At 38.4% G+C, this 115,290-nt stretch overlaps 4 protein-coding genes and 1 pseudogene across 6 annotated transcripts in view; all 5 read right to left on the reverse strand.

Annotated features, from left to right (window-relative positions):
- Positions 1-325: 325 nt before the first annotated feature.
- On the reverse strand, positions 326-83,424 carry LOC127446734 (chromodomain-helicase-DNA-binding protein 3-like). Of its 3 annotated transcripts, none has more exons than XM_051707904.1 (41): positions 83,170-83,423; positions 79,388-79,530; positions 79,065-79,238; positions 76,104-76,228; positions 71,845-72,083; positions 70,998-71,125; positions 70,779-70,908; positions 69,299-69,474; positions 68,788-69,045; positions 59,269-59,472; positions 58,961-59,178; positions 58,708-58,839; positions 58,063-58,153; positions 57,609-57,800; positions 55,664-55,705; positions 53,187-53,387; positions 52,833-52,970; positions 51,852-51,973; positions 50,427-50,600; positions 49,447-49,588; positions 49,056-49,187; positions 48,147-48,264; positions 45,776-45,900; positions 43,604-43,835; positions 43,167-43,336; positions 42,399-42,576; positions 37,072-37,158; positions 35,076-35,161; positions 34,143-34,276; positions 33,852-33,996; positions 32,746-32,911; positions 32,504-32,655; positions 31,372-31,621; positions 31,147-31,281; positions 29,041-29,169; positions 26,260-26,368; positions 25,807-25,939; positions 23,519-23,714; positions 20,884-21,047; positions 17,697-17,823; positions 326-2,827 (listed from the first exon to the last, which is right to left on the reverse strand). In XM_051707904.1, exons 1-41 carry the CDS (start codon positions 83,330-83,332, stop codon positions 2,724-2,726), a joined length of 6,264 nt encoding a protein of 2,087 aa, XP_051563864.1. In that variant the 5' UTR covers positions 83,333-83,423; the 3' UTR covers positions 326-2,723. The 3 variants fall into 3 exon arrangements, with proteins under 3 accessions (XP_051563864.1, XP_051563843.1, XP_051563853.1); XM_051707883.1 differs by lacking the exon at positions 326-2,827 and adding an exon at positions 13,129-13,353 and having other exon boundaries at positions 83,170-83,424; XM_051707893.1 differs by lacking the exons at positions 326-2,827; positions 55,664-55,705 and adding an exon at positions 13,130-13,353 and having other exon boundaries at positions 83,170-83,424.
- Positions 83,425-85,309: 1,885 nt separating this feature from the next.
- On the reverse strand, positions 85,310-89,365 carry LOC127446887 (cytochrome b5 domain-containing protein 1-like; annotated as a pseudogene).
- Positions 89,366-90,467: 1,102 nt separating this feature from the next.
- On the reverse strand, positions 90,468-102,688 carry LOC127446808 (dnaJ homolog subfamily C member 3-like). Its single transcript, XM_051708049.1, has 12 exons — positions 102,226-102,688; positions 98,844-98,954; positions 97,811-97,935; positions 97,644-97,718; positions 97,047-97,190; positions 96,613-96,794; positions 95,894-96,013; positions 94,980-95,082; positions 94,386-94,506; positions 92,077-92,209; positions 91,769-91,917; positions 90,468-91,577 (listed from the first exon to the last, which is right to left on the reverse strand). The coding sequence occupies exons 1-12, from the start codon at positions 102,311-102,313 to the stop codon at positions 91,441-91,443; spliced, it is 1,488 nt and encodes a 495-aa protein (XP_051564009.1). The 5' UTR covers positions 102,314-102,688; the 3' UTR covers positions 90,468-91,440.
- Positions 102,689-104,534: 1,846 nt separating this feature from the next.
- LOC127446876 (claudin-15-like) lies at positions 104,535-107,326 on the reverse strand. Its single transcript, XM_051708184.1, has 5 exons — positions 106,907-107,326; positions 105,698-105,862; positions 105,514-105,595; positions 105,187-105,294; positions 104,535-105,092 (listed from the first exon to the last, which is right to left on the reverse strand). The coding sequence occupies exons 1-5, from the start codon at positions 107,121-107,123 to the stop codon at positions 104,987-104,989; spliced, it is 678 nt and encodes a 225-aa protein (XP_051564144.1). The 5' UTR covers positions 107,124-107,326; the 3' UTR covers positions 104,535-104,986.
- Positions 107,327-113,244: 5,918 nt separating this feature from the next.
- The window catches only part of fis1 (fission, mitochondrial 1), an 8,678-nt gene continuing 6,632 nt past the window's right edge, over positions 113,245-115,290 (reverse strand). The window contains exon 5 of the mRNA XM_051708207.1: positions 113,245-114,981. Coding sequence (XP_051564167.1) covers positions 114,881-114,981 — 101 coding nt within the window. The 3' untranslated portion in view covers positions 113,245-114,880. The remainder of the gene's footprint in view (positions 114,982-115,290) is intronic.

The following is a 115,290-nucleotide window of genomic DNA, read 5'->3' on the forward strand; positions in this document are numbered from 1 at the left end:
GTAATTGTATCGCTTTGGAAGACATAAATTAACGACTTTTTTGTTCTGCCTTTATGTCCTTTTTGGAGCTTGAAAGCTTTGGACCCCAGTGACTTACAATGTATGGACAAACACACATCATATATCAGAAGAAAGAAAGTTTAAGACGCAGAAGAAATAGTTTAAGATGGCATGAGGGTGAGTAACTGAAGAGATAATTGTCATATTTGTGTGAACTATACTTTTAATACTTACAATTGACTTGCCATTTAAAGTGAAATACAGAAACTTCTCCAACATAACATCTTTTCTAACCTGACAATAAGCACAGCAATACAAAAAAGTCTTCATGTGAATTTTTATTTTATTACAAATAAAACAAAAGAGAGAAAGAGGCATTATTAACATGTTCCGTTCGGTGTGCCGAATGTCAATCACAACATTGTCACTGACTGTCTGGAATCACAACAACAGTGACACAACAGAAAGACAGAAAGGAAAAATAGAAAGAAATTGTTTGATTTGACACAACTCTCCCAAATAATACCAAGCAATAAAATCTGCAATATTTCAGTTTCAACAAAGGAGGAACTATGCTGGAGACCGGAGCAAATAAGTTAACACTGCAACTCATGTTCTGTTTCAATTGAGACCTTGCTAAGTTTAGTACAACTGCAGCCCTATACAGAGTTCACATCTGCAGGTTAACTCTATACAGTTGTATTACCATTTAAGGCCATCACAGTACAAGGCTGTGTATTTGTAGGAGCCAAAGGTTGCAAAGAAACATTAAGGAAATGCAGAAGGAATTTCATTTGCTGATTTGAATATATGCATTCATATGTTTTCAATTTTACGGTTCCACATGTGATCCACTGCATCAAATCTAGATAGTCAGCAGTGTTTATTAGATAGTAATGATGTCGATCATTCCGAAGTTCGTCCAACCTCTTCGTTGAATATTATTACAAGAGGTCCGCTATAGAGAAATGTCACGGACCAAACATACAATGTATCAATGTTTCGACTGTTTTTTAAATTATTATTTTCATTTGGTAGAAGCTTTGCAATCGTAACATCAAGGACAACATTAAGAGCATTAACAATAATCATAGTTGTAATAACAAGGATTAAAATCAGGAGAACACAATGAAACTGATCTTAAATACAGAAAACAATATTAAAGAGCTCATAAAAAGGAGAAATCTGAAAAAAAAATAAGGAGTGCAGTTGAGACATGGAAAAGTTAGCAATTCGTCTGAATGAAAGAGGGTGAAGTGATGGGTGATCAGAGAGATAGAAAAAGGAGGAGGAGTTTGGAAAGTGCAGGACCAAGTAACAATCATTAACATTGAGGGAGGTACGAAGATGTCTTGCCAATGTTACATTTTCAATTTTCAGCATTTTCAACAATGCTGTTGAGCCCTTTTCACCTCACCGTAATACAACATTAAGGGTCAATACTTGATATCCCATTCTAAGGCTCGAACTTCATAACAAACATGTCTTTTCATCCAAAGACAATATTGCAGTCAATACTGTTTGTAATTGAACATAATACATTACTTCCTTACTGTCATGGTAGGTTTGAAACTTTACTTTACTTTAGGTGTTTATTAAGGTGACTCTACCAGGGGGCCTGGGTAGCTCAGTGGTAAAATACGCTGGCTACCACCCCTGGAGTTCGCTAGTTCGCTAGTTCGAATCCCAGGGCGTGCTGAGTGACTCCAGCCAGGTCTCCTAAGCAACCAAATTGGCCCGGTTGCTAGGGAGGGTAGAGTCACATGGGGTAATCTCCTCGTGGTCGCTATAATGTGGTTTGTTCTTGGTGAATTGAGCGTGGTTGCCGCGGTGGATGGTGTGAAGCCTCCACACGTGCTATGTCTCCATGGCAACATGCTCAACAAGCCACGTGATAAGATGCGTGGGTTGATGGTCTCAGATGCGGAGGTAACTGGGATTCGTCCTCTGCCACCCGGACTGAGGTGAATCACTATGCGACCACGAGGATTTAGAGTGCATTGGGAATTGGGCATTCCAAATTGGGAGAAAAAGGGGAAAACTGGTGACTCTCCCAACCCAAATCATTACCAAGCCCAATAAGCAAGTCTCCTTGCAGCTAAAAGAGCTCAACAGTTTGAAGCATGTTTACGGTACATGGCGGCTCCAAAACGGTCACGCTAGCTTGTGCTGAGGGTTCTCTTGAAAGACTGCACTAGTAAGTAGGCACAGCTAATGCTTGGGCGTTTTGCTTGACTAAACCATGGACTGTGAAGTGCATGCTGTCAGAAAACGAATCACTGCGGGTGAAGTAAAGCTCATCGAATGCTTTTCCAAATACATGCAGCTTCATGTCTGTGTCAAGAGGCGCTAGCGAGATTACGGGGTTTTGGATGAACGTGTGAGTGTGACTGAACTGCTCAGAGATGCCTGAATTGCGAGGCTTATTTGGGATAGATAGTATGAGAGGAAGAGAAATACAGTATCTGTGTGTGTGTGTGTGGAAACCACCTGCTCTGCTGAATAACAAGTAGCTGTAACACGAGGTGCCATGAAAGTGCTGCCGTGATACTGAGGATAGTCTGAGTTCATTCATCAAACTGTAGGTTTGCAGGTGCACGTCTGCATCTACCGTATGCGTGTTCTGAAGGAATAGTTGTTTACATTTGCATGCAGATGTCCTTTGAGTCAGCATGTGTATGTGTGTCTGTTTCTCTGTATGTGTGTGTTGAGAGGGGCTGAATTCAGTCGTCGATGCAGATCACCTCCCCACTGCGCTGTTCCCTTCGTGCCATCAGAAGCTCCATATCTCTCTCTTTCTTTACTGACATGGGGGGTCCGTTCAACACTGCAGGAAACATGCAAACACACACAGGAAGTCAAGTTAATGATCCATACTCTAAGGCAAAGCAAAGAATAATTTCCCCTCTTTTGTTTATGCTAACATAAAACATTTGAAAGCACAATCGAGCACAATCTGACATTTTCTCTTTTTATCCTCATTGTATACATCATCATATCCATCATATGCTGTTTCGTGCCCATTTTTCATCATCACCCTTTCCATCTCTCAATGGCTCTGAGTTTTGGGTTTTCTTTGTCTTTCTCTTCTTTCCGTCTCTCTCTCTCTCTTTTCCCTTTGTGCCATTCTCTTTTTATCATTCAGTTTAGTCCTTTCTTTCTTTCATACTATTACTTTAATTTCAACATTTATTTTACTTTCTGTGTATACTTCAGTTCAAATCTACAAACAAAACATAAAAAAAACACACACACACACAAAAAATGAAACCCCATTGTGCTCCATTGTGGGCATCACTTTTCACTCTAAGCTGCGGACATGCACGGGTGCACACTTCTGATATTTCTCCCGCCCAGATGGAAAAAAAATTCGGCACTGCTCGCAGGCTCAAAGGTGTTTGGGAAAACCTAGACATTTCTTGTATTAGAGCTAAATGCATGCTCAGTGTTTGAACTGCAGTCCATATGAATGTTCTTTTTTTCCGGTATGGAGCTTACGCTTTGAGTGAAATCTTGTGTGAAAACAAAGTGGAAATACACATTATTGAGTCGTGAAACAACATATAAATATAACCAAGGGCGGGGCCAGAAGGGTGGCAGGGGGTGGCAGCTGCCACCCTAAAAATGAGCTTTGCCACCCCACATGCCACCCCAACTCGGAACCCGCTCGCGTCCTGGAGACGGTGCGCAACGGCTTAACTCGTCCGTGTCACGCATGGTCCATAACAACATTCCGCCCGTGTCTGACAAGACAACACCGCACAACTGCAGATGTTAATAGATATTGGTAAATGCCCGTCCCACGACTGATTAAAGGAATAGTTTGCCCAAAAATGAAAATTCTCTCATCATTTACTCACCCTTATGCCATCCCAGATGTGTATGACTTTCTTTCATCTGCAGAACTGAAATGAAGATTTTTAGAAGAATATCTCAGCTCTGTAGGTCCGTATAATGCAAGTGAATGGGTGCCAAAATTTTTAAGCTCCAAAAATCACACAAGTCAGTATAAAAGTAATCCATAACATTCCAGTGGTTAAATCATTGTCTTCAGGATGAAATTCTCATCCCTGCTCAGTCAATCTCCACTTTAACATTCACCTTCTTCTTATTTTGTTTTTGGTGATTCACATTCTTCATGCATATCGCCCCCTACTGGGCAGGGAGAAGAATTTCTAGCATAAAAGGACTTAAATATTCATCTGTTTCTCACCCACACCTATCATATCGCTTCTGAATACATGGATTTAACAACTGGAGTCATATGGATTACTTTTATGATGCCTTTATGTGCTTTTTTAGGGTCAGTATTTTGGCACCCATTCACTTGTATTGTATGGATCTACAGAGCTGAAATATTCTTCTAAAAATCTTCATTTGTGTTCTGCAGAAGAAAGAAAGTCATACACATCTGGGATGGCATGAGTGTGAGTAAATGATGAGAGAATTTTCATTTTTGGGTGAACTATCCCTTTAACATAAACAGCCGCTTATGTCTTACTTGAATGCAAACAGGTCTAACAGATCAGGTATGTGTCAAAATATCGGATCTGTACACAAGACATTGCAGTGTAAATGCTATAATGCAGACAAATAGATCTGCTGCTGTCTCTGTTATGTTGTTAATATTAATCAAACAACAAAATTGGAAAGAAAGCCACTGACTGCTCTTTATTTGTTCTTAGTTTACTTTATAACAGGCTATGTCTTTAATATTATTACTATTTAACTGAATCAAAACATTAAACAATGTTTACTTAATTGAGAAACACTAATGCAACATGTCATTGTTTTAATTCAATAGGTTAATATGTACATGAACATTTTACTTGTTAATAAAGGCGTGTGTTCAATAGCATATTATACATTTTTACTGTTACAAAATATCTTTTGAAATATCTAAGAATTGTGAAATTTCACCAGTATTGGTGCTAACAAAAATGTTGGTATATATATATATATATATATATATAGACACACACACACACACACACACACACACACACACACTGTATATATAATAATCCTGCTCAGGTGGCCGGAGGTTCCGACCAGTAGAAATAGGATCTGCTCAGCAAGAACAAAAATTAGAGGGAATATTGTTAAGTATCCTTTAATGAATAAACATTAGAATATCAGAATATCATACACAATACAATACATCATAATAAAAATAATAATACAAAAACTCATCTTGTCTTGTGTAAGAGATATATGTGAGGATTACTGGGTTGTACCAATAGAAGCCAACCAAGTATTGTAGTTCACCACACACACACACACACACACACACACACACACATACATGTTGGTGGAGCTATCATTATGAGGACTCTCCATAGACATAATGATTTTTATACTGTATGAACTATATTCTATCCCCTAACCCTAACCCTACCCCTAAACCTAACCCTCACAAAAAACGTTCTGCATTTTTACATTTTCAATAAAACATCGTTTAGTATGTTTTTTCAAGAAATTTCAATTATGGGGACACTAGAAATGTCCTCATAAACCACATTTATAGCATAATACCCTTGTAATTACCAGTTTGTAACCTAAAAAAAAGTCCTCGTAAACCACTTAAACCTGCCCACACACACACATACACACACACAGTGAGTGTCTAGTGTTTGAAATGTTTTGCTTCTAGATTTTGCTGCAGACTCACAGTTTAACTCAGACTTACATGATCGCAGCCAAAATTGAGTCACTTATGACATACAAACTGTTCCAATACTGTCTAACCTTCCTGCCAGTGAACATTCTAGAGTTGTCTAGTTCTATAAACAGGATCCAAAAACATTAAATGACTGTAACTGACCTACATTGAAAAAGTGTAATTCTATTCTATTCTATTCTATTCTATTAAAAATTTCAAATAAACTCTCCTACAATAACAACACTGCTATTGTGCTTAGACTAAAGCAAGAATATACTTTGGTTTTCCATGTGCTGCTACAAATCACGCAGTGTGTGACGCAAATTTGGCCGATAGCACAGTGTGGCGGATCTGTGCGCGTTGTCTGCACATGCAACTGCCGTTGACCACACTAAAAGAATACAACAAAGCAGTCAAAGTACACATGCGTCAAATGTGTCCATATGGGCTCTCGGTAAAAAGAATATACTTTGGCTGCATCTAAAAATGCGTACTGTCAGATTATGTACTGTGTTTGATGAAGGATGTAATTCTCAGATGGTTAAAAAGAACATTATTTAGGTATTCAGGTGAATAGCATTCGGGTATGTGGGCATTGTCCCATGACCCAAATATATGATGTAATAACAACAATCGTGAAAATAATTACCTCTCGTTTTGTTAAACAAGCACAATTTAACCATTAGGTACAACTTTCATGGTATGTCTCAAAAGTTTGCATACCCTGGCAGAAATTGTGACATTTTGGCATTGATTTTGAAAAAAAACTGTCTTTTATTTAAGGATAGTGATCATATGAAGCCATTTATTATCACATAGTTGTCTGGCTCCTTTTTAAATCATAATGGTAACAGAAATCACCCAAATGGCCCTGATCAAACGTTTACATACCCTTGAATGTTTGGCCTTGTTACAGACACACAAGGTGACACACACACAGGTATAAATGGCAAATAAAGGTTAATTTCCCACACCTGTGGCTTTTTAAATTGCAATTAGTATCTGTGTATAAATAGACAATGAGTTTGTTAGCTCTCACGTGGATGCACTGAGCAGGCTAGATACTGAGCCATGGGGAGCAGAAAAGAACTGTCAAAAGACCTGCGTAACAAGGTAATGAAACTTTATAAAGATGGAAAAGGATATAAAAAGATATCCAAAGCCTTGAAAATGCCAGTCAGCACTGTTCAATCACTTATTAATAAGTGGAAAATTCTGGAATCTCTTGATACCAAGCCAAGGTCAGGTAGACCAAAATTTCAGCCACAACTGCCAGAAGAATTGTTCGGGATATAAAGAAAAACCCACAGGTAACCTCAGGAGAAATACAGGCTGCTCTGGAAAAAGACGGTGTGGTTGTTTCAAGGAGCAAAATACTTGTTGACCCCTCTCCAAACATAGCGCTTATGGTTGTGACCATAAAGCTCTATTTTGGTCTCATCACTCCAAATTACAGTGTGCCAGAAGCTGTGAGGTGTGTCAAGGTGTTTTTTTGTGGCATTGGCGCAGTAAAGGCTTCTTTCTGGCAACTCGACCATGCAGCTCATTTTTGTTCAAGTATCGTCGTATTGTGCTTCTTGAAACAACCACACCATCTTTTTCCAGAGCAGCCTGTATTTCTCCTGAGGTTACCTGTGGGTTTTTCTTTGTATCCCGAACAATTCTTCTGGCAGTTGTGGCTGAAATCTTTCTTGGTCTACCTGACATTGGCTTAGTATTAAGAGATCCCCGAATTTTCCACTTCTTAATAAGTGATTGAACAGTACTGACTGGCATTTTCAAGGCTTTGGATATCTTTTTATATCCTTTTCCATCTTTATAAAGTTTCATTACCTTGTTACGCAGGTCTTTTGACAGTTCTTTTCTACTCCCCATGACTCAGTATCTAGCCTGCTCAGTGCATCCACGTGAGAGCTAACAAACTCATTGACTATTTACACAGACACTAATTGCAATTTAAAAAGCCACAGGTGTGGGACATTAACCTTTAATTGCCATTTAAACCTGTGTGTGTCACCTTGTGTGTCTGTAACAAGGCCAAACATTCAAGGGTATGTAATCTTTTGATCAGGGCCATTTAGGTGATTTCTGTAATCATTATGATTTAAAAAGGAGCCAAAAAACTATTTGCATGATCAGTCATATTTTCAAAATCAATGCCAAAATTTCACAATTTCTGCCAGGGTAAGCAAACTTTTGAGCACAACTGAATATAACACTTTCACTTGAAATGAGAAATGAATTTACCATTTTGAACGCAACATCTCGTCAGATCCTGAGGCATTATGGTCTAGTAAAGTGTCCAGTGGATGCACACTTCAGAATGGTCATCCACGTATTTCTCTCCTACTCTTTAATACTGGGGATTCGGACACCCTAGTTCACTGGTATACTGTTTAAGTATACTATATAGTAAGGAAGTATTCATATTCAGATGCAGCCTTTGAAAGGATGAGCGCTCGAACATGTAGGAGTAGTACCGACATGCAGAAAAATTAAGTATAACCTAGCCTTAACCCTGTGTATCCATTAGCGAGGGGTGAGCGGAGCATGAGCAGACATTTCCAATTCATTCTCTATGGGAGCTAAGCAGCAGGTTTGCACAGGGGATTGTGGGATTGACAGTGGAGCAAGCAGAAAGAATGTTAAAAAGAGGTGAAAAATGCCAGGCAGCAGTCAGCTGCTATGAGGTAAAGGCAAGACAAAATCGTGACATCTGTCATGTGCATTTCAAAATCTGCTGCAGATAGTCCTTTAGTTTCTGGTGGATTCAACGCTTAAATCACATTGTAAAGTATTGATATTTATTTCATTTTTCAAAAGCAGTTTGCATGCTTTTGTTGTGGCTTCTTGGGTTGGCTACATGTCCAAAGATTAGAGGAAGGCTTTTGTTCTGGTTGTACTTAAATGTCCTGAAAATAATATCACAATGCAAAAAAAACAAAAAAACAACAACAAAAAAAACATGTAGGCTTCATTTTATTTATGCAAAATATGATTTCATAATTTTTTTTATTGATTGGGGGTTAAATTTGACCAGGACATTTTCTCGACAGATTTCATGAATATCACCCATTGAGAGAATTTCTACCACACAAGTTGACATATACGATTAAAGTCTAATCTAGTGTTCTGTCTGTTCTTGTGGATCAACACACCTTACAGATGCTGTATGTACATATCTAGGCATTGTTCAAAGCTAAAAATTGTTGACTGGTTGTGCAATCTCCTGACACAAGGGGAGGGATTAAAGGTGACAGATATCTTCATTGTGTGCTGTGGTTGTGATTTCATCTCAGGCCTAGACTTGCAAGGCATTGAGGACCAGTTTCAAGATCTTCAAAATGATAATCCCTCTTGGCATGTGTTCTTCAATATTACACAACCTAAGATTATTCAAGGGCAATATTGCCAGAGTCATTTGTTGGCTGAGACTGGCATTCTTGACTGTGCAAAAATAAATCTGTGTAATAGAACAGGCTAAAGTGTTAACTTAAATTATCTGATTAAGACTGGCACCATTTTGTAAACATGTAACAAGAGAGGAAAAATGTATGGTCCTCAGATAGAAAAGTGCCTGGAGAAAGCTTGGAATGTGTTGGGGCTCCTTTACAAGGGGGAAATGCTGAGTTAGAAACCCGTCGGGTAACTTTCATGTCTCAGAAAGTTGTACTGCATGCTCCTCTAATGTGAGCCAAGGAAAATAATTCATTACTCAGATTCAGATCTCTGAGTGACTTCGACTCTCTGCTTCTATAATCAACAATCTTGGATATGAGTCGCTGTCTCAGACTGCCTCTCTCTTCGAGACTGTCTTTCTCTCAGATTGTCTCTATTCCAGACTATCTGCCTCTCAGACTGTCTCTCTCTTATACTGTCTCTTTTCTCTCTCAGACGGTCTCTCTCCCAAACTATTTCTATCTTAGACTGCCTCTCTCTCCCTGATATGTCTCTCTGGGACAGTCTCTCTCTTTTACAAAGTGTTTCTCTCTCTGAAGCAGCTTTACACTGCCATTATCTCTAAAACTCTATTTCAAACTCTCTCTTTGTCTCTGAATGTTTTCTCTGAGACAGTCTCTCTTTCCGCAATCGTCTCTCTTTTTGCCTGCCTGCCTATCTGCAGATTGCCTCTTTCTCAGACCACCTCTCTCAGGCCCTGTTTACACGTGGTTTTATGATGCAGTTTGGGCTTTCCGATCACAAGATGACAGCCAAGACACATAACCGTTTACACCTGGTCGTAATATGTGTCTTTTTTGACCACTTGAGTTTGGATTTCAAGGGCAGAGTCTCTGATTTCATGACGATATACACTACCGGTCAAAAGTTTTGAAACACACTCATTCTTTATTATAATTTTTTTTCTTCACATTTAAGAATATTAGTAAAGTCATCAAAACTATGGAATAACATAAATGGAGCTATGGTAATTATGTTGTGACTAAACAAAATCCAAAATAAATCAAAACTCCTAGAATTTGCAGACATGTGCTCTTGACATTTTCTCAACCAACTTCTTGAGGTATCACCCTGGGATGCTTTTTAAACAGTATTGAAGGAGTTCCCATCAATGTTGGGCACTTATTGGCTGCTTTTCTTTATTATTTGGTCCAAGTCATCAATTTCAAAAACTTTTTTTATTAAATTCAATTTAAGTTGAAATAAATAAATGAAATGAAATAAATTAATATGGTGGCACAATTATATTTGTCTACAAAACTAATTTCAAACATTTAAGCAAGTAGGCTACTATTGCTGCCAACTTGGAAATTTATAATAACTATTCCAAAAAATGTTAATTTCTTACTACATTGTCATTAGTCAGAATGGCTACTAAATTATACAAGCTATTATTGTCCGGACCTTTAGTGGGGTGGAAATGTCGAGACCTGGCCTCTTGGAAATTTAATTGAATACCCCTGATGTATGCGCTTTTTAATACCGCATTTAACCGGCAAAGTTTGAAACACTTGTAGCATAGTCGTTGATTGACAGGTGAGTGGGCAGCCCTTCACTGCTGTTTGAATGCATTCAAATGGATAAATGTTTACACTACGAGCCCAATGTTGTCACATGCATTCTCAAAGTGAACAAATCCAAAAACCTTTTGGACCCCGTTTTCACCCGTCTTTAGCAGTGCCGTTCCAAACTGATTAGCCAATATGTATCAAAAGACATCTCTCTCTCTTAGAATGCCTCTCTCTGAAGTGCACATTACAAGTACAACTGTATAAATTATATGGTTTTCTGAGTGCCGCCATGTTTCGTTCCCAGTTTTTCTTGTCTTGCATACCTGTACATTTGGTTTGTACATCCACCAAACTGCACTAAAGAGTATTGCAAAGCATTCGTAGCATGCATGGGTCAAACATGTATGTATGCCATCATGGTCAAAAGACTACACTTTGAAAGGCTAAAGCACTCAACTATGCGCGATACGTAACGGCACACTGATAAACAAAGTATTCCCTAGCCTTCAGACTGGCTCTCTCTCTCTCTCTGTATCTCACTTTCTCTGAGCAAACATGATCTGAGGGCATCAAGTTTGCTCTTACATATCAGCCTGCCTCAACTCTTACTCTCTTTATTTCTTCCTCTGTTTTCAGTAAACCAGAAAAACATTCAGATGATTGCAGCTGGCCTCAGCGACCCAGCCTATCCAAACAACCAGCAAACTCACACAATTAATCACTCACATAGAATCCATATACCAGCGGCCCTAAATCTTCACTCCTACAGTATCCACTGAAGTGTGCACACACCCAAACACAAACATACACACAATTAGCCTCAGTGTACTGATACAGATCTCCAAAGTGTAATGCATTTGCTTATTAATGCAAGGCCATGCGCGCACACACACACACACACTCAGCCTACTACAATAAAACACATCCCATGGTGTAAAATAAGGAGCTCCTTTAATGGCTCTTGGCTACTGTATGTGTGCTTGCATGGGTGTGTTTGAGCATTTTTGTAGAATGCAGGGAGTTCTCATACAACAGTCATGTACTGTATAAACGTCCTGCTGGGAATTGAATCTGGCTCTAGCACAGCACAGGAATTTGGTCCCACAGGTTGAGTTGTGTATGTGTTGCATACTCAGCTTGCAGGTCTTCTGCACTGACCCAGGACCAGTGTGCCCCTTCCAAAAGAAAGCTTGAAATGTCATAAGGAAAACTATGAAACTGTTCTCATTTCAGCTAAGGAGAGCAATTCCTAGCAGCATATGTGCTTCAAGGTTTGCTATTGATAAACTAATCACTCTCCATTAGTTAGATATTTATTTTTGCATCACCACTCCGAACAGGTTGTACAACAGTTTCAGTCTGAGTCCTCCAGAATGATACGCTTCATGAATATGGAATGTCAGGCTGAAAAAGCCATGACTTTCTAATTTACTTCTCAAGATTTCGTGCCATGGTATAGACCCTGTAACATTTCAGAGTCCTGGTTTAGGAGCACAGAGTCCATGGCTGGAGGTGGTTAAACTGGGAGAATTTTCAAGAGGTCCACTGCTTCCAAGAAGAAGACAAAAAAAGATAGTTCCACTTCACTTTGCCACAGTTCCAAAACTGTTTTGATTGGGTCAGGGGTTTCAATAACAGAAAACAAACTTGTGGTATTTTGGAAAACTTCTGTCTGTTGGAATTCTTCAGTTCTGACATTGTGAGAGGCTGCAGATCTCTTTTGTGGGTATATGTGTGTGTGTGACATAGAGAGAGAGAGAGAGAGAGAGAGAGAAAGAGAGAAACAGAGAGAAAAGGAGAGGGGGTAAATGATAAAGAAAGAGAGATATAAAGGGATGCAGCAAAGAGAGATTTGCAGTGGAATTAGGGAGGGAAGGTTTTGGGCACTTAAACGAGCACTCTCGTTCCTCCGGCCAAATGAAAAATTAAACTGTTGCGACTTCTCTCGGACTGAGAGATGAAAGAAAGAGAATGGTGGGGGCAAGGGTGAGAGAGAGAGAGTGAGAACGGAAGGCAGATAGAAAATGGAAAAAAGTGGTGGAAAGAGCAGGAGTGGAAGAAGAGGTCTGTGTTTTTGTCGTCTGCTACTCTCTGACAGACCAAAAGGCTCTTGTTTCATCGTGGCATGTTGAGTAATTTGCTTTCATCCATTTTGCACCTTTTCCCTACTTTGTTTCTCTCTTTTTTGCATTTGTCAAACTGCTATTATTCCTCCTGTACTCAAGTAGTCATGGTGATCCCCTCTTTTAGTAGCACTGACACTCTCTTCCTTCCTAGCTCACTTCCCCTATCCACCCCCCCACCATCCTCTCTCTTTCTTTTCTTCCTTATTCTATCTGCTAAAATATTTTCTGACTGTCCCACTCCTCTGCATGTTTTTAGCTGTTCCCTCCCCTCCTCTCTCTTTCATTCCCAATTTATCAGTCTCTCCACCCCCCCCTTTTCCAGCCTCTCTGCCCCTCACATACTACAGTCTCTTTCCCCCATCCCTTGTCTCCATCCATCGCTCTTTTGGTCAGGGTTTTTAGGGCCGCCCATTGCGTGGAAGGTTCTCCACCGTGTTGCTGAGGCGATACTTGATGATGATGCTGTGTACAGTGGATTTAGGCATGCAAAGCTCTAGCCCAATTGACCCTTCCGACTTTCCATCCTTCCACAGGTCCACCACCCTCTGGCGCTGGAGCACGTCATGTTCCTTGGTCTTCAAGCAGGACGGAGCTTCTGTGGAGGCAGAAAGGGGGCAGACTGTAGACACTGGGGGGGTTGGGAGCGGGCAAGCAGCGGCAAGCATCGGAATCAGAAAACACACAAACTCTTGGCAGTAGGCTGGAAGGAGGCCTTCTCAAAACCAAAACTAAAAAAGCTTGAACAGTTTGGGAATTCTGCTTGAAATCTGTGACAACCAAATCTCCCAGTTTAGAGTTTCTAGCTCGTACAGTAATCCTGAGAGCTGTGAACGCGTCATTTATTGGCTGCGAGAGTAATGCCGCACTGAACATTCACAAAGTAAAAAGTGATGTTAGTTGTTTGGGATGTTTTTCCAAAGAAATCTGTGTTGACATAATGTGTCTAAAACCTTTTGCTTCATAAAGTTCATGACATAGCTAAGAGTTCAAGTGGCAATGACTTAAAAAAGAAAACACGAGGCGCTTGCCAAAGTCTTTATTTCTGACAACTTTAAGAATGATTGAAAGATGTTACAGGGTTCTGCTAGGCTTTCTGCAGAGGCAAAGACGTGCTCACAGATCGCTCTGCATTTTTCCTGTTCGCTCTCAATCCTCCCTCTTACTTCTTTCTCAGTCTTTTAGAGAGATCTTTGACTGGGTCCAAAAATGTCCTATTATGGAGTACGCTAAACAGATCAAAACACTCTGTCCTTAATTTTTCTCTTTTCTTTTATATCTTTTTTCTCTCCCTCTTTTTTTGTTTAGACTGGCATGCTGTTTTTATTTCACTCTTGGCTTAGTTTAAGCTGGGGTCACCACAGCTGTCTCAATCAGGGACCAGAGGGTTCAAATGGGCCCCAAGCAGGTATATTTTTAGCCCTGTGAGGGTTCAGCATGTATGGCTTCAACAAACCCAATCAGACTCTACACCCACCAGGATCTGAATTATGGGCCTATTTCAGTGACAGACAGAGACATAGAGAGACAAAGAGAGACAGAGAGACAGAAAGAGAGAGAGAGACTAGCTCTGCCTCCAGGGGTTTAAAGACCGGCATAAAGGCACGAGCACATTTGTGTTTCTGTCTGCTTTTTTTCCACTCTCTTAAAAATATCTGAGTAGAAAAGCAAAAAAATGTTCCCTCGGCTAAGCAATTCCTGGCACGGCTATGGCTCTGGATAAGCGTAATGATATTTTCAGAAAAAGCAATATGGCAAGAAATATGCCTCCCTCAGATGCTGTGGTAAAAAGATTGGTATCAGACATTCAATCAAGAAATCTTCGACTCCATACACATATACGGTCAGGATGACGGACGGAGTTTGGCCAGTAATAGAGTAAACAGAAAACACCAAACAAAAATAACTGCATTTCTGTGCTTCCTGCCACATATGCTGTTACAGAGCTAATATTGAAACAATAAACTCACTGGCAGGGATAATATGTTCTCTTGGACCGAAGATGGAGTGTGAGAAATTATTTAGCCAAACATTTCATGGGGGCCCTCTCAAATTAATATGCAATTACATGTGTTAAAATCCTAAGCAGAATCATATTTTGCAGTAATATAAATAATCAAAGTGTGCCTTATGTCACTGGATTTTATAACTATGGACAGAGTATATGTTTCCATTTATAAACAGTGACATACTGAGCAGGGATTCAATTTGTAACCCTGTCCTATGACTTAATAATACAAATTGCATCTGTGGAGCAAGAATCAATTCAGGTTCACTGGAACAAGTAGTAGTGGAACTTTTATTAGATTAAATCTTTTGTTAAATTTGTTCTAAAATCAAATGTTTCATTTTCAAAGTGCTTTAAAGAGAAGCTACATGTACCAAATACTGACATCACAAATTATCTATTGTGAAATAAAGCGTTCTCTCAAACGGTACACACAAACAAAAGTAGAGTGAGAGAAAGAAATCTGAAAAAGAGAGAGCCAGGAGAAAAAGAGGGAGGTTAAATCCACTCTGGATTTTGCCTTGTAACAAATGAGATGCTAAAGTTTTAAAGGGTGTGATTTGAAAGTGGTGCTTTCTTGTGCCAAAGATGCTACCACGGTGCTTGGGTGTTGTGGGTGGTTGCCAGGGCATTGCTATGCAATTGCTAAGGTGTTCTGTATGATTGTTAGGGTGTTGCTAGTGTGTTCTCGGTGGTTGCTACGACCCCGGTTCATGTACGTTGCATTCATTAATTTTTCACTACACAGTTGTGCCACTTCTTCATATGGTATTTCAGCAAATTATCTGCATCTTATTCACTAACCACCCGCAATCTAGTTTAAAATCAGCCCTAAAATAAAACTACATCTTGAGTATTTAAATGAAGTCTTTGTCCTTCCTTATCACACAAACACACCTCCTTTCTATGTAAATTAGCCTCATTATAGATTAAGCTTAATTTTAAAAACCTGCGATTTTAACACCTGAGGAAAGGAGGCAGTTTTTATTACAGATGGTAATCAGAATGGTTCAGAATAGTAGTGGAGGGGGTGTGGCATGGCGTAGTGGACTAAAGCACTGAACTAGTAAGCAAAAGGTTGTTGGTTCAATTCCCACAGCCACCACCATTGTGTCCTTGTCCTTGAGCAAGGCACTTAACTCTAGGTTGCTCCAGGGGGATTGTCCTTGTAATAAGGGCACTGTAAGTTGCTTTGGATAAATGTAAATGTAGAATGGCATTATAACCTGGCACCAGTGGACAGGTGTGACACCCCCTAAATAAAAATCTATTGATAGAATGCCCTGTTGCTTGTTGCAGCGCAGTTTAGGACAAAAACTCAGATTAACATGGAAAAGATATGTTATTTTTTTATTATGTGTTGTGTCACATCTGGTTAGGACACGGTGTGACTATGGATTCCTCAGCCTCTTCCATCTCTCTCAGTTCGATTTCCGAGCATTCCAGGTTCAAACAAATAAGGCTGGGCATAGCTCTACACATAGATTAATATAATTTTTAATTAAGAACAGTGATATTTCTTCCAAACATTTGAGTCACACGATTTGAGGTGTCATTTATGTCCATAGCTCAAATGGTGCTGGATGAGGGGTACAGGGTTAGGGGTTGATATGAGCAATAGTATTTGCCATCGCAAGCACCACTAATAAATTTATTATTGCATATCACTGCTTGCTTCAGAACTCCATTATAGCCTCAGGTAACAGGTATGCTGCCAAACCATAAAAGTGCACAGAGAACAAAATCACAGCTTTATATTCTAGAGAGTATTGTGTGTGTGTGTGTGTGTGTGTGTGTGTGTGTGTGTGTGTGTGGTATACATGTCTGGTGTATTTGCACAAACCTTCTTCCCTTGAGACTACATATTTTACATTCATGACATTAATGGCAGACAGAATTCCTCTGCCTTTAAGCAAAATGTCTTTGCAATTTACATTTAAGGCATATAGCAGATGCTGTTATCCAGAGCGATTTATAAAACGTACTGTTTTCACAATTGTCACTGCCATGATCAACAGATGGCAAGCAAATCTGCTGTTCAAATTTCAAACAACCAAACAAACACATCAATGCCCTCTCCAGCTGGTCAAAGCTCTTTTCAATCACAAAAGTTTGAAAATAAGCCTGACATTCATCGAACAAGGCTTTAAATTTTTTATTTTATTTTTTTTTCATGTTTAGAATTTCAATATCCACATCTTTTCCTGTGGCCTCAATTTAATACAAACACAAATATCAGTCATCTCATATACAGTATTTACACAGATAACACAACACATGCACAGGCTGTTCTCAAAACCATCATGAAAATTCAAATCAACAGTTTTGCCACATACAAAATGTAGTTTTTAACCTACTACCAGACTTTTGTGAACAACCCTTGTGCAATGCAAGCAGTTAAAATATAAGGTAAACGGATTTGTTTTTTTAATTGTGCTACCCCATTTTCCGGAAAATAAGTCACACCTTAAAATAAGTCCTGGTCAAAATCAGGACAAAAACACAGATAAATCGAATACGTGTATAAGTTTGCAATGAAAAAGAGGGTGCATCCTACAAGTATTAGGACCCAGGAGTAGCAAAAGTCCCTTTAGCCGCTTAGCGAATTGTATCATGTCATATTTAGGCTTGTTTGAATTGGGAGCATCTTCTTGTAGTAATTGGTGTGTGATAAAACATATTTTTTGGGGGGATGTGCTGAGTTGCATGTGACGGCAATCTTTTAGAGTAATCCTATTTGTTAGTCAGTTTGGACTACAAGTCACAGAAACTTTTGGATGACAAAAAATATATATAAATATTATATTCTGGAAAATATGGTAAAAAAAAGGTTTTGTCATGGTTCAGATTAACTTGAACATGAGACCACTGGAGAGTTTATAATGGTAGTTTTGATTGAGGGGTCTTTCTAGGGACGGATCAGCAGAACTGACCTGATATGAAGGAGCCAGGGGGCATCTGGCTGTAGTTGGCCCCTGCCAGAGTGAGAGCCGCTGAAGGTGCAGGTGTGAAAGGGGAACCAAAGATCTGTGGCGTGGCATAGGGGCCCGGAGGAATGGGCTAGATAAAGGGAAAGAGAAACTGTGTGAAAGAGACTATGTGGATTTAGATTTAAGAAGCTAAAACATATAAACCCAACTTAAAGTAGTGGTAAAAAATTCATTTTGAGATGCTGCACATTTGGATAAAACCATTTGGCTGCAACAAATGACTATCTAGGTGTATTGGGGTGTAAGTGGATGTGTGCTTCATGTCTACTGCTTACACTGGCAGCTACCTTCTTAAGGGGGTCGCACACCGGATGTGTCTGGCGGACGACATGGCGCATTCGGAACAATTGTTTTCTATGAAGGTACACACTCCGCCGCTGCCGCTCGGCGTCTGTCGGAGGCGCCCAGCTACGACTCCGGAGGCTGCTCAAATTTCTGCCATGCCACGGAGCGCAACTCGCATATTTTCCATTAAATTCTACCCAAATCATTATCAAAGGACACAGATTATTTACTGTAGCATTGTTCATTCTTGAAGAAGGGAAAAACCTTGGTAACTTTTGTGTGTACTGTCTGCCACATGAACCGCATTGACGTGCCCTGTGTTTGATACCTGTGCTGTGTTCTAGTAGTGATGTGGCGCTTCTCGTCTGGTGTGCAACCGCCTTTAGGAAGCATCCTAACTGAAATGGAACTTTTGGATTTGGAACACAGACTCACAACTGATTCTAATACAGTTTGATATTAGCATGTTTCAAGTTGATATGATACTCTAATAAGCATTCAAATATAAAACACAAAATTATTGGGTAAAACAGTTCTTTTTTAAATTAGATTATTATTATTTTGAATTATCCCTTTTGGTATTAAATGTAATAGAAATATACTTGTGATTAACATTTCTCTCAACTCATATGCCATTTTGGATTTTTTTGGGTTAATGGGAGCAATCCATGTGTATGCTTAAAGAAATATTTTGGGTTCAATACAACTTAAGCTCAATCGACAGCATTTGTGGCATAATGCTGATTACCACAAAAATTAATTTGGACTCGTCCCTCCTCTTCTTTAAAAATCTAGGTTTTTGAGGCACTTACAATGAAAGTGAATGTGGCCAATTTTTGGAGTGTTTAAAGGCAGAAATTTGAAGCGTATATGTTTATAAAAGCAATTACATTAATTATTCTGTTAAAAATCATGTATTATTTGAGCTGTAAAGTTGTTTAAATTGTCATTTTTACAGTCGTTTTAGGGTTTGCTGACATTACATCGTCATGGCAACGAAGTTGTAAAATTGGCTATAGTTTACATCTAGTAGCAAGTCAAAATATTTTTTTTGTGGTAATCAACATTATGCCACAACCTTTGAACCCGGAATATTCCTTTAAATATGCAGTATTTACAGTTGTGCTCAAAAGTTTGCATACCCTTGGAGAATTGTAATATATGTACCATTTTTAAAGAAAACATGAGTGAGCAGGCAAAACACATTTCTTTTATTTCTTATGGGATTCATATTCAACTGTAGATTATAACAGAATGGCACAATCATAAAACAAAACATGGCAACAAAGAAAAAAATGAAATGACCCCTGTTCAGAAGTCTGCATACCCTTAGTTCTTAATACTGTGTATTGCCCCCTTTAGCATCAATGACAGCGTGCAGTCTTTTGTAATAGTTGTCTATGAGGCCCTAAATTCTTGCAGGTGGTATAGCTGCCCATTCGTCTTGGCAAAATGCCTCCAGGTCATGCAAAGTCTTTGGTCGTCTTGCATGAGCCGCACGTTTGAGATCTCCCCAGAGTGGCTCGATGATACTAAGGTCAGGAGACTGTGATGGCCACTCCAGAACCTTTTTCTGCTGTAACCACTGGAGGGTCAACTTGGCCTTGTGCTTAGGGTCATTGTCGTGCTGGAAAGTCCAAGAGCGTCCCATGCGCAGCTTTCGTGCAGAAGAATGAAAATTGTCTGCCAGTATTTTCTGATAACATGCTGCATTCATCTTGCCATCAATTTTCACAAGTTTCCCCGTGCATTTAGAGCTCACACAACCCCAAAACATCAGTGAGCCACCACCATGCTTCACAGTGGGGATGGTATTCTTTTCACTATAGGCCTAGTTGACCCCTCTCCAAACATAGCGCTTATGGTTGTGACCATAAAGCTCTATTTTGGTCTCATCACTCCAAATTACAGTGTGCCAGAAGCTGTGAGGTGTATCAAGGTGTTGTCGGGCATATTGTGACCGGGCTTTTTTGTGGCATTGGCACAGTAAAGGCTTCTTTCTGGCAACTCGACCATGCAGCTCATTTTTGTTCAAGTATCGTCGCATTGTGCTCCTTGAAACAACCACATCGTCTTTTTCCAGAGCAGCCTGTATTTCTCCTGAGGTTACCTGTGGGTTTTTCTTGTATCCCGAACAATTCTTCTGGCAGTTGTGGCTGAAATCTTTCTTGGTCTACCTGACATTGGCTTGGTATCAAGAGATCCCCGAATTTTCCACTTATTAATAAGTGATTGAACAGTACTGACTGGCATTTTCAAGGTTTTGGATATCTTTTTATATCCTTTTCCATCTTTATAAAGTTCCATTTCCTTGTTACGCAGGTCTTTTGACAGTTCTTTTCTGCTCCCCATGGCTCAGTATCTAGCCTGCTCAGTGCAGACGTGAGAGCTAACAAACTCATTGACTATTTATACACAGACACTAATTGCAATTTAAAAAGCCACAGGTGTGGGAAATTAACCTTTAATTGCCATTTAAACCTGTGTGTGTCACCTCGTGTGACTGTAACAAGGCCAAACATTCAAGGGTATGTAAACTTTTGATCAGGGCCATTTGGGTGATTTCTGTTATTATTATGATTTAAAAAGGAGCCAGACAACTATGTGATAATAAATGGTTTCATATGATCACTATCCTTAAATAAAAGACAGTTTTTTTGCATGATCAGTCATATTTTCAAAATTAATGCCAAAATGTCACAATTTCTGCCAGGGTATGCTAACTTTTGAGCACAACTGTATACAGTACAAACCTGAGCATTTGCCATTTGTATTTTCTTTTTTTGGTATGTATTTTTGTAAATATTTAATGTCTGTGTGCATATGTACTTCTGTGTGTATTTACCGGTGACGTGAGTGTCTCGTTGCCTTTGTTGGCCAGTCTGCTGAGGATGCTTCTCTCTGACATCTGCAGACGGGCTGTGATTGGTGGGACTCTAGAGAGTGTGGCTGGGAGTCGAGTTACATCCGCCTTCATGTCACTCAAAAGCTCCTCCAGTTGGTTAAGAACTACAATGATGTCCATCATTACAACAAGCCAAGTGTCAAGTTCAATATCTTTATAAAAACTAGCAGACAAGATTTATATGTGATGTTAAGCAGCATTCTTATTAACTTTTCTTGCATAAAAAAACCTAATGCTGATTTTTTTTCATTAAATATTAGTGTAATACTCTTTACACTAATCGCTCCATGACAAATACGACAAATCTAATAGTGTTATCTCGTAGATAAATTATTTTAATTTAACTTACTGCTAAAATGATATTTAAATAATTTAAAACCCAATTAAATACTAAAAAAAGTAGATACTGTACATTCAAAATGGATTATACCCAATTTTTTACAAACAAATGACTGCAATATACAGGAAATGGGTTTGTTACCCTGAGGCAACACAGTGCAATAGAGGGCTTTAGACCGACGATGGTAGCTGTTTATAGACTATTTGAGACATAACAGAGTGTATCTTGCAATGTTTAGAGCTCTCTGCTTTCACAACTTTAAACACATTTTTTAAACACTCTTTACACCTGCAAAGTTAAAGGGGGTCATATCATAATTATTTTTAATAAACCACAAAGTCCAGTTATGTAAGTCAAGGTTTTCGTTACTATTTTTCACCTTCTCTCACCTTTAGAAATAAACAAGCTGTTTTTTTTTTGAAGCTACGCCTTTAGGACTTCTGTTTAAATGGCCTCTTCTGGTGTGTGATAAATAACAACGCACTGCTATGCTTACACACAGGCTGCAGGTTTGCAGCCAGGTCTGTTATAGTTTGTGCTGCCCATCCTTAACAACAGTCTCTTTGCAAATCTTATATTACATTATGACAGGTTCACAAAACAAATGTGCCAAACAAACTGTTAAGGTCATATCGAAATGATTAGGGGAATAAAAAATAAACTTCAGCCGCTAGTTTCTAACACTGCGATCCCTTAATGCCCAAATATACTCTAGGTAAGTACGTGAACGCAGATGCATCTTGCTACGCAAGCTCGATTTCACACGTCGTTGCGTTGTGAAATGTGTCAGAGCGCAATTCATAACCCAACACAGGTGTGCGCTGTATTCTCAGCGTTGCCGCAAGGGGCACTACAGCAGATTTTCTTTTTTCAATCAACAACTGTCATGGCGGAGCAGCAATTTGAGGAGAGTCTTGCTGAACAAGTTAGATTATACAAACATATTCTTCTGTCATCTTTTCAGCAAATACAAAAGCACACTCCTCAACTGTCAACATGTTGACTCCACCACACCACAGCCTAAAAAACTCTTTCACCCACTTGTGGTCCAAGGTTTGTAACCGCCAGAGCAATGTAAGAGCGCACGTAATGTATGTACAACAGGACCACGTGTTGGCCATGCGTTGGCGGAGCGCACGTGTCTGCGTTTGCGTACTTGCATGAAGTATGTTTGGGCCTTTAGAAAGATATGCAGATCGGCGCACACACACTACACAACCAGAAACAGCATAAGGTTTGGTAGACTTTCACAGATTTTACCCTTATTGATAATTCTTCTGGTGTTTAGGGATAGTAGTAACAATCCTATGTATTACCTTTATAAGTTTTTGGACACCAAATAGGCATTGTTGACATGTAAATGTGGGCGATCATGCATTAATGAATACAGCAGTAAGTTTTTCAGTAGAAGTTCGGAACCAGCTGTTTTAGCAGCTAAGCTTCAGTAAATGGTCTTTTTGGACTCATAGTACAATGAACTCTTATTTCAAAAGATCAAGCTACATTTGATAGCTCATGATATGACCCTTTTAGGTGCCTTTACAAGAAAACACTGAAGTAAACTGATGTCAGTTAAACTGCTTGAGGTTTATTTAACAACTGAGAGCATTGTATCAAAAACTCTGAAATCATTAAGCTTCAAAACATTTCCAGAACACAACCACCTGTTCTTTGAAGAGAGCTTATAAGCATAAAGAAGAGTTTTGATTCATAACCCTGATAAATTAACAACCGTGCAAAGTATGGGTATCAACTCTCAAAAATATCTCATGCACAGTTTGATTACAGTCTCTCAATATTTTCAAGATCAGCTTTGAAAACTATCCACACTTTTGCATGCTATCTGAACTATTATTGACTCTGACTTTCAAAAATAAAGAATTAACAGATGGATCTCTCAGCAATGGCAGACGACATTACGAGTAATAAGCCAAGTGGACTGATATCCAATAAATGGTTTATCTGCGTAGATTAAAAAAAAAAAAAAAACATGTTTGAGAGAACTCCAGGACATTTTGAAAATGCCTTGTGCTGTTGAACTGTTCCCATATCAGAGCTCTGAAACAGAGTGGAGCTGGCAGGAACACTGGTCCCACTGGATCTATTCAGAACCTCTTTTTTGAACTTTGAGTCTCAGTCGCACACAAACATATTCTCTCTGATACATCATTTTTCATTTAGAGATATTTACGAGATAAATGCCATCCAAGCCCACATACACATGCTTTCTCTCACCCTTATGCAAGACGGCATTGGCAGGTTTGTTTCCCGCAAGTGATTCCTTGCTGAGGTGCTGGTGGGACTCAGCCAGACATTCCACCTCAGTGAAACGAGCGTTCAGGGCCATGGCCGGGTGAGTGGGGTCCTGGGTCATGTTGAGGTACGCAGCCCGACGCAACTGCTCCTCTATCACCAGGGCCTGCTCCAGCAACTAAGAGAGAGAGATAGCGCTTAGACCATACAACTATTTTACTGTTTTGACACATTATCTAAAGAGACAAATACTTTTAGTAAATATTCCAAGTTCAAAACAAGTTAAGCTCCATCGACAGCATTTGTAGCATAATGTTGATTACCCCAAAAAATAATGTTTATTTTTTTTTTTTTTTACAGGTTACAGTGAGGCACTTACAATGGACCTTTGGAGGGTTTAATGGCAAAAATATGAAGCTAATAATTTCATAAAAGCACTTACATTTATTCTTCTGTTAAAATTCATATGTTATTTAAATTGTAAATTTGTTTAAATCATTGCTTTTATAGTCGTTTTAGGGCTAATTCCTTACATTTATATACTGCTTTTCTAGGCACTCAAAGCACTTTACATAGTATAGGGGTAATCTCCTCAACCACCACCAGTGTGCAGCATCCCCCTGGATGATGTGACGGCAGCCATAGTACACCAGAACGCTCACCAGACATTATTGGTGGAGAGGAGAGTGATGTAACCAATTCAGGGATGGGGATTATTAGGAGGCTATGATAGATAAGGGCCAATGGGGGGAATTTGGCCAGGACACCAGGGTACACCCCTATACTTTACGAGAAATGTCCTGGGATTTTTAATGACCACAGAGTGTCAGGACCTCGGTTTAACATCTCATCCGAAGGATGGTGCCTTTTTACAGTACAGTGTCCCCATCACTATACTGAGGCATTAGGACCCACACAGACCGCAGGGTAAGCACCCCCTGCTGGCCTCCCTAACACCTCTTCCAGCAGCAACCGTAGTTTTCCCCAGGAGGTCTCCCATCCAGGTACTGGCCCTGCTTAGCTTTAGTGGGCATGTCTTAAGGCTGTCTTGTGGCTATACTTTTTAAACAGTGAGTATTTTAACATTTACAGATTGGCCCCATTGACTTCCATTGTACCTTACTGTAACCTCGATTTTTGCTTTTTTTAAAGAAAAGGAGGGACAAGTCTAAATACATTTTTGTGGTAATCAAAATTATGCCACAAATGCAGTCGCTTGAGGTTAACTTATAATGAGCCTAGAATATTCCTTCAAAGCTGAAACTTGTGCATATTTTGAAAGTACTGAAGTACTTTCTCATATTCCAGCTTAACATGCAGAGACAACTATGAGTAAGCCATTAGTAAGTAAAAAAATATAAAGACTGTGGCTCTGTGGTGCTCTCAAAACACCACTGTCTGTTTTATCATCACCACCAGGCCAACACAGCCACACTGGGGAGTGTTTGGGAAACCAGTGTGAAAACAATAATTATTTTTGCAATTCCATTTGGTGATGCTAGTAGCACAGAAACAACATACTTCAGCTTTAAGAATTTGAAAAATGGTAAGAGGATGCAAAGAACATGGCTGAGAGGGCAAAGGAAACAGATAAAAAAGAGAAAGATTGAGAATACAGAGCTGGATAGATGGTGAAAAAGCAGGCCATGGAATAAAATAGAATTTAAGAAATTTATTGAACCGAATTGACAGAAAAATCACATATGGAACGATAGCTGTTCTGGTGATTTATGAGCATGAGAAAGCACCAGCTTCCAATTAAAAGAAGTTCCACTGGAATCACAGCAGTTCTCAAGTTGCTCAATGCATTTACAATTATATAAGAGAAGGAGAGAGAGGGAGAGAATGAGAGAGTGCAAGGGAGTCTGGAAAAAGAAAAAGGAGGATGTATAAAAAAGGATATGAAACATCTGATAAAAGAAAAACAGGAAAAACAAAGAGAGACAGAGAAGGCTCTTTCACAAATATGCATGTCAGCATATTCAGGTTTTGTGTCTGCGATTGTGACTCATTACTGATATGATCTTTAGGTAGAAGTCATACTAAAAGAAGAGCAAAAGGTAAAATAATAAAGCTGTCTAAACAAAATGTACAATTACGACACAAATGACAGAATAAAGAAGCAGTTTTCAAACAACGACATACCGTAAAAAATTAACAGAAAAGAGTAGTCACAAAACCCACAATAAAAATAAAAAAGGAGGACAAACAAACTAAACCAAAATAGCTAAACTTTTACGTTTTATTAACGTTCTTAATTTACAACATACCTTAAACCGTCTGGCGAGGAACTTGTTCTTCATCTCTAAGAAGTTTCCCTTGTTGGCTTGAGTTTTGAATGGTTCGTTGATGATGGCAAACTGCGGGTCGTTCTGAATGTCTTGCCACCGTGCATAGCCATGACTGCAACAGGTCAAGGATTAAAGTTCAGACTTGACAAACGATGACTAGAATTGGAGGTGCTCGAGTTTAAAGATCTGTATCTAACACAGAATAACAATTTTGTTGTCTGTAATATTCCTTTATGTAATATGATCAATGTACTCATCAAAACACAATTTTCTTATTTAATTTGATTATCTTGTTCTTTTTGCCCATGAACTCCAAACAATATGTATATGGAGAGGAATATTGTATTCAGACTGTATGCAAAAAAACCCTCGCAATCATTTAGCAAATGTTGGAGAGTTTCTACGGTGACAGCAGCCTATCTCCAAGGATACCACACAATGCCTGCCAACAGCCAGAAGTCATGTCGCCGGTGCCAGATCTCATTGATCTTGCCTGATGAAATGGCTGCCCGCTCCTCATTCTGCCAAAGAGTGTGCAACTCTGTCAAGAAAGGAAAACACATCATAAGGGACAATCTTCCAACAACAAAGTTAGCATTAATCGAGTTATCAAGCATTAAAGTGCATTAATCAAGTTATCAAGCTATAAACCATATTATTTGTCCAGGCAATATGCTTAGTGTTTGCTTGAAATGTTTTATCAATGCTGGTGAAATGTTTATAAACAGTAAGAATAAAAGCCTCTTTGTTTAGCTGCACTCTCTTAAAGTTGTAAATTGAACTAAATAAAGTGGCCGTTGTCAGGAAACTAAAACTATTTATAGTCATAGGGGACTAACTCTGTTAAGGGGAAAACAACAGAAACTAGGTAGGTAAAGTTTGCCAAGACAACATCAGAGTTTGTCAGAAAGTTTAAAGTAGTTTTCAAAGTTTTAAGTTTGACGGAGACAAGATCAAAGTCTTTGGTGGGTTTTTGGTTACAATTATATTTTTGACAGTTGAAGTTTAAATAAATGAGTATTCCGTAGGTCCATTTAAACATTCCGTTAATATAAGTCTGTGACGAATCGGGCTAATCAGCCAGGAGGGGGATAAAGACAAGCCCCGTTACATTGGTGCCGAAGCCCGAGAAGGAGGAGGGATGCTCTGTCGCGGAGTCCTTGCCGCTGCCATCCGCCAGGTGAGCAGCTGCCTGCCTGGGGGCTGAGGGGTCGCTGCCGGCTGCTGAAAGTCGGAGGAACCACTGTCGTCCGCCGAGAAAGGGGAGGAGCCCTTCCATCCGCCAGCGGTTGGAGGACTCGCTGCCGTCCGCCAGGGGAGGAGCAAGCTGTCATCGGCCAGAGGTCGGAGGAGTGGCTGAGGACCAGGCGACGGCGTGTCCGGGGACCAGCGAGCCAGTTTTCTCTCTCTCTCCTCTCTCTCTCTCTCTCTGTCAATCCACCTTTCCCTTCCCTCGTCACTCCCAGGGCTCCAGAAGATCTGGGGAAGATCTGCCGGCAGGCACGGCCAGAAAGGCAACACCCCCCCCTTCAGGAAGGGAGGGGAGTACGTCATGCTGGGGGTTTCTGCGGCCTGAGTCGAGTGATGGAGGAGTGTGAGGAGGATGAGGGCAGGGCCGGGCTGTGAGGATACACGGCCGGCCCAGAATCGGCCTAATCAGCTGGGAGAGGGATAAAGATGAGCCGGAGGTGCCAGTTCGGGAGAGAGAGAGCCACATGCTGGGCGCGTGTGTCTATGTGTTTACGTTGATTTAAGTTCATTTACATTATTAAAAGTTACGTTTACTGTTCAGCCGGTTCCCGCCTCCTCCTTGCCCACCTTACCCCGTTACAAAGTCTATAGGATTTTTCCGATATATGATCGTACGCTGTGCAAAAACTGTACGTCTGATCAGTTAGAAAAGACATAGCACACTATTTAAGAACGTTCTGAAGGTCTGTGCAGAGTTTGGTGGATGTAGCTTAAGAGCTGTAGGAGGACTTACAGTCAGAAATTTTGAAAAAACCCTTAACAAAGTTTGTAGAATAACAGTATGTTGGCTTTGTCAAACCAGCATAATGATAGAAACTGACCAGAAAATGACAACCTGCTAAGTGAGGGTTGTTTAGGTGACAGGTGTTGCATTTAAGTTTGTTTCTGACATTTAATCATGCTTTAAGCTGAATGATATTAATATTTATTTGATATATATAACAGTACATATAACTTATACTCAGATAAATACAAATGGCATTTTATGATATGAGAGGCCACACTTTACATTAAGGGTACATAAACAGTCATAGTATAATACTTGAACTAATACTTAATTCAAACTAATTAACCAGCTCTGAATGCAAGGAAACAAATACAAATATGAGATTTTTTCTTTTTGATGATATTAGTCATTTGATGAATCATAATATGGTTGATATAGTTTCACAGAATTTAAAGTATGAAATACCACTCCCACCACTGAACTCTTCCCCTAACACTCCCAATATTCCCATCACTGTATCCACCCTTACCACATGCCAGTTATTTATACTACTATACTAATAACATATGCATATACATACAGTATTTGCATAAAACATAAACATACAAGTGTACACTTACATGCAGATTACCATGAATATAAAAGTGTAAGAAATCATTGGATTTTCCGATTTCAACATAATTTAGGAAATAATCAATGATGACTGTATGGAAACTAATCTAAGGGAAGTGTTTGTAAACCACTGACATATGAAATCACTGGTTGCCATTTCTGGTAAAAACTGCTCAAAATAAGCACTGAAAATCTAAACTGCACCTTTAAGAATGTGACTGTCATCTTACCTTGTGAACACACTGTTCAATTTCACCTTTAATATAACGGAACATGACTTTCTTTACATGAGCAAGCAGCTTAACAAAACATTGGCACATCTACCTGGCACACATCACTGTGCATGTCAATACCTGGCAAACAATACATGTGCGTAATGTTTTCAGTACTACACACACAGATAAACACAGATAAAAGTCAAGAACAAGGGAACGAGTGAGATTCTCCCAAGTGAACTACCTGAACTAGCTATATGAATATGGACACTGCATACTTAACACATACTTAAAATCAACTTCCAAATGGCTTACTTATAGCTGTCTCTGCATATTAAGCTGGGATAAGAGAAAGTATTTTAACACAGAAACATGCCACTCAGCAGCTTTAAAAAATATAAAGTGTACCTGTGAAGCCACCATCTGCGATGTTGAACATGAATCGTGGACGCTCTGTGGGGTTGCCGTTGCCTTTGGGTACTTCCTCCCTCAGCCCTCTGACCTCTTTCCCAGCATCTTTTTCACCCTTCACCTCCTCTGTGACCCAAAAAGAAAAACATGTTTACATGAGTAGAAACACGATTAGAATTTGCACTCAGTAATATTTGTATCCTCTGACATGTAGCAGCATAGATGCAGCATAATGCAAAAACAGAAGTTCTCATTTACTGATGGCATTAAATGCACTATTTGTAGTCAGCCTGTGAAAGCATCCATTTATAGGGGATTATTGAAAAAAAGCAAGTAATACTTGGATGATCATATGATTTAAAACACGGTGGCACTCATAAATGTGCTGCCAGCATAATCTGTAGAATAAAGCAGCTTTTTTCCAAGACTTATATGACTTGAGTCTTCATCTTATGTACATCATTTAAATACATTTTTCAAAAATGCTATTCTACTATTACTATTCTTTCTGTTTAAAAGTTTAGCAATTAGCAAAAATAAATATATCGGAGTGCACCTTTAAAACACACAAAAATGAAGGTTTAATGTTTAACCCTTCCTTGGACTTATGGGTCAATTTGACCCTTTTGATTTTTTAACACTTTACATCAACTTAACTTTACGTTTTTGGCCTGACATTAGGGCTGAAGCGATTAGTCGACGTTAAACTAATGATGATGTGTGAGAGCAGCACTGCAGTTCGTGCCTGACTGAGGAGAGGAAGAATTACACAGCTCACAGTTCAGATGCACTCTAAACTTTCCAAACAGCTTCAGGTGATGTAGATCGCGAAGTATGAGGGAATTATACAAAAATACCAAATAAGTAAATACAGAAGCACTCTCGTTGTGGAATAAGTGGAGCCGGAGCTCTTTAAAGGAAACACCCCGGCATTTCATCTTAAATGCAGTTATATTCCATGCGTTATAGCTTATTAAAGTTCAAATAATACGGAAGCAGATCATGCAAATGTTTTGTGGAATATCTCGGCCTCTGAATGGACTACAAGTGTGAACTTGGTGTCATTTGAAAGCTAAGAACCTGAGGTTTGCAAACATTTTATCATCAATATTCATGAACACATTCAAACGCTGATTTGTTTAAAATATTTTTTTGCTGAACTGCTTTTTTCCTGGACATTTGAGACATAAAAGTGGATTATTTACCCAGACAAGCTGAGAGACAAGTAAAAATAGACTCATTTTGTAGAAAACAACCTAAGGTAAGAGCTGATATATTGAAATTTTGATGCATGTTCTTATAATACCATTTTGACCTTTTTTTAAATTTTATGGTGAGGCTTCTAGAAAAAGACTGGATGTCTATAGGCGGAGTTGGGGCTCCCCCTGTCTTTCAGATCTGTATATTGTGATAGAATGCGATAGGAAAAAATATTTTTCATAGTGCTAGCTGGCACCTAGACGAACGATTTAAGACCAAAAGAAGAGAGACAGAGCAAACAGAGCCTTTATTAAAAGCTTTTGAAGCTTTTTTTAACAAGATTTTTGAAGCTATGTTGGGGCATCCCTGCCTTTCGGTTCTGTATATTTAAATAGAAGGTGATAGAGACCATAAGTAGAGAGAGAGCGCAAACAGAGCCTTTATTACAAGCTTTTGAATTTGAACATAAAAAAGGTCAATTTGACCCTTAAGGACAACGTAGGGACTTGATCGTTAAGACCACGGACGGGTTAAGAGTAAAGTGCACCAGGTAACACTGGCTGTAATACAATTACATTTTAAACAGAGCTGTCATGGTCAATGCCAATATTTTTTTTTTTTAAGTGGCATCACAACAGTTAAGTGATAGAAGTCAAAGCTTTAAAACAAAACAAGACTTTCCAAGTTGTAATTAATTAATTAATTAACGTTCACAGAAGACGTGAACGTTTTTTACAAGTTGGAATCTCGTAATTACGCTAATCACGACATGACATGATCATTTGTACCCAATATTTATAATAACATAAAACAAACAGCTTTGGTCCTTAATAATTGACTTTTCTCTGTACAAGAATAAAATACACAAAACAAGAAAGGAAGACTAGCATTCCATCATTCCACCTTTTTTTACATCAGAAGATTGACCATCTGTTTTCTCTTTCTTTTCTGTTGCGTCTGTGGGAGCCGTCACCTCACTCTTCTTTTTCTCTTCACCTGCCTTCTCTCTTTTCTCTCCCTTCTCCCCTTTCACACCATCTGTGATGACAGTTACAATAATCAGCCCTCAAATCCCAATCAAATGAGAGACTAAAATGAAAGCCAGTCAGATTTCACTGCTGCAGCTACCTTTGCACTCGTCCTTAACGGATGGGCAATCAGACGTGGAATCTTCCTTCATTTTCTCTGGGGAGGCCACTTTCTCAGAGCTCTCCTCCACTCGTTTCTCTTTCTCACTCTTTTCTTTGGGAGAGCATGGAGGAATGTCAGGGTTTTCTTTCATTTTAGAGCCATCAGTAGCAGTTGTGGGACCTTCGGATGTCTGAGATTTTTCATTGGTTGAGAAATCCTTCTCGCCGTCTTTCACTGTGGTGGAGGTCTACACAGAAGTAGAGAAACACTCTTATTTTCCTCGAGTGTCACATAGACCCTGTTTACACCTGGTATTAAGATGCGTCTCGGATGATCTGATCACATGTGGTCAGGTGAGACACATCACTGTTTATACCTGGTCACTTAAATGCTTCTCCACTTGTGTTCAGATTTTGAGGGGAGGGTATCTGATTTCACGACGAAATACATCAATCACAATGTCAGTGTGTTACTGCACAATAATAAACAGCAAAAAAGTCAGACTAGACAAGGAATGTGTGAACAAAACCGGCATGCTGTTTCTCCCAGTTGCTGTTGAAATGTATTCTAGGCACAAATGCAACATTTGGAGCAAAATTATCCATTGTTTTAAAGGAGTAACTGTGTTAGCAGAGCTTTCACTGCATGTTTATATCAGACACATTAAAGAAAATCTGTGAAGTTCTTGTACTTGTGTATGTATCAGTTTTTTTTTTCCTTTTAAAGCAGCACGTAACACGCAAAGTTTAAACTCTTGTTTTAGCACAGCAGTTGATTGACAGGTGAGGGGTGGTGCTTCGCTGCTGTCCGGGACGTATTCAGGATGGATTAACGTTTACACCTCAAATGTGATGTGGTCTTAGACTACATCTGTATGTGGTTTTTGTGATCCGATCACAAAATGTTTTAGACCTCTTTTATACCTGTATTTAGCGCTGATCACATGTTATCGGATCACCCGAAACACATCTTAATACCAGGTGTAAACGGGGTAACATTTACATGACACACATACACACACTTTCTCTCTTTCACACACAAAATCCACTTTAATATAATCTGCATATTTAACACACAAATACTTACATAGCTAAATGAGGACACTCCCCCCTCCCCCACACACACTTACCTCTCCATGCTCTGTGCTTTCGGCACTCTCCCCCTCCTTTCCTTCTTTTGCTTCCTCCTCTCTCTCTTTTTCAGACTCTGTCTGGGGCTCACACTCGTGTTTCTCACCCTCTTTCTCGCTCTTTTCTATCTTGTCAGGTGGAGAGGGAGTGGCTGAAGAAACAGGTCACAGCAGGTAAAGTGTGATATTGTCTTGTGAAGGTGTGTGTCAGCACTGAATGAGAGACTGGGGGGAGTTTGTACCTGGTTTGGAGGTGCAGGGTGTGTTGTTGCAGCTGGGTTCAGGTGTGGGAGTGTCAGTCTTAATGGCAGGTGAAGAGGCTCTTGAAGATTTCTTGGAGTCCACAGTAATCTCTGGCTTCAGTTCAGGCATGCTCCATTTCCCGTTAATGTGCTCAAACTCTTGCACCTAACCACAACACAACACAACACAACACACACCAGGGGTTCACACACACATCCTCACTGACATTCTACTAACATTTTAGAGCATGACTACAAGCATTAGCTATTGTACAAAAGTGAATACTGTATGGTAGTTCACATGTCCTGCGGTTTGACATCCTATACTCCATCTAAAACTATTTAAAAAGCACTATGCTAATTATTTTATAATTGTGCATGTAGCTTATAATCTTCCATCCATCCATTCATCCATCCGTCAACCCATCCTTCCATCAACTACCAACCTACCCTGTTGAAAAGACCAGCTTAAATGAACTTCCATGCCGGTCCAGGCTGTTTTATGTTGATTAATACTGTTTTGGTCCTGGTCTAGCTGGTGGATAGCCAAGTTTTTAAACCAGCAAAAGTTAGCTGGTCGACCAGCATGGTCCTACTGGTGAAGCTGGTTGGCCATGGAAGGCTTGATGTTTAAGCAAGTTAAGAAGTCTAATGGGGTAACCTCCTCGTGATCGCTATAATGTGGTTTGTTCTCAGTGGGGCACGTGGTGAGTTGAGCGTGGTTGCTGCGGTGGATGGCGTAAAGCCTCCACACGCGCTATGCCTCCGTGGCAACGCGCTCAACAAGCCACATGATAAGATGCGCGGGTTGACGGTCTCAGACGCAGAGGCAACTAAGATTTGTCCTCCGCCACCTAGAATGAGGCGAATCACTACGCGACCACGAGGACTTAAAAGCACAATGGGAATTAGGCATTCCAAATTGGGAGAAAAAGGGGAGAAAAAGGGGAGAACCCCCCCCGAACCCCCCCCCCCCCCAAAAAAAAAACAAGGTACATTTGGTCAAAACTTTCTCAAAAGCCTTTTGACTATCCCTTTAAGGACTCTAACGATAGACCCATTCAAAATCTCTGATAGTACTCTAAGCTGTGGAAACCCACACTGACCTTCTTCTTGACCAGAGACATGACCCCTATACGCGTGAGGACCGGCTGCCTGCAGAGCCCCTCCCGCGGAACACCATCAGCAAACATCTCTGAACCGTCAGCCACCGGCTCACAGAGATGCCTCATAAAGAGCGACACGTAAGCCCTGCCAGAGAAACCAAGAAACAGGAAAATGGGGATAACTGCATTTCCTTCGCAGTCCTCAAGTGTTTTAATTTCTCCAAGTTTACACATTCGTATATTGGAAGACATTTTCCAAAAACGTGAGTTTATGTGTGAAGAGATGCCTACTTGAACTCTTTCTCGCTCTTGCCGCGGAGGTCTCGCACCAGCCACTGGCACGAGAAGGCATCCTGAGCGGGCATCCCCCACCTCATCACAGCATTCAAGAAGGCCTTCCTCTGGCGCGTATTAAAGCCCAATACCTGACAAGCAGATTAAAGAACCTCAATTCTCTTTCCTGTATTGAAACAGGAAGTCTGGGCGAGACATATAAAAGTGTTCGTCCCCTTTTTTTTGTAAATAGCGAATAGGCTTTATTTACATCACAGCAATGAACTATAATTTTCTACTTGCTAGTATTGGTATCAGAGGAATGGACATTCTCATTCTAGAGACAGGACAAAAATCTGTGTATTGCAACATGAGTCATTAATATTTTTGGTCTGTTTTCCCAGAAGAGAAAGACTGTAAATTAAAAATGTTTATAAGGCCAAGTTTACAACTTTTAGAAGTACACTAGCATATACATGACTTCCAAGCTAATAGACATGGACTAAAAGTCACAAAAGGACAACATATTTCATTTTTATGCAAATTGTTTTAGTCTAATCAGGCTTTATATGAAAAACAGGCATGCTTTTATCGACATTATAAAATGTTACTGGCCACTTCTCAAAGCTGGAAAAATTTAGCAAGTTTATCTTCAAACTGTATGTCAGTCAGTTTTATTATGAGAGGCAGACATCCAAAGACGCTGTATATACTGGCCCTGCAGGCGACCTTCAGAAAAACAAACACTCTGAAAATACACTATTAATCACATTAAACTGTGGCAAATCAGCTTATGTTGATTTTAAACAAAGCACATGGACATGCAGTAATACAAACAGTCACATCTACAAACATCAATTTAACAATATTGCTTTATTTACTGTACGTGTAAAAGTTTTGCCAAAGCAAACAAACAGATAATAAATAATTCAACAACCTAATCTGCAATACCTCAATGTTGCCGCCCACTCTGGCCAATAGGGGGGGCAGTGGCTTATCCTTATCGTTTCTAAGCTGCCTGCGTGACTGTCTGCGACCTGAAGAGGGAAGAGGAGAGTCAGCCAAGAGGTCAGTTGACATGTCCATCTCACTATGCCAGAGTCAGGAACCATGGTTACAGCACAGTAAGGATACATTATCCAGAACAGCTGCAACACATTAACTGTGTGCTGTCTCTAGATGAATAGCAAAACCTGACAAAACCCCAAAATGTTAAGACAAGGAATACAGTCATAAATGTGCCAAAAATGTCTTGATTAAAACTAGATAAAGTTTGTCTAAAATCTTTTAAAACGTTTAAGAAAATGCAAAAGAGAGCAACTTAAAACAGATTAAAGGCCTTGTGAGTTTGTTTACATTAGATTTTTTTTTTTTGACAATAGTTTGAATAGTCTTGGCCCTTTTGAACATTGCATCAATGTAAATCTATTGGATTTTTAACTCTTGCACATCAATTTAAAAAAGTTACTCAGAGCTGTCAAAAAACTTCCATAATAATATTATATATTAATATTATTTTCCACATTCAATGAGTAATTTTTTTAAAACTAATATCAGCCCTGATCATAACTACCAAATATTCATTCATTTTCAGGATTTTAACCCTTTTTATTATCACAAGGGGATTATCACAGTCTGGGATGTGTCAATGATTAGCAACAACACTGATTTTGATGCATTATTATTTTTTGTGCGGTGTCAGAGTTTAAAAAAAACCTCACACTCAGTACCTTAGAGGACAAAAATATCTACGTAAAAAAAAACCTGCCATAAAAATATTATATATTAATATTATTTTCCACTTTCACTGACTTAGATTTTTTAACCAACATCAGTCCTGATCATAACTACCAAATATTCATTCATTTTCAGAATTTTAACCCTTTAAATGCCAGTTTGTTTACATAATGCCACTGTTTTTTTTTTTACACACACACACACACACACACACACTTCTCAATACACACATACAAAACACACTCTGACATCCATACCAACACACCCACAAAATTTTAGCTGCATCATTCAATTGGCCTGCAGTGCTCTATAATGCAGCAAACAGAAAATAGGAAAAAAGCATGTATTTGCTCCATACGCTAAACATGAGAAAAATGGTGCCATCTGGTGGACAATATTAAAAATTACAATTTTGAAGCCTGCGCTCCGGAATCAAAGCATAATATAATATAATTCATGATTTTATGCTTTAATGGCACTGGGATCAAATATTGCAGTTTTAATGGGTTTCAATTGGGACATTTTTGTCCTGAAGGTCCTGAGTATAACTATTTTGTATATACAGTGTATTATAGATGTATTATAGGAACTGAGGTTGAAATATTAAAATTCCCCAAAAAATACACACCTTTGGCAAAATTATGCCGTTGGAATTAACATAGCCAAAATGATCAAAGAAAACAAAAATGAAAAAGACAAAAATGTCCAGAAGGTTGCACAAGGGTTAATCGTCTGTTCTGTGAAGTCCGATCAGTTAGAAAAGTCATAGCAGCCAGAGTCAGAACAATCTGAAGGTCTGTACAAAGTTGGATTTAGCTCTAGGAGGAGCTACAATTGATCATTTTGGTCTTGGTTTTGGAAAACCCTAAACCATGCCTGTAGAATTACAGTACTGTATGTTGGCTTTGTCAAGCCAACATAATAAAAAAGTTGCCAAAAAGTGTGTTTTAGGGGTTGGGTTATAGTAGAAAGAAAGTCATACAGGTGAATGTTGTCAGTATTGTAATTTGTGGGTGAACTATCACTTTAAATCACTTAGGAAAGTAACAGCACACATTTCCTCAACAAGCTATATTATCTGACGTCATTCATGCCCATAGCACAAAATGTGCGGGATGAGTTATGCGCCAAAGTTTAAAACGTACTTAATATTAAGAACAATAGATGTGAACTGAAAGTGTGTGCGTTTGTGTGTCTGTTCGGTCCTCACCCTCAGGTCTCTCATCAAAGTCCTCGTCTTCCTCCTCTGAGCCCACGGAGTATTCTGATTGGTTATCTGAAATGTCAGCATGCCACTCTGAAACAGCATACAGAACGGAGCACTGCTAGTCACGAACACTCAACACAGAGCACAGTACATAGAGTGTGTTTAGCACTAAGGTCTAACAATATCCATTTACCAGAATCCTCAAATAGAGTCCAACAAACACTTCAGACGGATGGGATTGTTTCAGATTTGGCTCTTTTGCGACAAATTGTTCTGCATCTTCACTTATCTAAGCATACACACACATTCACTTCATATTGTGCTGTCACAGAGGATTATTTAGCCTTATAGGAAAATGTAGGGCTGCTTAACAAAAATGAAAACCCACAAAAGTCACTTAGTGCAGCACAGTCTACTGTTGAATTTTTAAAAAAGCCAGCAGATTGTGCATATGTAATATATTCTGCAGAAGCTACGCCACAATACAACCGAGAAAATCACGTTGCTTGGTTACACAATAAAAGTATGTGTACTTTTTATCATGTTTATCACTATAATTATGCAGCCGTAAGCACCATCTTAAAACCAAAGATTGTTCCTCTCGAAAGAAAACCTCCTTTCTCAAATTGTATCATTTGCCTTTTTTTCTGACCATTTTGTTTTTTGTTTCTCTTTTTGTCACATAAATGATAAGATGCCACACTTCAGCATCCCCTGGGTGTTGTGGATTTAGCCATTTTGAGTGCAAAAACTGCATGTGGCTGTTCAAACCTGACCAAAACAACAATGTATGGGATGGTCTTTCTTTGCCTCCCAATCAAAAGTAAAACCACATTCTGAGAGTGAAATTGCTGTAAACGTGAAAGTGTTGGAATTGCATCCAGCGTTTATCTGACCAGCACAAAAAACAAGACAAATAAAATAAAAGACAAGAAAGGTCTTCCATTAAACTTCGATTTTCTAACTGTGTCAACAGATCCATTTGTGTGCTTACATTGGATATACTGCCATGAAAAAAGTTTGTTTGCAGGATTTCCCATAGTCAGGGATCGGCAGAGGTTTATACTGTTGTATTACAGAACATCTACTTCTTTTTCTACCCTTAAATGTAACACTAAAGGTATTTTCCCACATCATTTTTGTAAGTCCCTTTGACATCCGAGTTCGGTTCATTTGGATGCTGTGAAATCTGTTTTCTGAATTCTTATGCACACCAAGGAGCCACTGCCGAGTAAGCTTAAAAACGGGGGTCTAAGCGTACGATGGTCATGTGGACTGCAGACATTTTTGCAGGTGGTATGAAAGCAATTTGGCCTAAGTTACGGATGTGAACTGCTATTGATGGTGGTTTCTTTGCAATTAATACAAAGGTAAAAAGAAAGGGACAAAAACATGAGTAAAACAGTAATGCTGAGCTGCTACTAGTAGAAGTGTAACGGTTTATCATGGCACGATACATCGCTGTTCAAAATGTGACGATTCGCATCGTGGAGATTGGAAATTTTTTTAATTACTATTATTATTTTAGCGTCTATTCTATCCAATACATGTGACGACCGATGGCTACATAACATAGGCGTACTAATGGAAATCGCTAAAATACGTTTGCACACTAGCAGCCACAAGTGTTGTACGAAGAGTTCGGCTGAAACTGCGAAAACTGAAATTGAAACAACAACAAAAAAAAGCGAATGTAATACAGGGAGCTCCAGGAGCGGAAGAGAGGCGCAAGGGATCGAATGTCCGTTTGAAGCTCGAGAGAAAATTAAAGTTTACAAAGGTTTAATGATAGTGGCACATTAATTTACAATATTATGTAAAATAATGCTATGGGGGAATATAACCCTAATGTTAAATGTCATGTCTGATTTGATTTCTTCAGTAAATTATTTTTATTTAACTGGATAAGCATGCACTTCTATTAAATATGTATTTTTGAAAAAATAATATTTAGATGTAATCAGAGACAATATTACTTTAGAAAAGTAATATTTTAAATGTATGTAATCACTGACAGTGTGTAAGCAGCACATGTCTCTAACATAATTCGGTATTTTCAGTAAGCAGTATTATTAATATTTCCATTTGGTGTCACCACTGCCCTGTTCTGGGCTGATTTTTAGTCCCAGTTCATCTCTGATGGATCATTTAGCACTTTTAAGAACAGTTATTTTACCTAATTTTAAAGGAAAGGAACTGTTTTGTATATGTCTTTAAAGTAATATTAAAAATCAATCTTAACTTTTATTGATTCAGGCTTAGTTTAAAGAACCGTGAACAAACCGTGAGTTCAGTATCGTGAAACGAATCAAATCGTGAGATGAGTGAATTATTACACCCCTTGCTACTAGTGTTGGTATTCTTGTTGGTATTCACATTGATGATGCAAATGTACCACGGTACGGACCCAAATTACATACTAAGAGAATGAAAAGAGATCTGGACAGGTGGAGCGGGATGGAATCAAACTCAGGTGCAGTGTTGGTAGATTACTTAGGGTGCTTTAACACTGGCAGTTTAGTTCGAAACAGAGCACGGTTCGCATGAAAAATTGGTAATGTGAAAGCTGTCATGCAGACCGGGGAGCGCACCGCAGTACCGAACCCGAGACTACCTGTAGGAGGTGGTCTGAGTTCGGTTGCAATGGAACTGTGGTGCGATTTGCGTGAATGTGAAAGCAACTCGGACTCGGGTGCGCACTCGTTCAGGAAGTAAAGTAAACTGCGCATGCGTTTTTCATTCCTGAAAGTCCAAAAAAAGTAATGACACCACAATGACATACAAGTACAATCAACACTATAAATAATGTCTGTCTGTCTGTCTGTCTATCTATCTATCTTATAAATACTATATATAAATACTATTATAGGTTATAAATATAGGGTATAATAGGAGATGGCAGTGGCGATAATTTCACCTTGGACACAAGCGTGAGTAAGCGTGCAGTGTAAACAAAGATGCAAATGAATTTCTTGCAATCAGCTGTCTCCTCAAAAAACGGCGTTTGCGAGCAGCAGCAAGCCGCCTTCCCCTGGACATCTGATGAGTTACACCATGAAGCGCACATATACGCAGTTGTCGTTCACTCTGCTGTGCATAAGGGCACCAAAATAACAAAAAAACAAAAAGTATGATGAGTCGCGTTGTGTTCATGCGTGTTTGTAATGACGTAAGATGAACACAAATGGACCGGGGTTTGATAGAATCAAGTGAGAGTGTGATACCAGACTTACGCTGCGGGGGGCACCGGGAACAATCGCACTCGGAATCGGACCGCAGCAAACGTGCCCAGTGTGAAAGCCCCCTTAATGTAATCTAGTTGGCCACTGAGGCATATTTAATTGTAATCTAGAGCTTGGTGCTTTATACATGCTAAGTATGCTTCTCATTAGCAATTTAATATTTTCGCGGTTCGATTGAAGCCTGGTTTTCAAGCAAGTGTGGCGCAAGCCATCATGGAATCACTCACGCCAACGATCTGCTCTGCTCTAACCTAACCAGCTGTCTCTCAGGTGCGTGCACGTCAACCGGCTTCCCTTGATATCGATGCGCAGACCACAGACTGATGTGACTCGTATGAATTCTAGTGAGAATTTTTTGTTTAAAGTGCTTTGGAGGAAGTCAAACCTCTCAAACAGTAGATAGCCCCATCATGCTAAACAGCACTGAGGAAAAGATACATCATTGTGCCATGCGCCAAAATAAAGGATTTACAAATTAAACATCATCACCCTTACTAAAATGTTCACGATTTTACAGTAGTAACGGTAACTGTGATATTTTGACAAAAATGTTATAGTTTCATTTAAAATCTATTAAGTACAATCTATTAGACCTCATTTTTATTACAACTGTGGCAATTGTTGTCAGGATCCTGTCACATTGTCAGTCATGTTTATTGTGGTGACAGGACCCTGACACCTATGTTCCATGTCTCTGTGTGAGCGCACGGCTTCGATTGTTATTTTCTTGCCGCGCGCTCTTCTAGTCTAGTCTAGTCTGTTTTCATGGTCGGAGCATGGTGTCTGGATCCTGACTCTTCGGTCTTGTTCGGTTTAGTTTCTGGGTCAGGATCCAGACACTCATGCTCCATGTCTCATCTTTGTGAGCGCATGGCTTCGGGTTCGAGTCTCTTGCCATGCGCTCCTCTGTCTTGTCTCGTTTTTTGTTTGAGCACATGGCCAATGATGGTTTTGTTGCCATGTGCTCTACTGTCTTGTCATTGTGAGCACGTGGCTTCTGTCAGGTTTGTTTGCCATTTGCTCTCCTGTCTCACGTCCAAACCCCACCACCCCCTTGTTACCTGGTTATTAGTTCATTTGATTCACCTGCCCCATCTCGTTACCCTCCTCATTTCTCCCTCTATTTAATCTCCCTGTGTTCTCTGTCTTGTGCTAGTTTGTTGTGGAATATATTGTGATGTGTTTCCTGTTAAAGGTGTCCAGTCTGTTTTTCCCTGTCTGTTCTTTGTTTGGAGGCCTCATTCCAGTTCCCCAGCTGGTCTCTGTCCATTTGGCTTGGAACCACGTGGCCCAAGGTGCTTCCCTCTTCAGCTCAGCTCATCCTCTGGTTTGTTGCCCTGGACTGTGTTTTTCCCCTTCGGGGTAGTTTTTGTTTTGTTTACAATAAAGCCCATTTTTACACCTGACAATTGTAATGTACATTTCTAAATGTATTAGACATTTTTTTTTTTCATAACAAATACTATATTTTTATTATTATTAGAAAGACTGGCAAAACTGACCTAACCACAGTTATGAGGAGCCATCCATGGTTTTACCTGTGCTTGTATGGCATTTCACTGTAAATATAAGGGCAAGTACTTTAAAGTCTGGACCCAAGCTACATTAGATACAGATTACGTTTTTAACTATGTTGGGTCGCCTCTTGAGATCCAATGTAAAATTTGGGTCATGAAACAAAACAAAAAGTTGAGAACCACTGGACTAGTTTATCTATTTTTGTTTTAATTTTTTTGCCAGCGTTGCTATAATTAGCATGTTGACAGCGTGCTGTGCTTGAGCTGTTGGACAGTTTACACAGTAAAACCCTCTCAGAGAAGTTGCATCTTTAAATTCATCCCCTTTACAGCACTGCTGCTACCACCATACACATTCAGACGTCATTGGCCATTGCATCATGTCTCATGCTGTCTTTTGAGCGTCCCACCAAAAGCATTGTGTTAAGACAACATTTTTACAATTTTTAAAAAAAGAGTTTTGGGACCCCAGCATTCTGTTACTTTTTGTTGCACTCCGTCGAGCTGTTTTCAAACGCAAGAATGCATCATATTTAAAGCCCCCTAAAAACTAGATAGCATTGGACTCTACCTTGGTCCTCTTGGGCTGCGTCATTGTAGTTGACTTGTTTGCGGACTCTCTTTCCTTTGCCGAGATTGCGGGCCAGATCTTCCTGCTGCTGCTCATAGTGATGCCTCAAGAGTTTCTCCCAGTAATCAGGATCCACGTTCTCTTCCTGCTTAATGATCTCTCTCTCGATCTCCTCGATCTGTACACAACCATTAGAAAAATAACTTACGATGGAGGTCACTTTAATATCTTAATTGTTTCTCCTAGACACCAATGAGATTAAATGGGAGTCTCCTGCCTCTCAGATTTGTTTCCTGAGAGGAGAAGAAATCTGAACAATGTCACAAACTGTACTCTTATATGCCAAGATACCAAAGTCTGCAATCAAATGTCCAAGATTTCAATATGAACTCAAATATTTCTCATCAAATTCTTTCAAGACCAAATGATCTTAGCAATGCTTTTCACATTAATTTGATTGATCATTGCTTTATTTTTTTATAATTATAGCTCACTGTATTTGAACAACTGCCAAATACAGTATGTCAGTTTTTTTTATCTCCTAAGAAATGAAGAGACAAAACTCTGAGACAAAGTTGATTCTTAAACATGAGAAAACTGAGAAAAACCATTAAGTCTCATAAATAATGAGAGAGCAACTTCTGAGCAATTGCTGAATTATTGGTGAAACTATTTCATTTGTGTAACATTTCAAATTACTTTACAGTCCCACTCATTGACACCCCTCAAATAATTAATAATCCTTAGTTTATCCTCTCGCTCTCCCACCTTGTCGTCCTCTCTGACGGTGTACTGCGCCACCTTGAAGGAGCTGAGATACTCGTTCATGTTCTGCATGTCGGAGTCATCCGTGGCATCCTGGCTGCGGTCAAGCAGACGCTCGATGGCGGCGTTGTCATAGTGAATTACACTGCTGTCTTCGTCCTTATTGTCCCCTGCTGCATAACAGAAATATATGGAGAACCTTATGAGATTCTCTGTCATTCAGAGTGGAGATCTTTGGCACAACCCAAAAATGATGTGAGATAAAAAAAAAAAAAACTATTCTGAGGAAGGTTTGACTCTGAGTGTCATGGTTAGAAATTTCAGCTTTAACATTGAAACAAAAATATTCATTTGTTGACTGTATTATTCAATTATTCATTTGTTGATTTATTGGTTCATTAATTTCTAACAATCTCTCTAATTTATCTAATCAAGCTCACCTTCAATCTCATCCTTGAAAAGCTCCTCAGTGCCAAACTTGAGGATGTCGTCCAGCTCTTGTTTGGACATGGATCCAGCTTTTGAGCCCAGACCAGGTCGCACCACCAGATGTGTGAGCATCATCTTCCTCTTGGCCACCTGGGTGATTCGTTCCTCAACAGAGGCCCGAGTCACAAAACGATAGATCATCACCTTGTTGGCCTGACCAATGCGGTGAGCTCGGCTAAAGGCCTGAGGGAGAGAGAGACAAAGAAAAGAGATAGAGAAGGAGAGAAGATTCAATTTGACTTAGAAACTGCTAGGTTGAGCTTCCTAAAACACGTTTACGTTCAAAACCTCAAAGATGCTATTCTGAGTTTCATACGTTTTCACTCAAACTGTCCACTAGGGGGCAAAATACACAGCACATAAATGTGATTTGTTTTTCAATGCCAGTCACACTGTTATTTTGCAAATGAAGAAATCGGATCTGTTTGTTCAGACAGTCTAGTTGATATTCTGAATATCTACATTGATTGCAATGGTAATCGCTTATGCATGAGCATGATACTAAGAGACACTGGCCACTTTAAAACAGCAGCAGAATACGGTTGTCAGACCTGTTTTGAGTGCTTAATACAGCTGCGTTCACACACAGGACGGTTATTTACGAGTGTGACAACCACATTCTATAACCGAACTTGCAATTTCCTGTACATACAACAGCGTACAGTAGCAGTTCGAATGCTGCTGTATGAATGAACAACCAAAGTCACAACTGCCATCTTTTAGTCACTGTCACTATGGTTACAGCTGCTAGAATACGGCTGTGACTTCGGTTGTTCGTTCATACAGACAGCATTCGAACTGCTACCGTAAGCTTTTATATGAACAGAACATTTCAAGACTCAAACCTGTAAGTAAATACGGTTGTCAATCCCAAACACTGACTGTGAGAACGTAGAGGAAGAATTTTAAGGCATCATAGGTGCATAGGGAGGGTAGAGTCACATGGGGTAACCTCCTCGTGGTCGCTATAATGTGGTTTGCTCTCGGTGGGGCAAGTGGTGAGTTGTGTGTGGATGCCATGGAGAATAGCGTGAAGCCTCCACACGCGCTATGTCTTCGCGGTAACGCGCTCAACAAGCCACGTGATAAGATGCGTAGATTGACGGTCTCAGACGTGGAGGCAAGTGAGATTCGTCCTCCACCACGCGGTTTGAGGCGCGTCACTACACCACCACGAGGACTTAGAGCGCATTGGGAATTGGGCATTCCAAATTGGGGATCAAAAGGAGAAAAAAAAACAATTAAAAAAAAGACAGAAAACTGACCCTTTTACCAAAAAAAATTTGTGTATATGTCTATATGTATTTATGCTCATTAGGGCATTGCGTTGTTCCTCTTGCATCACCTGTATTGAATTATGAGTTATGAGGAATAAATTATGAGGCATTGCGCGCAGAGTTGCTGCCAATATACTGTAGAGCGTTCCAAATCTGTCTTTTATGAGGCTCCATTTCAGTTAGGATGCTGTCAATATAGGCAGCTGCCTATGTAGGCAGGAGGCAGCACACTAGGTTTCGGAACAGACCCATGCAGTATGTGAGTAGCTGTTGTAGTTGAAAGAGAGGATGTAAAACTGAAAGTTTGCCTCTTTTCATACCCATTTATAACATCTCACTGCGGTGCTGAACTCACGAGGCACATCACATGCATTACTGAATTTACACAGTCATGCATATGCTGTGAAACGGTTCACTCTTTCACCATACAACGCCTAGTGAGTGTTGCATATGAGCGTAAATGAGTGAATGCAGACAGCTGCAGACATTACTGCTCTTTTGTGTTTGACGTTATAATAATGTTGCATCTCGAAGGATGAAAAAATGAATTGAAATCTGAACTGAAAGAATCAGAAATTCATTTTTGAACATCTGATATTCAACACATATTTTTGTGGTCTGGATCAGGTTTGTAAAAATCAGATTTGTATGTGTTTTTTTGCTGTTGAGACTACAAACAACTGCACAGATTTAAGTCAGATACACCAAAAAATCTGTTTTTTGTTGCCTGTCTGAACAAAGAAAAATCCAGGACAGAACTGTCAAGTGTCACAAATGTAGAGCAAATGTGCTGTGGACTGTATTACACCATCCTCCTGTATTGTGTATATTGTGTAGTTTTGCAACCTGAATGTCATTGTGAGGATTCCAGTCAGAGTCAAAGATGATGACTGTGTCTGCAGTGGCCAAGTTGATGCCCAGACCACCCGCTCGTGTAGAGAGAAGAAAACAAAACTGACACGCTCCAGGAGCTGAGAGACAGAAGAACTTTATTCAGTCAGTTTAACATATTACACAGATTAATGCATCACTAAGACACACAATTGATTGTGGTGTTGAAGTTGATTGAAAAAGACATTCCATCAACCTCAACACCACAATATAGCAAATATTAAATCTCCCTCCTCCACAATAAAAAAGATATCAACAATGCTTCTATTTTTAATCTTATAAAATGCTTTAAACATAGGTACTGTATATTGCCTTGACCATATTGGGACAAGGTTCAAATACTTGATTGTTTTAATAGACCCAACATTAGCTATTATTCTGCAGATAGGCATTAAAGGAATAATAATTTTAGCTTTAGTAGGCTTGCCATTTCTGAGGTTTATAAGTCTCTTAGATTACTTGACACTAATATAATAATTTGGAAATCAGCTTTTGTTGTTCCTTTGCTGAAAGAAGGTGATCCTACTTTAAATAATGATAGACCAATTTCTAAGCTATGCATTATTTCAATCATCTTGGAATCCCTTGTCTGTGAACAGTTGACGTGTTATATATCCACAAACAATATTTTATCTGATAATCAATCAGGTTTCCGGAAAAAAAACACAGTACTACTACAACAGCTTTAAAAGTATTAAATTATATTATTGAGTCTCTTAATAAAGGATACTACTGTGCATCCCTTTTCATAGATTTGTCAAAGGCTCTTGACCCAGTAGGCCATGACATATACTTAAAAGTCTATTTGATAATACTCTACTCTGTTTTAAAAAATATTTACATGGAAGAAAACAATGTTCTAACTACTGATCCAGGTTACTAAGGGTGTTCCCCAGGGATCTGTTTTGGGGCCGCTCCTATTTGCTATTTATATTAATTGCCTTGATCTTAACATTCAGAACTCCAGTTTTCATTTTTATGCAGATGACACTATCATTTACAGAAGTGCTCCTACTAAACATCAAACTCTGAGTCAATTTCAATCAGCTTTTGACATTGTTCATATTTGCTTTATAGTGTTGAATTTGTTTTGAATGCTGACAAAACCAAATCTATGTTTTTTGTCCCTCTAATTCTAAGAACTCAGAAATCAATCTTGCACCTCTGTGTACATTGCAGGGTTTGTATCAGATTATAAAAATCTTGGTATCATACTTGATGAATCATTTTTACAATTCATATTAGAGAGAGAGAAGCTTGTCTCTGCCACTTTTCTGCTAGTGCTTGACCATGGGGATGTTTTGTATAAGTCTGCACCCTCCTACATTTTACACTCTTTAGACACTTTTTTACCATGTTGCAATAAGATTTATAATGAATTGTAAAACAACCACTCATCACTTGTATAATCGAGTTATGCACTGGTATTTGATAATTTACAAATCCATTCTAGGTCTTCTACCATCGCACCTTTTCCGCCTCATTCAACAGAAAAGTGCTGGGATGATTTCTCTCCGTTCTCAGAAATTAAAAATTCTTTCTGGTTCATCGGCTCAAACTGAATTGGGGACAGGCGCTTATGCTGCTCCCTCTGATTGGTATACTCTTCAAACAGATTTAAAGTTAAAAGACTTGGTGCCATTGAGTAGCCTACTTTTAAATCTGTTATTCAAGTACTGGAGAAAGATTGATCAATTTGTAATTTTTTTTTAAATTATTTACAGTATATGTGTTGGTTTGCATTGTGCTTCTGATGCTCCTACACTTAATCAATTTGTTTTTAATTTTTGTTTTTAATTATGTTATTTGTAACTTTTTTTGGCTGGCCATCTTGGCCAGGATATAGTGAGGCTTCTTCCCGGTACAATACATATCTAATAATATCTGTTCTTAGTTTTTTTTTTTTATATTATTTATTTTAAATGGCAAGTTTTGCTTTCCCAACAATAAAATGAATCAACTGACATTTTATTCTGAATTGTATTATAACATGGCCCAAAAATCAAAGCATCTGCTGTAAACTTTTCTCCAAATTTAAAAAAAACAACAACAACTCCATAACTCAAAGAGAGGATTGAGTTGTACACACTCCAAGAAATAATGAAAGATGGTCTCTCCAAATCCACAAAACACACATCATCAGTATTTGGATTGAAAGGAGAACAGAGACATTGCGACAAAGAAAAAGCTAATAAAAATCTCACGTTCAAAAGACTCAAGATAATTATTAGTTCTATCCGACCCTGATATAACACACAAGTGAAATGCAATACAGAATACTGATTATTTATTTACAACATGTCTATATGTGGTGAGCTGTTCTTACCATTGAATCTGTCAATAGCTTCCTGTCTGAGAGCTCCAGTGATGCCTCCATCAATTCGCTCATATTTATAACCCTCATTATCCAGGAAATCCTCCAGCAAATCCAGCATCTTGGTCATCTGAGGAGGAAACAGAGTGTGTAAGTTTAAGTATGATACATGTTGAGAACACAATGGTTCTCAAACTTTTTAGAGAAAATGCCACGTCTGATCAAATCACACAAATTTGTGCCCTGCATTGCAGACATCCAAATGTCACATTAAAGTCTAACTATTCGGCACAGCCATATTAAATAACTCATAGGCAAAATGTATAATTTAAATAAAATTTCATTTCCAAAGACACATGGCTTGCCACGTGGGGCGCACTTGGGCTAGTTGTCAGACAGGGAACTTGTCACAAGGGCTTTAACTCAATAATTATCAGTTTTTGAGACAAAAGTATGCCAATGCTTGCTTTCTCTAGCAGTGGTTTTGCATTTTGGTTTCAAACACCTAGTTAAAAACTGCAGTGAAATAGAAAGTTTTTTAGAATTATTAATTTTTTGCTGTTTCATGAATTGTGTGAAGTTTCATAATTGTTTTACTGTTTAAGTACTGTAAACGTTTTGCTAAAAAAATCAATAATAGCCTATTTAATGGCAGGTTCTCATTGAGACAACTTACCCCATATTGTGTGACAACATGCCACCCTCTTGGGTCAACTTTTGTTCAGTTAAATGTGTCTTTTTTCCAAGGCTATATGATCAAAAGCTTTTTTGTAGCCAATACTTAAAGACTTTAAGGTATGTGTCTACAAAGAAACTGACTCTCAAAACTAAAACTACCCTGAGAAATATTCATGAGTTAAAAAGTATGACAACTATCCCCAGTCTCCCCATGTGCGTGTGTGTGTTTGCCTGTGTAAGCACCTGAGAGAACACCAGCACTCTGTGGCCTTGTTCTTTCAACTTTCTGAGCATTTTCTGCAGCAGCATGAGTTTCCCAGAGGCCTTCGTGAGACCTACACCTTCATAAGCTCCACTCAGTGTTTTTGGAGCTTCCTGTCAGACACAAACACACACTTTAGCAAAACACTACTGCATACATACCTACAGTACATATCTATACAACAAAAAGCCCAGTCAAACACCTGCACATTTGCTAACGTTATCTGAAACAACAAACACAACAATCAGACACCTCCACAATGAAATTTAGTTTGAACCACATTTTCTGACAGCAGATGGCAGTATTTGACCCTGCATAAGATAGATCACCACTTGATAACATTTTCAGGAAGCTGTCAGAGAGATATCTTACAGCAGAAGCAACAGGGAAGAGGTAGGGGTGGTTGCAGCACTTTTTCAGGTCCATCATTATGTTGAGCAAAGACACCTGGTTTCCTCCTCCCTTTGAGTTCAGCGCCTCAAAATTACGAGTGAGAATGAACTTGTAGTATTTTCTGTTTAGAGGCACACACAAACACAGGAGAAAATCTTAAACATATGTCCTCTCTCTTTCTATAGATTCTTCATTGTTCTATATCCTTCTAGCTTCTTTTCTTACCCATCTCTATCTTTGGGTTCACATCACTTCACTCTTACTATATCTTATAAAATTATTTTCCACATATAAGGCTGGTATAGGTTATTATTATTTTTATTTTTGTCTAATTTTATCCCTATTTTTATGCCCAATTCCCACTACTTAGTAGGCCCTCGTGGTGGCGCGGTTACTTACCTCAATCCGGGTGGCAGAGGACAAGTCTCAGTTGCCTCCGCTTCTGAGACTGTCAATCCGCGCATCTTATCACATGGCTCTCTGTGCATGACACCGTGGAGACTCACAGCATGTGGAGGCTCATGCTACTCTCCGCGATCCACGCACAACTTACCACGCGCCCTGTTGAGAGCGAGAACCACTAATCGTGACCACGAGGAGGTTACCACATGTGACTCTACCCTCCCTAGCAACCGGGCCCATTTGGTTGCTTAGGAGACCTGGCTGGAGTCACTTAGCATGCCCTGGATTCGAACTCGTGACTCCAGGGGTGGTGGTCAGTGTCAATACTCGCTGAGCTACCCAGGCCCCCCCGCTGGTAAAGATTATTAATCAAAATTGAATTCAGTCTTTTTAAATAAATCAAACAAAATTCAAGCTGGTAAACTAATTTCATAACTTGGAAAAAATACATTTTCATATACATTTTCATAAATGTTAATTTTTTTTCTTTGATTTATCCCCTTAAATCAATAAAATGGCCCCTGACACAGGAAGTCATTTTTATATTTGCCTCTTACTTTTGCATGGGGCTTAGCTCCACTCGCACGATCAGCTCAGTTTTGGCCGGCATGTTCTTAAACACGTCAGCTTTCAGTCTCCGGAGCATGTGCGGCCCAAGCAAGTCGTGCAGCTTCTTGATCTGGTCCTCTTTGGAGATGTCTGCAAACTCCTCTAAAAAACCCTCTAGATTACTGAAGGACAGGGAAAGGGATTTTAAGGGGAATAACTGTTACTTAGAAAGTACTGTATGTGTGATTTAATATGTGTGAATACTGTTTGTTCAAATGTGTGTGTGCCTCAATCCTTCAGCTGTTTAAATTAGGGCTGTCAAACAACTAGAATTTCCAAGTGAATTAATTACATGATGTGCTGATCAATTAATCGAATTCATTGCATACCAATATTTTATTAACTGAGAAAGGCCCCCAAATAATGGTAATTTAGAATAATTAAATCCAAATAAATAAGGCCTCATAAATATTATAAATCAGATCATTCAACACATTACATCATATTGCATGATAAAGCATTTAGATTACGCAAAAATGGCTTTAAAAGTGAAAACATTGTTTTATTTCCATATCATTGAACATAACCCTATTATAGACCATTTTCACAGCAGCGCCATCTTTGTTTTGTTGACGGGAATAACAACAAGTCTGTGAGGAATAGACGCACAGTCTCTTCATTGGGCTGTACTGCGGTTTAAAGTGTTTTTGGATTATTACGCAGACAAAACATTGATAAAAATATCTTTCCACGAACATTCAGTAGACCAAAAACTCCAGACAACATGAATTGAGGAAAATCAGATGTGATTTAGGAGCTATATACAGCTTCATACCATGCTTGCCATGGAAGAGACGGTAAGCCTATACCTCACAGCTTCTTTTTCATTCCTGTTAAAAATCAAAGATTGCACTACTGTAAATAAGGTTTATTGGCCTACATCCCTTTGCTCTATTTTTAATTGTTGGTCTATGTTTTGGAGCATCTCATTTTGGTTGGGTTGGGTTGTGTCGTACTAGATTTCTGCATCTCTAGGACTGTGATTTTAGGACGCTGTGTCAAGTTAAACATAGTTTGAAACTTTGAAACACCGTCTTTAGAGAGCCCTGCATTCTTTTGTGTTCAATCGAGTTGTCATTGAGCGCAAAAGTGCATCATCTTTGAAAGGCTGTATGCTGCCCTGATGCTGCCTGCGTGTTGCTTGTCCAGCTGGAGTGCTGACAGCCCCCTACTGCATTAACCTTGAATTGCTCCGAAGGTAGGAACATTAATTATTATGGAATTTACATATATGAAATTTGATGGCATGATAAATTGCATTAATTTTTTAATGCATTATTTATAATTGATTGATAACTGATTGCACTAAATAAATGCATTAAATAGACAGCCCTAGTTTAAATGAATGAGTGTGTTTTCAAGTGTGTTTATACTTGAAGCGGTTGGGTGTCAGGAAGTTGAGCAGATGGAAAAGTTCCTCCAGGTTGTTCTGCAGTGGAGTTCCTGTTAGCAGCAGCTTATGGTCAATCTTGTAATCATTCAGTCTCCTGAAAAACTAACACACCACAACAACAAATGTTATCTTATTTCATTATGAATCAATTGGGAATTTTTAAGAGATACATTTTCCTCAGAGAAATGTTTGGCATGAAACCAAAATGAGTAGCACTTGCCACCCATAAAATATTTAACATATCGAAGAGGTATTAGGGAGTCCAGCAGGGGGTGCTCACCCTGCAGACTGTGCAGGTCCTAATGCCCCAGAATAGTAATGGGGACACTATACTGTAAAAAGGCACTGTCCTTCGGATGAGACGTTAAACCGAGGTCCTGACTCTCTGTAGTCATTAAAAATCCCATGACACTTCTCGAAAAAAGAGTAGGGGTGTAACCCTGGTGTCCTGGCCAAATTCCCCCCATTGGCCCTTATCAATCATGGCTTCCTAAAAATCCCCATCCATTAATTGGCTCTATCACTCCACTCTCTCCTCTCCACCAATAGCTGGTGTGTGGTGAGCGTACTGGCGCACTATGGCTGCCATCAATGCTGCACACTGGTGGTGGTTGAGGAGAGTCCCCTGTTCACTGTGTAAAGCGAGTGTAGTGTCAGAAAAGCGCTATATAAATGCAATGTTCATTCATTCATTCATTCAAACGCACACACACAAATATTCTGGACAGAAAACAGAAAAGATCCCCTCAATGTTTACCTTATTTTAAAATGAACTTTCATTGGTGTAACCTCATGTAGTCAGGTTGATTCAGGCATTTTAAATAATATTTTTGACCAACTGTAATACTTATGAAACCAGTTAATTTAGATGTTACCAGCACCTTTTTTTGTGATTTTTTATTTTTTTTTTAGGTTATGTGACAAAACATGTTTTACATTGAAACACACAAAGCCTGTGTACCTTGGACTGGTTGTTTTTGAGGCGGTGGGCTTCATCCACCACCAGACAGGCCCAGTCGATGAACTTGAGAACGTTCTGGTCTATGGTCACCAGCTCATAGGATGTCAGCAACACGTGGAATTTAGTGGGAGCTTCTCTCTGGATGGGATGATGAGCAGAAAGAGAGAGAGATGCGGTAGAAGTCATTCATGTTAAGTTTATTCTTAATACACCAATAAATGTCCTTTTTCTTCTAATGTTCTGTGACTCTTTCTCTCCTGCTGACATGTTCTTTCTCTTACTTCTGCTCTGTATTTTCCTCTTTACTCCAACCACTAACCATTCCCTCCTTTCCAGCTCTCCTCTTCTCCTCACCCGTAATTTGAAGGCCTTCTTTCCTCCCTTCACCGCTGTGTCTTCAAAGGAGAACTCATTCTCACGGATGATGGCACGGCTGTCCTTGTCTCCGGTGTAAGTGACCACGTAGAAGTTGGGGGCCCACATCTCAAACTCTCTTTCCCAGTTAATGATTGTGGAGAGCGGTGCACTTACCAGGAACGGCCCTTTAGTGTGACCCTGGAGAAAGACAGCAGAAAGAAATGGAAGAGAGACATGAGGACAGACAGAGAGAAAGAGAGTGGAAGATGAAGAGAAAGAGAGAGCATTTGGAACATGCGCTCAAGGACTGCCAACTGCCTCACGATAGGATACTCATCGTGCAACATATGCAATGATTCAGTACATCGCAAAGCATCAAAATATCATAAATGGATAACAATTGAACTGCGCTATATGCGCTAAAGAACAAGCATTTCCAAGTCATTGTAATGACTCTCACCACACTGAAAATCAATGGTCTCAGTTTGTGCTTATTTAAAACAGGGGTTTTTAAACTTTTTGTTGCCAAGGACCCCCAGATATGATAATCTCCTCATGAGGGACCCCTTTCTGAAATAAAAAGGCAGCTATATATATATATATATATATATATATATATATACTATTTCTGATTATGTATAAATAATAATTTATAATGTGTGAGAAAAATAGCAAGCATGATTTTATAAAGACAACAGGCTCTATTTTAAGAGCGCTAGTGCTAAGTGAAAAATCATACACGCGAAGTCAGTGGGCATGGCTATGAAGTTGTGGTATTTTCATGCAAGCATGCGCTAAGTCTAGGCAAAAGTGGGTTTGCCAAAATTGCGTGCGCACAGCGCTAATGGGCTGGGTCAAGTGCAATTTAATTCTGAGGTTCTTCTCCGGTTATTGCAGCATCTGCGTCCTCTTATATAGTCCATTCCCTCAAGCATCAGCGATATAAACAAAGACAGCACATTCATAACAAGTTGGCAGTGTAAATGGACTGTATGCAATAAATTAGAAGAATAGACCATTTTTGGACTTACGTTCTTTTGTGCATTAACTGCATGATTGTTAAATGTCAGGCCTGTTTCTATGACAGTGACATGTTCTTTTTATACGCATGGAAAATGTGATTCTCGTCACGATTTGGATGTACTGTACGCTCCGTTAAATGATTGAGAATGTACGTTTTATTAATCAAATTGATCAAGTGACACAAGTCATGGCTAGTATTAACATTTTATCAGCCTTTCAGATTAGGCTGTTGATTTTTGCACGCACGTCACTTCTACCGGTCCTTTTAAAAATTACATTCATTTTTGGAAACACACAAAAATTTTACCAAAAATATTTCTAAATTCAAATGACACTTCAAACTAAATGAAAACATAATCAAAATAACAAAGTGGTCAAAAAATCCTATGTAACCACATTTTATCTTCTTCCAACGGCCTCTTTTCTGGTGACTTAAAAACCTGTCTATGACAACAAGTGACAAAAATATTAATACAAATTAGATTATAAATACAATTGTAAATTTAAACATAATAATTGAAAAATAAACCATGACCTATAGATAGTTTAACACAAATCTCAGATATTTTCAGAGTTTGGACATGAACTTTATTACCACTTGCTATGCCAGCAATGGTACATGTATGTACCATGGTACGAACCGAACGGATGCAGGGCCTTAGGTATGGTACACGCAGTCACACAAATGATTACATACCTTAGTATGCATGAAACCAATATTAAAACAACATATAACGAACACCACAAACCATGTGGAACTAAAATGAAAAAAATATTGCAGAGCAACATGGAACCGCACGGAACCAAAACTTAACAGAACAGAGCGCCACATGGTATACTAGAAACGGTGGATCAGATAAATACATGTGAAGTTTATACTAGCTAGCTCGCTATTTTCCCCAACTTTGATGGAACTAAACAAAATATAAATATGTCAGTCTTAAATAAGCCAGAGATTGAAGACCCACCGCCATCTCTAAAATCTGTTGTTTGGGAACAATATGTTTCACAGTAAACTATAGTAATACTGGGCAACGAGTAGTGAAAAGGATGAAGGCTGTGTGTCGGCTCTGTTTCACCGAAGTCGGGCATGTCTCAGGAAGCACATCTAACATTATGACTCATTTACAGCAACATCATCCACATGTTTCTTGAGCTTACGGGAGCAAAGCATAAACAGCGTGTGCAAGTCTCGGAATGGCATTCAAGCAGCCTTTTGCTGCAAGCTCAGACAGAGCTAAAGCGATAACGAATGCAATAGGAGTATTTATTGCTGTAGACATGCGACCATACTCAGTCGTCGAAAACACAGGATTTAAGCATCTGCTTAACGTGCTTGAGCCCCGTTATAAAGTTCCTACAAGAACGCATTTCAGCAATTCTGTAGTACCCACTCTATATAAACAATCACACGCTGTTATTGTCCAGCAGGGGACATTGTCAATGCTCACAGATCTGCCCTCTCCTCTGATAATGTGGACATTTTGATTTTCCTGAAGAAAAAAAAAAAAAGAAAAAGAAAATTGAGTGATAAGAACAAGCGGTGAGCTGAAAGGCAAAAGACACAGAAATCTACACTGCTAATGTCTTAACTTTTGTTACAATAATTATAAATGCACTTTTGTTTTTACTTTTATTATTATTTGTTTTTATACAATGTGCATATAAGAAACTCTTAAGTTTCATATTGTAATTTCGTTGAAGAAATAGTACAGTCGTGTATAAATGAGCCTTCAAATTAAGAACTGTTGCCCATCAGCCACTGTGTTTTCAAAATAAATAATTTAAAGAAAGATTCGTTTTCCTTGCTGTACCGAAACCATACCGAACCGTGAGCCCCAAAACTGAGGTACATACCAAACCATGAATTTTGTATACTGTTACAGCCCTACCACCTGCTGGTGAAATCTCCAAACTGCAAATATAGGAACTGAGTTTAAACTTTGCACTGAAATCCGACCTAATCCTTAACCGTCTTAGCGCAATGACCTATTTCTCAGGAAATTAGCAAATTGCGCTTTGCAGCACTTCATTTACATACAATATACACTCACAGTTTGTGCGCACACACCCACAGATAGAGCAAACACTCCAACCAACGCCCACTTGTGGTTTGGCATGAAAATTGTGCTTAGAATTAGCTCTCTCACGAAAATTAGATAAGACATAGCACACATTTCTTGTGCGCCTAGCGTGGTCACGAAAACAGTTCCCAACTTGTTGTTAAATTAAATTTAAACTGAAAATTTAAAATTGCAAAATGCAAAATTAAATAATTGCAGTTTATATTATTATTGTACTAAAGCCTAAAATAATTATTAAAATATTATCTGGAAAATATTTACTTGTATTTAGTTGACAATATGTATTTTCTGCACTATTAGAGCAATGTTAGAAGCATGTTTCACAAAACTATACAGTATGAAGATATGTTTTTATTTCTTATTGTTAGAAAGTAGGGCTGTCAACAGAATAATCACAATTACTGGTAATCTCATGATTTTCGACCAGTCTTATTATAACAGAATTAAACTGTTATAATGTCAAATTTGGTAAATGTTAACTATTCTAACTATTAAATGGCTAGTTCACCCAAAAATGAAAATGTTCTCATCATTTACTCATTTCCTCATGCCATGTCAGACATGTATGACTTTCTTTCATCTGCAGAACACAAAAAGATTTTTAGAAGAATATCTCAGCTCTGTTGGTCCTCTCAATGCAAGTGAATGGTGACCAGAACTGTGAAGGTCCAAAAGGCAGTATAAAAGTAATCCAAATGACTCCAGTGGTTAAATTCATGTGCGATATGATACGTGTGGGTGAGAAGCAGATCAATATTTATGTCCATTTTCATATCATATCCTATCATAATGCTTCAGAAGATATGGATTTAAACACTGGAGTTGTATGGATTACTTTTGTCTCATTTATGTCATTTTTGGACCTTCTGAGTTCTGGTCACCATTCACTTGCATTGTGAGGACCAACAGAGCTGAAAAATTATTCTAAAAATCTTCATTTGTGTTCTGCAGAAGAAAGAAAGTCATACACATCTGGTATGGCATGAGGGTGAGTAAATGAGAGAATTTTCATTTTTAGGTGAACTATCCCTTCAACTGTTAACTTTTTATTTTTATTTATTTATTTTAAATTGTAACATTTACACTTTTTTCACCAATATTTTTCACAGAAACTCTAGCACCCCCTAGCAGCCCCCTATGGGTTCCCAGACCCCAGTTTGAAAACCCCTGATTTAGAAGACCTACTTCTTCATTATCTAACTGTAGAACATGTAGAAATGTATGCATGGACAAATAAATAAATCGACACAAGGATCTACAGTATTGATACAATATCATGAAAAGAAGTATTTCGATATACTGACACACAGACCTCTTTAAACAGTGAGTAGAGAAAGACGATAGTCTGGATGGTCTTGCCCAAGCCCATTTCATCAGCCAGGATGGTGTCAGTGCCCTGAGCCCAGGAGAACCGCAGCCAGTTCAACCCTTCGAGCTGGTAGAGGTGCAGCGTCCCTCCAGTCTCTGTCACAAAGTCCGGCTGCTCCTCATATTTGATTGTAGGCTGGAGGAAAAGGAATAGATGAGAAAAGGCAGAGAGAAGGGTGGTCCTATATCCACCACAAGCTTTATTGCTGAGAACTTGGTGCTGGAAAGCAGGTGTCAAATGATGAATGAAAGAACAGGTATCAGAGGAAGTGAAATCTTTAAGAAAATCTTTAAAATGTCTCCAATATTATGTGGACAAGGCAAAGTCATCAGTAGTGAACGTGAAGACCGGAAAGAATTAATGGATAACATTGCAGAAAGGCAAGGTTGACACAAACATCATTAACAGGGGTGCCTGGAGCTTCATCATTCTCCTCTCTCTTCCTCATCTTCCTCGGCTTCTCTGGGTCTTCCTTCATCACTTCCTCCCTTTGAGAGATAAAAGCATTTCTTTTTTTATTTTAATGCTTACTCCATAATTCAAATCCACTGCTAGAAAAATTAAGATATTCTACAAACAGAAATTAAATTAAATGTACAATTATAATGTAACAGTTATAATGTACAATGGAAAGTATATTTTAATTTTATTCAGGCAACTGGTCAACAAGTTATTCACAATTGTAATCATGTCTTTTCTTTGCAGTTCACTTAAACAGCCGTACTGTGACAGATTAATTTTTAGCAGTACAAATATTTCATGTAGTCATTCAGTTAATGTCATAATATCATTATGCATGCATAAGTATCCAGAAATAGGAAAATGTTGTTTAAAATAGTTTTAGAAGTAGAACAAAATGTCACACTGCAGAACACTCTCCACTGATAGCTGGTCTTAGGTGGGCATCTGCCTATGGCTGCCATCGCATCATGCACACTGGTGGTGGTTGAGGAGATTCCCCCACTCTCTCTTTAAAATGCTTTGAGTGTTTGAATAAATGTAATGAATTATTTTTATTTATGTATACAACCCATAACTGGACCTGTGTCTCCAGTAGGCAGCTTTGTGCACTGCAAACTCAGGGATGTCCAGATCGTCTCTCTCCCAAGTACACTGGTCATAGGTCAGATCTCTCCATTTAACCAGGTAGTGGTAGTTCCCCTTTTTATCCACGCTGCGCACACACACACACACACACACACACACACACCCTTCAGCAGACATGCTAATATGATGAAAGTGAGAATGATCAGTATATGTAATGTTTTTTATCACACAAACACACACACACACACCTGTGGTTGATTATCCTGTGCAACATCATCCACTCTGGCTTGATGCCATAGCGATAGTACTTCTCCTCCAGGATGGCATATTGAGGGTCTTTGGCCCTCCGCTTCTCACTCTTTCCTGTATCATCCTCTCCTCCAGAGCCGTAGTCAAGACTGGGCGGCTCATCCATGTCTGTTTTCCTCTGATAGTTCCGGAACATCACAGAGTGGAAGATCTCCAGCTGGAGGATGGATGAATGGAGAAAGAAAGTCTTTGGTGCACTTATTTTATCATATCTACTTCGCTTACTCTATCTGTGTCACTCTCTCACCTGTAGTTCTGTAATCCAGGTACAGTGCCAGTAGGACTGTCCCGCCAGCTTCACAAAGAACTCTCTCTCTGGACGGCCCTTCATGGGTGGAAGGGGTGGGGCATCAGGGGGCGCATCTGGGGGTGGAGGGACAGGTACAGGTGGTGGGGGTTCACCCCATTGCCAGTGCAGAATCTTCTGCACTCGCCCTTTGATTGGTGGACACTTACAGACAGACAGTGGAAGAAAGCAAATCAGATCTCATCAAAAGATTCCCACTGGAAAGACATCAAAAACTCTTCTGTATTTGTATTTTCTTATAAGCACTGATGAAAGGATTCAGGGAAGTATTAATGATAAAATGGAAAACCAAGTTCACCCAATTTGAATAAAAAATAATATGTTCACTCTCCCTACATATCAGTTAAACTACATCAAATAAATCAGTTTGATCAGAACAAGATGCAGGTGACATACATTGAATATAATATATATCTATGTCTATCTCTCTCTCTCTCTCTATCTCTCTCTCTCTCTCTCTATATATATATATAGTCTATATATACTATATATCAGGGATGTGCCATCCATATAAGCAGGGTAAGCAGAGCTTACCTAACAGAAGAGTGAAAAGAAAAATGACACTATGAATTATTTAAATACAATTGTTAATATAAACAACTGTTTTTGTTCAAATTCATCATCTTTCATCTCAGTTGAGCAGCACAGACAGTTATTCATTTATTCGCTTTGGCACCACCCTCAGGTACAAGCACTTTATGTTATGCTTTCTCTGACTTCGATTCAAAGCATTGTTTACCACCCTTTCATTCAACATTATACGTTCATTCAAATTGAATCACACCCGCTACTTTAAATGACCATGGTAAGCATGCTTACCATAATGAGTAAACCAATCAGAAGCTCTTTCCTTCAGTCACGCTATCTGATAGGCTAGAGTTTTGTTTTGCGTCAACACGTCCAAGTTCATGTAACTAATGCATTATTAAGTGTTAAAATGGATAAAGTGTAAGCATCGACAACCTACGCTGATTTGGCAAAGTTAATTTCAATTAAAGATTGAGAAAAAGAGGCTATCAAAACTTACACAAGTGGGCGACTTTTACAACAATGTGACAGAGATATTCATTCGCAAGGAGAGATGCGTAGATTTTTTGTTCCAGTAAAGGTAAATTGATATGTTTATTAAAAATCTGTGTTATTGATACTAGGTCATTGTTTCTGGTTAATCTGAGGCTATGAAGTGGTGATTTGGCAATCATGTCCTTCTTGTGTTATGCTCTGCCTGTTTTAAATTTCTAATGTTAGGGTGCAGTGTCTGTTTAAAACAATATATTAAGGGATGACTGCCATGTTTACATACATTTGCCTTGTACATACAGATTAAGATTGTTGTCTTTGGTGGTCAGATTAGTTAATTGCTGCTGTCCATTCCAGTGTTTCTGAGTTGTGGGAAGTGACGTAGTGAAACCAGTAACCTGCAATCTTTTCTTTTTCTTTTTGTTGTATGTCAAAACAAGTTCTTCTGACACTATGGTTCATTGTATGATTTAATGGACATAAACACTCTCGGCTCAATATATGACTGTCCTGAATTTAAAACAATTTGGTAATGAAGTTTGCCACTGTGACATAATTGTTTCCATTGACTGGTGGGTTCTAAGGCAAATATTTACATTTATAACATTTCCACGACATTACACTCACCCGTATAATGTGTTTTGGGCACAGCGTTTAATAATGTGTTTTAACAATCTTTGATGCTTGCCCAGTCTCAAAGTCCACAACACGTTATTCCCATGGAAGGTCATTCCCATGCCGCTGCCAGCGCTCACAGCCACGGAGGCCATTTTCCTGCCAGCGCTCCCGGCCACGGGGGCCATTCTCCAGTCTCTGCCAGTGCTCCCGGCCACGGAGGCCGTTCCCCAGTCGCTGCCAGCGCTCACGGCCACAGAGGCTGTTCCCCAGTCGCTACCAGCACTCCCGGCCATGGGGGCCGTTCCCTAGTCGTTGCCAGTGCTCCCAGCCATGGAGGCTGTCAACGAGCCTGTCCAGTTCCCTAAGGCTGTCGACGAGCCTGTCCAGTTCCTGAGGCTGTCGCTGAGGCTGTTGACGAGCCTGTCCAGTTCCCTGAGGCTGTCGGCGATCCTGTCCAGTTCCCTGAGGCTGTCGACGAGCCTGTCCTTTCCCCTGTAGTCATTGAGTCTGTCCAGTTTCCTGAGGCTGTCGACGAGCCTGTCCTATTCCCTGTAGTTATCAAGTCTGTTCAGTTTCCTGAGGCTGTCAATGAGTCTGTCCAGTCCTCTGTGACCATTGACGATCCTGTCCAGTCCCCAGCAGCCGTCGATTAGTCTGTTGCTCAGTTCTGTGGCCAAAACCTGTCAGACACCAGCCACCAGTCTGTTGCTCAGCCAGGAAACCAGCACCCATCAGACACTTGCTACCAGTCTGACCAGCTCTCCAAGTCCCCTGAGTCTCCACCTCCTGCGGCCTCGTCCCTCGAGACTCACATGGCTCCGCCCCTTGAGTTTCCCATAGATCCGCCCCTTGAGTTTCCCATGGCTCTGTCCCTTGAATCCTCAGCTTCCCTGGCCTCTGAGACCTCTGAGTTCCCAGCTGCCTTGCTCCCTAGTGCCTTGCTCCCTAGTGCTATGCTTCCCTTTTCCATGCTTCCCAGTGCCTTGTTTCCCATTGCTGTTTCCCAGTACTATGCTCTCTAACTTCCTTTGTACCTTGCCCCTTAGTGCCTTGCTTTCTAAATCCCCTAGTGCCTTGCTCTATGACTCTCCTAGTGCCCTGCTATCTGAATCCCCTAGTGCCTTGCTCTCTGAGTCCCCTAGTGCCTTGCTCTCTGAGTCCCCTAGTGCCTTGCTCTCTGTGTCCCCTATGGCCTTGCCATCTGAGTCCCCCAGTGCCTTGCTCTCTGAGTCCCCTAGCGCCTTGCTCTCTGAGTTCCCTATTGCCTTGCTCTCTGAGTCCCCTAGTGCCTTGCTCTCAGAGTCCTCAGCTGCTCTGACCTCTGAGCCCTCTGAGTCCACAGCTGTCATAACCTCTGAGCCCTTGCCTCTTGTAGCTCCATCTCCTGAGCCTTCTGTGGCTCTGCCTCTTGCGGCTTCGCCACCTGCGGCTCCTCCTCCTCCTGAACCTCCGCCTCCTGTGGCTCCGCCCCTGAGCTTCCACCTCCTGTGGCTCTGCCCCTGAGCTTCCGCCTCCTGCTCCTCCCAGGAACTAATTTTGTTTTTATATGTGTTAAGGAGCTTAAGGAGCCGCTCCTTAGATGGGAGGCTCTGTAAGGATTACCCTGGCGACCACCAGGGGTCGCTATGTTTGTTTATTGTTCACTTCGTGTCTTTCGTTTGATTATGGGTTTTGGAGTTCTTTTCCTTGTCTTTGTTCATTGGTTCTTGTGTTCATTAGTCCCAGGTGTTCCTTGTTTGTTCATTAGTCTCTGTGTATTTAATTCCTGTGTTTTCCTCTGTTCATTGTCAGTTCTTGTCTGTACTAGGCTGTAATGGTTTGTTCAGTTCTTATGTTTCTAGTGTCTTGGTTCTTGGTTTGTTTTTTCCATTAAAAGTAACTGTGTTTAGATCCTGCTCTCTTGCCCAACCTCTCCTCAAACGTTACATTCACGTTGTGGGTTCGATGTTATTGTTTACAGGGAAGTATTTTATTTTTTTTATTTTATTGAACTTATTTATGAACAATTTAAGGGCACGGTTTATGTTAAGAAAACAAAATACATATATATACACTGGTGGCCAAAAGTTTGGAATAATGTACAGATTTTGCTGTTTCAGAAGTAAATTGGTACTTTAATTTACCAAAGTGATGAAAACTGATCACAAAGTATAGTCAGGACATTACTGATGTAAAAAACAGCACCATCACTACTTGAAAAAAGTCATTTTTGATCAAATCTAGACAGGCCCCATTTCCAGCAGCCATCACTCCAACACCTTATTCTTGAGTAATCATGCTAAATTGCTAATTTGGTACTAGAAAATCACTTGCCAATATATCAAACAGCTGAAAGCTGTTTGTCTTAAGGTCAATATTAGGTCAAAAATGGCAAAAAAAGAAACAGCTTTCTCTAGAAACTCATGTCAATCATTGTTTTGAGGAATGAAGGCTAAACAATGCTTGAAATTGCCAAAAAACTGAAGATATCATGCAAAAGTGTACAATACAGTCTTCAAAGACAAAGGACAACTGTCTCTATCAAGGACAGAAAGAGATGTGGAAGGCCAGATGTACAACTAAACAAGAGGATAAGTACATCAGAGTCTCTAGTTTGAGAAATAGACACCTCACATGTCCTCAGCTGACAGCTTCATTGAATTCTACCTGCTCAACACCAGTTTCATGTACAACAGTAAAGAGAAGACTCAGGGGTGCAGGCCTTATGGGAAGAATTGCAAAGAAAAAGCCACTTTTGAAACAGAAAATCAAAAATGTTAGAGTGGGCAAAGAAACACAGACACTGGACAACAGAGAATTGGAAAAGAGTGTTATGGATCTTAACCCCATTGAGCTTTTGTGGGATCAGCTAGACTGTAAGGTGCGTGAAAAGTGCCCGACAAGACAACCACATCTATGGCAAGTGCTACAGGAAGTGTGGGGTGAAATGTCACCTGAGTATCTGGACAAACTGACAGCTAGAATGCCAAGGATCTGCAAAGCTGTCATTGCTGCACATGGAGGATTTTTTGATGAGAACTCTTTGAAGTAGTTTAAGAAGTTCTGAAATTTTTTTTAGTATTAGTGATTTTTCATGTCCTGACTATACATTGTGAACAGCTGAATGCCACTTTGGTGAATAAAAGTACCAATCTTTTTCCATATGAGCAAAATCTGTACATTATTCCAAACTTTTGGCCACCAATGTACATATATATGTAAAAATCTTGACTTGACTAGACTTGAGCAATCTGATAGCATTAGTGTCACGGAAAGTCTTGTGAGCGTGCATGGACTGTCAGATTTCAGAGCGATGGACACCAGTTGGGACTGTTATGCACAAGGTTGAGGTGCAATTTTTTCTGTTCTGTGGGCTATTAAGGATGTTATGGTTACATCAATGTTGGATAGTGGTCTATATAATTTAGCCATGGGTACACAATTTTTCTATGCATGTCAATATGTCACACTTTAATTTAGGTAAAATGTTTCTCTCGACATCGAATGTTAATGGGCTGGGGCACCCTATAAAAATAAGGAAGGTTGTATCTTTTCTTAAGCGTAATAAATTTTATATAGTGTTCTGTCAAGAAATGCAACTTTCTACTCAGGTAGCTGAAAAACTTGGCAGGGCATGGGGTTGGCATGTGTTTTGTAGTGCTGGTTCAAGTAAGAGAATAAGTTAACATTTACAATTTAAATGTCTCAAACAGATTAAAGATAATTTAGGAAGAATCATTATTGTTTTGGCTGAAATACAGAGGCAAAATCTGATTTTGGCTAATATTTATGCACCCAATGCTAATGATCAGAACTTTTTTATAGATCTTGAGGGAAAGCTACAAGCAGCTGGGATCCTCCATGATATGGTTTTGGTGGAGACTTCAATCTTTTAATGGATCCGGTCCTTGATCATAGTGATGCAAAGGTGTGTAGACCCTTTAGAGCAATATTGACACTATAGAAGATGTGTAAAAATCTTGGTCTAACAGATGTTTGGAGATTTCTGAATCAATCTGGGATTTTTTATCAGTTCATAAAATTTACTCTAGAATATATATATATATATATATATATATATATATATATATATATATATATATATATATATATATATATTATCTAAGTCACTTATTCCATCTGCCACTGACTGCACAATTGTGAACATTTTAGTTTCAGATCATGCTTTGGTGTGTTTAGAGATGTTGCCGCATGTAGAGAAAAGAAAATCATCTATATGGTACTTTAATACATCCCTTCTACAGGACCCAGAATTTCAACAAATGTTAAAGATTGAAGTTAATGCTTATATAGAAACCAATTGGTACTCAGTGTCCTCTGTGGGCGTGGCATGGGAGGCACTTAAGGCAGTTCTTATGGGGCAGATCATACAATATGCCTCATTCATTAAAAAGATCAAAGCACATGAATTCATAGAATTGGTAAAGAGTATTAAAACCACTGAAACAGAGCTAAAGTGCCAAATGTCATCCAATGGCATTACAGAGCTGGCTGTATAGGCACAATACTATTTTGTCAAAGAAGGTAGAGTTTTGGTTATTCAGGGCAAGACAGACATATTTTGAGTCAGGGGAAAAGGCAGGGAGACTTCTTGCCAGATACATAAAACAGAGAGAGTTTTATTCCACCATTCCTTCAGTGAAGTCTTCTGGAGGCAAAATATTTAATTCTGCACAGATATTAATAAAGCCTTTAAAGAATTCTATTTCCATCTTTATAGTTCCATGTCCATGTCTACCGATAAGGATATTAGCAACTTCGTAGAGCCATTAGAACTTCATAAATTGATGAATGATCAAAAAGACTTTCTTGGGGGCCTGGGTAGCTCAGCGAGTAAAGACGCTGACTACCACCCCTGGAGTTCGTGAGTTCGAATCCCAAGGCATGCTGAGTGACTCCAGCCAGGTCTCCTAAACAGCCAAATTGGCCCGGTTGCTAGGGAGGGTAGAGTCACATGGGGTAACCTCCTCATGGTCGCTAAAATGTGGTTCGCTCTCGGTGAGGCACGTAGTGAGTTGTGCGTGGATGCTGCGGTGGATGGCGTGAAGCCTCCACACATGCTATGTCTCCGCGGTAACACGCTCAACATGCCACGTGATAAGATGCGCGGGTTGACGGTCTCAGACGCAGAAGCAACTGAGATTCGTCCTCCAAAACCCGGATTGAGGCCAGTCACTATGCCACCATGAGGACTTAGGTGGAGTATTGGGCATTCCAAATTGGGGAGAAAAAAAAAAAGACATTCTTGACTCAGATATTACTTTGGAGGAGCTTGTTGAGGTAATTAAAGCCTTGCCAACAGGTAAGGCACCGGGGCCAGATGGTTTTTAGATCATAATTTTTTAGATCTTATGTCACAGAACTGGCTCCAAAGAAAGGTGAACTACCGCCAACCATGACGCAAGCCCTGATCAGTCTCATTCTTAAAAAAGATAAAGACCCAAATTAATGTAAAGTTATTGTCCAATTTCCCTGATCCAGTTAGATGTAAAAATATTGTCTAAAATTCTGGCTAATTGATTAAGCAGAGTAATTACATCTATTATACATACAGATCAAGTGGGATTTATACATGGTCATAGTTCTTATGATAATATTATAATTTCGAATTATAATTTTTTTCTCCAAATTTTCAGGATATAGGGTGAATTGGTCTAAATCGGAAGCTCTTGCTCTGACAGCATATTGTCCTGCCACAGCTTTACAACCTGGTGCCTTCCAATGGCCCATGCAAGGCATTAGGTATTTAGGCATTTTATTTCCAGCAAATTTGAGAGATTTAGTTCAAGTTCATTCTGACCCATTAATGAAAAGGTTCTTGTGTGATATGGATAGGTGGGCTTCACTACATTTGTCTATGGCAGGGAAGGTCAATGTTATAAAAATGAATTGTCTTTCTTTTAAATTGCCTAGTGAAGTAAAAATGCATCCTATTATTTCACACTTACATTCAGTATGGACAAAGTTTTCCCGTATGTTCAATTTTGACACTTACCTAAATGTTTCCTCAAGCATTTGGCTGAACCCCAAATTATGTATTAACAAGTCCCCCTTTTGCTGGAAAAAATGGATGGAGAGGGGTGTTGCTACTCTTGGTGACCTTTATAAAATGGAGTTTTGAGACCATTTGAAAAAAATAACCCAGCAATTTGGGATTTCTAGGTCTCAATTTTTCAGGTATTTACAGTTGCACCATCTACTTTGTACTATTTTTGGTGGTAGTACACAGCCCCCTAAAGCTGCAGACACCCTCTGTATGGTGCTCACAGCCTTTGGAAAGGGGCATGAAGCATCAGTGTATTATTCCTCATTGATTCAGAGTCTTGGTGATGGGCCTTAACAGCTCTTAAGAGGTTATGGGAAAGAGATTTGAACTTGGTATTGGAGGATGGGGAGTGGGAAAGAATTTAAAAATTTAGAACTATGTCAAGGGATGCAAGGGTACACCTTGTTCAGTTTAAGATTTTGCATTGTTTCTACTGAACTCCCTCTGGATTGTTTAGGCTTGGTTTAAAAGACACATCTACCTGCTGGCGATGTCATAGGATGGAGACATAGCCCATGCTCTGTGGTTCTGTGCTAAGATAAAATAATTCTTGTTAAGAGTTCAGAATTTTATCTGTGAGGTTTAGATCCTCAAATTTAATTCTGTCCAAGACTATGTATATTGGGTGATGGGGCGGTCATTAAAGTAGGTGACAAATATACAAAAAGCTGGGTCCAAACGAGTGTAATGATTGGCAGACAGATCATTCTTAGAGGATGGAAGTCAATTGGTGCTCCATTTCAAGAATGGTTCACTGAATTGGGCAGGGTTGTGGAATTTGAAAAGATGTCATATAAACAGCTTGGTAAATTAGATGTGTATGGTAAGAAATGGGACAGGTATTTGGCCTTTCTGGAGGGCTCTCAGTGAGGACCATGTGGAGAGAAACAGAATTGTGGTGGTAATTGTAAATTCTATTCTTTGTGGAATTCTTTCTCTTCTCTTTGTTTGTTGATTTTTATATTTTTTTATTTTCTCAAATATTTTCTTTTGTTTGTTTGTTTATATGTGTGTATGGTGTAATTTAGGCTTTGACCACAGGGATATTTTTTTGAGGGACAGGGTGGGGTTGGGGAGGGGGAGGGGAAAATAATGGGAGTTAAGTTGATTCTGTGTGTATATGTTTTATTTATTCCACGTTTCACATAATAATCAATAAAAATGTTAATAGCAAAAAAAAAAAACATTAGCTCAAGATAGAACATTAGCTCAACTCAGTATATCTAAATTCAACTCGATTAAATTAATCTCAACTAAACGCAACTAAATGTATCTCATCTCAACCTGATTCAAATTATATGAACTCAATCCAAATCCAATTATATAAACTCAACAAAACTAAACTTATCTCAACTCAACCAAAAATAAGTCAACACCAGTTTGAGCTGAACCAGGTTCAGCTGAACCAGGCAAACTAGGTTTGCAGGTTAAAGGGATAGTTCACCCAAAATGTGGATTTTGGAGCTTCCAAATTTTGGCACCCATTCCTTTGCATTGTATGGACTTACAGAGCTGATATATTCTTCTAAAAATCTACATTTGTGTTCAGCAAAAGGAAGAAAGTCATACACACCTGGGATGGCATAAGAGTGAGTAAATGATGAGAGAATTTTAATTTTTGGGTGAACTATTGCTTTAACGTGTGGTGCCATAGCAGCTTTAGACAAATGCACTTAGTAATAGGCCTATATAATTGTATAATATAATTTTTTTTTCTAAATGTAGCTTTGTGTCCTGGCATTTAGAATAAACAGACTTCATAGAGCTTCACTCACAGTGCAGCGTGGACACAGCCACTCTCCGTTGGGGATCTCGGGCAGTGGGGGGTTTAGGCAGTGAATGTGATAGGACGACGGGCAGGAGTCGCAGCACAGCAGCTCTCCTCCATCTTTACACACGCGACAAAACTCCAGGTGATCATCCTCCTCTTCCTCTCCACACAGCCCCACCTCCACATCCCGGACATCATCACACTCCTCTTCAAAGTCCTCAAAGTCTTCTTCCTTCGCTTCCCATTGGATCCCTTCCTTCTCCTGAAAAAGAAAAACAGCAACGTGACACTTTTCCATTCCATTTTCCATAACAAATCTAGATGGAGTCGGTGCGTCTCAAACTATAGCCAAAGGCAGCAACATAATTTTGATTTCTGAAACAGTGACCTTCACAAATCGTGTAAAAATGTGGAACAAAAATGTCAGAAGATGTCTGGTCTCATTTAGCCCCTCAGATTCAAATAAATCTGTAATTTCTAAGTGTGAGTGGTCTGAGTGGGTGTACGTGACTCACACAGTGAGGGCAGCTCCACTTGCCCTCAGGGGCTTTCTCCAGCTCAGGCTCCAGGCACACCAGGTGGTACGCTCGAGGACATGTATCACACAGAATGATCTCCCCACCCTGCTGACACACCTCACAGTAGTCCTGATGGTCTGTTTCATAGCCATCACCGTCCTCGTCGGCCAGCACTGACAGTCAGAGACAGTGAGAGTGATATGCACATATGAAAATATACATAAATAAGCATTTCTCTCTTATAAATGACTGAAGTTTAGGCATGAAACTTTATATGGCGCAAGCTAAAAGGTGCTATCTTATTTTCTGTTAGCCATTTGGCTCGCATAGTGTAAGCTGATAGGTCTTTTGACATGTAACCGGGTAGTAGTGGTGCACCGATCAGGAAATTTGAGGCTGATACTGATCACACTGAAATTCAGCCGATACCAATCCACCAATTTTTATTTTTAAAGTGCCCTTTGCTACACTTACAAGTTTATATGCTGTAGTTTATGCCACACATTGTAAAATGACATTCAATTTACATCAACTGTGAAATGATAACATTTATTTGAATTGAAAACAGTTTTGAATAGTTCTGTTGTTACTATATCAAATATGATTATGACATACTGGCAACCATTAAACACCATGAGAGCATCACACACAGAGAAGGTACGTTAAAAAATAAGAGCGATATCTCCATTACAAGCACCAAAACTGCTCCAGTGAGAATTCATTAATATATTAATGATATATTTACAGTCTTTGGCGTTTGTTGTAACACAAATCACTTATTATAAAGCATCTTCCTTCTTAAGCTTTTTCATTTGTTTGCAGCATCTCTCTCCTCTCCATGGCTAACTGTTCAGCGATTTAAGAATTATAACCGCAATGATCTTATAAAATGGGCACCTTAATATTCATACACATGTAATTTATACACATTTTTAAAACAAACCGGTATATTCATCTAATTTACAGCATATCTGAAAGTGTAAATTTGCAAATGCTTAGAATAGCCAACAACTCGCCCTCCAGTTCGCAATGTCATGCTGCGAGGGCTGAGCAAGCGCTCATTCATTAGATTAGCAGTGAATATGTGATTTGGTGCGTGCAATTAAAAAAAAAATCTGCCCTGAAAAAATCGGTGCACCACTTTTGAATCAACTTGCATACTCTCTCTCTGTCCAACATTTAAATGTGTTCAGTTTGCAGATAAGCTGGTTTCACTGCAGCGCGCTGCAACGTTGTTCCTCTGAGACCCACCTCCACCCCAGCTTCACCTGTCTAGATCTGCTACATGGGGACTGTATGTATGCCTAATTGCAGCAGCATGTCCTTCATGCTTGATGCAGCATGTCTTGCGTATTGTCTAATTGTGCAGCAGCATGTCCACATGCTTAACAAGGTATGTTTGTGTATGTCTTCAGTTGCAAGTATGCAAGCAGAACATATTCTAAAAGTATGTAGTGTTGGTGAAAACAGTTCTCACCCTTTTTCTTTTTTTTTGCCGGGCGACCCCTCTTGTTCTTCTTGACACGTCCTGAGCTGTCAGAACGCACTGAGGAACTGTGAACGCTCGAATTCTCCTGCTCGGAATCGTCTTCTTCTACCTCGTCACTCTACATTACAATCATACACAATCAAACACCATAACTAAAACACAACATACATTAATGCACACATGAATTAGACAAACTCTGCATCTTACCGAGCTGCTCTTCTTTCTCTTGTTGCCCAGTGCTCCCAGTTTGATGCGAAGTGGGGCCATTTTCTTGGGTTTCGGCTTCTTCTTGTCTGAGACACGAGGACTCTTACTGCGTTTCTTGTAGCCAGGGCCTATTAAAGAGAATAAGGAAAGACAGGATCACTAACAGAAAAACTGAAGAAACAAAACAGAAGTCCCACAAAATTCCTGACCTGTTTGTTGCTTACTTTCTGTGTATAATTCATTTATAATTTGAATAACAGTTTGTTTTTAATGCCGCTCAGTGGGTCAAAGTGAAGTTGACCATTTAGGCACTGTCTTGATTTACTGATGTAGAAAACAGCAATAAAGCAGCCTAATTCATGAACACAGTTCTTCGATTGTTTTGGACATGTAGCCTACATAAAGAATATGGCATGCAGTTGCCTCAAACATGCTGTAAATTCTAATAATCAAAATCATAATATTAAGGGAAATAATCAACAACTATATATTTTCATATCCTAAAATCAATTCATAATCATGCAGCCCTATGTTGTATGTTCATTACAAAGTGATGTTAATAAATGTGTCTCTCTTTGTACACTGGGTCGATGTTAACGATGGAGATTACTATTGATATTGTAAACACATTAACTAGGCCTATACAGAAAATTTTCAAACAAGCTAGTATCATTAAATTGGAAATGCTTTGAATGCCTGACAGGCAACAGATGTTTAATGTTTAACAATCTATTATCTAGACTCGTAATTATCATTAGTAACATGAAAGTGACTATTTAAAAGTTTTGCGCAAAGTTAGCAAACAAATGCATTAAAACTCCCTTAGCTGCAAACCCTGAACCCTCACCTTTCCCCTCTTTGGTTTTGGCCTTGCGAAGTGGTGGTGGCTGAGGAGGAGGTTCAGGGGAGGCTGTTGCTGCGGAGACCTGCTCGGCAACGGCTGCTGCAGCGGCAGCAGCAGCAGCAGCAATGGCTGCTGCCGAACCTTTGAACGGATTATTGGAACTGAATTCCCGCCATTTGGCCCCCAGAATGGTCATCATCTTAGACATGGGGATTTTAGGGTTCTTCTTAGCAATCATGGGTCTGCAGAGGATAATATGTTGAAGACGGTTTTGTTTTACTGTAATACATATTAACATGTAGCATTACAGTAACAAAGTCACTGAATGGAACTCTGGGGCGGTTACATGCTCTTTTGTTCTTTCTGTTCTGCTGATAAAAAGATAAAATAATATGCAAAATTATTAAAAAAAATACAACAAATTAATGCTATAATATGATTGATTTTTACTGTACCTCACGTAACATTCCGAAGATATGTCAGATATAACTTTAGGTGTTAAATTATGCCCTGTACATTAGAGAAATATGATCACACAAAGTTATAGGGGCAGATTTTACCTGCAGAATTTACCCAATCCTATTAAATATTGGTAAAAATATAACAGTATGTATATTCCCAAGTTACATTAATTTTCAATAGGGATGCACCGATATAACGTTTTCTCTTCCGATCCAGTTCCGATATCTGAAATCTCAGTATCGGCCGATACCGATCCCGATCCGATAACAGTGTTTGTTTGTTTGTTTTTTTTGCATAATCAGTTTAGAATATCTTTACATTATTGTGTGAAACTAATTGGGGGTACTCTTTACTATGTAAAGAAACACAAACCTCTAACTACACATTATTTCAATATAAATGTATAGCTTATTAAGAAAAACTTTATTGTTAACTAGTATACTGGATAGTGTAGCAGCAAAATTAACAGTAATTCCGGTCTAAGTGTTCAGTAGAAAAGAAGGCAGGTTTTGTTTTTTGTTTTTTTCTTCCAAAACTTTTTCAATTTTGTATCTGGATTTTAAAGGATTCAGATCTTTTTTTTATTTTTTTATTTAGTTGTAAGATATCAGATCACTTTTAATTCACAGTTATATTTTGGAACCCATTCAACTTAAATATTGTTATAATTTGTAAACAAATAATAATAAATTATTATTGTTACTATTATTACTATTATTATTGACTTTTAGAATTTTAAATATAACAGTAATATTTCTCAATTGTTCACCTGTAACTTTAAAACCTTCTGGCTTTTATTTTGACATTCTGAACTCTCCAGGAAGTCCTGCATGTGTCTGTTTGTAGGCAAGTTCACATAAGGAATAATTGACTCCGGCCCGTTGAATTGTTGAAAAATAATGCACACCCGAGGTGGTAATGCAGTCACGATGCACACGACGTGGGCCGGAGTCAATTATTCTGCTTATACCACGGTTACCACACCTTAAGATGTCGTTCAGGGTTTTATCTCGGGACATTTTCTGGTTTTCGTCCCTAAAACGCTATTTTGAGAGGAACTACTTTCTTACGCCATGGATTCAGCATCTTGCTCTGATACAGCTCAAGCCTTCGTTGCTAGTTCAAAAACGTTACTTTAGAACTAGCAACAGAGGATTGCGAGGCTTGCGCTGCTTTACTTGAAGACTTACTGGTAGTGCGTTTGTGCTTGTGTGTGAGAGAGTTTGTGTGTGACTTTGAGGGTTGGAAAGAGAGAAACTCAGTAAATGAGAGAGATCGCTTCTAGGATTATCTTTTGTTGCAGCTCTCGTCAGAAGTAACATCGCTTCAAAATCGCCAAGATGTAAGTTTAAGCACTTCTCAGCAGCAGTGAGTGTCACCATATTTCCGTTGTAAACCTTAACAACTTTTTTAACCCCACTGAGATGCAGGAGTGCGCTGACATAATGGCTCTGTTTTTCTCTCACGAGTAAGTGTGTGCATAACGCGTATGATGTGTGTCCACAAGTGTGGGAGTGTTTGTGTGTGTGTGAGAGGGGGAGGGGAGCACGAGGGTGTTTCCCAGAGATATTTTAGATAATATAGAAACTGTTGTATTGATCATGTGTATCTTGCTTTGATACAGCTCAAGCCTTCGTTGCTAGTTCGAAAATGTCACTTTAGAACTAGCAACGGAGGATGCGCTGATTTTCGGCATTCGAATAACAAGGTTGTGTGTGTGTGTGTGTGTGTGTGTGTGTATGTGTGTGTATGTGTGTGTGTGTGAGCAAAACAGAGGGGGAGGGGTAGCGCGGTGCTTTCCACTACAGCTGTGTGAGACTGATTAGGGAGAAATACACTGAAACATTAAAAGATATTTCGGATAATAGAAACTGTTGTATTGATCAAGTCGCAGGGAAGTGGCTCTATTTGTTGGTCGTGACTCGAGTCTCAATGTGTGTGTGTATGTATGCATGCCCATGCGTATGTATGTGTGTGTGCGTGTGTAAGTGCGGGGGAGACAAGGGAGCGCAAGGGCTCTTTTTAATCGAAACTGAAATAAATGTCGGATATTTTAGACATTGTTTGATGTTCTTAATCGATTTACTTAAACCAGTGTCTTTGTTTTAATGGGTTATTTTGTTGTGGTAGCCTGTAGGGCTCTTTGAAATAACTAAAATAATTTGGCAAAGTGATATGGAACCATTATGCTGTCAAGACCTGGAACTACTTCATAGTCGTGCGTTTCCTGGAAAATAATTGCACACCTTAGAACGTCCGTGAACCAATCAAAATCGAGCATTCAACAGATCTGGGGTATAAAGTAGTTTAATTCGCTTCTTATTCAAATTCTGGTAAAATGCTCCTCCGGTGCCGTTCTAAATACATATCATAAGTGAACCGAACTATTGAGCATCTGCATCTAAGATGTTGTTCATGAGTATCACTCAAATATTGCGCACCGCGTGAAGGCTAAAAATAGCTGTGTGTGTGTCAGAGCAACGCCATTCACTAATGCACTGGTGCAGCACATGCATTTTATATTTTTACTTATTAAACACGGCCTTTTGTGATTCACAGAGCTATCACACATCTTCAAGTGGCTTTGAATAAAATTGCTTTAATGGTGTTTTTATGGTTCTTTTATGTAATTTTTGGAGCTTGACAGTAGCGAACATGACTAGCACACAGTATCGGATTTGGATCAGGCTCGTCGGACTGATACCCGATCCAACAAAAAACTTCAGTATCGGAGCCGATACCGATCCGGGTATCGGATTGGTGCCATCCCTAATTTTCAACAGTCAAATGTACACTGTAAAAAGTAGTAACCTAAAATTGCAACTGATATTTACATTTAGTTTTGTTGGTGTAACCTAATGTATTCAGGTTGATTCAGTGATGTTAAATGATATTTTTGATTGGAATAAAACCAGTAAATTTAGATGTTACAGCACAAAGCACTATTTTAGTCAGTAGCTACATCATAGTTTATTTATCTAATACCAACATCTGTCTAATACCAACATAACCAACTACATTACAACCACATAACCAAACATATACAACACAATGGAATTGTACAACCTCAGTACCGAAAAAGTTGGGACAGTATGAAAAATGCAAATAAAAACAAAAAGGAGTGATTTGTAAATTATATTAACCCTTTGCTATATTGAAAGCACTACAACTAAACATTATATGATATGAGAGTACCATTAATTTTGGAGCAGCATATACTGCCATCCAGCACAGTCTTTTCCAGGTACATCCCAGAATTTTCAGCAGGACAACTTCAAACCACATACTGGCCAAATAAGCAGAGGGTGCACCCACACTGGGTGCTAGATTGGCCTGACTGCAGTCCTGACCATCTCCAACTGATAATGTGTGGTGCATTATGAAGTGCACAATATGGCAACGAAGACCCCGTACAATTGTGCAGCTGAAGACCTGCATAATGGATGAATGGGGGAAAATTCCACTTTTTAAACTTAACAAACGTGTGTCTTCAGTGCCCAAATGCTTAATAAGTGTCATTAGGGGAAATGATGATGTTTCACAGTGGTAAACACTCAACTGTACCAACTTTTTTGGAGCATACTGCAATCATCTGATCATCTAAAACATCATATTATGTTTAGTTGTAGTGCTTTCAATATAGCAAAAGGTGAATATAAATTACGAATCACATCTTTTTGTTTATATTAGCATTTTTCATACTGTCCCAACTTTTTCAGAATTGAGGTTGTAGTACTGCCAAATAAAGCTACAACCTTTGCCATAATATCATGTGTGAAACCCTCACTGCAGGTCAGTACCTCATGAACTGGCTGAAGGCTTTGTAGTTGGTTAATGTGCGGTAATCCTCCTCTGTAAAGGTGTGATCAACATCCTCTAAACCCCAGTCTTTAGCCAGTTGTGCTGACGTCTTCAACTCTACTGGCTAAAAAAGAGACTTCATCATATGGCTATCACAACAAGGAGTTTGTCCTGAGACATAAACAGAATTCCCACAGTTGAAAATTCACAACTGAATTTCCATTCATTTTCCATAATCTTTCCAGGCATTCTTATTACTATATAATGGTTTTAAAAGGTTTTTTATCTTACAGACTCATCACCAAATCATTCAGACCAATCTGTGACTGATTACTTGAAAACAACTGACACAAAAGAACACTAAACTAACAAAACTACGGCTTACGAGTTTAAAGTTTTACTCTACACAAGACTCTACAAGAGTAATGTCAAGCCGATTAATAATTTTTTAGTAAAAAAAAAAAAAGATACAGTATTTTCACTATAAACATTTCCATGACTTCACAACAAATTGTAATGATTTTATTGACTTGCAGGTCAAGATAACACAATTTAAATATCCCCTGATATTTCCAGGTTTTTTTATGATCATGGTAACCCTGTGTACATGCCTGGAAACCTCTGGGTCTGAACTCCATTACATGACAGACGGATCAGTAATTGTACAAAATGTAGTGCAAGTAATTTTATCACAGGTATACAACAGCTAGAAACACTATATCACAGTTAGACTTCCTGACATTCTTTGATAAACAATTTCTGGATGCAAGTGAGAGAAAAATCTTGGATGAGGTGTTTGCATATGCATTTGTGAATGTGTGAATGTTTGCTAACACCTTGCATCAGGGCAAATTTATTGCATTTTCACAAGTCAAATTTTTACACATTGCAGAGCAAAGCACAAAAACAAAATGTGGTTCAGGAAACTTTATTGCATGATGGTCAAAGAACTCCCCGATTCTGCACAGCAGGACAGATTCGTTGTAATTCTTATCAGCAAAATCCAACATTACCACATGAGAAGACGGCATGTTGCTTCCTAATCATCCAGTACCCTGGCATCGGCCCCATCATGCCGAGTTACTGACGAGTGCCATGTCCCATCAGACATTTTTGCAACTGTTTAGATGTATTTACCTTCTCCTATGGTGCGACCAGAAGCCCACTGCATCAGCAGCGTGGAAGACTTGGGTTTGTGTCCTGTGTTGAAACCAGGAAGTAATTCCTTTCACATAATGAGTAACAACCGCAATTTGGAGGTTCCATTTTCCCCCTAACATTAAGTTTTTACTCCACTGAAGGTTAGGTTTAGGTTTGAGGGTAGAGTTAATAAAATATGCATTCCTCTTCACTGTATTACATCCTTTACAGCTTTAAAACAACTCGCTTTACAACTCACTTTTGGCACCCATCTGTGTTCACACAATTTCACACTGCCTCAAATTACGTTATTCATAGACCAAGTTTAGCTCTTAAAAAGTCAACCTACTGTTTCCTTACTACTTCTCTTCTAGTGCAACTCCTCTAACTTATGGTGTTCCCCAAGGCTCTATTCTTGCTCCTATTCTCTTTTCCTTATATATGCTTCCACTAGGTTCTATTTTTAAGAAACACAGCACGTCTTTTCATTGTTATGCAGATGAAACTCAAATCTATCTGCCCTTGAGACATAATAAGAATGGTTTAGAGTCTCTCTTGGCCTGTCTTTCTGATGTAATGGCTTGGATGTATTTAAATTTTTTAAACCTTAATGAGAGTAAAACTGAGATTACTGTGTTTGGGCTTTCTGAAGCCCTTAAAACACCTAATCTAAACTTTGGTGACCTCTGGGTGTTTTATTTGACAGTACTCTTAAGTTTGACAAACAGATTAACTCTGTTGTCAAATCTAGTTTCTTTCACTAACGAGTTTTGGCCAAATTGAAGTCATTTCTTTCTTTTAAGAATTCTGAAAGGGTGATTCATGCTCTCATTTCTTCTCAAGGCTTGACTACTGTAATTTGCTTTATATGGGAAATAGCCAATCATCTCTTGCTCTGTTGCCAATGGTTCAGAATGCTGCTGCAAGGCTTTTGACTGGTGTTCGGAAATGTGAACACATCACCCCATTTTAATTTCTCTGCACTGGTTGCCAATTCATTACAGAATTGATTATAAAGTCTCACTCCTTGTTTTTAAATCCTTAAATGGATTAGCACCTTCTTACCTCTCTGATTTATTGTCTGAACACCATCCATTAAGATGTCTTAGGTCCTCCAACCAGAGATTACTTACTGTTCCAAAATCTAAATTGAAACTAAGAGGTGACCGTGCTTTTGCTGTTGCTGCACCCAAGCTCTGGAATAGTCTAACTGTTCTTATTACAACCGTCCCAACAGTATACGATTTTAAATCCAAGTTAAAAACATATCTCTTTAAATTTGCTATTTTGTGTATGTTTTTATATTTTTTACTTGAAATTGTCGTAGTGCACATTGGTCAACTGATGTTGTTTTAATTGTGCTCTATAAATAAACTGACATTGATTTACTTGCCTGGAGCGATTTTCGTCAAGCTACTACTGCCTACAGGCAGTAAACTGAATTTTATTACAAAGATACTGTATGTTTGTGTACATTTTCTATTGATCATGGCAGCAGTAATTCATCATATGATGAAGAAGAGAGCTATAACAGGAAATATAACCAGATGTGTAGTCAACAGTCTGGATCACAGTGCTGGAGCAATGATATACAGTCCCAGTATGCCGGATTGCATTAGCCTTCTACACTCAGAACCGTCCCGCAAGATCAGGAAATTCCGCCATGCAAAATGTGTTCAGCAAACATTTTTTGGGAGAGTTTGCACTGTTATTGCAGAGCTATAACAACGAAGACAGTATGTACAAATAAACGATTCTGTCAGCAGGTGCAATTAATTCTTAGAGAATTCCCCTTAGGGTGCTCTAATGGATAGCCTTACCTTTGTGGTCTCCTCGTGTGTGCTGTCTTCATCGTCTTTCTTTTTTTTCTTGGTTTTCTTCTCTTTTTTGTCCTTGTGTTTTTTCTTCTTTTTCTTCTCCCCTCCATAATCACTGGCAGCACTGTCAGAGTTCACGCCATAGTCTGCATCTGAGTCTCTTTCTACGTCACTGTCCTGAGAAAGAGTAAAAAAGTAAACAACTAAAGTGCAAATATAGCACCTGACATTTTGAAATGTTTACACGATTCCCATTAATCCCAAAAATAAAAGCTTACTAAAAATTAATCTAAGCATTGAGACAGAAGGTCACAGCAACCACATACCATTTTTTTGCGCTTGCGCGCTTTGGGCATCTTCCCCTCCTTGTTCTTGTCTTTTTTCTTTGTCTCTTTCTTTTTCTTTGGGCCTCGTTTCTTTTTCCCCATGCTCTCTCTGTCTGACGTCTCGCCGACTTCGTCTCCATCATCTGAATGAGTGAATTGTGGGGAAATGGGGGAGCACAGGAGAGTGATAAAAAAGAAAGTGACCATAATTCTTTACAACCACTCCGAGATATCCTACAAATCATTTCCCACTTAAATTATTGAACAGTGTGACTGCAGAACAACAAAGTGTGTGCAGAAGCAGAGACTTTCACACAGGAAATATAACTCATTCCACTTTTGACTTAAACTAAGCTGCAGGATTTGAATTAATGAATTAATCTTGCAATCAAGATTATCTACATGACCTAATTACGGCAGTCAGCTCACATGGAAAGCTATTCAATGTGGGTAGAGTGGATTTTAAGACGATGATAAATAATGTATGCAGCACACCATAAGATGAGAATTTCAGGTCACTGGAAATGATGCAGTACCCACTTTATCACTCACAAAATTGTCAAAAAAATAATTTCCAGTGCTCTGGACAACTTTAATTTATTTTTTTTGCCATTTCATCTCACAGATTTAAAAGATGACATAAATAATCCTGAATTTCCCCCCAATTAATATAATCTGTCTGTCTGTCTACATGGTAAATGTTCATATTATTTTGACACCTACAGGCTTCCCACACTTTTAGACCAACAAATTTCCATGACCTTTTCAGTTCCATGATTAATGGATGGGGATTTTTTTTTTTATAATTTTATACAGCTCTGGAAAAAATTAAGAGACCTCTACAAAACGATCAGTTTCTCTTGATTTATTATTTATAGGTATGTGTTTGAGTAAAATGAACATTTTAATTTTATTCTATTAAGTACTGACAACATTTCTCCCAAATTACAAATAAAAATATGATCATTTAGAGCATTTATTTGCAATAAATGACAACTGGTCAAAATAACAAAAAAGATGTAGTGTTTTCAGACCTCGAATAATGCAAAGAAAACAAGTTCATATTCATTTTTAAATGACACAATGCTAATGTTTTAACTTAGGAAGAGTTCAGAAATCAATATTTGGTTGAATAACCCTGATTTTCAATCACAGCTTTCATGCGTCTTGGCATGCTCTCTACCAGTCTCTCTCATTGCTGTTGGGTGACTTTATGCCACTCCTGGTGCAAAAATTCAAGTAGCTCGGCTTTGTTTGATGGCTTGTGGCCATCCATCTTCCTCTTGATCACATTCCAGAGATCTAATGGTTAGATGGAGACCTGGAGAGGCCTTCAAGCCACTGTGTCTCACACCCATTGTTGAGGATCGGTGATGATCTCTGGAATGTGATCAAGAGGAAGATGGATGGCCACAAGCCATCAAACAAAGCCGAGCTGCTTGAATTTTTGCACCAGGAGTGGCATAAATTCACCCAACAGCAATGTGAAAGACTGGTAGAGAGCATGCCAAGACGCATGAAAGCTGTGATTGGAAATCAGGGTTATTCCACCAAATATTGATTTCTGAACTCCTCCTAAGTTAAAACATTAGTATTGTGTTGTTTAAAAATGAATATGAACTTGTTTTCTTTGCATTATTCGAGGTCTGAAAACACACATCTTTTTTGTTATTTTGACCAGTTGTAATTTTCTGCAAATAAATGCTCTAAATGATCATATTTTTATTTGTAATTTGGGAGAAATGTTGTCAGTACTTAATAGAATAAAACAAAAATGTTCATTTTACTCAAACACATACCTATAAATAGTAAATCCAGCAACAGGGGGCTTTTAATCATTTCAACGATTCTCATTATAGCTACATAAATTTGCAACAGTTTAAAAATGATTACATTTTAGATCAAAATCACACTTTAGACATTACACACACTGATCTAATGGATCAGGAATATTTTGCAGTGTATTGAGACAAACAGGTGTTTAGAAAAGTGCTGTTGTAGTTTTTGTTGCTGTTTATTATTTTGGGAGTAAATCAAAAGTGCATTTTTTGGGGAAGAATTTTCCAAGACTTCTTAATATTTCACTCATTTACATTACTTCTCCAGGCCTCAATTTAAAAACACCTTACCTGCAGTTCCAGTGTTTTAATGACTGTGGAAACCCTGCAGGGGTGTTAATTACAGGGTTGTAATAAAAACAAGCAATAATTTATACCATGCTCAATGGAAACATATAAATGCTTTAAGGTGCATTTATGTTACAATGTTAAAGCCAAATCTATGCCCTTGAAACCCTGTACTAATATCTACATAATAATACTAATACTTTCTACGTGAGCATATGAATGTTTAACTATTAGAATTGTCAACATTTTACAAAACAAACTACCTAGGCTTCATATCAGGGTGAATAACCAGCTGTTTACGCAGCCCCACAAGTTCCGTTTTTCTTTATATTTGTGGCACGGCTGCAGAATATAATGTGTCTGAATAACAGCAGATAACACAGAAGTAACGCTGGCAGCCTCCGGTGGGCTTTGGTACACGAGTTGGATCTGATTGTGTCTTTGTTGGTGAGGCGCGCGGAGAGCTCGAGCGGGCAGAATTTGTCCCCGCTCACTGCAGCCAGGGGCGGCAGCAGCACGCACTCGGGGCTCGGTGATTGAGAGGCCGCGAGCTGAGCCGATGCTCCCCCACGTCATGAACTCTTGCACCTGGGGAGTAAAGCACCAGATGAACCGCAGCTGACGGTTGCTTGAGGTCGCGGGGGCGAGTGAGCACGCGCGTGCGAATTGATTTACGCGCACTGTGGGAAAGCGCGAGGCACCAGTTACGCGCTAAACAGGGCCCTTAATACGACCATAAACACATTTAAACCCTCAAATAATTCACTCTGACTTATCTCATTAGATCAGTGTGACATAATAGTAATAACTGCGTACAATAATAAGCTAGTTAACCATTTAAATAGTATAAAGCGAGTCTGTTGTTGACTCACTCTCCAGAAAAAAACGATGCAACTTGCATTGCGGTTCAGTTTGTAACTTCTGTAAACAAATGTAAATTCTGCACTGTTCAAAGACTTCAGCTCAAGCTGCATGCCACACATCAAGGACACTTCTGAACTGTCATTATCTGATGATGTCATGTTCCAAACAGGATCATTTTTTTTTTCTGACACAATCTCACAGCTCAAATAACCTCGGGGCTGCTGGTGACAGCGTACAGATGTTGCAATGTGAAGGGCATCACCACCTACAGATGTCTGCCCTGTCCTGAACCGGGCGACAGTGGGTCGGGCCAAGTTTATTTACATTCTGTCACAACACTGAAGTCCTGGCGCTCGCGCCTCTTTCTAACCCGCAACAGTTCTGCATTTATATTTTACTCATTGGACTTCTTAGGGTTGTTATTATTATGGACGCCCTCTTTATTCGCTTAGTAGATAAGAGAAGTCTGTAACGAGATGACGGCAGCTTAAATAGCCTTTGTCAGATCACAAGAGGAGATAAGAAAGCCATCATAAAACCTGATGAATGAAACAGACGGGACAGTGAGAGAGCGAGAGGGGTCGGTTAACTTTAGCCAAACTCTATTCACCTCTTTGCCGAAATGATCGCGGATACTTAAAAGCATGCTGTCCCTACAGATAGCTGCTTTAGATTATTCATAAAGCAGTATGAAGTAACGCATATGTCACTTTTACAATCACTGGTGTCTGTTATAATGTGTTTTTGTGCTCCACGCGCGCTCTCGTGCGAGCCGCGGACTGTGCGTGGTACCTGGCGCGGCTCTTGCTGCAGTTTCTCTAGGCGCCGCCGGCGAGTTTATGTCGCTTGCGTTCTCGTCCAGGTCTCCGTCGTCTTCTTCTTCATCAAAATCTCCTCCCTCGGAATTAACCGCCGTGCCCTCATCCTCCTCACAAGAACGGAGAAGAGAGGACATGATATTCCCGTCACCGACCCCTTTCCGCGAGATCTAAAAATGTATTCCCTACTTATTATGATATTTATTTAATATTCAAATCGACACACAAAAGTAAGTGTGTGTGTGTGTGTGGGGGGGGGGGGGGGGGGGCGTTTTGGAATATTTTACACTACAGGACAGAGAAACAAAGATGGCCACCCTTATATTTATTTTTTAACCCCCCCAATAAGGAAAATCCACTTCTTTCTCGAACTCTCTCTCTCCCGTCTCCCTTCCCTCCTTAAGATAGTCTAATTGTTACAGGACGGGGTACAGGTCACTGTAAGCTGTCTTTCAATTCGTTTATTGTTCCCGAAAGCGCACGTGTAACGCTTGCTTTCAGTGTACACTGCAGAGCGCCACACACATCTATTAAACATGGCCACCTTAATATTCTTAAAGGCCCCCACCTTTGTAAAAATTAAAATAAATAAATAAATATTCTGACCAAAGGGGCTGATACGAGGTTAGGTAGAGGGAGGAGAGCTGCCGCAGCCATGCCCAGACTTACATCATGTTGCATTGCTTAAAAATTAACTATTTAAGGTGGGGACTATACAAAGCAAGAACGTACTGTATGAGATCTGCCCAAGATAAGATTAAATGATGGAGTAAAGGAAAAGTAAATAGCATAGAGAACTCTGTGTGTTCTACAAATACATATTGATCTGATGAGGCGATGCACTTTTGCAGTTCTGCAGCATGCATGCATGCTCCAAGGAAACAAAAGTTGGTTCAATGTAAATGTACAAGTTGCATCCATACAAACGAGCTTTATCCATCTCACTCTGCTTGCGATATACTTTGCTTTCATCAAATAACTAGATTTTTTAAAATGTCTGGGTTGTATCATCATCTAGATGTGTCCTTGTACACTTGCACAGTACACAGACCATGGACAGTATGGATATGAATACCACACAATTTCACAGTAAAGAGTCTGTTACACTTCACAAGTAGGGGTTAAAGGGATAGTCCACACAAAAATTTAATTTCTCTCATCATTTACTCACCCTCATGCCATTCCAGGTGTATGACTTTATTTTTTCTGCTGAACACAAATTAATTTTTAGAAGAATTTTTCAGATCTGTAGGTCCATTCAATGCAAGTGAATGGTGACCAGAACTCTGAAGGTCCAGAAAGCATATAAAGGCAGCATAAAAGTAATCCATATGACTCCATTGGTTAAATCCATATATTCAGAAGTGATATGATAGGTGTGTGTGTGAGAAACAGATCAATATTTAAGTCCTGTTTTACTATAAATTCTCCTCCCTGCCCAGTAGATGGTGATATGCATGAAGAATGCAAATCACCAAAAACCAAAGAAGCACTTAGGAGAGCTGGTGAAAGTGGACATTTATAGTAAAAGGGCTTAAATATTGATCCTTTTCTCACCCACACCTATCAAATCGCTTCTGAAGACATGGATTAAAACACTGGAGTCTTATAGATTACTTTTATGCTGCCTTTGTGTCTTTTTGGTGCTTCAAAGTTCTGGTCACCATTCAAGTGCATTGTATGGACTTACAGAGCTGAGATATTCTTCTAAAAATCTTAATTTTTGTTCTGCAAAAGAAAGAAAGTCATACACATCTGGGATGGAATGAGGCGAGTAAATGATGAGAGCATTTTCATTTTTAGGTGAACTATTCTTTTAAAATAAAATGCCAGGTGAATGAAATCATTGATGTAGACATACATAATGCTACTTTATTAGGGTCTGAGACCCCACTGTGGCCTACATTAGCTGCTGCATTTCCTCTGAGCAATTACCATGGCAACTACCAGACTTTATGGTTCAGGGGTTTATTATGTAGGCTGGGCTGGCATTCATCTTGTTTATTCTGTTGCTCAGCATTTGATTGGATGACGCTCAACGAGCTGCAATAAGATGAACACAGGCAGGAATCGAGGAGATGTTCAAATGATGCGATGTTCATGTTTCCTATGAATTTGTTTGTAGTGGATAAATATATTTTAATGAATTACAAGCCTTTATTTTCCACATTAACAGCAACCATCTCTCGTTGTCAGTGTTCAGTGAGGTCGTCATTGACATACAGGCATATAGATGGAGAGAAGAGGTCGCAGTCTGTGCCTCCGCAGTAAAACTCATCTTCTTCAGGGATGCTGTTTTCACTCAGGGTCTTGCTAATATCCAAGTTTACTCCATTGTGTTTCCAGGTGTAGCTTGCTGCATGGGAATTATAGCAAAGGTATCGCTGGAGAATCTCATTCAAAGTCTCTTCTGAGCAAACCTGCTTGGAAAACAAAAGCTTAGAACAATTTGGCTAACTAATTTGACGAAATATAAATGTGCATGAAGTATGTACAAAAAAGTTGAGAGCTCTGCTTGAGATATAGCATGTTGTGAGAGGTTGTGTAAGGTGGATTCTACGAGCCCCCAACAGATGTGTATTTTTTTTAAATGTGTATACAGCAAATAGGCTACAATAGGGCTGCAAAAAGACAGAAGGCAGGAATTTCTTTTAGACAGACCCATGTGTGTTGCCAGCACCAGCACAGAGAAAGGAAAGAAGAAATGATCCAGGCTGAATGAAATACCCCATTGCCAGATGGTTGTTCAGCCCAGAGTTTAAGATATAGCCTGGTGGCCCATGAAACAAGTGAATCTGGGAGCTTTCGTTGTGCCACAGGCTCAACGTTAGATCCATTTCCCTCGAGCTGGAAAAGGATCAGATCCAAAGAGTGGGAGGAAGGGAGAAAATAGAAGATTTAGAGGCAGTGAAGCTGGAAAGGGTGGGAAAGAAGAAAACAGGACAATGCTGCCCTCTTCAGAATACAGTATGCAATAGCACAGTGCAAATATGTCATTTTAGGAATGTGCTCTGGAACAAATCAAGCACACACACATACATGCAGTGTACCGCAGGAATGCTTAAAATAATTAATATTTTCTTTTTTCTTGTTGTTGTTTCATGACAAAATCTTGAAATTATTGAGAAGTTTAGCAAGAACTGTGTATGCCATTTTCTGCTTGGAAAAATACAAAGCATCTGTGTGCCAGGTTAATATTGGCTTACCTCCAGCCTTTGCTCCTGGGAGGTGAGTGTGTTGATAATGCAGATCCAGCATGTTTTGGCAGACAGAAGCCCAACGGCCTCCCAAAGTCACTGGCCCAATCAGTGCGAGGGCAGGGAGGGGGTACGTGTAGGAAGCGCCCTCTAGGGGTGTAGTATTTAATGCAGCCCATATTGGATCAACATGGGTTAAAATCTAAATAATAAGGGATTATAAAAAAGAAATATTGGGATTTTCAAAGAAAATGCAAGAAACACAAAATTGGGAATCTACTGAATTTTCTGTGATTCAAAAACTGACTTCAACAATACAATGAAGAAAATCATTGCTTAAAATTATTTTCTATACGTCCCACCTGGCATACAATAGCACCGTTTTGGATGTCGGTTTACAGACCCAATGTTTAGTGCTGGCTTGATGGGTTGTTAGCTGCTTATAATCTCCTAACTATGGAAACATTTTTGTGATAAAGTGGATATCAGTTTTCCAAAGATTGCTTGAATGGTGCTTGTTTATTTATTTATTTTGTATTTTCTCCCCTTTTCTCCCCAATTCCCAATGCGCTCTAAGTCCTCGTGGTGGTGTAGTGACTCACCTCAATCCGAGTGGTGGAGGATGAATCTCAGTTGCCTCTGTGTCTGAGACCGTCAATCTGTGCATCTTATCACGTGGCTTGTTGAGCGCATTACCGCGGAGACACAGTGCGTGTGGAGGCTTCACGCTACTCTCCGCGGCATCCACGCACAACTCACCACGCACCCCACCAAGAGCGAGAACCACATTGTAGCGACCACAAGGAGATTACCCCATGTAACTCCACCCTCCCTAGCAACTGGGCCAATTTGGTTGCTTAGGAGACCTGGCTGGAGTCACTCAGCACACCCTGGATTCGAACTTGCGACTCCAGGGGTGGTAGTCAGCATCTTTTTACTCGATGAGCTACCCAGGCCCCGAATGGTGCTTGTTTAACAAAACCAGATTAGGTTATTTTCACGGTTGTTGTTATTACATAATATATTCAGGTCACGGTTCAATACCCACGTTCCCGGATGAAGTATGTCTGAAATCTGTTCATACTACTTACATGCATACCTAAAGAACGTACTGTTTTACCGGCCAAGAAGTTTGTCCTTCATTAAAATAGTGTACATACTCTGACAGGACGTGATTTTGGATGCAGGGATGGGGTTTGTTCATTTAATTTAAAGAGAGTCATCATTTTACTAAAGCCTTAAAGGAATAGTTCACACAAAAAATGATAACTCTCTCAAAATGCAAGAACTTTTGGTTGTGAATGAGCTTCTTTCATGAACCTGCATAGAAGAGCATTTTGGTAAAAAAGGAATGAATTTATGTTTCTCACCCAAAGTGAATGTATTGAATGTATAGAAGACATGGATTAACCACTGGAGTCGTATGGATTACCTTTATGTTGCCTTGATGTCCTTTTCAGAGCTTGAAAGTTTTATACATCCTTCAAAAAAACTTTTGTGTTCCACAGAAAGTCATAAGAGTTTGAGATGGTCAGTGTGAGGGTGAGTAAATTATGAGAGAATTATCATTTTTGGATAAACTATTCCTTTTAAGTGTCCATTTATGATATGTAATTGACTGTTATGAAAGTACCAAACAGTACCCTTCAATGTGATATTGGGCTTTTTTTCTATTTCATTCAGGTCTTTGGCAAGTGACTTGAACATAATTAAAGGGATAGTTCACCCAAAAATGAAAATTCTCTCATCATTTACTCAGCCTCATGCCATCCCAGATGTGTATGACTTTCTTTCTTCTGCAGAACACAAACGAAGATTTTTAGAAGAATATCTCAACTCTGTTGGTCCACACATTGCATGTGAATGGTGACCAGAACTCTGAAGGTCCAGAAAGCATATAAAGGCAGCATAAAAGTAATCCATATGACTAAATCCATATATTCAGAAGTGATATGATGGGTGAAAAACAGATCAATCTCCACCTTTGACCAGCCCCATCCAGTAAGTTTTTGTTGTTGTTGTTGTTGTTGCCCCAACCAGTAGGTGGCTGAATGTGAAAGTCACTTCCACACCAGAATATGGAAGTAAAAGTGAAAGTGTAGATTTTCAGTAAAAAAATTGTATCTGTTTCTCATCCACACCCATCATATCGCTTCTGAAGATATTAATTTAACCACTGGAGTCGTATAGATTACTTTTATGCTGCTTTTATGTGCTTTTTTTGAGCATCAAAGGTCTGGTCACCATTCACTTGTATTGTGAGGACCTGCAGAGCCGAGATATTCTTCTTAAGATCTTAATTTGTGTTCTGCAAAAGAAAGAAAGTCACACACATCTGGGATGACATGAGGATGAGTAAATGACAAGAGAATTTTTGGGCGAACTATCCCTTTAAAAAACAGTTTTGTCAATTGTTACAATGGCTTACATCTTTTGTCTTTAGGTCAAACCGGTGACTGATGTCCTGTCCTGTACACTCTACAACAGATTTCAACAACACATCTCCTAGAATGTAAGAAGAGGGGAAACAAAAACAGAGAGAAAATAATAATAAAAATGTATAATGAGGAGTTAATAAATGCCACATTGCAAGTTTGTTGGAAAAAAAGTTCTCTTTTCCAGTTTTGACCTACCTTTATATTCTGCCACCAGTGGTGTCAGATCGTACACTTTGCCCAGGTACGACACTCAGATATCTCCAAGTGTGGTGTGCAGCGACACTTCGTTCGGCGTGAAATACTTTGGACGCCGCATTTTAACAAATCTCTTAGAGTTTCACGGGCAAGTGATCAGAATCAGAAACTTTACTCTATTTAAAGCTGAATAAGCTAGCTGTAGTAGCTTGTTATCGCTACATTGTTGACATCCGCGAAGGCGCGCACTATGTTGCTAATATATATATATATATATATATATAAACTGCGAGATTCACGCTGCTAAATAAGGCGGAAACGCGTCATCACAGTCAGTGGAAAAAGGTCTATGGCAGTTTATGGTGACAGCCTCTTCAAACTTAAAGTGATAGTTCACCCAAAAATGTAAATTCTCTTATCATTTACTCATCCTCATGCCAGATGTGTATGACTTTCTTTCTCCTGCAGAACACAAATAAATATTTTTAGAAGAATATCTCAGCTCTGTAGGTCCATACAATGCAAGTGAATGGTGACCAGAACTTTGAAGCTCCAAAAATCACGTAAGGGCAACATACAAGTACTCCTGACAAATCTGGTGCATAAATCCATATCTTCATCAGCAAAATGATGGGTGGGGGTGAGAAACAGAACAATATTTAAGTCCTTTTTTACTATGAATTCTCCACCCTGCTCAGTCCATCTCCACTTCCCTTTCACATTCTCCTATTTTTGGTGATTCAAATTCATGCATATTGCCCCCTACTGGGCAGGGAGAAGAATTTATTTTATATATTAAATATAAAAATTAAATAGCAATCTGTTTCTCACCCACACCTATCATATCGTGTCTGAACACATGGATTTAAACACTGGAGTCGTATGGATTACTTTTATGCTGCTTTTATGTGGATTTTGGAGCTTCAAAAGTTTGGCACCCATTCACTTGCATTGTGAGGACCTACAGAGCTGAAAGATTCTTCTGAAAATCTTCATTTGTGTTCTGCAGAAGAAAGAAAGTCATACACATCTGGGATGGCAGGAGGGTGAGTAAATGATGAGAGAATTTTCCTCCCTCAGCTGGAGAGCTAAGTGGTTGCTGTTTTCTGAGAGGTTTTTAGAGCTGTGCAGTCTCTATTATATTGTGGTCCCCTATGTGGCTCAGGTCCTTCCTTCAAAGTCAACAGGATTTTTCACCTCTCCTCAACAAGCTGCACAATTGGGGTTTTCCAGTCCATTGCAACTGCGGGACAAATTATGAACCAAAGTTATATTAGTTAACAGTTTGAATTCTGAACAACCGCATTAGGGTCACTTGCTTTCAGCAAGCATCACTAAATATGTCTTTCCATGCAAATCACTCATGAATCTGGATTGTAGGATGAATGTCTTAAGACTTATTCTTCTTTCAAATCATCTGAAAAATACACTTGACAGAGGAGTCTTTAATATACTTTTTTTTTTTTTAATTCAGTCTGTCTTGGAGAGTTTTCAAGATTTGTTTCTTAAAACAAATGAAAACAGACATGAAACCATTTGGAAGACCAATGTCCTTAACATCAGTGAGGTCAAAGGACTTAAGAGGGAGTAGAAAGTACAGAGGCAACTCTTAATGTTTACGTAACAGTTTGAAAGCATTGTGTATCAGGACAGCAACCTGCTGACATTTTGTACAGAAATAACTATATGAGTGCTGGTTTATAGCCCGTCATCTGATTTATCATCCAGGACAGCTGAACATTTTCACTGTGATGTCTAGTGTCAGAACAAAGGTGTCAGGCTATAAAGTAGCACAACAGCCGGTTAATTTCCAGACAAGGTAATTTAATAGTTTCATATATTCAGTATTATTAGAAATGATGCTGTCTCTTTGGAAAGAATTTACAAAGAGTTTTTTTTCCCCCAGTTTATACTGTAATCTGAAACAAACATTGGACATAAATATGGAAAAACCTGCAATACTGTTTAACACTTTCATGCCAGGCACATAAGAGTTTAAGAATGCAAATTTGGCACAGCTCAAAAGAATCTACAACCCTAAATTTTGGAGTGTCATTCAATAAAAAATAAAATAAAAATAAGCAACAGAAAAGGGAGGAGAGAGATGAAGTAATGAGAGTGATGACACATAAATCAAAGAAATTTAGAACATTTTAAGATGAAATTATTCAGCTGGGTTTAAGACTCCATTTTGGTCTCCGACTCTGGTAATTTCAAGCAAACAAATTCAAACACCAAACAAATGGAGTTTGCCTGATCAAGTAAATCACTCCTGGGAAAATCCAAAACAGCCCATGTATTAAAGTCTCCCTTTGATAAGGTTTCACCAAAGTTCAGTTTCGATATTGTCTTGCCAGGCTTCATAATAATGAGTCCATATCGCTGTCCATTTATACTGCATCAGCCGCTTCATTATCAGTTGTAGTGGAACTTAAAGTGAAAATTTCCACCATCAAAGGGGTTGAAGGGCCATTCTCTGCCTCCCCCTCCTCCACCCTGCTGATTTTCTGGGTCCAAGGGATCCTCACCAGAATCAAACTTTTGACGCATTTCTATGCAGAAAACAAACAAGAAAAAACAAAGGATGCACAAGATTGAAGTTAAACAATATTTATGTTAAACAATATTTAAACTATTTAAAAATATTCTATTTAAATATGGAATGACAGCGAATAAAAACACAAGCTGAATTTTTTTTTTTTTTACTGACTACATGTAGAATTATAATATAACGTTTTCTTACCTGGATCTGTGAGCACTTCCTTTGCTGAGGCAATATCTATAAACTTTTTCTCTGCCTCCTTCTTTTCCGTCTCAGACTGGAAATTGTCCGGGTGCCATTGCTGAGCCAGCTTCCTATATGCTTTTATAATTTCCTGTTTGTTGGCACTCCTGAAGACAAATGAAAAGATTTGTGTAAATAGGACAAATTGCAATTTCTTTTTCCACCCAATTTTTTTTTTTCAGGTTTAAAATGAACATTTATTACTCATTTTTATAAGTAACGGGACATAGCGAAGGAGTAGTACTTTAAGGTGATCATGTCCTTACCTGCTCACCCCCAGGATCTTGTAATAGTCCCTCTTTCGAGAGAGCTTGAGGAGCTTCTGTGCCCGATCAAGACCTTCACGAAGCTCTTGGTTCTTCTGATCGAACTCCTGAGCCTCTTGATAGTCCTCCACAGCTAAGAGGATCAATAGAGAGAGAAACATAACACTACATGTAAATGAAATCAAAAAAAGGTGGAGGACTGAGTGGATCTTGGTGGTAGGCCACTATATCGGTTTGCTTTGCATTGGCTACCAATTTATTTTAGGGTTGATTTTAAGATTTTATTAATTACAAACAAAGCATTACATGGGTTGTCACCAGAATATTTTGCAGAACTTTTAAGACCTTATGAAACCTATTTCATATGAGACCTATTAGATCATCTTGTCATGAACTGTTGGCTGTTCCAAGATCCAGATGCAAAACTCAAATTGATAGAGCTTTTGTGGTGAAGGCCCCACGATTATGGAACAGCCTACACTGGGATATTAGATCTGCTAAATCTGTCTGTTTTTAAGTCTCATTTAAAAACTCATTTGTTTAAATTTGCTTTTATTACAATGTGAATATGTTGTGTTTTACTGCGTGTATTTGATTTTATGTTTTGTGAAGCACTTTGTGCTTAATCGCTAAAAAGTGCAATATAAATACAATTATTATTATTATTTTTGGAAATATCAGTTATCAGCAAAACTCTATGCAGAAAGTTTATTATTATTATTATTATTATTCCTCTGTGTTCCTCAATCACTGGCACCTCGTGGGGATTTGCTGCATCTTAATCTTTCATTAGTGACAATATTAATCCATCTTTTTATCCTCACTTGAATGCATGATAATCAAGTGTTCTAAACTGAAGCAAGACCATGCAAAAAAAAAAAGTTTCCAACTTCATATCTTGCAAATGAAAATGCACCTTATTTCCTCATTAAAACTTATCTAGTGATATTATACACTGGCGGCCAAAAGTTTGGAATAATGTACAGATTTTGCTGTTTTGGAAGGAAATTGGTACTTTAATTCACCAAAGTGGCATTCAACTGATCACTAAGTATAGTCAGGACATTACTGATGTAAAAAACAGCACCATCACTATTTGAAAAAAGTCATTTTTGATCAAATCTAGACAGGCCCCATTTCCATCAGCCATCACTCCAACACCTTAATCCTTGAGTAATCATGCTAAATTGATAATTTGGTACTAGAAAATCACTTGCCATTATATCAAACACAATTGAAAGCTATTTGGTTCATTAAATGAAGCTTAACATTGTCTTTAATGAAAATGAAGTTAAATGAAGCTTAACATCAGAGTCTCTAGTTTGAGAAATAGATGCCTCACATGTCCTCAGCTGACAGCTTCATTGAATTCTACCCGCCCAACACCAGTTTCATGTACAACAGTAAAGAGAAGACTCAGGGGTGCAGGCAAAATCTGTACATTATTCCAAACTTTTGGCCGCCAGTGTATGTATGTATGTATGTATGTATGTATGTATATATATATATGTAGAAATGTTTCTCATGATCTTAAAAATCTTTTGATCTGAAGGCGTATGCTTAAATGTTTGAAATTAGTTTTGTAGACAAAAATATACTTGTGCCACTATATTAATTTATTTCATTATAAAACTACTGTTTAGTCACAACATAATTCCCATAGTTCCACTTGTTATTCCATAGTTTTGATGACTTTACTATTATTCTAAAATGTGAAAAAAATTTATAATAAAGAATGAGTAAGTGTTTCAAAACTTTGACCAATAGTGTGTGTGTGTGTGTGTGTATGTGTATATATGTGTATGTATATATATATATATATATATATATATATATATATATATATATATATATATATACACACACACACACACATATATATATATATATATATATATATATATATTATATATATATATACACACATACACACACACACTGTATACACACACATGAGAAAAAGTCCTTGTTATTTCAAAATAATAGTCCCTAGTGTGTTTCAAGCTTGTCTATAGTTAAAAATACCACGTTATGCACCAAGTCTGATTATTATTGGGATTTTGGTTGAACAACAAATTGCACCTGTGATTTTATTCATTTTGGACTCTTGTAACCTCTATGTCTGTGAATGGCTTAGAGGAAAGACAGAACATTTTAACCTTCTATAAATCGATTTTAAAAACTATTAGCCGATTAATAGATTTTCTGCATTTTCCATCACCTTAGTTGTTATCGGTATCCACAAATACCGCAAAAGTTGTTATTGGTCTACCCCTTGATCCCATATTAGCGATTGGATGTTTTAGTACCTTTCTCATACTCCTGCAGTAGGATGTAGGCCTCCGCTCGGTCCCGCAGGATATGTATATTCTGAGGTTCTCTCTGGTGAGCTTCTGAACATATGTCTACTGCCTTCTCTGCACTCTTCATCTGGATGAGTCACGAGAGTGAGGGAGACAAAACCACAAGCAATGAGAACTCCAATCAAACAAAATCAAAAGGTCCTTTCATAATTGACCTCACATCTGGGCAAAGACATCACATTTATGACTTTAGCAGACTCTCTCCCTAAAAGGACTTTCAATAAAGTGCATACATCACACAGGTAGCCATTACTAAGAAAGGTTCCTGAGAGAAACTAGCATGTTGATGAATTAGACTGTTCTAAATCACAGGATTAAGTCCATTTTTACCAAACAGAACTATTCAGTGTCAATAAAACAGACAATCATTGAAAATATAAACAATTAATTTTCAAGGTGGAAGGCACCAGTGTATCTGCAACTTCTAAAGAAATTTCAAGAGAAAGCTTTTGATATAATTCAGTAAAAAGCTTTTAAAGTATAAAATAATTATACAATAACTACATAAAATCAAGTAGGTAAAGTTATGTAAATGCGCACTTTGACTAAGCAGAAACAGATCCTCTCCTTTGCCTTAGTGTAGAACTGAACATTTGGCTCTGTTCTGATCACTGACTCGTACTTGTCGATGGCTTCCTGATACCTGCCATTCAAAAGCAGATGTATGAGAAGACAACATTAATGATCAGAAATGTACAGCAATACTTAAAAAGCAGTTATCTGAGCATTAAATGGAGCCAAACTAAAAACTTTACATTTGAAATAATAATTTAAATATATATATATATATATATATATAAATAATTTACATATTTTTATCAGAAAAATAGAAACCATTTTTTTTAATTACAAGTTTTATTTTCTTTTTTCATTTACAAATACTATTGCAATTTTCAGAATTTAGTTCTGTCACAATGTTAAACTTAATATTTTGTTTAACATTTGCCATGGGCAATTTACAAATCCACAGGGCCATTTTCCAAAACATGTTAAATGATAGTTTAAAATTGCAACAGTAATAAAACCGGAAAATTGATCTTTGCTTCCTGAAAATAAAATGTTACATTTGAAACCTGAGATTTAGCACCAAGAAAAAAATTGTAAACTTAAAAATAACATTTGCGAATTTATTAAGAGAGTGTTTACTTTCATTTACATTTCAAAATACTGTAGTCCCTAATTCGGCTTCATAGATCCAGTAAATGGACAGAATTTCATCTTGTTTAATGATGAGAAAAGTAAAGCCTGGAATGACAGAAATTCTTTAAAGAAGATAAGCAATGTGTAATTTATAATGTAATAATAATGTAATTTCTTTATGTCATAGTCTTACAGTAGATAAAAATAGGATTAGTTCCTAGGCTCGGACACCTTTAATGAAGTAAAAAATGTTGATTGTGAATCTGAAATAAAATTCACTTCTAGTAGGGGCAGGGAAGAGTTTTTTCCTGCACCTCTGTTCTGAGATCAGCTCCTCTGCGGAGTCCAGCTGCTTGCTGAGCTTCTTGACCTGTTTGTAGTGGGCGAAACACTCCTTATCATCCTGATCTAGCTTCAGACACTCACGGACCTGACTGAGGACACAAACAGAAAGAGACAACGTCCTTTTTAGCATTTAGAGATTGCCATTACAATATGTCTTTGTTCAGGTGTATCTGAACTCAAGTGTATCTGACTTAAATCCGCTTAGTAACAGAAAAAAAATAAATTAGTATTACATTTTTGGATTACATTTCAAGTAGGATTTTGTCTATATGCGATGCCATATAAACTTACAAAGTGCGCAATATTATCTGGATCTGGATGGTCTCATTTTTGCTATGAGATATTCACTATGTGGTAAATGCATCGAACACCTGCCTCATGAGTTCAGCACTGTGGTGAGATGTCAAGATCGATAGGAGAAGAGGCAAACTTTCCACACAGACAGCTACTCTCAGTTGTTGCATGATAAGGTCTCTTGGTGTTGTGCTGACGCTAACATCGTTACTATAGCAACCAATGTATAAACAATGGCCTTTGTATTCACCGTCTGAACAGACGGATCAGATTTCATAACTTGTAAAATGGAAGTGCGAAGAGTCAGTGCTAAAGATTGGATCTGAAAAACAAACCGAGTTCGTGTGCAGCGAACAACGCCTATGGCACAGAGATTGAGTGTGTAGGTACATACTTAAGTGAGTCGTGATGCTCGCCTAGACTGTAGTGGAGTTGACTGAGTTTGAGGAATGCCGCTCGGTTGTCAGCGCGGAGACGTGTTGCCGGAGTCAAGTCCGTAATGGCCTTCCGTAGCTCACCGAGCAAGATGTAGCACTCGGCCCTTAGCTCTCGAGACTCGGGGTCCCACGGTGAGAGCTGGGGAATGGAGAGAGCATATTATGCTTAAACCACAACAACTGATTTTTTATTTTTTAGATTTAATTGAACAGAATAAGGGTCAATTGCTGTCAAAATCCAATTTTTGGGGTAAACTATCCCTTTATCTACAAAAAAATAAAATAATAATGAAAAACACCAACAGCAATTATACTAATACCATTATGATATGATGTTATTTACACAACACCCTTTGCTGCAATTGTATTTATGATCTCCAGACTAACTCACCTCTATGACCCGTTCCAGCACCTGGACAGAAGTGGCATAGTCGCCAATGTGATGGGCCTCATGTGCCTTATTCTGGAGTAACTCTAGCTCATTGGCCTTGTGGAGCTGATCATGCGCTTCCTTGTTATCAGGGGAACGCTTCAGCTGAAATACAGAAGTACACATAAGGGGGCAGACCAAGAGGCTACGATGAATAGAAAAAAGAAACAGGACTTTAAAGGGAATAGAATAGAATAGAGGTTCTAAACTGGTGGGTCGCGACCCAAAAAAAGGGGTCACAGACATCAGGGCCAAAACAATGATAAATGTAAATAATAAGATGCAACCAACCATATAATTGTGCATTAGCGTATAATTATACAGTGCATTTATGGCATATTAACTTTTAAAGAGAGGAGGGAACAGATTTCAAATCGTCTTTTATTGCAAAAGGCTGCTTGTTCAATCAAACCAATCAAATAAACAAATTAGGCAGATGCCAAGACATGCAGGTTGCATGGCATGCCCTCAACCTCAAAAACCATGAACAAAACTACATGTAAAAGGAAATACAACCCAGACACAAACTAATTGTACATTTGGGACTGTATAACTCACTACTGCTTGGAAGTCTTCTCTGGCCTCTTGGGTGCTTCCTTGTTTCAGCAGAATATTACCCCTCTGCAATCTGGCCTGAAAACACATACACGCAACACAAATATGTCTCAATTCTATGGTCACTTGTAACCTAGTTTTATATCACAACAACAAAATGTGAAACTCACAGCGAGGAAGTCCGGCTTGAGCTTTATGGCTTGGGTCAGGTCTGGCAGTGCTGATTTGGACTTGCCCATGGCCAGAAACACGGCAGCACGTTTGTAGTAAGTCAGGTAATTCTTAGAATCGCCCTCTATTTAAGAATTGTGCATTTATTAATGAAGAGTGTCTTGCTTTATTTTGAACTATTTGCGTAACTGCACCTAAATGCATTTTGGTACTGATGAGTGTGTTTGTCTGTGTTTGTAATTGAACACTATTTTACTGCTTACTGAATACTACTTTCACTGTATGCTGCCAACTTCTTTTTCAAAACACTATGTGAAACAGTGTGCAGTTTTAAAGGGATAGTTCACACAAAAATGAAAATTCTCTCATCATTTACTCACACTCATGCCATCCCAGATGTGTATGACTTTCTTTCTTCAGCTGAACACAAATTAAGATTTTTAGAAGAATATCTCTGTAGGTCCATACAATGCAAGTGAATGGTGACCAGAACTTTGAGGCAACATAAAATGAATCAATAAGACTCCAGTGGTTAAATCTATATCTTCAGAAGTATATGACAGATCAATATTTAAGTCCTTTTTTTTTTTTTTTTACTATAATTTCTCCTCCCTGCCCAGGAGGTGGTGATATGGACAAAGAATGTGAATCGCCAAAAACTGATCTGATCTGTTTTTCACCCACATCTATCATATCGTTTCAGAAGATATGGATTCAACCACTGAAGTCTTATGGATTACTTTTATGCTGCCAGCTGCCTTTTTACCTTCAATGTTCTGGTCACCATTCACTTGCATTGTAGGACCAACAGAGCTGAGATATTCTTCTAAAAATCTTCATTTGTGTTCTGCAGAAGAAAGAATGTCATACACAACTGGTATGGCATGGAGATGAGTAAATGATGACAGAATGTTTCATTTTCGGTGAACTATTTCCAACAGTAATATGCTACATTGTTGTCTCATTACGTTGCATGTTTAATTCAGCGAGTACTGTACAATTATCATCTCGGAAATTAAAATGTTGTCTTACCCACAGCTGAGTGATAGTGGGAAAGGGCCTCAGCCAGCTGTCCAGCTGCCAGCAGCTTACGGCCCATTTCCAAATGATGCTCGATTTCTACAGGAGCGGCTCCTAACACACCTGAAATGGAGGCACGGGTCACTTACACATATTCCCTTGACAACGGACATGACAAGATTTCTGTGGCAACTGAATCAAGGTTCTTTGAAAACCCTCTATCTAAATGATGGGATTCAGTTTAATACATACCTTGTCAGTTTAAACTCAAAGACCAACCCAAAAAACAAGGAAGCTTTTTGTAACCTCACAGGAACAACACACCATGAAAGCAATTTACCACTGCATTCCATTGCATTTTATGGTCAATTTCACAATGAAAGCACAAAAGTGAAACCATGCAAACATCACCCTGCCTGGTGTCAAGGCTGTTCAGGAAAACAAAACCTAAAATTATAAAATAAATACACTACCGGTCAAAAGTTTTGAAACACTTGACTGAAATGTTTCTCATGATCTTAAAAATCTTTTGATCTGAAGGCGTATGCTTAAATGTTTAAATTATTTTTGTAGACAAAAATATGATTGTGCCACCATATTAAATTATTTCATTATAAAACTAAAATTTAATTAAAAAAAAAAAAGTTTTTGAAATTGATGACGTGGACCAAATAATAAAGAAAAGCAGCCAATAAGTGCCCAACATAGATGGGAACTCCTTCAATACTGTTTAAAATGCATCCCAGGGTGATACCTCAAGAAGTTGGTTGAGAAAATGTCAAGAGTACATGTCTGCAAATTCTAGGCAAAGGTTGACTACTTTGAAGATGCTAAAATATAACACAGTTTTGATTTATTTGGATTTTGTTTAGTCACAACATAATTCCCATAGATCCATTTATGTTATTCCATAGTTGTGATGACTTTACTATTATTCTAAAATGTGAAGAAAAAAAAATTATAATAAAGAATGAGTAAGTGTTTCAAAACTTTTGACCGGTAGTGTATATTTTTTTTTATGTTATAAAAATAAACACTAATATTTTTTAATTGTATCATATATTTTATATTTTTTTATAAAATAATTACTAATATTATAAAATAATAAAAAATGAATCATAATAAATATTTTATTATTAAATTAATTTATAATAAAACACAAAATTATAAAATGAATATTACATAAATTAATATTTATTCATAATACAATTATATAATAAAATAAATGTTAAATAAATATTACATAAATGATATGTATTTTATATTTTATTTTATAACTTTGTTTATTTATTTAATTATAAAATTATATTAATATTATAAATTATATTATAAAGCACAAAATTATAAAATAAATATTATATTAAATTATATACACAATATGTATCTTATAATTTTATATATATGAGTTACCGTAGACTTTGTCAGTTCAAACTAGTCTGGCCATTCTCTGTTGACCTCTCTCATCAACAAGGCGTTTCCATCCACAGAACTGCCGCTCACTGGATGTTTTTTGTTTTTGGCACCATTCTGTGTAAATTCTAGAGACTGTTGTGTGTGAAAATCCCAGGAGATCAGCAGTTACAGAAATACTCAAACCAGCCCATCTGGCACCAACAATCATGCCACAGTCGAAATCACTGAGATGAATTTTTTCCCCATTCTAATGGTTGATATGAACATTAACTGAAGCTCCTGACCCATATCTGCATGATTTTATGCACTGCACTGCTGCCACACTATTGGCTGATTAGATAATCACATGGATTGTTGGTGCCAGATGGGCTGGTTTGAGTATTTCTGTAACTGCTGATCTCCTGGGATTTTCACGCATAACAGTCTCTAGAATTTACTCTGAATGGTGCCAAAAACAAAAAAACATCCAGTGAGCGGCAGTTCTGCTTGATGGAAACGCCTTGTTGATGAGAGAGGTCAACAGAGAATGGCCAGACTGGTTCAAACTGACAAAGTCTACGGTAACTCAGATAACCGCTCTGTACAATTGTGTTGAGAAGAATAGCGTCTCAGAATGCTATTCAGAGATGCGGGTTGGCGCTGTTTTGGCAGCACGAGGGGGACCTACACAATATTAGGCAGATGGTTTTAATGTTGTGGCTGATCGATGTGTGTATGTATCTAGCTAGCTAGCTAGATAGATAGATAGATAGATCTTTTTGTTTTTCTGTTTCAAAAGTGGCTTTTTCTTTGCAATTCTTCCCATAAGGCCTGCACCACTGAGACTTCTCTTTACTGTTGTACATGAAACTGGTGTTGAGCGGGTAGAATTCAATGAAGCTGTCAGCTGAGGATACGTGAGGCATCTATTTCTCAAACTAGAGACTCTGATGTACTTATCCTCTTGTTTAGTTGTACATCTGGCCTTCCACATCTCTTTCTGTCCTTGATAGAGACAGTTGTCCTTTGTCTTTGAAGACTGTAGTGTACACCTTTGTATGAAATCTTCAGTTTTTTGGGCAATTTCAAGCATTGTATAGCCTTCATTCCTCAAAACAATGATTGACTGATGAGTTTCTAGAGAAAGCATTTTTTTTTTTTTTTTTTTGCCATTTGTGACCTAATATTGACCTTAAGACATGCCAGTCTATTGCATACTGTGACAACTCAAAAACAAACACAAAGACAATGTTAAGCTTCATTTAATGAACCAAATAGCTTTCAACTGTGTTTGATATAATGGCAAGTGATTTTCTAGAACCAAATTATCAATTTAGCATGATTACTCAAGGATAAGTTGTTGGAGTGATGGCTGCTGGAAATGGGGCCTGTCTAGATTTGATCAAAAATGACTTTTTTCAAATAGTGATGGTGCTGTTTTTTACATCAGTAATGTCCTGACTATACTTTGTGATCAGCTGAATGCCACTTTGGTGAATTAAAGTACCAATTTCCTTCCAAAACAGCAAAATCTACTTTATTCCACTTTTGGCCACCAGTGTATATATTTTATAATTTTATATTTATAAAAATAAATACTAAAATTATAAAATAATAAAAATGAAATAATAATAAATATTTTTTATAACAAAATTATAAAATAAAACACAACAGATACAAATATAAATCAAATATAAATACTAATATATAATTTCAAATTTAGTTTCCTTGCCACGGGGCAGGGTGCAGTTTGCTTGGTTTCACTTCTGTATTTATACAACACGGTATTAAATGATCACCATATTCAGGTATCCTGATGTTTACATGGTACTGGAAGGAACTTTAAAGAATACCATGTCTATAACACACGGAAGAACCAGGGTACTTTGTTGTTAGTGTCAGGTTGCCACACAATTTAAGAGGCAACATGATACTTTACACTGGAATTCTCGGACTGGTTTGAAAATAAACTCGGTCTGATCTGTGAAACAAGAGATCTCACCGTCCAGCTGTAGATCCAGAACCACACAGAGCAGAGACAGGGAAGACAAGACACTGCTCAAACCTTTCCGCCGTCCCGACATCATCATCACATTAATCACACAGCCGTATGTCTTTCCACTGTTACAGACAATACGTAATACAAAAGAAAGCGTGTATACTCAGATCATCATGACAGTAGCAAATAAGATATTCTTGGCAAAGAAATGTTCTGTTGTCCGGATTATAAATACGTCCGAGTGTAATGAAGGAATGCGAAACTTTAGTTCCGTGTCTCTGTCAAAAATCAAGCGTCCCTCCACTGCTGAACAAAGTGCATTATATATTATTTTAGACAGTAGTTTATTCCGCTTGTGACAGTGACTGCACACAAGAGCTGTCAGAAGTCTTCTCGGAGCTTTTGGGTGTGCACTTTAAATCGCATTCATTTCTGCGCGGTGACTGACTGCCGCTCATGTCCGTGTTTATCGATGCGACAAACGTGGTCCCGTCCCATTGGACGAATTATTTTAGCACACTGGACGGTCACACCCTTTAATGGACTGGTATCGCACTTCAAAACTGATTTATCACCACCTAAATAAGAAAAGTATATCCTAGCCCATAATCACATGTATTCAGGTTGCTTTACTCTTGAAAATATTCAGAATAGAATAGAATAAAGCATTACAACAAAATATCATGTTAACCACGTTAAAACACCATATAAACTACTGTTATTGTTAATTAGGGTGATACAGAGTTGTCTCACAGTGTAAGAAGCTTTCTGCAAAACATTTTTTTTTTATATATATATATATTTATTTTATTTTTATGTTTATGACAGTAGTGGATACCAAGATACCACTATTTGAACATTTTTTGTAAGAAGAATAGAATAGAATAGAATAGAATAGAGGATTTCAAAAAGTACCATGTTAACCATGGATTCTGTCAAAACATCATAGCTTCTATTATTGTTATTAATTAGTGTAATATAGGGTTTTCATACAGTGTAAAGGCTTTCAGAAGCTTTCTGAAATGTAGAAAAAAATATTTATTTATTTTTACGTTTATGACAGTGGTGGATACCAAGATACCCCTGTTTAACAACAAGAACGCAGTAACAATGATATTTTGCTATAAAACCGTGGTTTCCATTGGAATTTTTTTGTAAGAAGAATAGAATAGAACAGAACAAAACAAAACAGAATAGAGCATTTCAAAAGTACCATGTTAACCATGGTTTCCTTCAAAACACCATATTAGTATACTATAGGGTTTTTATACAGTGTAAAGTCTTTCAGAAGCTTTCTGCATTTTAACATTTTTATTTATTTATTTATTTTACATTTATGACAGCGGTGGCAGTGTAAGAACAAGAACATAATAACAATGATATTTTGCTAGAAACCATGATTTCCACTGCAAGTTTTTGTAAAGAGAATAGAATAGAATAGAATTGAACATTAAAAAATACCAAGTTGATTATGGTGCCCTTAAAAACACAATAGCTATTACTGTTGTTATAACTTTTCTTCTTATTCAAGTTCTTATTCAAACAGTGTAAATGCTTTCAGAAGCTTTTAGCATTTTTTGTACATTTATATATTTATGTTTATAACAGTGGTAGCTAACATCAATTTTTCCACAATTTTAGCTGAATAGCAACAATAACAGAATAGTATTTTGCAAAAAACAGTGGTTACCATACACTGTAAAAAACATCCCGTTGTTTTCACACACACACACACACACACACACACACACACACACACACACACACACACACAAACTAGCAGCTGTGGTTGCCAGAGTAATTATGTAAAAACTGCAGTAAAAATGTAAACAACTTTAAAGAACAACCTGTAAATTTTACAGTTTAAAACTGTTGTAATTTACAGACGAATTACATTTTAAACCAGTAAATCCAACAGCCTTTTTCTGCTGAACTAGTATGACCAGGCACTGTAAAAAAAAAAAAAAAAAGAAATCTGTTAAATTTACGGTAAAGAACTGGCAGCTGTGGTTGCCAGAAATGCACTGTAAAAAATACAGTAACCACGTTTCAGACTTTACGGGATGTCATTTTGATGCCTGTATATTTTATGGTACAGAATCGTCGTTTATATTATTAAATGATAAACTTAATATATTAACCTGCTTTTCACCTTATAATGTATTATTAATCACCGTAGTAATTACAGAAGGGCACATGATGACATGAAGTTCACCAATAGTGGCACTTCCAGGAACAATGACCAATAAAGAGACAGTGCACAGTGTCACTCACACAATCACTAAACACCATCAGTTACCCCACCCCCCCCCCACCCCCATTACAAATAAACATTATTTAATGTTTATAAAACACATATAAAACAGGATAATTTGCACAAATAAATGGACACAAGATAATCAACTCATTGGTAATTCTTTTTTCTTTTTTTTTTTTTTTATACCTTAAGTAACTGCAACAAAAGAATTGTCTCTTTTTCGTAACAATTACTTGCATACAAAATCAAATAAATCAAAGCCCATCTTAAGTCTGAACAAATACACACTAGTAATTTGAGTGTGTAATTTCTGTACAGGGATTCCTCTGAGATGTGTTATACTGCAAAACTGACATGGTAACATATGACTTGATTAATGACTTGTCCTGTCCACAAAACTGCCAGTACATCTAGTATAAATATTTACATAATTGCACAGATATATTAAGGTAGAAAACAATATCAATATATGTTTTATAGACATGAAATTGACCCAAACTGCTTCTTTCAGACATAGGCATTTTTCCCATAAGTGCTCTGGCCACTCTGGGCATCTCTCCTGGACGCGGACACTGAATAGACTGTTCCCCGTGCGGGCTGGTAGGGGTAACCACTACAAGAGCAGGAGATAAGAATGAGACCATAAGAATTTGTTTAATGAGTCTTTAGGTGAAGAGAGAGAAAGAAAGGCAGATAAAGAAACTCACATCTTCTCTTTTGTGCCAAATTTGCAGGCAAACATGAGGCAAGCTCCACCACAGATGGCGAGAGTGCCGGAGGCCCAGCCGATGTATAAACCCTCTCCAATCTCATATCTACAGCACATCACAAGATATAATCAAGTCAGCTCAGTATAATGAGAACAGGTTTCACTTTGTATGAAAAATGCTGTCAAACTAAAATTACGATCATCAACACAAACAGGACACAGCACTAAAACAGGTTGAGATGAGGTGTTGAGCATAACAGAAAACAACAGGGGACAGCATCCCCCCTTTACTTTCTGAAAAAGCATACAGATACTTTGCACATACTTTTGGCCAGGGTAGAGTGGATTGAAGAATTCCTGAGTGATGTTGAACGCGTACCATGACACTGATACCATTGTACACAAACCTTCAGATGAGAATTAAATAAATGTATATAGATACAAAGCATTATACTGACACCAATTCCCAGTCATCTGTAATATTAGGTTTAATCAGTAATGAACTTTACCTTGCAGAAGGAAAAAGGCTCCTCCAGTTCCGGCTATTCTGCCTTTCAGTACGTAGTTCTCTCCGCCGGCCTTCGAGCACTGCATGCCGATGAGTGTGGCCACAACACCAAATGTCCCAAACACCACTGAAGCGATCATAAGAGCCCGAGACGCCTGGATATAACCTGAAAGAATAAAAAAAATCTAAATTATAATCTATTATTAATAAAGTTGCTATTAACAGACTTGCATACATTATTATTTACATAGCCTATCTATCTATCTATCTATCTAAAAGAAAGAAAGAAAGAACAGGGAACGTTCTCAGAATGTTGGCTAATGTTCTCTAAGAGTTCTCTTTAAAGTTATGAACAAATGTTCTTGCAATAATGTTAATAGAACGTTCTTTCAATGTTTTCTGTTGTTGATAAATTACATTAGCATGACAATGTTATTCATACATATTAGTGTAGGCTAACGTTTTTTTAAATGTTACTACATTGTAAATAACATTTCCACAATTTTCAAACGTTTCCAGAACGTTCCTGTGACCAAGAAAAAAGTTCTTACAATTATTTTAAAAACTTAAATTTTTGAACTATCTATCTATCTATCTATCTGTCTATCTGTCTGTCTGTCTGTCTGAATGAAAGAAAGAAAGAGCAGGGAACGTTCTCAGAAAGTTGCCTAATGTTCTCTAATTGTTCTCTCAAAGTTATGAACAAACGTTCATGCACTAATGTTAATAGAACGTTCTTTCAATGTTTTCTGTTGTTGATAAACGTTCTCAAAACGTTAGCATGAAACCGTTATTCATTCATCATGTAACGTTCTCAAAACGTTAGCATGAAACCGTTATTCATTCATCATGTAACGTTCTTTAAACGTTACTACATTGTAAAAACATTTCCCACAATTTTCAAACATTTCCAGAATGTTCCTATAACCAAGAACAAAAGAAGAAGAAAAAACCTTCTTAAAACGTAAAAAAAATAATAATAATTTAAAAAAACGTTCCCAGAAAACGTAACATGATAGGCCTAATATTTTTAAAATACCACAATCACTGTTGGTACGCCAACTTTTCCAACTTCTTCAAACAGTTTAAAAAAGAATTTAGCAGTTGTGACTAGGTTACCAACAACTTTGTTTGATGATTAAATGATTAGTGTAGTTCATGTTTGCCAGAAAACTTTGGGTGTCTTTGTTTCATCAGCTGTATTTCCTACCAGTCAGCGCGAGCAGAGAAGGGAATTCACGGCAGTTGTGCACTCCCGTCGAGTCCGTGGCGCAGGACATCCACAGGTTCTCATAAAGGGTTGAGGTGGTGATCACAGTCCCATCTATGCTGGAGACTTTCCAGTAACGGTTTGGAATTGCGACGCCAACCATTATCCAACTTATAAAGCCAAAACATAGAGCAACCACTTCAAGAATCGGATCCATTGTTGCTTTATATTACATAAGCTCTGAAATCAAGCAAGATCAATGTTTGTATTCCTTTCTTTTGTATTCCTTTGCCTTATAATTGGTTTCAAGGTGCGGGAACTTTGTGCCGCAAAATAACCATATAATACATCCAGTGTGCAGGATTTTATTGGCTGTTTCTAATCATGATTTATTTCATGGAAAGCTAGATTGCAACTGTGTGACAGCAAGATGTGGTGTTTAAATTGAAAAGTGAGCCATTTATAGGCTCTGTTTGCCCTCCCCTCTAATGTGCCCTATGTCTCGCTTTTGTGTTTTACATCCCGAAACTGAACAGGTGGTTATTGCCAAAGTCCAATGGTCATTCCCTGATCTTCACTGGAGTTCAAACGTGAGTCTGTTTTAACATTCCAGCTTACCTCTGACAAATTGCCAAAACTCAATATATACTGTGTGTATGTATATATATATATATATATATATATATATACACAAGTTTCATAGGGTAAAACTAGGAAAATGTTCACAAAACAAAAGACTGTGCCACTGATAAACTTAATGCAACTAATGATGCAGTGGTGTTTTTGACAATGTTTATCTACATTGTTAAAGGTGGTAACCTACCTTAAGGAGCATTTTCTACCTCATCTAACCCTGAAAATAGTTTTGTTGGTGTAACCTAATGTATTCAGGTTGATCCAGTGATGCAACATAATAGTTTTAACTTGAATAAAATAGTACCAGTTGAAGCACATTTTTAGGTTACATTTCTTTTCCAATGTGGGCTACTACTGGCTTTACTCATCACATTATCTGTCTCACTGCTTCAGACATTCACATACATTTCATTATCTGGCCTGTAGTCCAACACGTCACAGTCACTACAACAGTTTTTTTTTGTATGATGTATGTTCACACAGGTGTCCTCACAGAACCACAGGTGAAGTTCACATTATGTTCCACTAACGTTTGACAACCAGAGTGTGTTCAATAGCAACTTTTTGTCTTCATTTTGAACATTATATCTATTGTTTAGTTTAATTTTTGTTAAATATTTTGCTTCAAAAGTATGCCTGTGCCAGCACTTTTTCCCCAAATTTTGCAATTTATTTTTGCCACACAGATTAAGAGATTTTGCCTCAGATTAAGAGTGTAACATTCACAAAAGAAACCAAATGAGTCACTGATCGTGTCACAGAAATGTGTACAGAAAGACTTAATATCTTTGTCATATTTAAATGCCGTCTACATCCTTCATCAGTGTTTAATGGCTTAGCGGGAAAAATTTGCCATCTCTGAAAACGATGATGTCAACAAAATTTGACACACCAGAGACTGAAGTACATGTGGCTATAATAACCAAAACTTTCACGTTTGACAGTATCTAAATTAATGTGAAATCTCTTGAAGCAGCATACAGCCAGACGATTTTGAGCATGAATGCAGGTAATAATAGCTAAGTGACAAACCCTATTGTACAAAGACCTAGGAGTGATTCACTTATTTTACTGACTCAAAGCTAAAGTATTCAAAATGAACAGCTCAAAATAAGCAAAGTGGCAAACCGTATCTTGTAAGATTAACTGCAAATCTGCAAATAGATCCTCTGCACAAATGTAATAAGTATGTTGCAACACGTGGTTTTGTAAATTCTGTGCAAGCATTTTAGTGACGAGAGTTCCTGGAGTAATCCTGGAGTATCAGTCAGTCTGTCTGTCTGTCTGTCTGTCTATCTATCAATCTGTCTGTCTAGACAGTTTAGCTAATTTGTCGATCATTTGAAATGGAAAGGCTGAAAATGACACTTATTTACATTCATTTGAACTTATCATATACAGTATATACCCAGAGCAGAAACATTTTTTAACTCTTTCACATGTAACTTGAATAATGTGAGCACAAAAGTTGGACTGGGTACTGCCACTGTGCTAAACATATTGCGTGTGATAAGCAGATGATGGTCTGGGTTTTAAAGGTCAGGTTTATGACTATCTTGCTTGTTATAACTCAACTTTAATTGTTCTTTTAGCAAACAAAATAGTTATTACTTGTGTGTCTATTGGCAAGTGGCAAATGATGATGGCACTTTTGATTATACGGCGTAAATGAGGACTATAAAAAGAGCTTATGCAAGAGTTCTGTACACACACACACACACACACACACACAAAACTTTCACTACTGTCAGTTATACTCAATCCTCCCATGTTCATATTACTCAAAAGATTCATGTAACCAATGGAACTTAAATTAATTGAGTTGTTACAACTAAAAAAGTGTCTTGCCATCTTTACTTAATCCATTTGTGTTGGGACAACATGACAATTATTTGTTTGGTTAACTGAAACTGGGCAGAGGATTTCTAGTTCCCAGCATGCTTTGTATGGGACTCGACAGGGAGAGTAAATGTTAAAATTACCCTGTGTTATTTTGTGTCTTTGTGCAAGATGAATGAATAAAAAAAAGGGGGAGACACGTTAATTTTTAATTATTTGTTGAGATTTAGAAGAATTTCTGTTATGTTGAAGTTTTGGGAGTTACCATCATGGTGAAGAGTGAAGCTTGAGCTTGTTGAGGTCCAATAGAGTTTCAATATTCTGCATATTACTTTATCCATTGAGGATAACGTGTTAACATAGCAGAGTGACCAAGATGCACACTGTAGTGCTTCCCACCAGCATGTATCTGGCATGCTAACATTTCCTGTTACTAGCTAGCATATCACTAAAGAACTTTCATTGGAGTTATTTTGACATGTTAAATTTTGTTGTGTTTAAATGATTCAGTTCCCTCTACTTCAGGGGTTCTCAACGGGGGTGTTCAAAGGATGCCAGGGGGCTCTGAGAGCAAATTAGTATAGAGGGGGCATTAGGTTACAAATAGGGGGTGTTTATCAGTCATAATAATCAAATCTATCGTCAAGTTCCTCTTTGCATTAAAACGTTTATCTAGACTTGGAGTATATCAGTTAGTTCTCAATTATACGGGTTGGTACGCATTTGTACCACGGTTCATCTGATTTTGAAGTCTAGCGACGCATCTGAAGTATCTGGTTTAGCAGCGTCAAATACACAGGTGGAGTCACAAACTCAGCTAATGCACCTGTATGGTTCTGTAGATGGATAAGGCTCAATGGACAGAGCAGCGTGAGTACAAAGTAGGTGCGTTTTTACTCGCATATATTTTTTATAAATGTTAGAGATAACCTTATGTTGATACGAGTAAATTTACATCTGCATCCAACTCAAAATCAATTCTGTATTGTAGAATGAGCATTTCAGTGGGACAAAATATGTAATATTATTGGTCTTTTCACTTATTTTTGAAATATATTAACAATATCACTTTTATTATTAGTTTCTGTCTTTGTATTTTCATTTTATAGGCCCCAGATATAGCCCTCCATCTGCTTGAATTCAAGAAACGCAAGGTTTGGTCTCATATTCATGATGCGTAAGCCTGCTGAATTTATTAACAAAACTTTAAAATTATGCAATGCATCGAAGTTGCATCAAGCAAGTTAACCAAAAGCACAAATACTGAGGTAAGGGAATGAAGTAGGGGGCGTTCATCAAAAAAAAAAAAGTTTGAGAACCACTGCTCTACTTGATGTATTTGAAGGATTGTTCCGGGTTCAGTACAAGTTAAGCTCAGTCGACAGCATTTGTAGCATAATATTGATTACCACAAAAATGTATTTCGACTCATCCCTCCTTTTCTTTAAAAAAAATAAATAAATAAATAAAAATAAAAAAAAAAACAGCTCAAATCTGGGTTACAATGAGGCACTGACAATGGAAGTGAATGGTGGCCAATTTCTGAACATTAAAATACTCACATTTTTAAAAGTATAGCCACAAACCATAAACAATATTTGTGTAAACATGACTTTTCTGTGTAAAGTTATAGCCAATTTTACAACTTCATTGCCATGATGATGTAATGACAACAAATCTTAAAACTCTAAAATGACTGTAAAAATGATTTGAACAACTTTACAGCTAAAATAAGACGAGTTTTAACTGATGAATTATTACAAGTACTTTTATAAAATTATAAGCTTCAAATTTCTGCCGTTAAACCCTCCAAAAATTGCCCCCATTCACTTTCATTGTAAGTGCCTCACTGTAACCTTGATTTTTAATCAAGGAGTAACGAGTCGAAATAAATTTTTGTGGTAATCAACATTGTGCCACAAATGCTATCGATTGAGCTTAACTTGTATTGAACCCAGAATATTCCTTTAAGAAAACCGATTTCAAACTTGAGAAACCACTGAAAGAGTTACAACCCCAGTTCCGAAAAAGTTGAGACAGTATGAAAAATGCTAATAAAAAGAAAAAGGAGTGATTTTTAAATTATATTCACCCTTTGCTATATTGAAAGCACCACAAATACACATAATATGATGTTTTACCTTGTGAATTTTATTGTTTTTTTGAAAATGTACAGTAATTTCAAATCAGATGATTGCAACACGCTCCAAAAAAGTTGCGACAGGCAATTTAAGACTAATAACAATTTGACGAGTTGAAATAACAAGGCGATGTGAAACAGATGTTAAACAGGTGAGGCAATTGTGTCATAGTACTGTATCCTGTATAAGGAGCCTCCAAAAACAGCCTAGTTCTTCAAGAGCAAAGAATCATTCGAGACTTGTCAATTTGCCAAAAGATGCTTCAGCAAATAATCCAGCACTTTGAGAACAATGTTCCTCCAAGACAAATTGGAAGGATTTTGGGCATTTCACACTCTACAGTGCACAATATAGTTAAAAGATTCAAGGAATCTGGTCAAATCTCAGTGCGTAAAGGGCAAGACAAAAACCGTTTCTGAATGTGTGTGATCTCTGATCCCTCAGACGTCACTGTCTTAAAAAAACCCTCATTCATCTGTAATGGATATCATGAACATAGGCTTGGGATAACTTTAGTAAACCTCTGTTAGTAACAGCAAGTTAAGACGTTACTATGCAAAGCAGAAGCCCTACATCAACACTGTCCAGATGCACTGCCGACTTCTCTGGGCTTGGTCTCATCTTAGATGGAAAGTAGAACAGTGGAACCGTGGTTTTTGGTCTGAAGAGTCCACATTTCAAAATGTTTTTGAAAAACACAGCTGTCGTGTTATCCGGGCCAAAGAGGAAAAGGACCATTAAAGCTGTTATTAGCATCAGGTCCAAAAGCAAGTGTCTGTATGGGCCAGGGGTGTGTCAGTGCTCATGGCATGGGTAACTCGCACATCTGAGAGAACACCATGAATGCAGACAGATTTGTACACATTTTGGAGCAACATATATTGCCATCCAGCACCATCATTTCCAGGGACGTCCCTGCATTTTCCAGCAGGACAACTTCAAACCACATACTGCCCGGATTACAAGTGCATGGCTGTGTAAATAGAGATTGTGGGTGCTAGATTGACCTGTCCGCAGTCCTGACCTGTCCTCAGTTGAGAATGTGTGGTGAATTATAAAGCACACCATACAGCAACAAAGACCCCGTACAATTGTGCAGCTGAAGACCTGCATAATGGATGAATGGGGGAAAATTCCACTTTCTAAAACTTAACAAACTTGTGTCTTCAGTGCCCAACTGCTTAATAAGTGTTATTAGAAGAAATGGTGATGTTTCACAGTGGTAAACACTCGACTGCCCCAACTTTTTTAGAGCGTGTTGCAATCGTCTGATTTAAAAATTACTATGCATAAAAAAACAATAACATTCACAAGGTAAAACATCATATTATGTGTAGTTGTAGAACTTTCAATATAGCAAAGGGTGAATATAATTTACAAATCACTCCGTTTTGTTTTTATTAGCCATTTTCATACTGTCCCATCTTTTTCAGAATTGGGGTTGTATTTTTTGAGTGTACAAGGACAGAGCTTTGAGGTTTTCAGTAATGCAAGGGTGCTCAAACCTAGAGACATTCCTGAAGAGTGTGTGCAATTGTCAAGTGAACCCATATACCTTGATTACCTGATTGAGGTGTTTAAGTTGGAACTAAAAGGGTTGATCCCCAGGAGCAAAACCTGGTTGCAAGAAACCCCTTAAGCTAAGAAAACTCTAGTGACAATACACTTACTATAAGAACTAAACACTTTCTTTGCTTAAGCAGTTTCTAGGGCTGATTTCTGATTCTTTATTGTCTTCATCAAGAACAGAGAGTAGCTTGTACATCGGTCTTCTTGTCATCATTTGATTTACAAGTTAATAAGTAACCTCAATACTGTTATAAAATTACATTTCTAATGGTAACCATAAACTCCAGCATCATAAAACTGGAAGATGTGTTAACACGTGCCCTTCACTCTGAGGGAAAGGCCCAGGGATGAAAAATGTGGGAAGAAGATAGAGGAATTGTACCCAAAATCACATTGATTTTATTATCAGTCATTATCCTATATAAACATGTTTTACAGGGCATTTGTTACTTTCAAGGTCCGTTAGCTGTTGTTGAAATCAGTGTTCATACTCCCAGATCTGTGAGATTTCTGAGCTAATGATGCATGAGGGACAATGTCTTTGTGAGTGACTTTTTAGCAAAAAGCTTTAGACCACATCAAAAATTAAAAGTATTAATCAACTATAAGTGTTGTTTACTAGCTCTTACCAGGGTTCCCACACCTTTAAACCAATACATTTTTAGGACTGTTTCAGTTGTCCATGATTACTGAATTGAAGGATATATATATACACATATACACATATACACATATATATATATATATATATATATAAAATCACTGCACTCACAAAAGAGTGATTTGTAGCCAATGAAATATTTTAAAGCTTAGTATAACTAGATAAATGTATACTGGAAATCACAATTTATATAATAACCGATCTTAGTTTTCCAACCCTGTCTTACTGATGCAAGCACTTGAATGACAGGAAACCGAGATTTGAGACCCGTATAAACCCAAATGAAAACTGAATTTTGTCATTCCAGTGTAACAGGACATGCTGCATATTAAAGTGAAATGGAACAATCCCTGCATTATCCTGTTCTAGGCTTACAGTGCTCTTGTTGAAAGATGGAGTTCCTTATGTATTAAAAAAATATTTATCTTTCGCAAATGTTTTCAATTTGAAATCTATGAGCAGAGATTACAAAGGTGCGGCACAGAGACACACACAAAGTAGTTGAAACACGTGCCAGCACAAGTAAACAGACACTGTAAACAGAATGTGATAAAGACTGTCGACAACAATGAACATACTGTGCCTTTAAGACAATGCATTACAAGTTTGACCCTGGCTGCGCAAGACATCGTCATATGAAACGAGCACGTGATTTAGTTTAGTAAGTACACCTTTTTAATTCTTTAACAGAAGTGAGGTATTAACTGTTTGTCAAATACGTTCCATATTGATTGACTTTATTGTAAATACATTTATATATTTAGTTTAAAAAAGTAAACTTAAAAAGTGCATGCTATTATGATCAATCCTAACCATTTGTGCAAAACCTTATTGGCAAGCCTCTGTAGTTTTAATTCCAGTGTAAAATTAAAGGTTTTAGAGGGAAAAAATACAACACATTAATTTATTCCAATCCCACACTTCTATGCATACCAAAAAGAACTGGTGATTCACACAGAAAAACAAAAGAAACTTGGTAAAATATGAGCATCATTATGGATGTCATGTCAGAAATGTACAAAATAAAAAAGTCAGGCCTCCTCATGGTTTTACGTGATTGGGTGTTGAAAACATTAAGTCTCTTTTTTTGCAGAGCAGATGGAATCGAAGCTTTTCTGTAACTCCATATTAGGACTTTGCACCTTTGGCCACTGCCATACCAATAAGGCCTGCCAATCCGGCCACACCTAACCCGATACCGCCAACAATCGCCATGCCAACCAAGCCATCTGAAAAAAAAAAAGAAAAAAGAAAAAAAAGATGATCACTCTGCTGCGATTAAAGGAATATTCTGGGCTCAATATTAGTTTAGCTCAATCAACAGCATTTATGGCATAATGTTGATTACCACAAAAGTTTATTTAAATTTGTCCCTCATTTTCTTAAAAAAAAAAAAAAAAAAAAAGCAATAAATTGAGGATACAGTGAGGCACTTACAAAGGAAGTGGGGGCCAATTTTTGGAGGATTTAACCCTTATGCACTGTTCATCACTGAATCACGTTCCAGTTGTTCTCGGTCAAAAGTGACCGGAAACAGT

The sequence above is a fragment of the Myxocyprinus asiaticus genome, chromosome 1 (genome assembly GCF_019703515.2).
Source record: "Myxocyprinus asiaticus isolate MX2 ecotype Aquarium Trade chromosome 1, UBuf_Myxa_2, whole genome shotgun sequence".
NCBI lineage: Eukaryota > Metazoa > Chordata > Actinopteri > Cypriniformes > Catostomidae > Myxocyprinus > Myxocyprinus asiaticus.

Coding starts and splice junctions, on each gene's coding strand:
- LOC127446734 (XM_051707883.1), bottom strand. CDS start 83,332: ATGTCCTCTCTTCTCCGTTCTTGTGAGGAGGATGAGGGCACGGCGGTT. Junction 70,909..70,997: donor AGAGAAAGAAGAGCAGCTCG/GTAAGATGCAGA, acceptor ATTGTAATGTAG/AGTGACGAGGTAGAAGAAGA. Junction 53,388..55,663: donor TCAGAGGAGAGGGCAGATCT/GTGAGCATTGAC, acceptor GTCTTTCTCCAG/GGTCACACTAAAGGGCCGTT.
- LOC127446808 (XM_051708049.1), bottom strand. CDS start 102,313: ATGATGATGTCGGGACGGCGGAAAGGTTTGAGCAGTGTCTTGTCTTCC. Junction 96,795..97,046: donor TGCTGGAACGGGTCATAGAG/GTGAGTTAGTCT, acceptor TCCATTCCCCAG/CTCTCACCGTGGGACCCCGA. Junction 91,918..92,076: donor AAGATCCTGGGGGTGAGCAG/GTAAGGACATGA, acceptor ATTTGTCTTCAG/GAGTGCCAACAAACAGGAAA.
- LOC127446876 (XM_051708184.1), bottom strand. CDS start 107,123: ATGGATCCGATTCTTGAAGTGGTTGCTCTATGTTTTGGCTTTATAAGT. Junction 105,596..105,697: donor AGCCTTTTTCCTTCTGCAAG/GTAAAGTTCATT, acceptor TCTCATCTGAAG/GTTTGTGTACAATGGTATCA. Junction 105,093..105,186: donor TTTGGCACAAAAGAGAAGAT/GTGAGTTTCTTT, acceptor CTGCTCTTGTAG/TGGTTACCCCTACCAGCCCG.